The sequence below is a fragment of the Nelusetta ayraudi genome, unplaced genomic scaffold, assembly GCF_046127955.1.
Source record: "Nelusetta ayraudi isolate G7.1 ecotype Tasmania unplaced genomic scaffold, CSIRO-AGI_Nayr_v1 ptg000026l, whole genome shotgun sequence".
Taxonomy (NCBI): domain Eukaryota; kingdom Metazoa; phylum Chordata; class Actinopteri; order Tetraodontiformes; family Monacanthidae; genus Nelusetta; species Nelusetta ayraudi.
This window is the reverse complement of record NW_027466076.1, coordinates 2,994,931-3,133,507: the sequence shown is the minus strand read 5'-3', so window position 1 is coordinate 3,133,507 and position 138,577 is coordinate 2,994,931. Positions and strand designations below refer to the sequence as shown.

Below are 138,577 nucleotides of genomic sequence, written 5' to 3'. Positions count from 1 at the left end.
TAAGCATGATTTGGCTAAAAGCACATGTAGTTGTAGCATGATTTAGCTCACAGCATACATGATTTGGCTCACAGTGTACTTGGCATGATTTAGCTCGTAGCATCAGCAGAGTATCAAAGACAGGATGCATGTGGTTCATTTTCGCTCTTCTTGGCGTTCCAGACTCTACAAAGGCACGTCCGGCTACTGCAGCGCCTACCGCGGTGATGTGTGTCGCGCCGCGCTGCGCGACGACCTGCTGGTCTTCTTCAACTCGTCGCTGTCGGACCCCGAGGACGCGCAGGAGTACCTGGTCCAGAACTGGTGGGCGGAGCTGGAGGCCCTCAGCGCCCTCTGCAGCCCGGTGCTGCGCTCGCTGCTCTGCCACGCCTCCTTCCCGGACTGCAACCCGTCGGGGGCGGGGCCGGCGCCCAAGCCCGTCTGCAGGTGGCGCCCTTCGCAATGTCAATGATTTGTTTGAGTAATTAAAAAGCAGAGGCGGTGGTGGGAGGGGAGTGTAACGGGAGACGCTGTGCCCACCAGGGAGCACTGCCTGGCGGTGAAGGAGCTCTACTGTCATAAGGAGTGGCTGACACTAGAGGGCAGCGCTGCGCGGACCACAGCTGCCAGTTCACTGCTGCCCGGTTGCCAGGCCCTCCCCAGTCTGCACAGGGACCCCGACGCCTGCACCCACGTCCCGCTAGTGGGTGAGTCCTGCACTGGAAGATGCGCTGACTCGTTAATCCACCAGAGGGCGCGCATGTACGGGTTTAAAAAAAAAAAATTAAAATTAAAGGGGACTCGATGTTGCTGCTTACGTCCACCAGAGCAGGTGCACATGGAATGGAATAGAATAGAAAAGAATTGAATAGAGCGCCCTAAAATGCCAAAGTGGGGAATTTTGCATGATTACAGCAAAACATGGAAAATTAAATTAATTAAAAAAGACAGAAGGCAATACAAATAAAAATAAAATATTTGTAGGGTAGAAAAGAAAAGAAAAAAACAATCTATTTATTCATGTACGTGTTTTAAAAGAAGCAAACACAAAGGGGGACTCGGTCGCTACTGCTTACGTCCACCAGAGGGCGCACATGTTTGTGTTTTTAAAAGAAAAAAAAGGCAAAGGAGACTCGGTCCTTGCAGCACATGTGACCAGGACTGATGAAACAGGAAATGAGGCGTCGCTTCATCTTAACGATTCCTGACTGCCCGTAGTGATGAGGTCATTAGAGCTCAGAGCCAGTCTCTCTCTCTCTCACACACACACACACACACACACACACACACACACACACACACACACACACACACACACAACCTGTTCCTAATTTATTTTCACTTTATTATCTTGCTGAAAGTGAATCATTGTTCCTCTTTTCTTTCTTTTTTTAGTGAAATATTAACTATTCATCAAGTCTTTTTTTTCTTTCTCTTTCCTCCCAGAGCTAAAGACGGACCGAGTCACCAGTGAGTCACAAAGTGCAAATATATGTATAAATATATATGTATGTATGTATATATATATATGTATATATATATATATACATATATATATATGTATATATATATATGTATATATATATATGTATATATATATGTATGTATATATATACATATATATATATATATATGTATATATATATATATATATAAATATATATATATATATATATATATATATATATATATATATATATATATATATCTCAAACAAGTGTATCTCAAACAAGTAACTCGTGATTTGTTTGGAGGGTAAAAAGTGAAAAACACGTCTGATTCCAACAGCGACGTGTTACAGCGACCGTGGACGCTTCTACCAGGGCACCGCCAACGCCACGCACTCGGCCACGCCCTGCCAGCCTTGGAGCCAACAGGTAACACACAGCAGAGCTGGGGCGGCACAACAACAACATAGGGCAGTTTTGTTTTTTTTTAGTTGCGTCACAACTCGAGTGTGAGGTTTAATTTCACTCCGTCACATTGCCCATACACACCTGCAGCCAGCTGATCACAACCAGAACAACAACAACAACAACAACAACAACACAAAGTCGAGAGAAAAAAACAAACAAAACAAAACTCTATCCTGTTGCCAAAAAGTCTCTTTATGTTTTTTTTCCACGGTGCTGCTGAGTAAAGAACTCTGACTGCACATCTGTACTGTGTGTGTGTGTGTGTGTGTGTGTGTGTGTGTGTGTGTGTGTGTGTGTGTGTGTGCCGAGTGCCAGGTCAGCAAAGAGGGAGGGGCTGTCTTGTCACATCCTGCCTCTGGAAGCAATTAGTTCTCACACGCATGGCCTACACACACACACACACACACACACACACACACACACACACACACATGCACGGATAGAGGTTAAACAGAGCCTTTTTGCTTGCAGATGTGTTTCACAATATTTGCTGTTTGTGAGAAACGTTCAGCAGCTTCAGATTCTCAGGATGACGGCGACGCAGCTTCCGCTGGAGTCTGCTTGCTGCGAAGGTGGGCGTGGCTCAAAAACAAATAAAGAAACAAACAAACCAAAAAAACCAACACATCTGCGGAGGCGTCAACATCCACAAATTAGCAGGACGAGCCCGCAGACCGAACTCACATTTGACAATAATCATCGTTTAAAGACGGCCGCAGCTCAGCGGGTTTCTCCGGAACACATCTACGCAACACGTGTTCCCGTTTGTCACGATAAAGGGGAAAAAAAGTTGTTTTTTAGGAAACGGTAAAACAAAAAGTTCCTTTGGGCGCAAAAAACCCAAAACAGAACAAAAGAAAAGCAGGACAGTAAAGGCTTGTTTGTTCTGTTTTTTGCTGTTTTAAATTCCAAGTCGTTTGAACCCTTGAACACAAACTGTGACGGATCCATCAGGCTGGAAGCAGGAAGTCCATCTGCTGCCATACAGCAACATACAGTCGGGAGAAGCAGCTGGTCCCAGTCAGCCTAAACCTCCACTCAACAACTCAACAGGAAGCAGATGGGTTTTTACTTATTTATTTATTTTGTTAAGTTGTCTGCGTTCGGTCCTACAAGAGAGAGAGTGAGAGAGCAACCAGCTCAAACTCCACAATGTTCCCAAAGTTTGAAAGAACAACAGCAACACATTTTTTCTTTTTTCTTTTTTTTCTTTATCTCCGGCGCTCGCAAGGAGGCATCGGGTTAAACACACACGCCTCCCGCTGAGTCGTGGAAAAAAAGAGATAAAGTGCGATTCGGTCGCTCTCACGCGTCCAGGGCGGTTCAGTTCCTCACAGCAGCAGCAGCAACAGAAACACACACACGAGCAAGAGGTGTTCTCAGTGATTGGTACACAAGCGCAGTTCACCCATCAGCATCATCACCTTTGACCCCCAAGCCGAGAATTGAGCTGAACAACCTGAAAAGCCTCTGCGGTTCTGTTTTCTTCCAAGAAATTCCTTGAAAAAGTGAAAAAAAAAGTAATTCTTTTTTCTTTTCTTTTTTTTTCTCCAAAAACGCTCAGCTCCAGTGAGCCCGCAACAGCTCATCAACCTTCTTAACTTCTAAACCAAGCTTCTCCTCGGTCCGTCTCACCTTGCAGGTACCCCACCAGCACCGTCTCCCTGTGGAGGTCATCCCTGAGTTGAAAGACTCGCACAACTTCTGCAGGAACCCCGGAGGCCTGAACAACCGACCCTGGTGCTTCACCACCAACCCCAACATCCGCTGGGAGTACTGCGCTGTGCCCCAGTGTGGCCAGACCAGTATGGAACCAGGTAGGGAACCAGGCGCCGCCCCCCGGCACCCCACTGCCCACCAGCTTAGATCAGAACCCCCAAAAGTTCTTTTACCCACCTCTACCGACCAGCCGCCACCTTCCGTTTCTGTTTCTGTCAGCACTGAAGTCAGAGCCACCGAGTCCTCAGCAGACTCCTTATGTCCTCCCCCCGACTGTGGTCTCACCGGCCTTCTCCATGTCCGTCATCGTCATCGTCCTGGGCGTGCTGGCAGGTCTCGCCTTCATCACTGTGCTGGTCCTGGCCTGCAGCAGGAGGAGGAGGCAGTGGAGGAACCGGAAGAGGTGAGTCCGGTCCGAAGCCACCAAACCCCACCAAGATCCAATATGGCTCCCATTCATTTCAATGTAGTCTGGTATCCAATTTTTTATAGTACATCCATGGTCCGGAACTAGTAACCATCTCTGGTCTCCTGTTTCTCCTCTTCCACAACACCTCCACCTGGCAGAGCGATGGAGACGCCAACGCTTAGCGCTCTGCCCTCAGAGCTGTTGCTGGACCGACTCCACCCCAACCCCATGTACCAGCGGGTGCCGCTGCTGCTCAACTCGAAGCTGCTGGCCCTGGAGTACCCCCGCAACAACATCCAGTATGTCCGAGACATTGGAGAGGGCGCCTTTGGACGGGTGTTCCAAGCAAGGTGAGCCTGGTGGCGTAGAAGGCATGTCTTCAGGGTATGTCTGATGGTATGTCTGATGGTATGTCGGATGGTATGTCTTCAGGGTATGTCTCAGGGTATGTCTTCAGGGTATGTCTCAGGGTATGTCTCAGGGAATGTCTAGGGCCTGTGTCAGAGAACTTGCAAGTGCACACATCTGTCATTCCTGGTTTGGTGCTTCAGTATCAGCAACAGCAGCAGCCTCCAAGGCCGGTGCGCCCGTCCTCCTTGCTGCTCTGCAGAGCACCAAGGAACCCCCGGCCTCCATTGGAGGTATATTACAACCATTTTGCCAGTTTTCTTTCCTGGCAAAATCTTCTTCTTCTACTACTACGACTGGAAAAGAGGAAGACTAACTGCTGCCGCCAGAGCCATGCCAACATTTATCTGCAAGGTCGTGTCGAGGAGGTGCAGCATCAGGTCTGAGGTTCAGGCTCAGAGGTCTGGACCAGAGATCAGAGAGGTACAAGAAGGTGTCCAGCTGGTTGGGTTGGACCCAGCTGACCGCTGCAGCAAAGACCTGGAGATCAACTCCTCCTCACCTCCACACACACACACACACACACACACACACACACACACACACACACACACACACACACACACACACACACACACACACACGCACGCACACACGCGCACTCACGTTGAAGCCATAAACCGTATACAGGCCCAAAGAGTAAATATTGTCTTCCTGCAGTGTGACTTGTGACCTTCTGTGTGTGTGTGTGTGTGTGTGTGTCCCAGAGCTCCAGGCCTGCTGCCAATGGAGTCCTTCACCATGGTGGCGGTGAAGATGCTGAAGGAGGAGGCCTCGGCTGACATGCAGAACGACTTCCAGCGGGAGGCGGCGCTGATGGCCCAGTTCGACCACCCCAACATCGTGCGGCTCCGCGGTCGGTGCTCCTCCGCTCGGCAATGATTGACAGGCCTGGAAGCTCATTGCCCACTAATGTCTCTGATGTGCTTCCGTCGGTCCCCAGTTAAACAAACCCTCTAATCTCGTCCAAACAGCCCGTTGGTCTAAATTTACCTCCAGCAGGACAACGTCCGGTTGATACGGCAGATAACATCATAAACACAGCAACGGCTACATCAGGGCGTTGACCCCTGGTGACCTCCATGGCTAGTGAACATGCTAAAAAAAAAAAAGGGAGAGAGAGAAGTTCCTTCCGCAGGGAAAAAAAAAAGTGATGCAGGCTAATGACACGTATAAAATTCGCAGAACTTAAAAAAAATGATGACGCACAAAGAACAAACAAAGAACAAACTGTCAATGCCAATGCTAGCGGCTAGGCTCGCTAGTGGACCTGCACCAGTATGAGTCACGGCACAAGTTAGTAGATGTTTTTTAAAACCAGATGTTGTGTTTAGGTGGAAGACACACAATTTTGATTCGCAGACCTTCATGGTTTTTTTTTGTCCAAAAACAAATGCGCAATTTTTGCCCGTCCAGGCATCTCTGACGGGGTCTTGTTGAGAAGAAAAAAAAAAACAAAAAACAAAAAAAGCAAGACTTGCTCTGTTTTCAGGACAAATTAAAACACACCATCGCCTCCACATCATCTAACAACAACACTAAGCTAATGATATGCTGCAGACGCTAACGGAGCTGTGGAGTCTCTCTCAAAGAACTCCAAAACCACATTGTGTGGATGGAGCCTGTGTGTTTATTTGTGGGCGTGGTCTCAAAGTCTTTTTCTCTCTGCCTACTCCTCCACCCCCCCCACCCCTCATCTCTCCCACAGGTGTGTGCGCGGTGGGGAAGCCCATGTGCCTGATGTTTGAGTACATGGCCGGCGGCGACCTCAACGAGTTCCTGCGCCGCCGCTCCCCCGACCAGTCGTCGCTGCGCGCCGCCAGCTGCGGGCCGTCCCCCTCTCCCTGCCCCTCCCCCTGCCCCTCCCCCCAGCTGGGGGCGGGCGGGGCCCCCCCCCTGCTCCCGCTCTCCTGCGCCCACCGGCTGTCCGTCTCCAAGCAGATCGCCGCCGGCATGGCCTACCTGGCGCAGCGCAAGTTTGTGCACCGCGACCTGGCCACGCGCAACTGCCTGGTGGGCGGCGCCATGGTGGTGAAGATCGCCGACTTCGGCCTGTCGCGCAACATCTACTCGGCCGACTACTACAAGGCGGGCGAGAACGACGCCATCCCCGTGCGCTGGATGCCGCCCGAGTCCATCTTCTACAACCGCTACACCAGCGAGTCGGACGTGTGGGCCTACGGCGTGGCGCTGTGGGAGATCTTCTCGCACGGCATGCAGCCCTACTACGGCATGGCTCACGAGGAGGTCATCTACTACGTCCGCGACGGCCACGTGCTGCCGCGGCCGCACGACTGCTCGCCGGAGCTCTACGGCCTGATGAGGCTCTGCTGGAGCCCGCAGCCCTCGGAGCGGCCGAGCTTCGCCAGCATTCACCGCATCCTGGAGCGGATGCACCTCGGCAGCAGCAGCGGCGCTGCCGGCGAGGGGTCGGAGGTCGGCGACGTCGGTGAGGTCGGCGACGTCGGTGAGGTCAGCGGGACAGAGGTCGAGGCCGACTGCTGACCTCACCGACACTGACGTTGGAACCAGGAGGGTTTTTTTTAGGTGGTGGGGGGCGCGTTTGCATCTCCAACGCAACGTTCAATGCTCTTTGTTTTTACATTCATGTCTGCGTCTGTTTACAGGAAGGAGGTTTTTTGGGATTTTTTTTTCGCGAGCACGCGCACAGACACATGCATGGACTTACAAACTGTTGGTGAAAACAGGAAGTGGACTGCAATGTATGGAGCAATGTTTCTGTAAAGATTAGAGATTTGATATTTAATTTTCAGAAAAGGAAGTTGTAAAGTGACTTCCTCGTGAGACTGACTGATTGATCGATCGATCGATCGATCGATTGATAACTGATCAGCTGCTTCAAACTGACCCTGCAAACAAAGCAGTCGCGTTCACAATGAGAGATGAAACGTTTCTCGGTGCTACCTTTTGACAAAAAGTTTGTTTAGCTCAAAGATTTTCCGGTGAGACGATCACACGGAGTCGTCGACAAAAAGAGTGAGCTGGTGAGTCGGTGAGTTAACTCTGTTAGCCGAGCGGAGATGACAGATGTCGTCGTTGCCATGGTTTGCTTCTTCTTTTTTTTTTCTTATTGCGACTGCTGGTTGAATTGCAGAATTTCTGAGCTCTGGATTGTTGGACTGGTAAGATTGTCACCTCGAATTCCAACGTTGCACATTATCACTTTAAAGCTTCCACCTGCTGTTCAATTAATTTAGTTGCTTTGATTCCAATTCTGGGCATTTCTTTTTTTTTTTTTTTTCGTTGTTGAAAAATTTTGTTGAAATTTGTTTTGTGTGTTAACCAGCTTTAAATGTGGGTTTTTCCACTAAAGTTTTATTGATTGTATTGAGTCCAAAAAGAATATTATTGGTCATTAGTGTTATTATCATAGTTTTATTTTATTGTTTTGTTTGTAGCAACTCAGATAGTTTGTATTTTATATATTGAAGAGAAAAGAAGAAGTGACTCATTTCTTTAAAAAAAAAAAAAAGAAAAAAAAGAAAGTGCTGTGATGTGTTTTAATTTGTACTAAAACAGAGCAGGTCTTGTTTTTTTGTTTTTTTTTTTTGTTTTTTTTACTTCTAAACAAGACCCTGTGTTCAGAGCTTGTTGCCATCTAGTGGTGGTCTGAACACACTTCCTCCTCCACTGTTTGCTTGTTCTGGACTCATTGCATTCAATCTCTTTGAGAGAGACTCCACAGTTCTGTTAGCATCTGGAGCAGCATTAGCGTGTCAGCGCATTAAACTTTGTACCTTTTTTTTTAAAATGCTGCAAAACTGCATTTGTTTTTACAAAATAAAGGTCTGCCAACAGAAATACATGTTCTCCATTTAAACACTTCTTGTTTAAGGCCTTGCAGCTAGCATAGGCTAACATTGTCTTTGTTTGTTCACTCCTGTGTCACCATTTTTGTTTTGTTCTGCTAATTCCAGACAATTTGCATATTTGCAATCAACCCACAGCAGTTTCATCTTGCCCTCGTTTTACCACCAATCAAACTGACCAAACTCTGCACAAACACTCGTTAGCGTTACCAGAAGTGTGTTTGTTTGGCAGGGACAACGTCAACGTTTAGCAGCCAGAGTTTGAGGAGAACAGTGAGTGTCAGGTTCCTCACCTCTCGGCCTTCAAACCGGTCAGAACTGGTTGTCCTGTCATTGCCTGGTGGCTTCAGCTCGGTCACGTCAGGACCAGCACATGGCAGGAAGTGCAAAGTGGAACACAGGAAGAGGGAGAAGCTTCAAAACAAAACAGGAAGTCAACAAAAAAACTCAAGCAAGCTATATATATATATAAATATATATATATATATGTATATATATATATATATATATATATATATATATATATATATATATATATATATATATATATACATATATATATATATATATATATATATATATACACATATATATATATATATATATATATATATATATACATATATATATATGTACATATATGTATATGTATATATATATATATGTATATATATATATATACATATATATATATGTACATATATGTATATGTATATATATATATATATATGTGTATATATATATATGTGTATATATATATATATATATATATATACATATACATATACATATAAACCAATTTTTTGAGGCCATACTCAGATGCTAGGCGGTGCTATGCTAGGCTGTGCTAACTCCTAAAATTTGCTATGTGAGCTGCTCGTCTGTGATAACTGCTCTATGTGCACTGGTAGGCTGTGCCCTGCTAGCTGTGCTCTGCTAGTCTGTACACGCCGCTGGCTGTTAGCCCCAGGTTGCTGTCGGGCTCCCAGACCTCAGACTCGTCACGTCGCTGATGTCAATATGTTTATTTGGAGGACTTTAGCCGTCGTCCCGCAGCACGACGTCTCATCTCAGCATTTGTTTGCTCTCGTCTCTTTGTTTTGTTTAGCCCCGAGGCTGACAGTGCGGTGCAGGCGCTCTCCTCCAAAGTGGCAGCTGATTCCAATGCCACTTCCTGCCCCCACGCTGATACGACACTTGACAGCTCCACTCGGCGTTTAGCACATTTCATTCCAGCCTGAAAAGCAGCTTCCTGTTGTCCCGCGGCTAATCGCTTTACGGGTCGGATAACCAGATGAGGCAGCAGCTTCTGCTCTGTAGCGTCCGTCCATCCGTCTGATTGGCTGCTGGGCACCCTAAGGGAGCCATGTGTCCGTCGGCCGGGCGTCATTCACAGGAAGAGCAGCTTCCTGTGCTAGCCGCCGCCGCCAGCGCTACCAGCGCTGGCTCCGACCGGGCTCTCTGGCAGCGGCAACAGGAAGTTCGCTGGACGTATATCAGTCAGCTGGACGGCTAACGCTAACACTCCTCCCAGAGCTGTGGAACAATAAACGCGTGCGCACACACACACACACACACACACATACACACACACACATGAACAGACGGAGAACATTCTTTCCTGTCAAAACAGCAGCGATAGCTTGCCGTTAGCTCGCGTAGTGTCGTTTGGTAGCACTAAGTGCAAGTAAGTATTGTATACAACAGGGGTGTCAAGTGTACGGCCAGGCCCGCAAAATGGGCAAACTTTCATTTGACCCTTGACGTCCACCTGAATGGATGGTTGGAGCGCGATTAGTTTGGAGCCGTTCAATTGGATCAGATCTCATGTCTGCAATTGGACGCAGCCTCCCACTGGTCGGACACATTTTACGCTAAGCCCCTTGCTGTTCCTGTGGCACGACGGCCTTGTCGAAAGGTGAAATTCACCCGGCATCCACAAATCAAACTGAAGCGAAAACAAACAAAACAGAGCTGGAAAAAACAAACAAACAGAAAAATGTTTTCAAAACACAAACGGCTCCGAGGCCGCGGTGAGCCGAACAGCTCAAGGTCTACAGACTGATGGGGGACACGGTGTCGTCGAGCTCGTTGCTATCTGTGTGCGTGGTCTATGTACGTGCTTGGATATCTTGGAGAACACAACAGTCCAGTCTGCAAAAAAAAAAACAAAAGCACAAAACATCAAGTCTTTATGTTTTGTTTTATTTTTTTTTTTTTTATCATTTATTATTTATTATTATTTATAATTATCACCTCCGGGTGAGTCGCTGATTACGTCCCAAAGTGTTTAATACATTACACCAACGGCACAACAACATTTTCCTTTTTTTAAGTTCATGGACTGGCCCAAAAAAAAAGACAAAAAAAACAAACAAAAAAAATCAGCTTTTGAAGTCTTTTTGAAACTGCTGACCTCAGTAAAGATGGCCGCCACACTACCCCAAAGAAGAAGAAGGAGAAGAAGAAGTAGAAAAGTAGTTGAAGAAAGTAGAAGAAAAATCTCAGTGTGGTGGAAAAAAAAAAAAACTTTCCAATTTGATTTATATCCCATTCTGCAGAAACCCAACCGGAGCAGTACTACTGCCGGCCACCAGGGGTCCTTTCAGAAACACAGTCTGTTTGTGTGTAACAGGAGGGAAACATCTCTGCCCCCTCCCTCCTTCTTATTACTTGAATAATACGCAAAAACAATATTTTTTTCTCTCCCATTTTCCTTCAGCTCGCTAACAAGCTAGCGCGCCGGGGGCCGTGGCGGATTGAGGGGGGCAGCATGCAGGGGATTGGGGTGGGGGGGGCAATGGGCACGACGCTTTTGAACCAGAAGGGGGCGTTGTAACAAGAAAAAAAAGTAGAGAGTACAGTTAATAACCATGTAATAATGGAGAGTGAGCGTGACGGTACACATGATTACATCCTGCAGTACACACACACACACGCACACACACACATTTCCCTTTGGTGGTTAACTTGTAGTATGTATACACACACACACACACACACACACACACACACACACACACACACACACACACACACAGATACTGTACACTTATGCCTACAGTGGTGCACACAGTGGGCCACGTAGGTCAACAAAGACAAACAAAGTTGTGTGTTTCGTGTTTTTTTTCTTCTTCTCCTGTGTAACCTGAAGATGGGGGGGGGGGGGGTGGCCAACACAGGAGGGTTGGGGGGGGGGAGTCTTGAAGCGTTTAAAGGCACCAGACGGCTGGGCAGGCGGGTGGGGATCCTGACTCTGTAATCTGTTTTAGGATAAATGAGTGTTTATGTCGCACAAACAGCAGCTGGAAACAAAAAAAAAAGGAAAAAAAAATTTGCACACTGTCTGGCCCCCGCCCCTCTCATGTAACCGAGCGCCGAAACGAAGAACAAGGGACGGTTAGAGAGGTTCAGTTCACCCAAAATATGAAAAGAAGAAAAGAAAAAGAAATCAAAAAGTTTTGGACTGACTCGTGAGGTCGCTTCACATCACCAGAAAAAAAAAACAAAAAAACAAAAAAAAACGCTGCGGTCGCGACAAGGTCGACACGACCTTCATCCTACACCTTAGCGTTAGTGTTCGGCTCCCTTTGGGTCGCTGGCTCCCCCGAGTGGTGGCTGGCAGTGGAGCGTAAACTGGAAGTTCAAGTCGGCACAGAAACTACGGAGAAAAAACCCCAACAACATTCACAGACGCACACACACACACACACACATGCACGTCTGGAAAAAAAAACCAAAAACCAACCTACTGCTTTCCCTCTTCCCCACCACTAGATGGCAGCGCCTCCGACCGCCACTGCTGATTTCTGGGGAACAGCTGGGAATCCTGGGAGGGGCCTGGGGGAGGGGGAGGGAGGAGGGGAGAGTTGCACCCACAACCACTTGTCATCTTTTTCTGTCGTCTTAATTCAGCAGCTGAGGAGGCCCGCTTTCTCACATGCAGGATTTCGGACTTTCAGTGTTTTGAGAAAGAAGCGAACAACAACGACAACAATAACGACGATAACGACGACAACCACAGCGAGCGGGGGTTTCCGGAAATAACAAAAAGAAACAATAAAAAAGAGCGGTTCTGGATCCCGACTTTACATAAACAGGAAGTGAGCAGAACGGAGGCGGGGCAGGAGGACGGCTGAAGACCATCACTTCACTTCACAGATGATTCATCTTAAATATCAGCATCCTTCAAAACACTGGAAAAATACCCCAAAATAAAAAATAAAAAGATTTTTTTTTTTTTTTAAATGAAAAAATAAAAATAACTAGCGGGCCAATCAGAGTCCGCGCAGTGAGCCAAGTCCCGCCTTCCCACCACCTCCAGAACTCAGAAATCCCCCACCCCCATGTCCAGGGGCCGCTGCGTGCAGTACCCCTTCACACCACCGAGTGGTGCTGGTTGTTGTGCTGCTGCTGCTGCTGCTGCTGCTGCTGCAGGGCTCCGCCCCCCGTCAGCACCGAGTGGTTGACGGAGGAGGCCGAGCGGTCGGAGCACTCGGCCCCGTTGGCGCCCCCCTCCTGCCGCTGGCAGCAGAGGATCTGCTTGAAGGTGGCGCTCATCTCCTTGTCGCGGTAGGAGTAGATGATGGGGTTCATGGCTGAGTTGAACTCGGCCAGCAGCAGGAAGAACTTCTCGTAGGTGAGCACGTTGCAGCTGGCGCAGAAGACGTCCAGCAGCAGGATGACCAGGCCGGGCGTCCAGCACACGATGAAGGCGCCTGCGGGGGGGGGGGGAACAGAGACACACAGGGCTCAGGTTAGCTTAGTTTAGCTTAGCTTAGCTTGAGTGGCTAACTTAGCTTTGAGATGAGTCAATTAAGCAGGGTACACACACACACACGCAACTTCAGGATTCTATAAATCTAAAGAGATTTTTTTTTTTTTGGAAGAGATCGAACATGATCTGTGAAAAATGAGGATGACAATGACGAAGAAGAAGTGGAATAAGTGGAAGAAATCCTGTAGGAAAAAATCCTGAAGCTGGTCTCAAATTAACGTGAAAGACATCAGATAATCAATAAAACCCAGCTGATTATCTTGCTGTATGTGTGTTTCCAGCTTGAGACGACCACAAACACACACACACACACACACACACGCAGAGGAAGTGATGCGGTTAAAGTCAGTTTGAGACGAGTGCCTGAGACGGAGGTTCATCAATTAAAAACCACAGTGGGTTTTTTTTTTAATGGAACATTTTCCTCATAACGAGGTTTTATTGAACACAAACAACAAACAACAAAAAAGCCACAAAAAGCTTCTGTCTGAACCTCGCCGGTGGTTTTGGATGGTCCTTCAGCATCACCTAATCATTTATTCATCACTCCCAGCCACACAATTTCCTGTTTATCGAGAACACAAGTCTTTTTTCGAAAGTATTGAAAGTATTTTGAAAACATTTTGACTCCACTGTGGGCCTGGAGCACAGGTCGGACGAGGAAGAGAAGCCTCGAGAATCGGAGAAAAAAAACCTCCGGGACCTTCTGGACGTTAAGAAACGACTTTCTGGGCTGTTGCAATGTGAAACATCCAGCAAAACATGAACCACTGACAGCCAGGAAACCCTATCTGACCTGATCCATCATCATCATCATCATCATCATCATCATCATCACCACCACCACCACCACCACCACCACCACCACCACCATCATCACCACCACCACCACCACCACCACCACCACCACCATCATCATCATCATCATCACCACCACCATCACCACCATCACCATCACCATCATCATCATCACCACCACCATCACCACCATCACCATCATCATCATCATCACCACCACCACCACTATCATCATCATCATCATCACCACCACCATCACCACCATCACCATCATCATCATCATCATCACCACCACCACCACCACCACTATCATCATCATCATCATCATCACCACCACCACCACCATCATCATCATTATCATCATCATTATCATCACCACCACCATCACCACCATCATCATCATCATCACCACCATCACCACCATCACCATCATCATCATCACCATCGCCAATAATAACATCATCATCATCATCATCATCATCATCATCTTCATCATGATCACCATAATCACCATCAACATCCTCTTCATCAACATCACTATCATCATTACCATCATCAACACATGAGTATCAATCCGCGCAGTGAGGACGTAGGCGTGGTCTTATCAGCAGGCGACCAGTTGTTGGTGCCGGTTGGTCGGTCAAGTCGTGACCTCCAGCAGCTGATGTGGCGACTGAGCTCGTCGCCAGTCTGATAAATGTGGAGCAACTAATCTCAACTGTTTGTCTCCCGATAATTCACCAAATCACTCGACCACGACAGGAGAGGAAGGGGGGGGCAAGAAACCTCTCTAAGTTACTCACTCTAAGTTCATTTGAGTTTAAAAGCAAATAAAAAAATGCAAGAACAAAATCGCACCAAATTAAAAGTTAAAAAAAATAACACACACAAATGTCAGCACGGCAACAACTAGGACAGAAAAAGCAAACAAAACCAACACATAAAAGTCTTGGGAAATTAGTTTCTCCTGTCTCAGTTGCTGGCCACCAGCAGAGGGCGTGGGGGGGGGGAAACGGGCAGCTCCATCTGAGCCTTTTGGTGGATCCGAAGAGTGTGAAGAAACAAATATAAAACAAAATGACTTTGAGGGTTTTACTGCCCCCTACAAAAAAATCAACACCCAAACGCAAGGTCATAGTTGTGTTTGTGAGTCTGTGATGTCACACAGCTGGACTCTGTATTTTTTTTTCTGTTATCGTCGTCATTCCTGGCAGTGGTTCCTTTATTTTCCCTTCTTCTTTCCCTGCGGGGTGGGGGGGGAGGGGGGTCAAACAGGAAACATGGAGTGCCGCCGCCGCTGCCGTGGTGTTGAGAAATCCTCCCAAACTCTTAACAAACACAATCTCTCTCTCTTTCTCTCTGTGTCTCCTAATGGAACTCGTCTGCAGCCTTTGGCTCTAATGGACGTCGTGTCGAGTTTCTCCTGGCAGGAAACAAAGAAAGAAAGACGAAGAAAGAAAAGAAGAAAGATAGAGAGAGAACGGATGAAAGAAAGAAAGAAAAAAAGGAAGAAAGAAAGAAAAAGTCTGGAGGTTTCAGGCATAACGTCTCCGTCTTTTTATTCACTGAATTTTATAAACTCAACTTTCCTCGATAAAACCATGTTGTTGTTTTTTTTTTGTTTTTTTAAAGACCCGCTCCCTCATTAGCTTCTGATTGGTCAGGAATTTCAGAGGAGACCAGTTGAGAAGTTGAGCATCAGGCTAATTGGAAGCTGAGTTTCTGGGCGGCACTGTCGACCTCCTCCTCCATGTTAGCTCGCGGCGCTAACGGCGTGCTAGCCACTCAGCAGCCAATGAGATTCCAAAGCTGATTTTTTTTTCCCCTCGGTTTCTGAGCTGAAAAAGTATTTCCTAGGTCTCAGCTTTCCTCCGCTGCTAATCTTCCTCTTCTTCTTCTGCCCATTAATCCACCTCCATATGCTCATCATGACTGCTCCCACTTCATAGCAATTCAGTGATCACACACTCGCACGCACGCGCGCACGCAGCTGTTCGCGACGTCTGACCGAATCGACATTGCCATTTTAAAAATGTAAAACATTTCCGCTTCTGTTTGGCTGGAATCCACCCGTTGACGCACAGCAGAGTTTTGTGTAAATCCCGTTACACACATCGACACTGGCGTCAGACAGATGACACATTCCACATCCACGAAGAAAACAAGTTCGTGGTCAATGGCACGATGAGGTTTTTTTTGGAATTTTGCCCTGCAACCGCCAGCTCGCACGAGTTCCCCCTGCAGTACCACCCGTTGCCTCTTGGGGCCGTGAAAACGGAAAGGAAATAATCTCTTCAGTGGAGCAATTATTTCTTTGATCACTGCGAGTTGGCCATTAATCTTAATCAACGCAGCTGCTGGACGCTGCAGAGTTTTTCAGGGATTCATCGTTTGTCGCACGAAACAACGAATAAAGAGTTTCACACTTTTTTTTTTTTTTTTTTTTTGCCCACTGACCTGAAAAATTCTTCTCAAAATGAAACTGTTTTGGAACAACTGCTGTGTTTTGTCTGAGATCAAGTCGGACAAGGACATCGTGCACGTGTGCGCCGCACGTGTGTGTGTGTGTGTGTGTGTGTGTGTGCGGATGCACTTATGTGAAGTGCAAGTGAGCGAGACCTTCAACTTCTACCATCCTAGACAGAAAATCATCCGGTTTTACGGCTTCTTGAGAAAGAGAGAGAGACAGAGAGACAGAGAGGATGCGGAGGAGTGCGAGTTACTGTCATCTGGTCGCCATCTGCTGATCACATGACCAGTCAGAACAACTGGCTTGGAGGGAGAGTGGAGGGAGGGGGAAGCGCTGCACGCAGCTGAACTCCAAAAAAAAAAACACACACACACAATCTGAGACGATCGGGAGAGTAAGAGGTGGGCGTTCGAGAGCTGGGGGGAGCGGGGATACAACCACCCCCTGCAAGTCCGAATCCTCCGCGGCTCTTCAGAATAAAAAATAATGACCTCATTGAGAGAGATTCCAGACTGAAGCAAAACAGGCCCTGCCCACAGCCTGGGAGTTGGGTCGAAGAGTCGTTCCGAGGAGTCGGTTCAGGGAGTCGGTTTGAGGAGTTGGGTCAGGGAGTCAGCTCAGGCAGCCGGGTCGAACAGTCATTCTAAGGAGTTTGGTTGGGGAGTCTCCCTGAGGAGTCGGGTCAGTGAATTGGTCAGAGGAGTCAGTCTAGGGAGTCGTTCTGAGGAGTCGGTCTGAGGAGTCGGTTCGGGGAATCAGTGTCAGGACACGGGCCAGGGAGTCGGTCAGGGAGAACTGGATCTTCAAACAGTGGAACTGTGAGTGCAACTCTTAACGTTATCAGCACAGCTGATCAACACACGGATGTTGGCGGTCCGACGTGAAGCTCCAGAGTGAGAGAGAGGGCGTGTCGACGGTCAGGGTGAAGTCACCGCTCGCCTGCTGGCTCGGCGAGGTGAAGGTTGATCTGATGACTCAGACCGCCCTGACCCCACGTCCCCCCCCCCCCCCTCACCACCACCTCCTCTGCCTCTCCCTCCCTGCCTCCTCTTTGCAGTTCTTTCCATTGAATGGTGTGAAGTGCATAAGCTCGTAAAATCTCATCCGCTTTTGTTTGCTTACGTTTTGTTGCTGTCAAAAATGGTTGTTATATTTTTCTCGTTGATTACTTGTAAAAAAAAAAAAAAAAAAAAATTCAGTCTCCTCCTCCATTCAAACGTAAGGCACCATTTTCACTTGAAGTGAACTGGTCACGTGACCCCCGTGCGTAAATGCAAACAAAGTGTTTCCATCTGGAAAACCACCTCATGAAGAGGTTTTTCAAAGTTTAGGTGTTTCCATTAGCAGTTTTTTATTGTGATAGATAGATTTAGGTTTTGCTTAACATTAGGGTGCATGAATGAATGCATCTAATCGACAATGAGTCAAAACGCTCAGCGAAGGCTGGACAGCCGGGACGGCGGCGGTGGCGGCGTGGGGACTCACCCAGCACGATGACGACGGTCTTGAGCAGCGACATCATGGTGTCGCGGTTGCGCCGTTGGCCCGAGGAGTGGCGCGACATGCGCATGGTGCGCCGGCGCACGTACACAAAGATGTGGGCGTAGAGCGTGAGCATGACGCCAAAGGTGAGCAGGTTGAAGACGGCCCAGAAGACCAGGTAGGAGTTGGAGTAGAGCGGCGCCATGTTGGAGCACGAGGGCAGGCTGCAGATGCAGTTCCAGCCCAGGCTGGGGATGGCGCCGGTGGCGATGGCCATGGTCCAGATGAGGGCGATGACCACCACCACGCGGCGGTTGCTCATGCGCGTGTGCAGCTGCATGCGGAAGACGGTGATGTGGCGCTCGATGGCGATGGCCAGCAGGTTGGCCACCGACGCCGTCAGGCTGGTGTCGATCAGGCCCTGGCGCAGCAGCCACGTGGACACGGTCAGGCGCCGCGTGTTGGGCCCCGTGTTGAACATCAGGTAGAAGTAGGCCAGGCCGGCCAGGAAGTCGGCCGCCGCCAGGTTGGCCATCAGGTAGTAGATGGGGAAGTGGAAGCGGCGGTTAACGTAGATGGCCACCATCACCAGCAGGTTGGCCAGCATGATGAAGACGCACACGGTGGTGCCCAGCCCCATCACCAGGCGGCTCACCGCGTTCCACTCGCTCGCCAAGTGCTTGCCGCTGCGGTTGTAGAAGAAGGCGATGGTCTCGTTGTAGTAGCACTGATCCGCCTCCATGGCGGCGCTCTGCTCCTCCTCCTCCTCCTCCTCCTCCTCTTCCTTCTTCTCCTCCTCCTCTTCCTTCTTCTCCTCCTCCTGCAAGACACATACAGGGAGAGAGAGAGGGTTAATATCGACTGGGCGTGACGAGATCAAATCACAGCGATGTTTCTCGTTGAAGTGAAAAGCTGTCTTGCGGGCACACTTCTATTTGTGACCTTTGGGGGCAGTAATGCACCCTTGCTGCCTCTGCAGGAAGGAGAAGAAGAAAAAGAAAAAGAAAAAGAAGAAGAAGAAGAAGAAGAAGAAGAAGAAAAAGCAAGTGCCGCAGTCAAAATGTGGGAAAATGTTAGCATTGAAGATGCCCCTCCCCCCCCCTCCTGCATATTTCAAATCGTTTGTGTGGCAGCAACCTCCTCCAAGTGATGTAGCGTTAGCACCAATGAGTAGACCGGATGATTGTGAACTCTAGCAGCTAACTGAGGTGGTTGCTAGTGGACTAGCGTTAGCCGCAGGAAACAGGAAACTACTCTACTACTCTACTACTGAAAACAGAGGAACGTCACGAAGCTCGTGCACGACGCAGCCTTTCATGGAAACTATTTTCAACATTTCGACTTTAATCTTGTTGTGGCCTTAAACCTCTTTCGTACAAAAGTTAAAGGCCATGTGTATTCATTTATTCCTCTCGCAGTTGTAGTGGCAGCAGCGTTGTTTTTTTTGTGTTTTCATGGCCCCGAGTGGCAGCAGGCGGTACTGCAAGGGTGAAATAGTGTGGGGGCAAGTGAGGCTAATCATATTTACGCATTGTATCATTCACCAAAAGCTAGATTTTAAAGTATTTCATCTAAACTGCATGTGTACTCTGATTAAAGCACCCCAAGAGGCAGCAGGCGGTACTGCAGGGGTGCAGTTTCACTACCTTGTTTTTTTTGGTTTTTTGTTTAATATTTCATCCAAACTGGATGTGTAATCGGACCGACAACAATGTTGAAATGACTGCAGTTGTGTAAATAAATTTACACAAAACTGTTGTGTGTCAACCAAAGCGCCCCAAGAGGGAGCAAGCGGTACTGAAGGGGGGTGCAGATGAGTTATGGGCCGGTGGTTGCAGGCGAGCCGGCAAGCCGCTTTTCCTTGTTTTTCACTCTCTGGTCTGTCAGCTGACCGTCGCTGGAGGTGGTCAGGTGACCTCCAAGTGAAGAGGTCAGAGGTCACCTGACCACCATTTAATCCGGGGCGAGAAAAACTCAGCGACTCGTAGCGCCAGATTCCATTGCAGGACTTTGGAGCCGGTGCAGCGTAAATCCCCGCAGCGTGATTGGCAGTAGCGGTGTGTTTGTGTGTGTGTGTGTGTGTGTGTGTGTGTGTGTGTGTGTGTGTGTGTGTGTGTGTGTGTGTGTGAGAGAGAGAGAGAGCTACAGGTGTGAAAGGTCGTCTGCAGCACACCAAACTTCTAGAGAGGCAAGAGAGCAAAGGAAGTGTTGCTGATACCCCTCACACACACACACTGTGAATCTGTGTGTGTGTGTGTGTGTGTGTATGTATGTGTGTGTGTGTGTCTACACAATGTGTCGAGTGGCAGAGAGTTTCAGACGCAGATCAAAATGTTGGCTATGCTTGAGTCACTAGCGTCTGTCGACACTCACTGTGCTTGTTGTTACCCAGAGTGTGATAAAGTCTTTGGGCAGTTGTGCGTCAGTGTGTGTGTGTGTGTGGGTGTGGGTGTGGGTGTTTGCGTGTGTGATGTTTACACTGAAAAACCAGGGTATGAAAAAAAAAACAGACAACAGCTTGATGGAAGCAAAGAGCCATAAAAAACTCACTACGCTGACAAAACTTTGCTTGTCTGTAAAAAGTAATGCAACACACGGTTGTGTGTGTGTGTGTGTGTGTGTGTGTGTGTGTGTGTGTGTGTGTGTGTGTGTGTGTGTGTGGCTCTGTGTGAATGAACCCCAGTGTGACATGAAGCTGCAACATGTTTTTTCCATCCAGGCAGGGTCTTTACGAGGTTTTCAGCTCTAAGGAGACGCTGCTGGGAGCACAAACACACAAACACACACACACACACTAAATGAGACAAACAGTGTTGGTGTGTGTGTGTGTGTGTGTGTGTGTGTGTGTGTGCGTGCGTTTGTGTAATAAGCTCCAGCCCTGCACAGATGCTGCCTGGTGTCTCTGATACAGCCAACACCGGAAACAGGACCTCAGGGGCCGGAGACCGCTGGTGTGTGTGTGTGTGTGTGTGCGTGCATGCGCACATGTGTGTGTGTGTGTGTGTGTGTGTGTGTGTAGAACGAAGGGCGGCAGTAGGAGTGTGAAAGTCTCTCTCCGTGTCCACTGTTTGTTTTTCTCTTTCATTCCCAGAACCAGAAGAAAATCTCTTTCCGTTTCTCTTCCTGGTTAACAGAAGCTCCGCCCCCCTTGTTGAAAACCGCCACTGATCTTCGCCGTTTCGATTCAAAGATTGCGAGCGGCTCGCGTGGACGCGCTGTCATCATCAGCGCCATCAGCAGCAGGTCTGAGATCATCTGAGTCCGAGACCTGGTCCGTCCGGCTGATGAGTCACCGGGCGGCGCCGCCTTGCATCGCGCCGTCCCATTGGCTGAGATCAGACTCTCGCCGTCTGTATGAAGAGCCGCTGCTGCTGCAGCTGTGACCTCAGAGGGAGGAAAGGTCGTCCACTTCGTTTGTCACCAAACATCTGGAGAGCCGGGAGGGGGGAGGGGCCACCTAGGAAGTGTCGCTGGCCCCTCACACACACACGCAGATGAACGTTTGTGTGTGTGTGTGTGTGTGTGTGTGTGTGCATACAATGTTTTCAATGTGTTGAGCTGCGAGTGTTTAAGATGCAGAACAAAACACTCACTGTGCACACACACACTCTGCTTGTGAGCAAAGTGCGATAAAGTCCAGCCCTTTGGAGTGTGTGTGTGTGTGTGTGTGTGAGGGACCACCCTGGAATCCACACCAGTGAGGTCATAACTCAAGAATCAGCAGCAGGGCTGCAGCACTTCCAGGGGACACACACACACACACACACACACTGAGATGGTGATGATGACTCCTTCATCATCGCAGGAACTCTGGACGCTGTCACTCGACCTGGAGCTGCACGATTGAAACCAGCAGGTTGAAGGTCAAAGGTCGATGTTCCGGCTTCTCGATCGTCTCGCCTGTTCTGTGTGTGTGTGTGTGTGTGTGGGGGGGGGGGGGGTTCTGTCCAGCACATTGAGAATGCTGCCTCCAGAAGACGAAATGAAGAAGAAGAAAAGGATAAAGAAGATGTTCCACTCTGAATAACTGTGTCCAATGAGAGGAAAGGGGGCGGAGCCACATCACAGATGAGCTCAGACTGGAACCAGACATGAGAAGCAGGCAGCAGCCGTCATCCATCTTCTGAAGCCGAGGAGCAGGAGCACCTCCACACTACAGTCTGCCGAGACGAGACCAGAGCTTCTGAGGCTCAGGAACGTCTCAAGCATCACATGAAAAAAAGAAAAAAAGAGGATGGAGGCTTCAGTTCTTCACGGCTGTCGGAGGGGGAACGCTCCGATTCTCCTCTCTGACCCGTGAAGATCAATAGTTCGGAGGAGCGTCATAGTCTGGACCTCTTCATCCTGAATCCTCGCTGGTCCTTGAGAGTCCAAAGTCATAGCTGGTCTCCTGGTCCTGGTCTCTTGATCCCCCGTTTCGGTTTCCAGGTCCTGGTCTCCTGGTCCTGGTCTCCTGTTCCCGTCTCCTAGTCCTAATTTCCTGGTCCTGGTCTCCTGGTTCTGGTCTCATAGGTCTTCTACCAGACTTTTTATCCGTTACAGTGTAAGACTCTGGAAACTTCTCCACCTCCTCCTCCACCGCCTCTTCTACCTCTTCCACCTACTTCTCCACCTCCACCTCCACCCCTCCTCCTCTCCCACAGCTTCAGCCTCCGTCTCCTTCGCTCCTCCGCCGCTGTGTGCCAGCGCACTGTACACAATGTGCCCATTGTTTTCACACCAGTCCACCCCAGAAAACACACACACACACACACACACACACACACACACACACACACACACACACACACACACACACACACACAGGGCCGGACAGCGTGATGCTGTGACAGTGTGATTTATGATTCTGTTTCAACAGTGAGGTGAAAAATGTCAGTCTTTCATTATATGTGACGACTGGCTGGAGAAAAGAATCGCCAATCTGACGCATGAATGCAAGTGTATTTCAATGGAGGATCAACAACAGCAACATGAAAGAAGGAAGAAAATGAAAGAAAGAAAGAAAGAAAGAAAGAAAGAAAGAAAGAAAGAAAGAAGAAATGAACTGGAATGAATCGCTGCTGTGTGTTGAGGTTCATTTTTTCAAAGTCTTCACAATAAACAGCAAAAACAGTCAATGAACATCTGATCTGAGGAGCTGGTGGGACCCAAGATGTGGGAATTAAATAAATCCCCTCACACACCAGCAGGGGGAGCACAGCCCACCGCCGCTGCTACTCATTGGCCGACCAAACCAATAATCCACTTCCTGCTATGAACCGATGCACAAGTGGTGGTTTACCGCGCAAAAAAAAAATCGGAAACACGAGTTAGCGTTAGCATTGGGAAAAGCACGAACCTCTGCAGGAAAGTGTGAAATTAAACTCGGCTTTGCAGACCTGAAACCTTTTTTTTTTTTACATTTGAAATTGTTGAAGAAGAAGAAGAAGAAGAAGAAGAAGAAGAAGAAGAAGAAACAAAATAAATCCCACCGAGCTGAATTTTTAAAAGCACTTCCAAACTGGTTTCTCTTCCTCTTCCAGCTGTGAGCCGATGCTGCCTCCGACCGCACACAAACCCAAACCAGCGGCGGAACGACGAGTTCAAACAGGGAGTTCAAAACAAAAAACAGGGAAGCTGATTCGTTCTGTCACTGTTGGCTCCCCGCAGACAGTCGGAAGCTAAAAAGCTAGCTAGCTAGCGGCTAACAGGCCCGGGAACGTTGAAAAAAAAGAGGAGGAAGAAGTGTGTGTGTGTATGCGCGTGTGTATATGTGTGTGTGTCCTTGCGTGTGTGTGTGTGTGTGTGTGTCAAATGTCACCTACAATCCGTCTAAATGTTTCCTGTTGTTGAAACCACAACAGCAAGTCATGTCCCCGGAGTGTAAACTAAGGTAAAACAGAGAAGTTGCAGTCAGGAAAGAAAGAAAGAAAGAAAGAAAGAAAGAAAGAAGTGGATGATGATTCGAACTCGATCGGCCTCAGAGGGAAAACATTGATCTGGGCTCAAGGTTGGACGTCGGCGGTGAGCAGGCTACCTGCCGACTGTGGAAACAATCTAGACCCCGGGTGGGTATAAGGGGGGGTCGGAATGGAAGGAGGGATGAGGGGGGTGGAATGGGTGGAATGTTGGTGGGGGGGATGGAGGGGGAGTTTAATCACAACACAGATGGTCGAAGGAGGCGGCTCCTCTCTGACGGATGTGGAGGCCGCTGGTGGGTCGTGGAGCTGAGTGGGAGGGAGGGGTCAAAGGTCATCCACCTTGGGATTTGTTTTTCCTTTTGGGCGGACGACAACAACGACAACAACGACAACCACGACAAGTCCATCAGGCTGAAGTTTGGAGAAACAGTTGGACGCTCCTTCTTCTTCTTCTTCTTCTTCTTCTTCTTCTTCTTCTTCTTCGTCTTCTTCTTCTTGATCCTCTCCGACATCCGATCCAATCAAACTCACACAAAACAACGCACAAAGTTCAACACACAAAAACATAAACGATACCAAAGAAGCACGCACACACACACCCACACCAGATTCAGCATCAAGAAGGAGCTGCAAAGTGCGGGAGCTTCTCTCGTCACGCCGGCCAGACACTTCAAAGAGCCCCTGTTGGGGGCGAAGGTGGACAGGAGGCAAACACACACACACACACACACACATACACACACATAAACAGCTGACATCTGGATGATCTGATTGGATGCCTGGCAGGAAGAAGGAGGCTCCTGCAAAAAGCTCCTCCCCTTTAGCCGCCACCGCCGCCGCCAGCTAACCGACTCGGCGTCGCTACGACAGGCGCTAACGTCTGGGTAGCCGCAGAGGAAAACCAGTTCCCGCCGGTTGCCTGGACACGGCCACGCTCGGGGACAAAAGCGAGGCGGGAAGGTGCGACGGGCGAGCGAGTGAGCGAGAGAGCGGAGCCACAAGGACTCAGTGTGAGGCGGCGGCGCTGGAACACACAGCCTCTTTATGTCCTCGGTCCCAGGAGGTGCTGGGCTCTGAAGCACTGCTGCACCAGCAGCAGCAGACCTGAGCAGCACCCAGGCTGACTCACTGCACTGGCTGGAGTAGAGGGAGGATGGAGGGATGGATGGAAGGAGGAGTGGTTGGATGGTTGGATGGATGGATGGATGTATAAATAGATGGAAGGATGGACAGATTGATGGATTAGTAGATGGGTGGATGGATGGATTGAAGTATGGATGGAGGATGGATGAAGGGATGATGGACAGATGAAGGTGCGGATGGACAGACGGATGATGGATGGATGGATGAATGAATGAATGAAAGGATGGGTGGATAGACGAGTGAAGGAATGGATGGATGGATGGATGGTTGGATGATGATGAAAGAATGGATGGATGATGATGATGAAGGAATGGATGGATGGTTGGATGGATGGATGATGACGATGAAGGAATGGATGGATGGTTGGATGGATGGATGATGATGATGAAGGAATGGATGGATGGTTGGATGGATGGATGATGATGATGAAGGAATGGATGGATGATGATGATGAAGGAATGGATGGATGGTTGGATGGATGGATGGTGATGATGATGGAATGAATGGATGGATGATGATGATGATGAAGGAATGGATGGATGGATGGATGGATGGATGATGATGATGATGATGAAGGAATGGATGGATGGATGACGATGATGAAGGAATGGATGGATGGATGGATGGATGGTTCCCACACTAGGCTGATAAGGAGGAGAACCATCCTGGGAGAGCCAGTAGACTCCCAGACGCTCCCACCCTCCTCCACTCTTCCTCCTCCACTCTTCATCCTCCCCCTCCCCCTCCTCACACACTTGGCTCAGCTTTCGCGAGACTTGGCCATGGCGCAACAAGGAGAGGTGAATACCGCGCGGCCCGGATAACGGTGCCTGCCGGGCGTGCGCATGTGTCTGCTAATGCCATCAGGGCTCGTGCGTGCGTGCTTGCGTCCGGCGCGCGTCTACGTGGCAGGTAAAAAAAAAAAAAAAGAAAAGAAAAGAAAGAAAAGAAAAAAGTGAAAAAAGATAACGGGTGTGTGCGTGCCAGTGCGTGTGTGTGCGCGTGCGCGACAGCCGGCGGACACTTACTGGCTCTGTGACGAAGTGAAGCTGCCGTTCAAACTTCCCGATCCTCGAGAAAGAGAAAGAAAAAGGAGGGGAAAAACTTGGAAAGTTTAGAATTTAAAAAAAAAAAAAATCTTCTTTTTCTTTTTCTTTTTAAATCCTCCTCGAGACGCTCCGGGAAGCTTCAGAGTCGCGGCGATGTGGCGCAACTGTCCCCAGGTGAGCCCGTCATCGTGCGCTCCAAGTCTCCAAGCGCTTCCGGTCTGGCGACTCCTTCACGTTAAAACCCGCTGCTTTTGTTTGTTTTGCTGGTTGGTTGGTTGTCCGTGATGCGCCTCCCTCCGCCGCGCGCCGATCTCTCCCTCACTCTCACTCTCACTCTCTCTCTCTCTCCTCCGTCTGCCGCAGCTGAGTGAGTGCGAGTGAGTGGCGCGCACACTCTGCGCCAGAGGGACCTTTTGTCCGCGCGTGACGTCACGGGGGACGCGCGCCCGCACGCGCACACGCTGCAAAAAATGCAAAATGTACTCCCGTGAGAGCGGAACGGTTCACTGGACGCGTTTCTTCTTTTTCCAAGTTTTGATTCTCGTTGACATTTTTAAAACAAGAAATAATAATAAATCTTTGTTAGAATTGGTGGTGTTTTTTTATTTATTTATTATTATTTCTTAATTTCTTGCACTGTGACTAAAATTATGCGGCCCCCCCCCCCCCCTTCAGAATCGGATCGTGTTGTCGGATCGATTCCGTTCATCCAGTCCGATCGTTGCTGTTTCATCTCAGAGGTCCTCCACAGTTTCTCAGGCACCTCGACTCTTCTTCTCCTCCTCACCGGAAGTGGAACCGGAGGGAACCTGGCCGCCGTCCACCTCCACCAGTGCTCTTCGCTCCACCTCCAGGCATTTTTCCCACCACGTCGTCGCCCGTTTGAAGCTCCGGGAGACATTTCTTGCAGCGCTCGCAGTTCTGCCGCTGCTGCTGCTGCCGCTAATTGAAAGCACATTTTTTTCTTCTTTCCCTCCTCCGAGTGAACCAACTTGTCAGCAGAGCCGAGAGGGCGGAGTGAGCCGGAGACTCGCAGACATATTTGTGTTCTTTACCAATTAACCCTCCACCCACCGTCCTGCAGGGGGAATCTGTTCTCCACAACCTCCTCCCACAGAGCTACCGACTCACGACTCTCCAGCTCTCGGTTCGCGATTTATAACAGCGACTCTCGGCTGTCAGCTTAAATGGCTCACAGCTCATGGCTCACAACTCGGCTCACAGCTTACGACTCACGACTCACAGTTCTCGGCTCATGGTTCGCAACTCACAGCTCTTGAGTCAGTTCTCAACTCACAGCTCACAGCTCAGGACTCACGGTTCTCAGTTCATGACTCACGGTTCTAGGCTCTCAGCTCACAACTCATGTTCTTGGCTCATGACTCACAAGTTTTGGCTCACAACTTTTGACTCACGACCCACAGTTCTCAGCTCTCGGTTCGGGACTCGCAGCTCGCAGCTCACAACTCATGGTTCTCAGCTCACGACGCACAACTCATGGCCCTTGGCTCTCAGTTCAGGACTCACAGCTCACGACTCACGGATCTTGGTTCACAACCCAACAAACCCTCTCCCTTTCCCTCCCCCATCTAGTTGCTCTAGATCTACGACCGCCCCTCGATAAACTCCCCGCCCACCCCCTGCTGGACAGGTGGGAAACACCTGGAGGGAAACAGAGGAGGAGGGCAGACAGGAAGTGGGAGAGAGACAGAGACAGAGAGAGAGGCCAGGTTGAATAACAAGGAACACACACACACACACACACACACACACAAAGTGAAAGCAGGCGTCTTAAAAACTGAGTCTGAGTTTGAGATTCAACTCGGGCGTCGCCGGCTCCCCCTGCTGGCCTGCGGGGGGCGCTGAGCTACAGCAGGATGGAGCTGCTGGGGTGTGGGGTGGTGGTGTTGGTGTAGAGAGAGAGAGAGAGAGAGAGAGAGAGAGAGAGATGACAAGCCGACCAACGGACGCACAAAAAAAAATCATTCCGCAGCCGCCCGCCGGGACTTGACGGGGGGCAAACAGCGAAGCAAACAAACGGTCACTCAGCCGCTGGGTGCACGTGCACGTGCACGTGCGTTCGTGCGCACACATGCACACACAGACACATCACTGTGACAGCTGTTTGTTATTGAGTCATGGTGGTGGGGGGCAAGGTTAAGGAGGTGGGAGGAAGGGTGAGGGGGGGTCAGGGAGGTCTGCAGCGGATCAACCTGGCGCCCAGGTTTCACTTTGAAGGAAAAGTTTTGATGCATGAGGAGAAAAGCAGCAGCCGGGGTTAGCTTAGTTTATCTTAGCTTAGCATAGCATGTAGAGCGTGAAACGGTGAGATTATTTTCCCTAGGAGGAAATGGGTATAACCACACCCCATACTCATTTAATTGGTCGCTGAAAAGTCTCTTACTTCTCCCTGGTGGCTGAAGGATAATTATATTAATTAAACTGAACCTACTGAACGGACTGAGCCTACGTGGCCGCCGCCGACCCCCGACCTCTGCCGACAACCCCCGACCTCTGCCGACGCCCGACAACGCCCCCCGGCAATTTTAAACAAGTGGAAATATCTCAGTTCCTGTTTGTTGTATCAAAAAAATTAGAGCATACGTGACGTAGAGCTTGATGAAACAAACGTGTGGGTTTTTGTTGCACAAATCTTTGACTTTCCTAGGGCGTGCTACGGCCATTAAAGTTTTTTCTCATGTCTCGGTTTTTGAAACCTGGGAAACAAATGCTTCGAACTCGGCCATTTCTGCATCTACAGGAAATATATCATCATCATTGTTTAGCCAAAGTCTTCAGGAATTTAACTGTGCAACTTTTATCCAAGTGTGAATAACGGCGTAGCCTCGGCCAGTGAATGAACAGACAGTCTGACTTGGGGGCGTTTCAAACAAGTTGAAATATCTCACTTTCTGTATGTCGTATCAAAAAAGTTAGAGTGCACGCGACATAGAGCTTGATGAGGCGAACACGTGGGTTTTTGTTGCACGTCGATGCGACATTCCTAGGGGGCGCTGCGGCTATTTTAGTGTTTTGTCACGTCTCCGCCTGTAGGTGGTGCTCTGGACGAGCTCTTGCCCTGATCTTTTTTTTTAAGAAATCCAAATTTGGGGCAGGTCAGACCTGCATGCAAAATTTGGTGAGTTTTTGAATATGGGAAAGGGGTGAAAATGGGGTTCTTTATTGAAAAAGACCTTTACTTTGAAAGGCCGTAAAATGAAAACTAAAGCCTCTATTACAAAGTTTTTGATGATTGTACTTCATTAAGGTCTACATCATAGTCCGATTTCAAGTCTGTCGCACCTACGGTTCCTGAACCTTGTGTTCTGAGATTCTTTCAAACAAGTGAAAATATATCACTTCCGGTTTGTTTGGGGTAATAGGTTAGCATTCATGGAAATTAGGTATTTCAAGGAACACGTGGGCCTTTGTCCCATGTGTCTACGACCTTCCTAGGCCGCGCTATGGCCATTTTAGTGTTTTGGTCAATATAGGGGGCGCTATTGAGCAAGTGTGTAAAATTCTTTCAAAAAAATACATTTTTCACCGGTTCCGACCTGCATGGAAGATTGTGTGAGGATCCAGGTAAAGCAACAAAATGCTCAAGACAAATATCAAAAAAAAAAAATACCTTGCTGTAAGAGATGTTGCTGTTCAACTGAGAAGCAAATTTGAATTTAAAAAAAGGAACTGGTCATTTTTTTCTGTTTTGTTGCCATTTTTCTTTGATAAAGTCTTGGTCTGGTCTTGGTCTGGAACTCCAAATATCTTGGTCGGGTCTCGATCTCGATGCTCTCTAGTCTTGATAAGGTCTTGGTCTCAGTTGGTGCGGTCTTGACTACAACACCACCAGCGGGAGGAGGGGAAACCAAGTGCAGCCTCCAGTAGGTCGACCTGCCCACCATACCGTGTCTCTGCATACTTTGCTAACTGGAAGCAGACGCTCAGCGACGCTAGCATGCTAACGTAGCGGGAGGGAGGGGGGAGGGGAGGCTGCAGCAGCGTGGAAAAGCCATTAAGAGGAGAAGAAGAAAAAAAGGTCCTTTTCATTTCGGTGCTCAGGTTCACATCAGGAACCAATTAACTCCACCTCCATCTCCATCGCTCCATCCATCCAGCCAGCCAGTGCCCACCTTTTGCCACCCCTCCCCCCTCCCTCCCTCCTCTTCCTTCCTGTCCTTCCCTCTTCATCCCTCCAGTTTCTCTGCTGCTCGTTTCAGGTTTTTCTTCTCAGGACCCCTCGGCTCGCTCACCCACCATCTCTCTCTCTCTCTCTCTCTCTCTCTCTCTCTGTTACCGAGATCCTCATCTTTCACCTCCTCCTCCTCCTCCCCCTCCTCCTTTTCCCTCTGTTTTTTTTTCCCTTTAAAAGCCAAAGTAAAGACAAATAAAGAGTGGTTTTGGAGTCGTTCTGGGCTGGATTCTTTTCTCCTTTTTCCCTCTCGTGCAAGTAATAAAAAAAAAAAGCAGACGTCGGCAAACAGCTGATCTGTGAGCTACAGGTGGGGGGTTGGGGGGGGCAGGATTGGGAGGGGGGAGGGGAAACAGCAGAGAATCCTGGGAATAGTCTGAAAAAGAATAAAGAGACACATGGCCGGGTTTCGTTGGTTTGGTTTGGTCTTTGTTTTAAAACAGGCCACAAATAGATAGATAGATAGATAGATAGATAGATAGACAGATAGATAGATAGATAGATAGATAGATAGATAGATAGATAGATAGATAGATAGATAGATAGATAGAAAATCACTCAAATCTGACTGACAAATCTTAAATAGGCTGAGTTAGGTTTGTCACATCAGGACAGGTGAGGGAGCCGAGGTCTGCATCCCTGACTGGCTCCAGGCACCTCCACAAATCAGTCAATCAGGTCTGGTCACATGTTGGAGTCACAGGGTTTTTTTTGTTGTTGAATGTGATTACACACACACATACACTCACATACGCACGTGCGTACACACACACACACACACACACACACAGAGGCGTGACGTGGTGCCATGTCTGTGGTGTGGCACCGTGTAAACACAGGCTCCAGCGGTGCTTGTGGCGAGGCTCGCTCGCCCGCCCTCGCGCGCCCTCGCTCGCCCTCCTTCTCTCTCTCTTTTTTCACCCCCACTTCTCCGACTCTCTATCGCCACCTGCTGAAGCCTCGGCTGCCAACCTGCGTCGTCATCGACGCACAGGGACAAGGTTTCATGACATTAAATTAAGAAACTATTTACATTTCAATTTAAAACAAAAAAAAATTTGTTTTCGTTTTTTTGTTTTCGTTTTTTAGTAAAATTTGGGAGCCAAAAAAATAAAATAACAAAAATAAAATAACAGCAACCGGCTGCAAACATGGAAATAAGTTATGTCGGGGAGTGGGGGGAAAAAGGTAATGGATTGAAGTAAATATTGAAAAAAAAATTAAATAAAAAGAATTCTGGGAATTTTTCAGGAAAAAAAAAGAAAAGTTTTCATTCACCACATCACTTTTTTACGAAACACCTGAAATAAAGCCTAAAAGTAAAATGAACGTAATCGCAGAATGAATTCTAATTCTATCCTACCAATTATCAAGTCTTTTCTTTTTTTTTTTACTTTCGATCATCAGGGACTACTGCCCCCAGGGGCCACCTGCAGTTTTTACGACATTTTTTAATTATTGGAAGCTGTCAAACAAAAAAACAAAATGGCCGGAGCTTCACGAGCGACAGCTGGAGAAACGTTTAGATGTTTTGCCCTCCGATCGTTTTGATGTTGCTCTGACTGACACCACACAACACGACACGACACAGCAGATACACACACACACACACACACACACACACACACACACACACACACACACACACACACACACACACAAGGAGGGTGTCATTGAAGAAGGAAAAAGAAAAAAGAGACGGAAGGAAGAGGAGGAGCTCCTGGTGCCAGAGGTGAAAGGAGTCCTTGTCCGTTCTCCCAGGGTCCACACACACACACACACACACACACACACACACACACACACACACACACACACACACACACGTATGCACACACACACCGACATACACACAAGGCGAAAAAAGGTATTTTTCGTTTGTGAGTTCGGGAAGTGATGGCATTTTTTTTCGCTGAATGGTGTCATGTGACCATGTACGATTGGCAGCCGCCTCGTTGAAAACGGGCCAATAATATTCCCCCGCTGCCAAGCTGAGCCAGTTGGTAACAGGGCGAGGCTTCCTATTGGTGGGTAGGATCCACAGTTAGTTCCAGCAGCACTTGCTACCACAATAACCGACTGTAATATGTATTAAAGATATCGAGACATGGAGTGTGTGTGTGTGTGTGTGTGTGTGTGTGTGTGTGTGTGTTGCGGTACTGGTGGTTTTCGGGGGGGGATTGCACTGACACGAGTCATGTATGTAACTGTGTGTGACATTCTTTGTGGCATGCAGAGAATGAGCAACACACACACGCACACAAACACACACACACACACACACACACACACAAACGCTACTGCTGTTACATCAAAGTGGTGACTTTAAGCAGCTGACTTGAAGAAGAGGTCAACCGCAGGAGAACACCCACCATCAGCACTGATTGAGATGTCACTCAGTGTGTGTGTGTGTGTGTGTGTGTATGTGTGAGACAGAGAGACAGAGTGAGTTGTGTGTTTCTCCACAGCTGACTTCTTCTTCACTCTTTGACAAAGTCAACGACTTTACCTGCCAACGCTACAAGAAACACACAAACACACACACACACACACTAAAACAAACACACACACACACACACACTAAATCACGCACACACACTCCACCAGTAATCTAGCAGAACAGCTGCTGCAGGTCGCAGGTTAACAACAAGACTTGACAAATGTTTGTGGAATCCTGAGAAACTGCCCCCTGGTGGCCAGCTGCGGCGTTGTTGGAAAAGAGCCAAATGTGACTCAATTGCAATGAAAACCCGACACTTTCGACAAAGCTTCCCGAACTCGCGCTTTTAGCAGTTTAGAAGTTGAGCGGTTTTGGAATTTTCCCCCCCAAAAAAATTGTTCGCAAAGTTCCAAATTCGGAAAAATCGTGAGAAAAGTTCAGAAGTCGGAAAAATTGCGAAAAAAGCCGTAACATCATGATTGACGGCCAGTTTAAGGAGGCAAGAAAATCCAAGGGATGCAAGTGTGTGTGTGTGTGTGTGTGTGTGTGTGTGTGTGTGTGTGTGTGTGTGTGTCTGTGTGAGTTTGAGTGTGTGAGACTTCACCCCCCCCCCCCCCAAAAGCCTCTCCCACCCTGAGGGGGGCGTGTCTCTGCTCAGCGCCACAAACAAACAACACCCAGACAACAAAAACAAAAAAAACACACACACACACAGTCTCTCTTTCACTCTCCTACTTGTCCGTTGTCGCGTCGCCTCCAGGTTGTGCGACTGCACCGGTGACACTGACTCACTGCCGCCGTCTGGGACGAACGAGGCCGCCGAGCTGCCGAGTGGAAAAGCAGAGTTTTGGAAAAACTTGTTTCCTGTGGAAACAGTGATGTCACGACACATGCACACACACACACACACACACACACGCACACGCGCACACACACACGCACACAAATGCATTGTGAGAGCAAATTAAGTTCTCTGCTCAGCTCTGTTAATGTCATTAGCGTCAGCCGGGGCGTCTGCAGCCAGAAACATTTCTGTTTTATCCTTTTTTTTCTCTCTGGTGCAGGATTTTTTTTAAATCTTTTTTTTTTTTTTTAATGATGGCGCTGCTGGAAAAAGGTTCGTCAGCACGTTTTTTAATCCTGCAGCGTCTCGGCTTCGTGTTGACTCATTAAAGGCTGCAGACCCTGTTGTACCTGGGAGCTAACGGCACTGCAGATAGATACTGAAGACATCAAATATATGAGCGAGATATACTGTATGTACTGTACATATGCAGCAAATGAAGAAAAACACATTCAATTAAATAACTCTAAATAGGCTTTTTTATGAAAGGCGGCTACTTTGAAGAATTTCAATATAAAATGTTTTAGTTATTTTACACTTTTATTGATTCCTACATAATTCCATGTGTGTTCAGTTTTGATGCCTTCAGTGAGAAACTGCAGTGTCATGAGAATGAAAGAAAAGGCATTATATTCATAGGGTCTGTCCAAACTTTTGACTGGTAGTGTATATACAGTATATCCTGCTTATCACACGTTTAAAATTATGCCACAGAGTGTTTTGATTAGCAACAGGTGAGTGACTTTCTGGTTAAAAAAATAAAAAAATAAATACATAAATACATAAAAATTAAATTAAAGTGGTGTACAGCCAATTCAAACTTTCACCTGTGTTGCATAGTTTTGTACAAATGTTGATTGAATGTTATTTGTATTTGAATTGATTTGTGAGATAAACTGAAACTATGCTGAACTGCACTGAGTGACGCGCAGCCACTACTGCTGCTGCAGAATGGGGGGGGGGGGGGTTCATTCTGTTTGAGCACAATTTTTTTTTTCTGCTTCTTGCATGAATCTTTTTACGAACGTGTTCTGGCAGCTCGCACTCAGAGTCGCTACCGCTCTCGCCGCCCCGTGCACCCGCCACCAGGCCGCAGCAGCTGCAGCTTGTGGCCACAATTCATTGTTACAATGTTTCCAACGTAAAAGCTGATTGATGTGTTTGGGGAGTTTGTGTGTTTTCGCCTCCTCGGCTGCGCCGGGAGCACGACCGCAGCGTGTTTCAAACTATTCCTGGAGCGGCGAGGCGCTCGGCTCACGTCTTTAAAAGCCGAGATTAAAAAGATAAAAAATAAAAGGCTAAAAAAGGAGTCCCTGAGTTTGTGGTTTTGTTTTTTTTTTTCTTGATGGCCTTCGCTGTAGCAAATTCAGTTTTCACTTTGACCTCTTTTACCCCATCCACCCTACCCCCCACTTTCTCTCTCTACCTCTCTCTCACACACACACACACACACACACACACACACACCCGCTGCTGTGTCGTCTGTCTGTACGTTCAAACGTAAACATCAGAGTCGCTTTAGATTCTCTGCGTGCTTCGCCAGAGGCGCCGCCGGACCTTCGGAGCAGCTACAGATGTAAAAGCTTGACAACGGAGTGAGCTGGAGTGAGCGAGCTCGCCTGTGTGTGTGTGTGTGTGTGTGTGTGTGTGTGTGTGTGTGTGTGTGGCTGCACATCAGTGGGAGAAGAATGACTGTAACTAAACTCCAGGAAGACTTTGTGCAGCGTCTTTCTGTCTCTGGACCGGCTGAGGACTGGAAGTTCTTAACGACTGAAATAAAAAGAAGAAGAAGAAGAAGAAGAAGAAGAAGAAGAAGAAGAAGAAGAAGAATTCCGAGAATGGAAATATGGACACCTGGAAATAGGTCGAGCGGTGTGTCAACTCTCACTTTCATGTGCAAACAACAAACACTGACCACTTTGTGTGTGTGTGTGTGTGTGTGTGTGTGTGTGTGTGACCAGGGTACAGACTGCGATTGTTCTCTCTGGGTGTTAACTTTCTGCACAGGAAGTGCATGTTGGGGTCAGGAGGGGATCTGGGCACGCTCAGTCTGCCCACATCTGTTCAAATACCACACAGCCTCCAAGTCACACAGGAAGTGTGCGTCTGTGTGTGTGCGTGTGTGTGTGTGTGTGTGTGTGTGTGTGTGTGTGTGTGTGTGTGTGCACTCAATGTATAGGGGATGATGGGTGGTGTTGGTGGGGGGAATGACCTTTCAGCGCAGGAGTTTGTTCCCACAAAACTGAACAGAGCAAAGTTTGTGGTTCAACCTGCGGCGGCGGCACGGCGAAGGGGCGGAGCCAAACAAACACCTCCCGCCGTGTGTGACTTGCCCATCCGTCGTGAGAGAGAGAGAGAGAGAGAGAGAGAGAGAGAGAGAGAGAGAGAGAGAGAGAGTCATTTTGTCATTAGTCATTTTGCAACCAGCTTTGGCGCCCCCTCCTGGCCAAAGGTAACGTTGGCCAGGTTTTTAGGGACTTTTGCGTTCTGCCTTCTTTTTTGAAACTGGAAGCTCCACCCATCTTTTTAGACAGTGGTGACAAAACCCTGTGATTCTGCAGCAAAATCATTGAGGAAGAGAAGGTGGTGGAGGAGGAGGTGAGGGAGGTGTGAGAGGAGGAGGAGGAAGAGGAGGGTGAGGAAAAAGAGGAGAAGGAGAAGTGGGGAAAGAAGAATAAGAGATGGAGAAGGACAAGGAGGTGAAAGAGGTGAAGGAGGACGAGGAGGAGAAGAAAGGGGAAAGAGCAAGAGAAGGAGGAGGAGGAAATGTGAAGGATTAAGGAGGTGGAGGAGAAGGAGGAAGAAGGGGGAGGAGGAGGAGAAATAAAAGGAGGAGGTGGAGTAAGAAAGAGGATGAAGAGGTGAACGAGAAGCAGGAGGAGGTGGAGGAGGCTGCGTGAGGACTGAACGCTGCTCCCATATAAATTGGTCTAGATCTGACCCCTGGTGGTGGTTAGTGGCTACTGCACCCCGTGCTTCCTCCTCTCTGAACTGCTGCTCTACCACCTCCAGTTGTTTTATCGCAGCCTCTCCCTGAAAGAATAGAATATAAAAAGATTGATTATGATAAAGGGAGGGGGCAAAAAAAAAAAAAACACGCTGATGTTTTCAACATTTATCGCCTTGCTGCAGGCGAGCAGGCGTGTGGAGGTTGTACCATAGCCTTCCACTGGGTGGAGCTGTTGCTCCGAAACCTTTGAAGCTCAATCTGGACGTTGCATCGCGTTTTAACTCCAGTTTTTTCGCTGGGGGGAGCTGTTGACCTGGTGTCGCTGGTTAGACGCACAGGCACAGGCAGTTGTTATTTTATTTTATTTTATTTTATTTTGTATCGTTGTTATTCAATTTTTGTTGCAGTTTGTAATGTAGCATATGCGAGGTGTGCAATTGCCTGTATTTATATGTAGTCTGTTTTTATTGCTTCGTTTGTTCTATATTAGTATTATTTTAGCAACATTTTAATATGGTTCCGGTTGGTTGTTACAGGGGGGAAACTGTCCTGTTGATTTTTAACAGTATTTCCTGCCCTGAGAGATATACACATCTAAAGCAAGGCGCCATTTAAGACAAATATATGTAGAGATAGATTTCAAATGATGACGCATGAATAAATTAATAAATGACCTTCCTACCAGACTTTTCTCTTCTTCTTCCTTACGTCACTTGAACGGCTTCCAACAGATCAGCTTGACACTGCGGGAACAATCCGATTGGGATCCTCGTGACCCCGCCGCAGCCAATCAGCTGCTCGCACCTGCCTCCCCTCCTCAGCACCGCCGCTGCAGCACCAGCAGCACCATCAGCGGCTCACACCACCGCAGACTGACGGTGGAAGTGAAGCACGTCAGCAGCAGTAGCAGCAGCGGGGCCTCGGGAAGAGAGTGCCCGGCCTGCAGCACCTCCAGCCCGGCCTTCCTGCTCTCCTCCATGGCGCTCGAGGACACCGTGGCCGCGGGGCGACGCCTGGACCTGGGCTCGCTCTTCTGTCTGATCGGCCGCCACGGACCCGCCGTGCTGCTCGCCGCCGCCGGGATCGCGGCGCTGCTGGTCGCGCTGCTCATCTACCGGAGCCTCCGGGGGAGGCGATGGTGGCGGCGGGGGGCCGCGGTGAGCCCCGGCACGGAGCCCGGGCACCCGGAATGCGAGGCTGAAGTTCAGCCGAGCCGCCCGGAAGAGGAGCTCCAGTCCGGTGAGTCAACAGGTAGGAGAGCCGCCGGCCGGGTGGCAGGAGCGTGGTCCTACCGGGAGGTGGGGGCGGGTTCTCCTGGGAGGTGTGGGGTGTGCAGGGTTCTGCTAGGTTGGTTAAGGTGCAGGGTTCTACTCGGGGGGGGGGTTCAGTTGCAGGGTTCTCCTGGGAGATTTCAGGAGATACGGGGTTCTACTGTGGGGTTTAGGTTCGGGGTTCTGGGCCTGAAGCTGGAGCTGAACTCAGCTCGAGTCTGTGCTTATTCCCTGGAATGATCCACTAAAATAGACTTTAATTAGACATAGGAATAAACGTGAGGTTAAAGTCAGGTTAAAGTCCCACTGCAGTGCCGCACCCGGGACCTTCCTGTTGAGAAAAAACAAAACAACTGTGGAATCAACCCTTTGTGATGTCACAGATGGCCGGGGTTTTTTTGGTTATGTTTTGTTTTTTTTCTTCACATCCAGACATCTTGACGACCAGCTTTTTTTTTTTTTTTTTTTTTTTTTTGAACATGAATTATAAAATCCACAGACAAGTTGGAGACCTTTGAAACTTTCAACTTTTGTTTGATTTCACGTGACGCTCGTTGCAGATGCAAAGAGTGACGAGGTCCCACCAGAATTGACGGAGGAGATCGATGGCATTGAGAGCAACCTGAAGGTCAGGCAGCGGCGGCGGCGGCGACGGCAGGTTCCCGCTGCTCCTGAGGAGAAGAAACCACCGCCTCCTTCTTCTCCTCCTCCTCCCACACCAGCGCCAGTGCAGCAGCTTCCAGAGGAGGCCGGTGTGGAACCTGAGGAACCTGAAAATCCGCCGCAGGAGTTGGGGAAGGTGAGGCTGCGGGAGGGGTTTCTCCACCTTCACGGACCTACTCAGCTCACTGGTCCCCTCTTCAGGTCACCGGCAGTGTTGAAGGAGTGAAAAAGCTGCTTTTATTTTTAAATTATTTCAAAATTGATTTTGATCCACTTTGAGATTTTAGCAGGAAGAGGAGAAGAGAAGCTGCTGTTACACAAGCTGACGTGTTAATGATTGAGCCGTCGATGCTCAACCTCACCCTCAACCTTTGGACAATCAGATTAGGATTGTTTTTGTTTTTTTTTTACCTTCACCCACTGATCCACTAATATGAACCTAATGTTTGTGTCTAGCTGTTGGCAGCAGATCGTCAGGAGGACGTGACCGCGGACCAGGATGTGACTGAGATGAAGGTCCAGTGTCCTGCAAACAAACAGGCACCTCAGCGAGATCAGGCAGCGACTGTGGAGGAACATTCAGAGCAACCCTCTAAAGAATCGTCAGAAGAACCTTCAGACAGACCTTCAGAAGAACCTTCAGAGGAGCCCAACCACCAGCTCGGAGCTGTTCCACCTCCTGCTGTCACCTCCAACCTAGCTGAGAGGTTGGACAAAGAGGATCTCGAGAGCGTGGCGCCCCGAGGCGACGTTCACCTCTCTGCCAAAGAGGACAAGGAGGAAGACCGTCAGAGGTTGGAGGATGAGCAGGAGGAAGAGGAAAAGAAAGAGGAGAAGGAAGTCCAAGAAGATGCTCCACCAATGGAAAACCTTCCGCTAGTGATTCCAACCACCAGGGATGATGTTCAGGATGAAGACCAAGGACCAACCCTCAAAGAGCACCATGATGAAGCTCCTGCTGAAGGTTTTTGGTCCCAGACGTCCCAGTTGGACCTCCAGAACCAAGTCTGCAATCCCCCATTTGAGCCTGTGGCGGAGGAGCTGCTGACGTCGTACGTTGTGGTCGACAGCGATTCTCCAGTCCAGATCTCAGGAGCAGACAAGTGTCCTGATTGGTCCCCAGCTTCTGACCACACGGAGGCTCCCTCTCCTGCTCCTCTTGCTCCTTCTGCGCCTCCTGCTCCTCCTCTGAATGGAGACGGTCACTTCACCGCACTGGAGCCTGAAACTTTACCTTCCTGTGAATCGGAAGATCAGAGCTCCTGGACTGGAGAACCTCCTGAGACTCCAGACCGACTGGTCTTGGTTTCCGACATTCTGGACACCAAGAGTGAAGCTTCTGACCTGCGACCTGCAGTGGCAGGAAGTGGCGGCTTTGAGAAGAAGGAAGAGGAGGACCAGGAGGAGGAGAAAGAGGAGGCGAAGGTTGAAGCTGCTTCTGCCGAAGGAGAACCTCATCCCGAGATGTTTCCGTCAGTCCAGGAACCAAAAGGTCACGACCAGGAGGAGGAGCTGCTTCCTGACTCCACCCAGGAAGAGGAGCTGCTTCCTGACTCCACCCAAGAGGAGGAGCTACTTCCTGACTCTGCCCAGGAGGAGGAGCTGCTTCCTGACTCTGCCCAGGAGGAGGAGGAGCTGCTTCCTTACTCCACCCAGGAAGAGGAGCTGCTTCCTGACTCTGCCCAGGAGGAGGAGGAGCTGCTTCCTAACTCCGCCCAGAAGGAGGAGCTGCTTCATGACTTCGTCCACGAGGTGCAGCTGCTTCCTGACTCCACCCAGGAGGAGGAGCTGCTTCTTAACTCTGCCCAGGAGGAGGAGCTGCTTCCTGACTCCGTCCAGGAGGTGCAGCTGCTTCCTGACTCTGCCCAGGATGAGGAGCTACGTCCTGACTCCGCCCAGGAGGTGCAGCTACTTCCTGACTTTGCCCAGGAGGTGCAGCTACTTCCCGACTCTGGCCAGGAGGAGGAGCTGCTTCCTAACTCCACCCAGGGGGAGGAGCTGCTTAGTGACTTTGCCCAGGAGGAGGAGCTGCATCCTGACTCCGTCGAGAAGGAGGAGCTGCCTACTGACGCCACCCAGGAGGAGGGGCTGCTTCCTGACTCCGTCGAGAAGGAGGAGCTGCCTACTGACGCCACCCAGGAGGAGGGGCTGCTTCCTGACTCCAAACAAGAAGAGAAGCTACCTCCTAACTCTGCAGAGGAGGAGGAGGACCTGCTTCATGACTCCGATCAGAAGAAGGAGCTGCTTTGCGACTCCACCCAGGCGGAGGAGCTGCCTCCTGAATCCGCCCAAGAGGACTTGGAGCTGCCTCCTGACTGCGTCCAGGATGACATTACTCCTCCCGTGACCGCCGTGTCCTGGTGGTCTTCCGAAGGTCGTGACCCCGCCCCTGGTGACTGGATTATGATCCCCGAGTTCGCCGCGGCGGAAAATGAGGACATGTTTGGCCACCAGGTGGAGAGCGAGTACCACCGACTGATGGACCATTTTGTGGCGCAGGTGGAGGAGAGTCTTAAGTTCGCTGTGGAGGTCATCGAAGGAGAAGGAGGAGAAAAGGAGGAGGAGGTGGAGAAGAATGGAGGAGCAGGATTAGAAGAGGAGGAGAAGAAGAAAGGAGGAGAAGAGGAGGAGAAGAAGGTGGAGAAGAAGAAAGCAGGAGAGGAAGAGCAGGAGGAGCAGGAGAGGAGGAGGACGGAGATCAGCATAATGGAGGCCACCATGGACGCCAACGAGTGGGTCACCGACTTGGGTCAGCAGCTTCTCCCCTGGCTGAGCGTCTCCGCCCCAGAGCTGCCAGAGGAAAGCTCCGCCTCCTGTGGCGGTGGTGGACCCACCCCCCGGGTGGCGGCCGTCCCGCCCCTGCTGCCCCAGACAGTGGAGGTGACCTTCAGAGTCCACTACCTGACCTGGTCGGAGCAGCAGACGCTGGCCATCACCGGCAGCCGACCAGAGCTGGGCGGCTGGACGGCCTTCGTCCCGCTGGAGAGGGAGGGGAAGGGGGGCGAGAAGGGGGAGGAGCCTGGAGAGGGGCGGGGCCTCTGGAGCGGCCGAGTCCACCTCCCTGCCCACAGCCGGCTGGAGTGGAAGTTCGCAGTGCTGGACAAGGGCAGAGTGATTCGCTGGGAGGAGTGCAGGAACCGAGTCCTGGACACGGGTGACCAGGACCAGCTGGTGCACGGGTGGTGGGGGAGGGAGTGACGGGCGAGGTGGGGGGAGGGGTGTTGAACTTAAAATGCTGAAAAAAAAAAATAAAAGCCAAGTGAGTATTAGCGCAGCCTGTCCGTCACAAAAGATGTTAGCTGATGTCCTGCAGGATTGAACGACTGGCGACTGCTGTTAGCAAAAACCATGCGAACAATCGTGAGCGAGGAGCTGATGTCCGTGACTGGATCTTTGGATTTAACAGTCGTCGATAATTGTTAGAAATAATAATAATAATGATAATAATTCAAGAGTAAAGAAATGAAAATGAAATTTGTCTTCAAAACCAGTACTGCGTTCATCCACCAGGTGGTGGTGGTGGTTGGGGGTGTGTGCCTGTGTGTGTGGAATTTAAAAAACAGGAATTAAAAAAACAAAAAAAACAAGTGAGACCTGTCAGTCACATGACTCGGTCACAAAAGATGTCCCGCAGGCCTGATGACGTCTAATATGTAGCCGTGAGCCGTGTGTGTTAGCCAATCATATCAGCGACTCATGTTAGCGTTAGCACTAACACCATGCAGGCATCAGGGTGGGGCATATGGGGTGGGAGGGGTCTGAAACTTTTTTGTTTTTTTCTCATGTTGTGCAGTTGGGCGAGGCTCCGCCCACTTTGCAAGGACAGACACGCCTTTCTTCCTCCTCCTCTAGATGCTTCTGCAATCATGCAAACTGCACCTTTTTTGTCTTCTGGATTATTCAACTTTTTCTCGCGCGCTGTTTGTTCACTGTGACTGCATCGTAATGGAAGCAATAACTGTGTGTGCCTTTGGAATATGACCTTTTGGGATTTTGTGGGGGGTTTGGGTTTTGTTTTTTGTTTTTTTGGGGGGGGTCACTCGACTTGTCCCCCTGGAGGTTGTCATGTGGCGCTGCGGTGATGAGAACTGTCAACTGGATACAGAATCTATTGATGCCAAATAAATGTCACGTCTCTGGTGTCCTGGCTGAGAGTTGTTTGTTTGTGGGAGGTTTTTTTTTTTGCAAAAAACAAAATAAAAACAAGATATTAATAAAAAATAAATGAATGTCACGTATGACTGGAGTTATTAAGAATCTGTGACTTTTAAGCACTTAAAATCAATCTATTTTGCCACATTAAGTCAACTGTCATCTTCTACAAATCCAGACCTTTAATTTGTTCTTCACTTGCAGACGGTCACCTGCTGTCCAATCCCACAACCCTTTGAGGTGTTCGTCTGTATAAATCAGAATAAAAAAGATATAAACGGCAGTCAAAACAATTAGCACCATCTCCCATAAACCAGGAGCAGGTGTCCTCTGGGGTCTGAAACCCCCGACTAGGACCAGGAGCAGGGGTCCTCTGGGGTTTCAAACCCAGGACAAGGACCAGGAGCAGGGGTCCTCTGGGGTCTCAAACCCAGGACCTGGACATGGACCAGGACCTGAACCAGGACCATGGGAGTCCAGCCGGGTCAGAGGGGAACCTTTTGTCCCCACCAGGTCAATTAGCAGGAGTGAAAAGCCTTCAGCCAAACTGAGCTGTCAGTTTCAGCTTCCTGTCACACAGAAAGCTCCGCCCCCAGCTTCAGGCTGCGTGTTCAATTGGCCCAGTAGCACCTGAACTGACTGCAAAGCTGTGTAGCTAGTTAGCACGTTAGCAAGCAAGGCCAGCACCTCAGTAGGTTAACATGAAGCTACGATGTGTGAAACTGGGAGCCGCCGCGTCCATATTTAGTGCGGGCACAGTATCGACCACCGGGGGGTGTTCACCCGTCACCTGACACACTCACACACACACACACACACAGAGGCCCGAGGTCATCACATGACCCCGGGGTCACCAGGACTGGGCTGCGTGATTTACGGCTGACTGGGACCAGAGTCCAGGGCGAGTGTGTGTGTCCACTTGGCCCAGTTTGAGGAGCCCAAACAAGGCAGAGCCACCAACAGGTGGCACCAAATTCAGTGGGACCCTTTTTCTGTGTCACACCGCAGCAGCGAGACACAGTGATTATTATCAAGACTGGAGAAGGAGGCTTCGGGTGAAACAGGAAACTGGCACGCACGGGTTGGTTTTCTGCCGTCTAAAGTGTGTGTGTGTGTGTGTGTGTGTGTGTGTGTGCACTCTGGGGTTGAAGCTAATCCTTTATTTAGACACAGGACTTGCACCTGCCACCGCTGACGACGCTCCACTAATAGACGAGGCTCCGGCTCCGGCTGACAGGCGGCGAGTGCAACGTCTCAGCGCCACCAAGTGGCCGGATGGAGGCGACTGCCCGGCTGCAGAAAGGCCTTCCAATCAGTGGCTGTTGAGAGAGGGAAAGAAAAGAAGACAACAACAAAAACAAACAGAGGATTGAAGAGAGGAACTTCTGTTACTGCTTTGATGAAAACATATTAAATTAATCAGGATTAATCCAAATTAATTTTTAATTTACAGCAAGGTCTAGTGATATTTTGCTTCATGAGCTTAATCAAACTGATGGATAGCAAAGATGGTCACTAAATAGTGTGGAATCATTGACTAACTTAATTCAGCCAAATGTTCTTATCACATTTTTTAAACATATTTCCTCATTGGCCCCCCTGATGATTAAAACTCAGAAGGCGACAGCCTGTTTTCGCTGCCATCTAGTGGTTGGGGAGGTACTTGGTTGGGATCAGATTCTAACTATAAAAAAAAAAAGACTCAAGCGCAGAAAATTCTCCCGTAAATAAAAAAAAAATAACATATTGATATTTAGCAGCATTTTGAGCCAATTTTAATTCAGATTTTTTTTTCTGAATCTAACAGCCATCCTGTCTTTTTTCTTTTTAAATTCAAAATTCCACAGAGGTCAACGGGTTAAAAAGAAATCAGTTTGTGGCTTATTAATGAGTCAGGTGCTTTGTTTGTTTTTAAAAATGTTTCTACTCTTCGTTTTAGATATTCACCCGTAAATACTTGAGATAATTTGGCAGTGAGAAAGGGAGATGAGTGTATTTTGGAGCGTGTCACTCTGCTGGCTGGTTATTTTTATCTCCCAGCATGCAGTGGGATGACTGGCTGACCTTCACCGGAGCAGCCTGACTGACGCAGCAGAGCAGAGCAGAGCAGAGTCAGGCTTCAACCCCAGTCCAGGCTTGTACAAACCCAGATTTATCCCCCATCAGTTAGACTGTCAGAGGTGTGTCTGTGTGTGTGTGTGTGTGTGTGTGTGTGTGTGTGTGTGTGTGTGTGTGTGTCGCAAAAATAACTGCAATTATAACCGCTGAATGAAAAAAAGACAAGAGTGTGTTAGACAGGACGTGTTATTGCTGGGTCATATGTTTGACAGTCGGAAGGAACAACACTGACCCCTGGCGGCGAACAAAGGAGTGAAAATATATCAAAGAAAACACTGACAATAAAATAATAACAAAGGGGAAAAAATTCAATCTTTCCGTAAACAATCATGTAAACAACAGGGTTGTTAAAAAAAAATTTAGAATGAGACTTTTTTTTTTTGTCTGGTTCTGAGACGCCCCGAGTTAATCTGACTCTACTTTTGATTTTGCTATAAAAAAAAATATAAACATTATAAAAGCACAGTGGCAATAAAGTTGCATTGAAATCAATTGAGACACATGTAAACGGCACAGTGGAAGAAAATTAAAGCCAGAGAGGTTGAACCAAAATTAAAATAGAACAGAATAAAATTAAAATAAACACAGGTCACATTAATCAACATCCCAATTTAAAAATGAATCTCTTTTCTTTTTGTGACTTTTTAAAAAAAAAAAAAATGTCTGCAGACACACCTTGCAGTTATCAAATGTTCTAAGGTCATGAGGTCATGCAAGAGAAAAAAGGTCACTCTAGGATGGTGCTGTAGGTCTGAGGCCGGTTCTGGGCCAAAGCAGGCTCGTCCCGGGGGAACAGGGCAAGCCGCTTCTTGGGCCGGAGGAACTTCTGAGAGGTCACCAGGTCGCCGTAGCCCTGCGAGTGCGAGAAGGCGTAGCCAGAGCGCCGGGTGCTGAAGCGCTTGGGGCGCGAGCGGAGAGGGGTCGGAGCCGGCAGGGCCTCCTCATGCATCTTGTGCCTCACCTGTGGGGGAGGCGGGAAGGGTGGGGTTACAGTCGAAAAGTTTGAATCTTTTGGAGCCGAATCACGTTCGGTTGTTCCAGTATTAAGCAAGCGGTGCTTGGTGTGGTCCTTTAAGATCAGTACTTTACGATCCAACTGACCAGTCACCTCCTTTGTGTGTGCATGGGGGTGTGTGTTGTGTGTGGTGTGTGTCCGGCCCACCTTGTCGGTCACGCTGGGCCACAGCAGCAGGTAGACGAAGCGGATGGCCACCACGGGGAGGACGCAGAGGAAGATCGTCAGCAGGATGGTGAGCCAGACGTTGGGCTGGTTGAGGGAGTTCCCTGCCGTGCCTGCAGGGGGAGACACACACCGTCACCGAGGGGGACGAGGAGGGAGAGGATTGGGGGGAAAGGGGCTGAGGGTGAGGAGGGTAAGACTGGTCCAGTGTAGGTGGTTACCGACGAAGGGGAAGGCGGAGGTCAGGATGAAGTAGATGCCGTTGCTGCACATGGTGAAGGTGACGGCGAAGTAGGCGGCCAGGCTGCCCCAGATGAAGAACTGGTTGACGGCCGTCCAGTAGTTGGTGTCCAGGCACAGCTGCAGGAGACCAGGGGAGGGGCCCACAACTCATCATCTTCATTAACACCTCTGACCTCTGACCTCTGACCAGTTCGGTCCACAATATTTGGCAAAATGATCAAGCGATGTGTTGTTTCGCAACGAATGTGAATGTACAGAGTTTGACTGAGGCTGCTGTTCCCTTTTCCTCCGTGTCCGTCCTCACCTGTACGCTGACCACCACTAGGAGGCAGGTCTGCGCCAGCACGGCGAACGACTGGTAGTCGGCGATGTCCTTGCCGTCGTCGCGCACCGTGTCCTGCATGGCGGCCCAGGGGATGAAGAAGACCAGCAGCGACGTGAAGCAGCTGTGCAGCACACAGCGCAGGAAGACCTTCTTGTTGAAGAGGATGTTTTTCTGCCCGGGGCCGTAGAGCTGCGGGTACTGGAAGCTCCAGCGGTCGTTCACGTCCTCGGAAAGGGGAAGGGTCAGAGTCAGGAAGTTCGGAGGCGGAGTTTGTGAAAAACTGGGGGAGAAAAAAAATGCAAGAATGTGGCGGAATTACCTGGTCGAAGAGGCTGAGGCCGAGGACTGGCAGCGCTGTGTAGACCGTGTTGTACATGGTGATGAACCACTCGTCATACACCGTCTGAGGGAGACACACACACGTCCCAGAATATAAAAATAAAAAACAGAATTTTTATAAATGCTATAAATGTTTTTTGTTTCTTTTTTTTTTTTCGCGCTGGTCTCTCGTCATAAATATTGATCTCTTTTGTTCATTTCACTGCACATCCAGCATGAGCATTTGATAAATAAAGTTCTTGACCCTCAACCCCAACCTACCTGCGCAGAGAAGCCGCAGAAGAAGGCGTACCAGAAGTGCACCATCGTGAAGGTGAAGTTCTTGAAGAAGAAGTAGCGCAGGAAGCTGCACATGCGCGAGTAGGACCAGCGTCCGTGCACCAGCAGGAGGCGCTGCAGGTAGCGGAACTGGGCGAAGGAGAAGTCGCTGGAGAGGACGGCCTGCATGCCCTCCTGGCCGCTGATGCCCACGCCGATGTGAGCGGCTGCAGTGGAGCAGGAGGAGACCCAGACTTCTCAGCTGAACTCAGTACTTTATTCCGATAATATTGCTAACTGTGCACTTGCACTGATGTTCATTAAATGATGAACTGCTTGTCTCTTTCAAAAAATTGCTAAAAAAAAAAAGGAAGAGGAGGGGTTGCTGGACCTTTGATCATGCTGACGTCATTGGCTCCGTCGCCGATGGCCAGGGTGACGGCCTGCTTGTACTTCTTCACCAGCTGCACCACCTGAGCCTTCTGCAGAGGGGTGACCCTGCAGCAGATCACCGTCTGACACATGCAGGCCGTCCTCAGCAGCTCCAGCTGCAGATCCGGCTCCTCCAGAGCCAAGGCCTGGGCACAGGCACAGAGGAGAGGTGGTCATGGTGGGGGGTCAGAGGTCATAGGGTGTCAGGGGTCGAGGAAGCTCAGAGCGTCCAGACTGACCAGACTGTGGCCGTTGATGATGAGGCCGTACTGTCCGTCCACCTTCTCCTCCTCCACCGTCTGAATCTCCTGCAGCCACAGCAGCCCCGAGCGGCTCTTGCTGATCTTCGGCTCGTCAGAAGATCCGGGACTCATCTTCTTCCGGGCTTTCCTAAAAAGAACCATCAGAGCGTCACGCATGCTTTTGCTCCTTCTTCTTTTTCCCTTTGCCTCCCAGTGGGACCGTCAACTCCAGCTTCTCCTCCAGCTTCTCCTCCGGCTCCTCCTCCGGCTCCTCTGAGTGTGCAAGACTCACCGCAGCTCCTCTCCAACGTCTTCTGATGTGCTGGCTGCCACGATGAAGATGTCGTCCATCTCGTCTCTCAGCATGTTGCAGGAGTAGCCGATGTTCTCTGCCGTCTCTGTTTTTACGGATAAAAACACACAGACTTTGTGACAAAACACAAAACGATTTGAGTTTTGTGCACTTGTTGATGCACACATTGAGCGGAGCTACCGACCCTGCTTGTCTCCTGTCAACACCCAGATCTTGATGTCGGCTTTGGCCAGCTGCTCGATGGTCTGTGGGACTCCGTCTTGCAGTTTGTCCTCCACCGCAGTCGCTCCCAGCAGCTGAAAGTCACACGTTACAGTGATGCACCAAAAACATTTGCAAAAAAAGTCAACGATGGAAAAGCACTCAAAAGACTGAGGAAGAAGTCAGAGGTCAGTGTGCAGATCGGATCTGTGTCAGGTGGTGGTGGACCTACCAGCAGGTCACTCTCTATCTCTTCGTACAGCTTGTCCAGTTTCTCCTCCCTCTCCTCCATGGAAATGCTGGCCTCATGGTGGCGCCGTCTCCACTCCACCATGTAATCCTCATCCAGGTCCTTGTAGGCCAGAGCCAGAGTCCGGAGGCCATCGCCAGCGTACTCCTGTGGATCAGGAGAAAGAGTGTTATGATAGGACACAGGATACAATACAATACGCAATACAATACGATAAGATACACAATATGATACATGACATGATATATGATGCCATACACTGTAAGGTGCAGGACACAATACACCCTACAATACAATATACGATATGATAGACAATACGGTACGATACACGATACAATACAATATATGAAAATATTGCGATACTCGCTGTCAATTTCTTCTTATTTTCTTTCACACCAACGTCCTTTATTATTGTGTTAAGCGCCCTCATGTGGAGCCACGAAGTAGTGACACCAGAAGTGGTGGGAAATTCGCTTGACCCACCTTATTTTTATTAGTTCAAATTGGGACATTTGGCCCTGGCCCATCGATTCTCGTAACACAAGTGGAAGAACAATGTATTTTGCCCCACCTCCCCCCATCATCCAATGGCATCACTCACATTCAGGTGCCGTGTGGTCACTTTCTTCAGCTGCTGGCAGGATGGGTGGAGCCTCTCAAAGATGATGGTGTCGGCTCCTTTGCAGTAGAGCGTCAGCTGACCTTTAGGGTTGCGCACTGGAAGAACACAGGAGAGTAGGACACTGTCAGTGGGGACCAGTCCAGGCTGAGCAGCGCCACCTGTCGGGACCTCAGGCTCCCTCTCTCACCTATGACCGACATCCTCTTGCGTACATTGTTAAAGTCTAGAACGGCCAGAAGCTCGTAGACCACTTTCTGGCCTGCCTCCATCACCGTGATGCTCTCTGGCGTGCGGTAGCGGAACACGAAGCCAAAGTTCCTGGCCGCCGTCACCAGAGCGCCCTCGTCAGGAGACTGGGCCTGGTAGAAGAGCTTCCCTGAAAGGACACAGCAGCAGCAGCAGGAGCAGCAGGAGGTGAATCAGCACCAGGGCCTACGATATATGATTCAATAGGACTCAATACAATATACGATACAATACAATGTACGATGCAATACACAATACGATGCAATATATGATACGATACATGATACAATACTTGATACAATACGATATACGATACAATATCTGATTGGTTACTTGATACAATACGATATGCAATACAATACGATGTACGATGCAATAAGATATACAATATGCAATAAACCAGACGCTAGTGGGTTCCAGCAGACCCTCCCTCCCCCCTACGGATCCTCACCCTCCGTCTTCTCCTCAGGCATGACGGTGTGACACAGAGCCAGGAGGCGGAAGAATGCTTGAGCCTCCTGCTGCTCCGCCCTCACCGCCTCCACCAGGCTGTCGTCGTGGAAGACGAAGGTGGGATCAGCCAGCTTGTTCCAGGAGAAGTCCACCTTCCTGGTGTTCTGCAGGGAGCAAAAGACGCAGCAAAGAGGATCAAAAACAAACACACGCACAAAAAAAGAAGTCCGGGAGATCCTCCAGCAGCCGCTCTCACCTCGGTGATCTCCAGCCTTTGTCCGTTAAAATCCAGCAGCTCCCCTGAATCACACAGAAGGACAGATTGAAGCATCATTAGTACCGATACTGGGGTAAAGTATTCTACTTGTACTCGTAAAGTATGTTGCGATAATACGACACTGATACATACAACAGTTGCGTATGTATGTATATGTATGTGTTAAATTTGGGTTTGTGCTGCAGTAAAACATATCCTAGAGAAAAAAGGAATGTTGTTCAAGTAATTCTATAACGGCCTTTTTAAGGACTTAGTGTTGGTATCGGTAAGTACTGAAATAAAAGTACTGGTACTGTAAAATACTGGTATTGGTGCATTACCAACAAAAAACAAGAAAACACCAAAGCTGACCGTAGGCTGTGCCGCCGATGGAGCAGCGGTTGAAGGTCATGATGTTCTGCGTCAGGGTGCCGGTCTTGTCGCTGAAGATGTACTCGATCTGGCCCAGCTCCTCACTCAGGGTGGTGGTCCTGGCCTGGGCCGGTGTGTTGCTCTTGACATGGTACATCTTGCGGTCCCAGTCGATAAAGAAGCTGTTACACAGGCGGGTAAACTCCACGCTGCAGCACAGATGAAAAATATTATTATTATGAATGGATGTTAAAGAAAGAGGAATGATAGTACTTTGGTAAATGTCTGAAATTTACTGCAGTCAAAAGTAAAATTATTATTTTTTTGGCGATTAAAAATACAATATGGTAGTTGATAAGATTCAAATTCTGTCTGAATCTTTTAAACATTTTTAATCACAAAAGTATGTTTTCCTCCAATGTGAGGAGTCGACAATACAGATATTTGTGTACAAACGTAGTGAGTCAAAGTAAAAGGAAATACAAGTACAGATACCTGAAAAATCGACTCAAGCACAGTAACAATTACGCACCTGACGTAGAGGGAGATGGGCACCAGTGTGTTGAGGACGATGACATAGGACCAGAAAAGGAGGAAGACGGAGAGGGAGAGGTCGGTGTCGGGCAGGCGGGGCAGGAAAGACGTGAAGGCCTCGCCGTCGCTCTCCTCCCACAGGAAGTTCCCCACGGTGAGGATCGTGCAAAGCACCGCCAGGACGCCAAAGATCTGGGCAAGCGGGGAGACGATTGAGCACACACACACACACACACACACACAGTCTGTTTTTGAAAATAATTAAAATTCAGACTCACAGACAACACAAGGATGTTCATCAGTTGGTCCACACTCGTCCGCTTGAAGACGGTTTTCCCGCTGTTCTGCATCAGTTTGGTGTCGGGACCTTCAGACGTCAAAAGTCAAATTGTACGGAAGCCCGGAGCACTCACACATTCACAATCGATAACAAGATTGTTAACTCGATATACGATACAATACGATATACGATATGCTACACAATACAATATGATATACAATATGATATACAAGACAATATAAGATATGATTCATGATATGATACACTAAAGTGATGCAATATATCATATGAGGTGATATGCGATACGCTATGTGATACGATATGTGATACGATATGCGATACGATATGCGATACGATATACGATACGACACGATATATGATACGATACGACACGATATACGATACGATACGACACGATATATGATACGATATGCGATACAATATATGATACTATACAAGATACAACATGATATACAATATGATACGATACGATACAATGCATGATACAACATAATATACAATTCATACAGTATTATTGATGGTTTTATTGATGATAAGGGACCTCCATGATGATCCAGGTGGTTGTGCTGACAGTGAAACCGACCTCCAGGACTTCACTCCCCACCCCCAGTCGTGCAGTGTGTGTGTGTGTGTGTGTGTGTGTGTACCTGCGAACAGCACCAGGCCGAAGCACCACTCGGTGTTGCGGACGGTGCAGCCTCGCAGCAGGATCTTGTCGTTGTCCAGCGCCACCATCTGGTCGTCCAGGTTCAGCGTCCCTTGGAACTTGTCCAGCCGGTTGTTGGGAGGCTCGCAGCGCACCTCGCCTGAGGGAGACACAACACGTCACGCACACACACACAAATGGTGTTCTAATTGGGTCATGTGACAAGAAAACGAGGTGTGTGTGTGTGTGTGTGTGTGTGTGTTTCTCTGTTTTCACCGTCCGACCTTTGAAGGCAGCCAGCCGCTCAAGGTCGTGCCCCATCTCACCAGTCACAGTCAGGGCCTGTTTAACCTTCAGGTTGGTTTCACTGGGAGAGAGAGAGAGAGAGAGAGAGAGAGAGAGGATGAAGAGACCCGTCACAGGTCAATCAAGTCTCTGTAGTGTGTGTGTGCGTGCGTGCGTGAGCCACCGACCCGTCCAGCTCGGCTGTCTCCACGTACACCAGGTTGAGCGGCTCGCTGGTGGAGAGCAGCAGCAGGTCGGCCTGGAAACAGCGAAGATCAGATAAAATAATCCCCACGCGGACTTTGTTTTATGGCACTCTAGCCGGGGTCAAAGGTCGCAGCGGGAAAGAAAACTCAACACTGCCGTGGCTCTTTGGTTTTCTTTTTTTGAACGCTCACCGTCACAAAGTGGTTGCTCTCCAGCTTGATTATGTCTCCGACCTGCACGTTGCTCCATTCCACCTTCTGCAGCCTGCAGCCGGGAAGAAAAACACATCAGCACGTTGTGTCACAAAAACAACAACAACAACAACAACAACACTCCGTCAATTTGTGTTTAATGGGAACCTACAAGATCCAGAATGACTTTGAATCAGTACAATATGAGGAAGAGGCTTTGTACCAAATTTGGCACACATGTTAAGAGCAGTGAGAAATATGATAGAATAAAAAAAAATCCGCTATTTAACATCACCGAAAAGGACTAAAAAAAAACACTGAAAATGCCCCTGTGGCCACTAGGGACGTTGTGGAGTGATGGATCCAAGTGCTCAATTTGAATGTATATGTAAATATATTATGATGATGATGATGATGATGATGATGATGATGATGATGATGATTATATAGGATGGCTAGCTTGTCTAAATCTCTTTGCCCAAAATTGGTCATTGGCATTTTTACCCATCCGATCATCTTTACACTTCATTTAAAGTTAAACGCGCGACTCACTGTCCGTCTGCGAAGACGTTCACCGTCCGGCTGTTCACCAGCGTGTCGTTTTTGTGTCGGTTCTGCTCAGAGAGGAGGACGAAAAAAAGAAGAAGAAGAGAGTTTGAGCCGCGCGTCGGCAGAGCTTCGCGGTCGAAGGCGGCGGCGGTGGTGGTGACGCACTCACAATGTCATCGTTGGCGTCTTTTAATGCTGTGACGGCCAAGACGAAGATCAGCGGGACGGCCGTGGTGTACCAGGCCAGGGAGGACACTTGTGGGATCACCTGCACCAGCACATGTGTTTTTTAAATATAATACTCAACTAGTGCTCTACCTGGAAAAGTTGATAAAAGTTGATGATATGTAGAATATGGAATTCCCAACTACAGGATTTGAAAGTTTGTACAGACATTTATCAGTTCAAGAAAAATGAACAAAGAAAAAATTGTCAGTAGCTTCGTTCCCATTATCCGTTGAATCCCTTGAATGTATATATTCATATATACATCTGTATAAACATAGATAAGATAAGACTGACTATTAGTCAGGCTGAAGAAGACCAACCTGGAGGACGAGGAGGAAGAGGAAGTAGGCGTTGGCCAGCCGGAAGAACTGCTCAAAGAGGTTGAGCGGGAGGAAGCTGAAGAGGTTGTATTTGGAGGTCTTGATGGCATTGTTCTGCAGCGGGGCAGATAGAGGTCAAGGTCAAGGTCACAGGTGGAGACACAAACTTTTGGATTTTTTTTTTCTGTTTGTTTTAGTGTTTTTTTTCCACTCACAGCGTAGCGGTGAGACAGGTTGAAGGTTCGATCGTTGGCCCGCACCAGTCGCTCTGTCTCTGTGGGAGACAAGTCAGATTCTCAGGGGTGTGTGTGTGTGTGTGTGTGTGTGTTTTGACCAGCCATTGACGGCGAATGGCTGAATCTGGCTCTCAGCGCCGCTGAGGGTTTTTTTTGTTGGGTCACATGACCAGGGCGGCGAGCTCACCTTCCTGCTTCCCCCTGTTCAGGAGGCGGGCAAAGTGTGTGGATGCGCAGCCCATCTTCAGCTCAACGTCTCCATAGTTCACACCTGGAAGACCAGGAGAGGAGGGAGGAGGGCGGAGGAGAAGAAGCAGGAAACAAAGGAGGGAGCAGAGTTGATCAGCATCTTTGAGACACTGAGCTCACCGAGTGAAAGGGCTGAGCTCACCGAGTGAAATGAGTTCACAGAATTAAATACCAGAGTTCACCAAGTCCAACATATTGAGTTTGCCAAGGGTAAAATTGGTTAATCAAGGTAAAAATACTTTCTTTAGTTCTTTAGTTCTCAAGTTGAAAACAGACCAAGTTAAAATCCTGAGTTCATCAAGTCAATACTGACTCCTGCAAGTTAAAACAACTAAGTTCACTGAATTAAAACACTGAATTTGTTTTAGTGACTGTAACAAGGAACCAAAAGGCTGTGCGGGAAAAGTGAGAAACGTCCGGCAGATTTTATCTCGGAGGCTGTAAAGAGGCGTGGCCGCTCCCTGACCAAGTTCTTTGCCCCAGAGGGGGTGGGGTGGGGGAGGAGTTAGATGGTCCACTGGCTCGGGATTCAGATCATGACCCGAAACATCCCAACATCCAGAACATCTGGATATTAGTTAGCTAGGATCAGTTAGTAAAGCAAGAAAGAGACTCCGAACTGTGAGAGAGAGGAGTGGAACAATGGAAACAGCGAGCAGGAAGCATGTGACCAGGATGGCCGAGCAGACAGGAAACAGGAAGCATGATCTGAGTATCGCCTCGTTCTCAGTTTGAGGTGTGAGGATTGAGTCGTTCAGGAGCCGAGCCGTCGACCTTTGATGAGGTCTTTAGGTTACGCACAGTTCAAACAAACACTTCAAAAAATATATACATATATATATATATATATATATATATATATATATATATATATATATATATATATATGCATACACATACATCTGTACATGTACATACATATACAGATACATACATATACAGATATATATATATATATGTATATATATATATATATCTATACACATATACATACTGACAGAAAAACAGGCACCTACCTTAGACAAAAAAAAATCAGAGTTTGGTTTCCTGCAGGTCAAAACACAGCAGGAGAAAAGAGTTGGAAGCGTCTCCTGCCAACTCCTTCCGCCTCGGAGTCCACACTGCTCTCTCTCTCTCTTTCTCAGTGTGTGTGTGTGTGTTGAACACAGGTGTCTGGAGCCGCTGGAGGGAGAGGTTTGACTCCCCAACGCTGGACTTGGACTTGTTGCGCTAGCCTTCAGCAAACACTGCAGCGATCTTTGAACCCGCTGGTAAAGCAATAGAGTCCAGGTGAGAGGCAGCAGCCAATCAGGGCCTCTCTTTCTCTCTCTCTCTCTTTCTCTCTCTCTCTCTCTTTCTCTCTCTCTCTCTCTCTCTTTCTCTCTCACTGTCGCGGCCTCTCTCGCTCCACTACCTGGAAGCTGCCCAGGTGTATTCGAAGAGAAAAGCTGCCGAGCAGACATGAAATATTAAATAATACGTTTTCATAAGTCACACTGACAACATGGACTGTTGCACCTCCGCACCAGAGGGGGCACTGTGTGTGGCCCAAAAATAAAACTGCATTTATAACCACTGAATGAAAAATAATCAGAGACGAACAAGATAAGAGCTGGGTGATATTTTTTACAGGAACAATACTGACCCCTGGTGGCGAAACTACAAAGGAGTGAAAATAAATCAAAGAAAACATTGACAATAAAATAATAAAAAGGAAAAAATACAATCTTTCCGTAAACAATCATGTAAACAACAGGATTGTAAAAAAAAAATTTTTTATTTGTCTTTGGTTCTGAGACGCCCTGAGTTTAGACTTGAAATGTATAAATGTGTGACTTCAAAATGCAGCTTCATCTTCTTGAGGACTTCTCTGTTTTTATTCAACTTAATCTGACTCTACCTTTGATTTTGTGCTCTTAAAAAGAAACATTTTAAAAACACACTGACAATAAATATGCATTGAAATGAATAGAGACACATGTAAACGGCACAGTGGAAGAAAATTAAAGCCAGAGATGTTGAACCAAAATTTAAAAAATAAAATAAAATACTTAAAATACTTAAAAAAAAAAAAAAAATACTTACATTAATCAACATCCCAAATTAAAAATGAATCTCTTTTCTTTTTGTGACTTAAAAAAAAAAAAGGGTGCAGACAAAAATGTTGCCGGTATTAAATGTTCGAAACGTAAAGTTGGACTTAAAAAGTAAAAAAAACAAAAAAGGCATCCGGTGTGAACCCAACATAAGCATTTCTGTCCCTTTTACAAACCCATATTCAAGGTTCAAACTGCCTTGAAGTGCAAGATCACAGAACTTTACACATGCAATTCAAACCGCAATTAATCACAGTTGACTATGAAGATTCTGCGATTAATCCTGATTAAAAAAAGTTAATCGTTTGACCGCCTTAGTTGCTATTAAAATCAGCTTAAGTAGTGGCGGGGTGGGGTGAGGGTCACTCGATGATGGTGCTGTAGGTCTGAGGCTGGTTCTGGGCAAAAGCAGCCTGGTCCTGGGAGAACAGGGATGGCCTGCTCCTCTTGGCCCTGAAGAACTTCTGAGAGGTGACCAGGTCGCCGTACCCCTTCGAGTGCGAGAAGGCGTAGCTGGAGCGACGGGTGCTGTAGCGCTTGGGGAGCGAGCGCTGAGGGGGCGGAGTCAGCAGGGTCTTCTCACGCGTCTTGAGCCTCACCTGGAGAGGAGATTTTTTTTAGGGATGCACTGATACACTGAGTAGAGTATGAGTATTTATATTTCAGTACTCACCAATACCAATACTGAGTACTTCATAAAGCCATTATACATTATAGAATTACTCAGATTTTTTTTTTTTTAGCTTTCCACAGACGTTCTGTTATTTGAACAACATTGCTCAGCATGTTTTACTAGAATAATTTTCACGGCAGTACAAACCCAAATTTAACAAAATTGTCACATACATGCAAGTATTTTACGAGTATGAGTCGCATGAGTACTGAACCCCAGTATCGGTACCAATACCCGATACTGATAACGGTATTGCTGGATCCCTTGTTTTGGTGTGTGTGTGTGGTGGTATGTGATGTATGGTGTTTGTGTGTGCACGGTGGTGTGTGTCCGTCCCACCTTGTCGGAGACGGTGGGCCACAGCAGCAGGTAGACGGAGCGAAGGGCCACCACGGGGAGGATGCAGAGGAAGGCCGTCAGCAGGATGGTGAGCCAGGCGTTGGGCTGGTTGAGGGAGTTCCCTGCCGAGCCTGCAGGGGGAGACAAACACCGTCAGCGAGGGGGAGGAGCAGGGAGAGGGTGGGGGTAAGGAGACACTGGTAAGGCTGATCCAGCGTGGGTGCTCACCGACGAAGGGGAAGCCGGAGTTCATGACGAAGTAGATGTCTTTGCTGTCCATGGTGAAGGTGACGGCGAAGTAGGCGGTCAGGCTGCCCCAGACGAAGAACTGGCTGACGGCCGTCCAGTAGTTGGTGTCCAGGCACAGCTGCAGGAGACCGCAAAAGACATTTATATACAATACAGTACAATCCCCCCCCACAGCTATCGAATGTGAATGTCCAGAGTTTGACTGCAGCTTGACTCCCCTTTTCCTCCGTGTCCGTTCTCACCTGCAAGCTGACCACCACTAGGAGGCAGGTCTGCTCCAGCATGGCGAACGACTGGTAGTCGGCGATGTCCTTGCCGTCGCCGCGCACCGTGTCCTGCATGGCGGCCCAGGGGATGAAGAAGAGCAGCAGCGACGTGAAGCAGCTGTGCAGCACACAGCGCAGGAAGACCTTCTTGTTGAAGAGGATGTTTTTCTGCCCGGGGCCGTAGAGCTGCGGGTACAGCAAGCTCCAGCGGTCGTTCACGTCCTCAGAGACGGAGCGGCGGCCCAGACGGGAGAGTCAGTCAGAGTCAGGAAGTTCGGAGCCGGAGGTTTGGAACAAATGGTGCGAAAATTGCAAAAATGTTGCAGAATTACCTGGTTGAAGATGCTGAGGCCGATTACAGGCAGCGCCGTGTAGGCCGTGTTGTACATGGTGATGAACCAGTCGTCATACAACGACTGAGGGAGAGACACACACGTCGAGAGCATGAGGAGAAAAAGTAAAAACAGTAAAATTCCCTTCTCTCTCACCGGCTGCCGACAGAGTTTTGTTGAACTTTCTGGAAAAGGGGTGGGCAAAGTTTTGGACTGGTGGGCCACAATGGGTTCAACAATTTGACTGAGGCGGGGCAGGGGTAGGAGCAGATGGATGGAGTGTTTTGGTGACCCACCTCATAGGAGGAAAAAATATATCATTGGATGTGCAGAAACTATACGCTTCAATTTCATTTGAAAATCAACAATAATATGTCTTTAAAGCCCCAACATATTTAGCTCTTTATTGAAATGTCTCTTAAAACACCGAAAAAATATTGATGAAATGCAGCTATTTTATGACTTACTTCCTATTTTCTTCAAGTTCGGGGGGCCAGATTAAAAACCTTAAGTTTGCTGTTGCACGGCGGTCTCTCGTCATAAGCATTAATCATTCTTCATCATTTCACTGCACATCCAGTATGAGCATTTGACAAATAAAGTTCTTGTGGTTTGGATCTTGAAACCCCCCACCCCCTCCCCCAAACCTCCCACTCCAAGCCGAACCTACCTGCGCGGAGAAGCCGCAGAAGAAGGCGTACCAGAAGTGCACCATCGTGAAGGTGAAGTTTTTGTAGAAGAAGTAGCGCAGGAAGACACACATGCGCAAATACGACGAGCGGCCGTGCACCAGCAGGAGGCGCTGCAGGTAGCGGAACTGGGCGAAGGAGAAGTCGCTGGAGAGGACGGCCTGCATGCCCTCCTGGCCGCTGATGCCCACGCCGATGTGAGCGGCTGCAGTGGAGCAGGAGGAGACCCAGACTTCTCAGTACTTCATTCCAACTGCAGTAACTTTATTCCTTCATTCACTTTAAGTTGCAATATTGCTAACCGTGCACTTGCACTGATGTCCATTAGATTAAGTAATGCTTGACTCTTTCACATAAACATTTAAAAAAAGAGGAAGAGGAGGGGTTGCTGGACCTTTGATCATGCTGACGTCATTGGCTCCGTCGCCGATGGCCAGGGTGACGGCCTGCTTGTACTTCTTCACCAGCTGCACCACCTGAGCCTTCTGCAGAGGGGTGACCCTGCAGCAGATCACCGTCTGACACATGCAGGCCGTCCTCAGCAGCTCCAGCTCCAGCTCCGGCTCCGCCAGAGCCAAGGCCTGGACACAGGCACAGAGAAGAGGTGGTCATGGTGGGGGGTCAGAGGTCAGAGGTCAGAGGGTGTCAGGGGTCGAGGAAGCTCAGGGCATCCAGACTGACCAGACTGTGGCCGTTGATGATGAGGCCGTACTGTCCGTCCACCTTCTCCTCCTCCACCGTCTGAGTCGCCTTCAGCCACAGCAGCCCCGAGCGGCTCCTGCTGACCTTCGGCTCGTCAGAAGATCCGGGACTCATCTTCTTCCGGGCTTTCCTAAAATGACCCGCAGAGCGTCACGCATGCTTTTGCTCCTTCTTCTTTTTCCCTTTGCCTCCCAGTGGGACCGTCAACTCCAGCTTCTCCTCCAGCTTCTCCTCCGGCTCCTCCTCCAGCTTCTCCTCCGGCTCCTCTGAGTGTGCAAGACTCACCGCAGCTCCTCTCCAACGTCTTCTGATGTGCTGGCTGCCACGATGAAGATGTCGTCCATCTCGTCTCTCAGCATGTTGCAGGAGTAGCCGATGTTCTCTGCCGTCTCTGTTTTTACGGATAAAAACACACAGACTTTGTGACAAACTACAGACTGATGAGTTCTGTGCACTCTTTGATGCACACATTGAGCGGAGCTACCGACCCTGCTTGTCTCCCGTCAACACCCAGATCTTGATGTCGGCTTTGGCCAGCTGCTCGATGGTCTGTGGGACTCCGTCTTGCAGTTTGTCCTCCACCGCCGTTGCTCCCAGCAGCTGAAGGTCACACATTACAGTGATGCACCATAAATATAAAAAGTCAACGATGGAAAAGCACTCAAAAGACTGAGGAAGAAGTCAGAGGTCAGTGTGCAGATCGGATCTGTGTCAGGTGGTGGTGGAGCACAATACAGTACACACTAGCAGGTCTCTCTCTATCTCTTCATACAGCTTGTCCAGTTTCTCCTCCCTCTCCTCCATGGAAACGCTGGCCTCATGGTGGCGCCGTCTCCACTCCACCATGTAATCCTCATCCAGGTCCTTGTAGGCCAGAGCCAGAGTCCGGAGGCCATCGCCAGCGTACTCCTGTGGGTCAGGAGAAGGTGTGGGAGTCACATATCCTCACGATGCAATACATGGTACGATATGCAATTCAGGATGCGATACTAAATATGATACGATACATGATACAATACAATATGCAATACGATACAATAAGATACAGTGTATGATACACAATACAATATAGGATGCCATACCCAATAAGATACAGGAAAAAATACAATATAGGATACGATATATGGTATGATACACAATACGATACAATACACGATAATATTGCGATTCTGTCCCTTCATCTATTTATCTCCTTCAACTATTATCAGCTTCTTCTCCCACTTTCAAATTCTTCTTCTTCTCTTTCACACCAATGTCCTTTATTATTTCACTCCCATGTGAAGCCACGAAGTAGTGACAATTCTCGTACCAAAACAAGTGGAGGAACAATGTATTTTGCCCCACCTCTCCCCCCATCATCCAATGGCATCACTCACATTCAGGTGCCCTGTGGTCACTTTATTCAGCTGCTGACAGGATGGGTGGAGCCTCTCAAAGATGATGCTGTCAGCTCCTTTGCAGTAGAGCCTCAGCTGACCTTTAGGGTTACGCACTGTAAGAACACAGGAGAGTAGGACACCGTCATGGGCAGACCAGTCCAGGCTGAGCAACTCCACCTGTCGAGACCTCAGGCTCCCTCTCTCACCTATGACTGACATCCTCTTGCGCACATTGTTAAAGTCTAGAACGGCCAGAAGCTCGTAGACCACTTTCTGGCCTGCCTCCATCAGCGTGATGCTCTCCGGCGTGCGGTAGCGGAACACGAAGCCAAAGTTCCTGGCCGCCGTCACCAGAGCGCCCTCGTCAGGAGACTGGGCCTGGTAGGAGAGCTTCCCTGAAAGGACAGAGCAGCAGCAGCAGGAGGTGAATCAGCACCAGGGCCTACGATATACAATATGATATACGATACAATAAACGACACAATACATCTGATTGGATACATGAAACAATACGATATGCAGTACAATACGATGTGCAATGCAATAACATATACAATAAGATACATGATGCGATACGATATACAATATGCAATAAACCAGCCGCTGGTCGGTTCCAGCAGACCCTCCCTCCCCCCTACGGATCCTCACCCTCCGTCTTCTCCTCAGGCATGACGGTGTGACACAGAGCCAGCAGGCGGAAGAATGCTTGAGCCTCCTGCTGCTCCGCCCTCACCGCCTCCACCAGGCGGTCGTCGTGGAAGACGAAGGTGGGATCAGCCAGCTTGTTCCAGGAGAAGTCCACCCTCTTGGTGTTCTGCAGGGAGCAAAAGACGCAGTAAAGAGGATCAAAAACAAACACACACAAAAAAAGGAAGTCCAAGAGATCCTCCAGCAGCCGCTCTCACCTCGGTGATCTCCAGCCTGTGTCCATTAAAATCCAGCAGCTCCCCTGAATCACACAGAAGGACAGAATGAAGCATCACCTCTGCACCTCCAACCAGCTTTGGGTGCAGACACAAGGAGAAGAACAAAACAAAAACGAAAAAGTAGGTTTGCACCGACACCGATACCAGTATCGGGTATTGGTACCGATACTGGGGCTGAAATGAAAGTACTCATACTGTAAAAAAGCGGTATCGGTGCATTCCCTACAAAAAACAAGAAAACACCAAAGCTGACCGTAGGCTGTGCCGGCGATGGAGCAGCATTTGAAGGTCATGATGTTCTGCGTCAGGGTGCCGGTCTTGTCGCTGAAGATGTACTCGATCTGGCCCAGCTCCTCACTCAGGGTGGTGGTCCTGGCCTGGGCCGGTGTGTTGCTCTTGACGTGGTACATCTTGCGGTCCCAGTCGATAAAGAAGCTGTTACACAGGCGGGTGAACTCCACGCTGCAGCACAGACGGAAAAAGTATTATTATTATGTAAAGATAATTGGGGGGGGGGGGGGCTTCAATGATAATTTTGCAAGTATTGAGTTAAGTAATTAAGTAGTCAAAGGTCAAAGGTCTTGAAGAGCATCTGGATCATTGAACAGCTTTGCTATTCCCAAAACTATGTTTTTACAGTGCAACCCATCTGTAATAAGGAAGAGTTCTGACCAGTGAGACATTATTGGATGTGGACACTTTTGACAACAATAATCAACGTTAATTTTTTTTACATGTTTATTTTCCCTGTGCTAAAAAGTTTTCAACAGTGACCCCAAAGCCGAGGTCCGAGGTAAAATAGTCTCCAGTCTCTAAAATATCATCCACATTACCATTCAACTGCACAACAGCAGAGCTACGATATCTCCATTTCAAGGAACAACATCGACAAGAACCAATAAGTGAATGGCTTTGAACAGAATTTCAATCTTTTAAACACTTTTAACCACAAAAGTATGTTTCCCTGACAGATATTTGTGTACAAATGTACGGAGTCACAAGTAACAAGAAATACAAGTACAGATTCTGTACCTGAAAAATCGACTCAAGCACAGTAAGAAAGACGCACCAGATGTAGAGGGAGATGGGCACCAGCATGTTGAGGAGGATGACGTGGGACCAGAAGTTGTAGAAGACGACGAGGGAGAGGCTGGTGTCGGCCAGGCGGGGCAGGAAAACCGTGAAGGCCTCGCCGTCGCTCTCCTCCCACAGGAAGTTCCCCACGGTGAGGATCGCGCACAGCACCGCCAGGACGCCAAAGATCTGGGCAGGCGGGGAGACGATTGAGCACACACACACACACACACACAGTCTGTTTTTGAAAAGAATTAAAATTAAAATTCAGACTCACCAACAGCACGAGGATGTTCATCAGTTCGTCCACCCTCGTCCGCTTGAAGGTGGTTTTCCCGCTGTTCTGCATCAGTTTGGTGTCGGGACCTTCAGGTGTTCAAGCAGGTCGAATGACAACAAGAAACAATACACAATACAATACAATACAATACAATGCGATGTAGAATATGTTGCGCGATACAATACGATATACGATATGATATACCATACCATATACAATACAATTCATGAGTGTTGTGTGTGTGTGTACCTGCGAACAGCACCAGGCCGTAGCACCACTCGGTGTTGCGGACGGTGCAGCCTCGCAGCAGGATCTTGTCGTTGTCCAGCGCCACCATCTGGTCGTCCAGGTTCAGCGTCCCTTGGAACTTGTCCAGCCGGTTGTTGGGAGGCTCGCAGCGCACCTCGCCTGAGGGAGACACAACACGTCACGCACGCACACACACACACACACACGTTTTTGAAATATAATACCCAAAAATAATGCTATACCTGCAGAAGGTATTTGTGACTACTTCACAAGAGGAAAATCACAGAAGAAAGTAGTTGATTTGAATTTCTATTATGTTGATAATATAATTATAATTATTACATGATACATAATTACAATTGAAATATTTGATTTGATTTCTTAGTGTTCAAAGTGTTGTTTGACCTGAAATAGTATGAATCCAATATAATGAAAAATGATTTTCCACATGAAGAGAAACAGGCACAAGTAAAAAAAAAAAAAAAAAAACTCAAGGCAGGAATTTATTGTCCTGGATTAATGAACTTCAGCGTGCGGATCCCTCATGCACAACATCGTCTTTGACATGTTTGTCTGATAAACATAATAAACTTTGTAGACAACAGCAACAACAGGTTGAGTTCTGGTTTTTTTATCCCGTTGATTGATCACATGGGGCAATTTTTTGTGGTTGCTTTTTTGTTGTTATTTTGTATGTATGTGTCTGTGTTTGCCCGTTTTCACCACCCGACCTTGGAAGGCAGCCAGTCGGTCAAAGTCGTCCCCCAGCTCGCCCGTCACAGTCAGGGCCTGTTTTACCTTCAGGTTGGTTTCACTGGGAGAGAGACACCCGTCACCTGTCAATCAAGTCTATATACAGAAGTGTGTGTGTGTGTGTGTGTGTGAGCGAGACACCGACCCGTCCAGCTCGGCCGTCTCCACGTACACCAGGTTGAGCGGTTCGCTGGTGGAGAGCAGCAGCAGGTCGGCCTGGAAACAGCGAAGATCAGATAAAAGAGCCGTCGCCCTCGACACCAGGAGTCACCAACTGAGAGCTACTCATGTGGTCCTCGGGGGCCACCTGGTGCCCGCGGGTACCACGCTGGTGACCCCTGCTCTACACCAGAGGAGAGGAGTCCATTCATGACGGTTTGCAAACAGCAACACTCGCACGATAAACAAAGGCACACCTGTGCAATAATCACGCTGTCTAATCAGCATCTTGATAGGCCTCACCTGTGAGGTGGGATGGATTATCTCAAATAATCTCAGATTTAAATCTCAGATTGGTGAACAATATTGGAGAGATATGGTTGTTTTGAGTATTGGAAAACGTTTTAGACCTTTGAGTTCAGCTGAGGAAAAATGGGAGCGAAAACAAAAGTGTTGCTTTTCTATTTTTGTTCAGTCTCTCCCTCTCTCTCTCTCTCTCTCTCTACTCTCTATTGATCTCAATAATAAAATAATCCCCATGTGGACTTTGCTTTATGGCCTTCTAGCCGGGGTCAAAGGTCGCAGCAAGAGAGGAAACTCGACGAGACTCTTTTCTTTTTTTGAACGCTCACCGTCACAAAGTGGTTGCTCTCCAGCTTGATTATGTCTCCGACCTGCACGTTGCTCCATTCCACCTCCTGCAGCCTGCAGCCGGGAAGAAAAACACGTCAGCACGTCGTGCCACAAAACAACAACAACAACAACAATAACAACAACGACACTCCCCCAATTTTGTGTGATTTGTAAAATATACTCTGCAAGGGATTTGCTAGGGGGCGAAGACCGAATTGCATGTTTTAATATGTCTTTGTTATTATTGTTCTTACACGTGTTTGGCCCCCTGAATATGCTGAAAAACTCACCAAATTTGGCACACGGGTTAAGAGTGGTGAGAAACAGGATGAAATGAAAAAAGAAATGAAGAATCTGCTCTCTAACACTGCCCCTGTGTCCAGTAGGAAAGTCTTGGTTTGTTTGCCTCATCAGGGCTCACAATTCATACAGTGACATCACGCTGTCCGAAAAAATCAACAGGAAGTCCCCAGTTATTATCATTATTAAATGTGCGACTCACTGGCCGTCCACCAAGGCGTTCACCGTACGGCTGTTCACCTCATTGTCGTTTTTGTGTCGGTTCTGCCCAGAGAGGAAGAAGAAGAAGAGGAGAAGAGACAGCCGAGAGTTTGAGCTGCGTGTCAGCCGAGCGCCGCGGTCGAACTTGGCGGCGGTGATGCACTCACGATGTCATCGTTGGCGTCCTTTACTGATGTGACGGCCAACACGAAGATCAGCGGGATGGCCGTGGTGTACCAGTCCAGTGCGGACACTTCTGGGATCAACTGCACCGACACACACGCAGACGTGAGTGTTTTTGAAATAGAATCCTCAAATAGTGCCCTGCCTGCAAAGGTTATTGGTGTCTACTTCACAAGAAGAAAATTACAGAGGAAAATATTTGACTTTATGCACCAAGTTGCTCGGACTACTTGGAAACAAATGTGTATTTCGGTTGTTGGTGTAAAAATATGAGAGGAAAGCACAACAGCCGTTCTTGACAGCAAGCAAACGTAAACAAACCAAAGCAAACGTAATTCTTGCAAATCTCAAGGGACAAAATTTTACGAGAATCGCGGCTTAGGCGCTTCACACCGTTCAACGGGAACACCTCCAAATCGCAATTGCACTTTGTTGAACCTTTAGAAATATCGCTTTTATCTTGCAAAAAACTGTGATGGAAGCGCAGCTACTGACTGTTAGTCAGGCTGAAGAAGACCAACCTGGAGGATGAGGAGGAAGAGGAAGTAGGCGTTGGCCAGCCGGAAGAACTGCTCCATCAGGTTGAGCGGGAGGAAGGTGACGATGTTGTATTTGGAGGTCTTGATGCCATTGTTCTGTAGCGGGGCAGACAGAGGTCAAGGTCAAGGTCACAGGTGGAGACACAAACCTTTGGGTTTTCTTGTTTGTTTGTTTCTGTGTTGTTGTTCTTTCCACTCACAGCGTAGCGGTGAGACAGGTTGAAGGTTCGATCGTTGGCCCGCACCAGTCGCTCCGTCTCTGTGGGAGACAAAGTCAGAATCTCAGGGGTGTGTGTGTGTGTGAGTGTGTTTGACCACTGGTGGTCAGCCAGTGACGGCGAGCGGCTGAATCTGGCTCTCAGCGTCGCTGTTTATTCCTCTCTCTATTTGCAGGTTTTTTTTTTGTCGGGTCACATGACCAGGGCGGCGAGCTCACCTTCCTGCTTCCCCCTGTTCAGGAGGCGGGCAAAGTGTGTGGATGCGCAGCCCATCTTCAGCTCAACGTCTCCATAGTTCACACCTGGAAGACCAGGAGAGGAGGGAGGAGGGCGGAGGAGAAGAAGCAGGAAACAAAGGAGGGAGCAGAGTTGATCAGCATCACGCTGGACTCACGACTCCTTTGAGACACTGAGCTCGCCGAGATCAAACTCAGTTCACCAAGTTAAACATATTGAGTTTGCCAAGGGTAAAATTGGTTCACCAAGTTAAAAACACACCAAGTTAAAATACTGACTCAGTTCAAATAACTAAGTTCGCTGAATTGAAACGCTGAATTTGATTCAATTATGGTTTCAAAGAACCAAAAGGCTGTGTGGGGAATGCGAAAGTTTGGAAGGATGTAAAGAGGCGTAGCCACTCTCTGACTTAGCTCTTTACAACATACATATATATATCTGTATATATACAAATATATATATATATACATATATATATATATATACATAGTGATAAAAAGGCACCTACCTTAGAAAAAAAAAATCATCTTATTTTCCTGCAGCAGAAAAGAGTTGGCTGCCTCCGAGTCCACACTGCGCGCTCTCTCTCTCTCCGTGTGTGTGTGTGTGTGTGTGTGTGTGTGTGTGTGTGTGTGTGTGTGTGTGTGTTGAACACACACTGAAGCCGCTGGAGGTGGAGGTTTAATTTCCCGACGCTGGACTTGGCGCTCAGGCTTTCAGCAAACACTGCAGCGATCTGTCGACCCGTCAGTAAAGCAGGAGAGTCCAGGGGAGTGGCAGCAGCCAATCAGGGCCCAGCTTTCTCTCTCTCTCTTTCTCTTTCTCTCTCTCTCACTCTGTCACAGCCTCTCTCGCTCCGCTACCAGGGAGCTGCCCAGGTGTGGTGAGAGAGAAAAGCTGCCCAGCAGACATGAAAAAATAAATTTGTTTACATGAGTCAAACTGACAACGCGGACTGTTTGCACCTCCGCACCAGAGGGGGGCGCTTGTGTCGTTCAGTGTGAAGCCCGTGTCATATAGAAACAACCTCTTTGGAGAAGAAAAAAGTGGGATCAATAGTCCTTTTTATTATTTTCCTTTAGCATATATATATATATATATTTTTTTTTTTAAATGTACAAACAAAGAAATACTGTCAACGTGTTATTTAACCTAACCCTAACCCTCAAAGACTGGACGGAATGATCAATGGTTTGTGAGACTTTAAATATAATGAATCCCATATAATGAAATATGATTTTCCACACGAAGAGGAAAGTCAAGACAGGAATTTATTGTCCTGGATAAATGAACTTCAGAGTGCCGATCCCTCGCGCACATCATTTGTGCCACGTGCATCTGATAAAAGCCGTGTCACAGGTCTTCATGCTTTTGCAGTGCCACATCTGGACTCTGTGTTCTTAATGCAGGACTCTTGGGACCAGATCCACAAAGCGAATGCCCGGCTTTTGCGCCACAAAATCAGTGCTCTGCAATAGAAAAGCAATGCTTCTGCAATACTGAAATTGTGCAAACAGCACCAAAAACAGTGCATCCGGAGGTAAACATGAAGTCAGAGCGACTCTTTCTGATGATGAAGTGGCCGTATATAAAGAAAAAATATAATATACACACACAGCTTATCATATGTAAAATCAATTATTTATAAATAAATAAAATAGATCTTTATTTATTTATTTATTCATTAAGAACGTGAAACATTGATAAATTCAATTCAAATTCACTTACACTTGAAACCTGAACCTACTCCATCAGACCAGCCACTAAACAGGTGGCAGTAACTGTAAAATATATAACACAATAAAAATATTAAAAAAAAAATACTGACACGCCTTCATTGCGTTCCAATCATGAGCGCAGTGCAAAGTTTTCTATTTCTGAAATCAGACTAATTCAAATTATTATTCAAAGGTTCAAGTTCATTCTTGCCGAACAACCAACTTGGCCCGGTGTGGAGTTTTTCTTCAAAAAAAATAAAAATGCTCCGACTGATTCAGCAGAACAAGATTTATATAAGCGCTTCAAACTGCTTCAAATGAATTTCAATATTCTGTATATATAGTTTAAAAATATATATTTCAAAAAGAGGGAGCTTGCAGCTCAGTTTTTCTTTTTTTTTTTTCTTTTTCTTTTTTGCTAAGAGGGTAGAAGAAGAAAAACGAAAAAGTACAAAAAAGGAGCTCATTTCTGATGCGGAGCTGCCGGAGCTCCAGCAGCGAGACTCCCGTCGCTGCTGTCCCAGTTGTGGGTGAGGAGACCCGGCCGAGCTCTCAGCGCTCGCAGTCCCACGCCCCTCCGTGATGTCAGCAAGTCCCCGAATCCCTGCGAGTGGGAGAAGGCGTAGCTAGAGCGCCGCCTGCTGGCCTGTTTTCTTCTAGCGGCCGGAGCGGCCTGAGGAGCCGGCGCCACTTCCTGTCGCACCTGGTGTCTCGCCTGGAGGAGGTGGGAGGGGAGTAGGTGGGGGGAGGTGCAGGAGGAGGAGGGAAGGAGGAAAGTTGAGGTCACATGACGCAACATCTGTGATCTGATTTTCCAGACGGGAAGTCCGTCCGTCGGTCTGCAGGACTCTTCCTACCCTGTCGCTGACGCTCGGCCACAGAAGCACCTGGAGGAACCTGAGGGCCAGGGAGGGCAGCAGGCAGAGGGCAAAGGTCAGCAGCAAGGTCAGCCAGACGGCCGGCTCCCTCAGGCAGCTGCTGGCGGCGCCTGGGCGGGAAAAAAAGAGGGGGAAAAAAATTCAGAGTTTGACTCCTGTCATCTCAGGTTGTAGATGTGCGGTGGTGGCGCCCCCTGCTGCTGCTGCGGCTGCTGCTGCTGCTGCTGCTGCACGTTCTCACCGACAAAAGAGAAGGAGGAGGTGAAGAGAAAGAACATGTCGGCGCTGGAGAGGGTGAAGACCACAGCGAAGTAGGCCAGCACGCTGGCCACCACGAAGAGCTGGTTGACCGCCGTCCAGTAGAGCGTCTCCAGACACACCTGCATCAGCATCACACACACACACACACACACACACACACACACACACACACACAAGTTGTCATGATGAAACAAAAAAAAGCGTACTGAGGACTGGCATCGTACCATCAGCAGAAACCTAATGCTTAAAAAACAAACAAACAAACAAACAAACAAATAAACAAATCCTATAGTAAAGTGCAGTGAATTATGGAGGTGGGTGGTCCGGCTCACCTCGGCGGTCACCACCAGCAGCACGCCGGTCTGGACCAGCAGGGCGAAGGTCTGGTGGTCGGCACCGTCCTTGCCGTCGCTGCGCACGGCGCCCCGTGTGGCGGCCCAGGGGACGAAGAAGAGCAGCAGCGAGCTGCAGCAGCCGTGCAGCATGACGCGCAGGAAGAGGCGCTTGTTGAGGTGCAGGTGGCGCTGTCCCGCCCAGTAGAGCGCCGGGCGCCGCAGACTCCTGGTGGCGCTCACGTCCTGTCGGGTAGAGAGGAGGTTGGAGGTGAGGGAGGGGGGTGAGGCTGTCTGTATGTTCTAGGCCGTGTGGGCGGGGCCTGACCTGGTCGCAAAGGCTGAGGCCGAGGATGGGCAGGGACGTGTAGACCCAGTTGTACAGGGTGATGAACCAGTTGTCGTACACGATCTGCCGGGGGGGAGAAGAATCCAAGCGGCATTTAGCCTTTGGCTTTTCAAACTAAAATAATAATATTAATAATAATAATAATAATAATAGTAATAATACATTTGATTTATAGAGCACTTTTCAAAGACCTCAAAGACACTTTATGGAATAGGGTTAAAACGTGAATAAAATCCACATTAAATTCTACTTTTAAAAAAATACATACAAAAAAAATCAAATGCAGTTTTGAGTAAAATACAACAATTTGTTCTCCTTTTTTTTCCGATTTCGATGTTGACACAGATATTGAAAATACCTACCTGCGCGGAGAAGCCGCAGAAGAAGGCGTACCAGACGTGCAGGAAGGTGAATGTGACGTTCTTGAAGAAGAAGTAGCGCAGGAACTTGCACATGCGAATGTAGGACCAGCGGCCGTGCACCAGCAGGAGGCGCTGCAGGTAGCGGAACTGGGCGAAGGAGAAGTCGCTGGAGAGGACGGCCTGCATGCCCTCCTGGCCGCTGATGCCCACGCCGATGTGAGCGGCTGCAGTGGAGGAGGAGGAGACCCAGACTGCCCAGCTAATGCAACTCAAGTAATTCATTCTGTCAAAGCACTGTTGCAAACCTTGCACTTTACTAACCGCGTATAAAAGTGTGTATTAATTAATCCCTTTCTTGTAATTTGTTTGTTTTTAATTAGTGTTAATCGACAGGAATCTGTAATATTTGTCGATTTTTAACAAGAAATAACAATTAAGATTGCAGCACTCTTTCTCTTAAGTCCCCTGAGGAGATCCCTACTCTCCCTCTCCTGAGCTTGCCAGTGAACTACGGTGCTGGATACCTCGTCCACCTTCTTCAAATTACTATTACTGTACTGTGGTAATACACTTTAATATATGTATTTATGGGCAGCATGTTAAGCTTTTACCAATAATGATAAATAAAGCCACATTTTACACACTACACCCTTAACATGTATCTTTTAAACAAACGTTTAAAAAAAAAGAGGAAGAGGAGGAGGAAGAGGAGGGTTTGCTGGACCTTTGATCATGCTGACGTCGTTGGCACCGTCGCCGATGGCCAGGGTGACGGCCTGCTTGTACTTCTTCACCAGCCGCACCACCTGAGCCTTCTGCAGAGGGGTGACCCTGCAGCAGATCACCGTCTGACACATGCAGGCCGTCCTCAGCAGCTCCAGCTCCAGCTCCGGCCCCTCCAGAGCCAAGGCCTGGGCACAGGCACAGAGGAGAGGTGGTCATGGTGGGGGGTCAGAGGTCAGAGGTCAGAGGGTGTCAGGGCGTCCAGACTGACCAGACTGTGGCCGTTGATGATGAGGCCGTACTGTCCGTCCACCTGCTCCTCTTCCACCGTCTGAGTCGCCTTCAGCCAAAGCAGCCCAGAGCAGCTCCTGCTGACCTTCCGGTCATCAGAAGATCCGGGACTCATCTTCTTCCAGGCGGCTCTGTAAGATGAAAAAAAAAAAAAAACAACTGAAAAACGAGAGCTGGTTTGTAGATACGACTGAGGCTCCAGGTTGAATCATTGACAAGTTTTATTGCTTTGTATTGGCTTTATTGCTGTTTACGTTCGCAGTTAACAACGTTGTGATTCCTTAACATGATAAGTTTATCTATTCCATGAAATACACCTTACTTGAACCTGACTTGGATACCCCCCCCTCCCCCACAGCAAATATCTCGTCAGAGCTTTGCCACACCTGGACTTTATTATTTATCACGATGAGAAAGCTTGTTTCTACATCATGGAATAGAATAGAATCAAATACAATAGAGCAGCATTCTGTTTCCTCACCGCAGCTCCTCTCGGACACCCTCTGCTGTTGTGGCTGCCACAATGAAAATGCCCCTCATCTCGTCTCTCAGCATGTTGCAGGAGTAGCCGATGTTCTCTGCCGTCTCTGTTTAGAAATAGAAATAATTGTCTCTCTCGGACCAGCAGAACAGGTTTGTGCTGCTGGTTTGTGGTGTTCAAGGGGAGTAGGACGGAGCTCCACCCACCCTGCTTGTCTCCCGTCAACATCCAGATCTTGATGTCGGCTTTGGCCAGCTGCTCGATGGTGTGCGGGACTCCGTCCTGCAGTTTGTCCTCCACCGCCGTTGCTCCCAGCAGCTGAAGGTCAAAGGTCAGCAAAAAAAAGAAGAACGTTTCTAATGCACCATATACAGAAAAAAAGAAGATCATCAGCAAATCCTGCTCCAGGTGGTGGTGGACCTACAAGCAGGTCTCTCTCTATCTCCTCGTACAGCTCGTCCAGTTGCTCCTCCCTCCCCTCCATGGAAATGCTGGCCTCATGGTGGCGCCGTCTCCACTCCACCATGTACTCCTCATCCAGGTCCTTGTAGGCCAGAGCCAGAGTGCGGAGGCCGTCGCTGGCATACTCCTGTGGGTCAGGAGAAAGTGTTTGTGAGAGGTCAGGGGTTGGAGTCGCAAAGCTCCTGACAATATAAAATACAATAAACAAAACGATATGATACACAATGCAATGCGATATGATATACGGCACGATACGATATGTGATACATGACACGATACACAATACCATACATGACACAATATGATATATGATGCAATATACAATACAATATGCTATTTAATATGATAAATGATACGATATACAATATTATACACGGTACCATATAGGATAACATCGCGATACAGTAGTTGTCATCATAAATATTGATTGCCGCAAGATTCCAACAACACTACATCGCGAAGTCATTTTATGAAGGCAAAATGCAAATGAAAAAAGTGCAAGACTTTGTATACTTCATGAATCACATGTTCTCATATCGTGATACATTGTTTTTCTACTTGACTGATGTATTTTTCCCCACTCCTCCCCCATCAACCGCATCACTCACATTCAGGTGCCCTGTGGTCACTTCCTTCAGCTGCTGGCAGGATGGGTGGAGCCTCTCGAAAACGGTCGTGTCGGCTCCTTTGCAGTAGAGCCTCAGCTGACCTTTAGGGTCGCGCACTGGAAGAACACAGGAGATAAGCACGCCGTCACGGGCAGACCAATCCAGGCTCAGCAGCGCCACCTGTCACACCTCCGGCTCCCTCTCTCACCTATGACTGACATCCTCTTGCGCACGTTGTTAAAGTCCAAAATGGCCAGGAGCTCGTAGACCACCTCCTGGCCCGCCTCCATCAGCGTGATGCTCTCCGGCGTGCGGTAGCGAAACACAAAGCCAAAGTTCCTTGCCGCCGTCACCAGAGCGCCCTCGTCAGGAGACTGGGCCTGGTAGAAGAGCTTCCCTGAAAGGACACAGCAGCAGCAGCAGCTGAAGGATCAGCCCCATGGACTGCGATATATGATACAATATACGATACAATACGATATACAATACGAGATACGATATACTAGGCGTTGGTTGGTCCCCGGAGACTCCCCTCAACCCAGATCCTTACCCTCCTCCTTCTCCTCAGGCATGACGGTGTGACACAGAGCCAGCAGGCGGAAGAAGGCTTGAGCCTCCCGCTGCTCCGCCCTCACCGCCTTCACCAGGCTGTCGTCATGGAAGACGAAGGTGGGATCAGCCAGCTGGTTCCAGGAGAAGTCCACCTTCCTGGTCCTCTGCAGAGGGGTTTGGAGGAACTGATTATCTGGGCGGAAACGCACAGAACCAAAACGTGAGGCTGGTCGGCAGCCGCTCTCACCTCTGTTTCCTCCACACGGCAGCCTGATATAGAATAGAATAGGGTTAGAGTGAGAGTAGAATAGAAAAGAAACGAAAATAATAGAGTGACTTTATTCATCTCACATTTAGGAAATGTGCATAATTACAGCAGCATATAAAGATAAAGAAATAAAATACAATAAAATATTTATTCAACAAGAAAGGAAAACAAATATTTACATCTATAAGGAAAGTTGGGTTATTTACAAATTATTTCCATAAAAGTTGATATAAATAAGTGTTTAATTGCACCTTAATGAAATTTAGTGGTTGGGAGATGTGACAGTGGGACAGAAAGACGTTTCACATGAGGGCTGAGATCTGGTGTCTGCTGACCGTAAACTGTGCCACCGATGGAGCAGCGGTTGAAGGTCATGATGTTCTGCGTCAGGGTGCCGGTCTTGTCGCTGAAGATGTACTTGATCTGGCCCAGCTCCTCATTCAGGGTGGTGGTCCTGGCCTGGGCCGGCGTGCCGCTCTCAGCGTGGTACATCTTGCGGTCCCAGTCGATGAAGAAGCTGCTCCACAGGCGGATTGCCTCCATGCTTCAATTCAAGTACGAGCATTAGGTCAGAATATAGAAGAGGGAACTTCAGAGGGAACTTCCTTAATCTCCCTGACGCCCACCTGACGTAGAGGGACAGCGGCACAAAGGTGTTAAGGACGATGAGGTGGGAAATGAAGTTGAGGAAGGTGGACAGATGGAAGCCGGTGCCTGCAGCTCTGGGGAGGAAGGCGGTGAAGGAGGAGCCTTGGGTCTCCTCCCACCAGGCACTGCACAGGGCCAGGATGGTGCAAAGGAAGATCAGGAAGATAAAGACCTGACGGGGGGAAACAAGGGTCAAAGGTCCAGGACCAGATTCCGTTTTTCACGGGCCCAAAAATCCATAAGGGAATAGGTCACAGGTCATTCAAGTAAATGATTGGATTAGAACAATCTCCCATCCATTTTTAAGGTCCATCAACTCTTTTTTTAACCTTTAGAACAAATGTATTTTCCCACTTTAGAACAAGCTGTACATTCATTAATTTCATTTATTATATTGTTCTTGTGTTATTTTTGTATGTGGGACCTCCTTGAAAACGAGCTGCTGCTTTGATCTGAGGGGGCCATCCTAAATAAATTGAATAGAACCAGGGACGGGTGGTGAATCTAAGTGTTCCTGGCCAGGCTTTCTCCAGGCTGGACCCTGCATCCAGGTTGCCCTCTGGTGGTCTTCAGGTGAATAAAACTTACACACAGTACCAGGATGTTCATCAGTCGGTCGACACTCGTCCGCTTGAAAGTCGTTGTTCCGCTGTTCTGCATCAGTTTGGTGTCAGCGCCTTCAAAAAACCAGGCAGACAATTCAGCAAAAAGAAATTAATAATCTCTATATCAAATATTGCAATATCAATCAATGATGAATATCTCAATATGCAATATTTCTATATCGAATATCTCAGTATTGAATATCGTAAATTGAATTTTGCGATACCAAATATTATGCTTTATAATAAACATTATTTATTTTTCTTGCGTCGTGGTTGTGCACCTGCGTAGAGGACCAGGCCGAAGCACCACTGGGTGTTCCTGATGGTGCAGCCCCTCAGCAGGACCTGCTCGTTGTCCACCGCAAATGTCTGTCCGTCCACACTTAGCGTCCCTTGGAACCTGTCCAGCCGGTTGTTGGGGGGCTCGCAGTGAACTTCGCCTGCCGCAAACCATACAGAAGAAGAAGAAGGAGAATATATATGTATGTTTATATATATATATATATATATGTATATATATATATATATATATAAAGAATATTTAAAGAAAAAATGTCAGTGAAATGGCAAAGTGCAAGAATTCATAGACTTCAAGAATTGCATATTCTCGTATCGCGATATGAGAGTACGTATCGCAATACGAGAAAATGCAATTTTTGAATACATATTTAATTCTTGAATACATATTTTGATACATATTCTTGTATTGCCAGACATGTTCTCGTATTCCGATACATTGTTCTTCCAAGGCGCCAGGACGGCTAGAAAAATCGCAATATCTCCTTCAGTCAGCCAACGAGGAGACAGATGCTGGCAATGTCTCACCGCTGAAGGCAGCAAGGGCGTCGACGTCTCCTCCCAGCTGTCCGGTCACACTCAGCGCCTGCTTGGCCTTGAGGTTTGTCTCACTGTCCAGGAAACCAATGCGGGACATGACATGGTGAGAAAGGGCAGACGGGCGGTGGGCGGTGCCACTCACTCGCTTACTCACCCATCCAGCTCGGCCGTATCGAGGTAGACCAGGCTGAGGGCCTCGCTGGTGGAGAGCAGCAGCAAGTCGGCCTTGCGAGATACAGAGAGAGAGACAGAAATTACCATCAATGAGTCTCTACCTGTCGCCCTCTCTCTACCGCAGCCAATCAGGACGCACCGTCACAGAGTCATTGTTCTCCAGGTGGACGATGTCTCCGACCCGAACGTCCCTCCACTTCTCACTCTGGAGCCTGGTAGATAACAAAAATATCTCAATATCTCTTTTCATCTCTATCGCTAACGTTGCAATATCAAACATTTTCAATTTTGTATATCACAATATCAAATATCTATAAAAAACAAATGGTAAATATGTATTTTTAACATCCAATGTTCTCTAATGACCTAATGTTGATACAATAGGTAAACTTACATGTTATGTAACCAGCATGTGCCCAGATGCTGATGTCCAGAAAGCACCGAGCGGCAAGCAGCTTTACAACAACAACAAACGCGAAGAAATTAGCGAGTTTTAGTACTATAGTGGGACTATAGTTATTATCATCTACTTGGTTTGCCCAAAGAGAGACGCTCGGTTTAATGTGGTAGAAGTGTTACATTATGGTATTCTGTTCATTGTGGTTTCACGCACTTTGCACTTGGAAGTGACTTCAGTCTATTAAGACTGTTTACGAACATGTTTTTGACGCAATAAAAAGACGTATTCAAAGACATATTGGTGGAATTCATAACCGTGTTGTGGGTTGAGGTGGGTTGTGATAACTGACGCGGTTGTGCGGGGCGGGCTGGGACAATTAAAAATATTGTTAACTGCAATACTGGCGGGTTGTCAAAAAGCTGCGCACCACTAGTCTCCGCTGTTGATATCCAGTATTTCTATATAAAATATCTCTTTATGAAATATCGCAATATTGAATATCCCAATATTCAATATTTCAAGATTGAATATCTCAATATCTTATATCGCGATATCTCCTAGAAGCTCCAGAGCTGTGGGCCTCCCTGGGCGACTCACCGGCCTCGGTCCAGGACCTTCACCCTGCGGTTGTTCACCTGCTCATCACTTTTGTGTCTCTTCTACAAGACAGGGATGGAAAAAAATATTTATATAGAGAGACAACAAGTAAGGTATGTTGTCGTATTTTTCTTCTTCTTAATTTAAATTTTTGACTTTACGATGTCATCGCTGGCGTCCTTGACACCCGTGATGGACAGCATGAAGAGCAGCGGGACAGCGGTGGTGAACCAGGGCAGAGAGGACACTGCCGGGATGGTCTGTCAGCAGAAATGGCAGCAGGGTTTAAAGATCGAGGAGGAGGGGGAAGCAGGGGAGTAGGGGTGGAGGCTCTACCTGGAGGACCAGCAGCAGCAGGAAGTAGACGTTTGCCAGCCGCCTGAACTGCTCCAGCAGGTTGAGCGGCAGGAAGGTGAGCAGATTGTACCTGGAGGTCTTGATGGCATTGTTCTGGACCAGAGGTCAGGTAGGGTTAAGTGAGGTAAGGTGAGTTCAGGTGAGGTCAGGTGAGGTTATGTAAGGTCAGGTGAAGTGAGGTGAGATGAAGTAAAGCTCAGGTCAATGAGCTTTAGAGAGGTCAATTCATTTCAAGCATCGTGCATCATCTCCACACTTACTGCGTGTCGCCCCAACAGGTTAAAAGCTCCGTCGTTGGCTCGCAGGTGTCGTTCCTCTGGAAACACAGAGGAACCTTCACTTTGAGCAGCTGAAAACGTTTTTCTTTTCTTTTCTTTTTCTTTCACAACCAGGCCGAGAGCTTCGGCTTCCTACCTGCCCGGCCCCGCGTTCCGCACATGCATGGTGACAGCGAACCCATTTCGTCTCAGGGGCACAACAACACTTCCCCCATTGCCGACCACCAGACACCGCAGACTCACAACACAGAGCCAACACAGGGGGTGGAGACTGAGGGGTAAAAAAAAAAAAACCAAGCAAACAAAACACAGGAGTGTGTTTCAATCAATCAACTAGATAAGAGGCGTGTTGAAGCGCTTTACACAATCGAGAAAACTGAGCGATCAGCACCCAGCATCAGGGCTGAAGATCACTCGTACACACACTCTTATCACCGGCACTGAATCAGCAGGAAATCAGTGTGCGGATTTTCTCGCTGCAGATTGATTAAAATTGAAAAAAACAAACAAACACAGACCAGCCGGAGGAAGTGATTCCTCTCGACTGCTTGACATTCAAATGCTCCACCAAGCAGCCGTGTCTCCTCCCACTCCAGCTGCTGATTTTGAGCGCTGACTTTGATTCATCAGAAAGTGGAAGAGAATTGAACTACAAACCCCGCCAGAATTACATTTAAAACATATATATACACATATCATTATCATTATTATTCCTTTTGCAAAGTGCCACATACCTGAGATGACAAAAAAGAAAATGTTGATTGTGTGAGTCCCCCAAATCAATGCACACAAACACACACACACAGAGAAGTGGAGAGCTGGAGTGCATCCAGGTTGAGATCCGCCCCAACCAGCCGACCTTTGGACCCGCAGGAGGGGACCAGGAGCCAATGAGGAGGCAGTAGCAGCAGCAGCAGCAGCAGAGTCAGCCAATCAGAACCATGCTAAACACACCCACACAGTCTTGCAGCTCGTTTTGCAGGAATTGTACCAGAACCCTGAAGGTCCTGGAGCTGCACCAGTTGGTTGCCGCTGCTGCTGCTGCTGCTGCTACTGCCGCAACACTTGGTGTCCTCCAATCAGCATTCAGCATCACAAGGACGGCCAAAAACAAGCAACAAACAATATCAAGAACGCACAACAACTGAAACATGTCAACGTACTTGGTGCCCCCAGGAGGCAGTGAAGGTCTGCTCAGGATTCCCTGGTTTCATGCGCGCGGATGAAGGAGCGCGATCACATGACCTTCACATGATCACGTGACCTCCATGAAACTTCCCCGGAGCCTTTTTAATCATCCAATAACTGCTCGTCAATCCATGCCACAGGTTGTCCCAGTGGTCTCGTGACTCACAGTGCACTTTTGGTGCCACACCTCTCCCGGCCAGCAGGGGGAAACAGAAGCAACGCAATGTAGGTTGAAAAAAATATATAAATATAAATAAATAATCAAAAAGATGTTATGTTTTTGAAAGAAATGACGAGACAAGTTTTGCATCTTTTGTTTTTTTTCACATTGTTAAACTTTATGCAAAATTGGTGAGTGAGCCATTTTACATGGTGAACAGTAAAAACAAAACACTGGCAGGACTTTATAACGCAGTGATTGGGTGATAGTGCAGGAACCACGTCTAGAAAAGAGATAAAAAAAAAAAAAAACACTTGGCACAGGGAACGAATATATACAGAATAATGATTAACATTAATCACTGTGAAGTCTGCTGTGGGTTTAAAACCACGTCCTCCTCTGGCGCGACGGTTGGAAAACACACACACACACACACACACACACACACACACACACACACACACACACGGTGATCGACTGAAGAGGATCAGAGAGAAAATACACAACCTCAGTGACAGGAGCAGTAAAAAAACACACAAATACAATGATAATAATAATAATAATAATAATAATAATAATAATAATAATAATAATAACAACAACAACATTAAAGGTCACAGAATACAAAAGTTAAGGCCTCCGAAGACGACAGAGCAGGACGGAGTGATGTAAACACAAAGGTTGGGTGGTTAGAAAGTCTCCAAATAACTCGGCTGTGTATGTGTGTGTGTGTGTGTGTGTGTGTGTGTGTGTGTGGTGTGTGTGTGTTGAGGTGACATCAGCGGGAGCAACAAGTACAGAAGAGGAAAAATAAATAAACAGTTGCAGCTTGGAGACGACGACACATGACAAGGCACGGTGAACCCATACACGCATGCACGCATACACACACACACACACACACACACACACACACACACACACACACACACACACACACACACACACACACACACACACACACACACATAGTCACAGACAGACTTTAAAATGGTAGCTGCCACCATCAGCTTCACTGGTCCCAGTTCACTAAGACACATCATCACCAGTTCACAGTGTAAGGCATCAGACACAGTCGGAGGGGCTTATTGCACGACAACACAGGGTGTGTGTGTGTGTGTGTGTGTGTGTGTGTGTGTGTGTGTGTGTGTGTGTGTGTGGGTCGGGGTGTGGGGGGCGTCACAGCGCCATCTTCTGGTCCGTGCACGTGAGACAGGCTGTGTGCTGCTGAACATCTTGCTCGGCAAAATAAACGGCCCAATATAATTTTTTCAGCAGGAGGAGACGAGGAGCAGCTGCAGCTCCTCCGTCTCCTCCTCCTCCTCCTGCTCCTCCTCCTCCTCCTCCTCCTCATCTGCCCTCCTCGGCCGAGCGCGTCTCCGACTTGAGGCGCACGAACTCCTTGGCCACCTCGTCACCGGAGCGCTGCGACAGGATGCGCACGGCGGTGAGGCCCGTGTCGTCCATGTGCACGCGCTCGCCCAGCGGGCACCAGCAGGTGCAGCTGCCGCGCGCCGCCACCTCGCGCAGCTGCAGCACGGCCACGCCCACCAGCCGGTCGGCGCGGCCGAAGCAGTAGTCCTTGACGCTCAGCTGCAGCTCGTAGCTCTCGAAGGCCTCCTGCTTGCCGAGAGCGCTGGAGGGGGGAGGGGAAACACACGAGAAACACGCATGACAGCCATAAATACAATTTAAAAAGACAAAACCAAAAGAACAGTCAACCCCTGTGTACTGTGTTGTGTTAGGGCAGGCATGGGCAAACTATGGCCCGTGGGCCACATGCAGCCAGCTAAGCCTTTTAATCCGGCCCGCCGAACTTAAAGAAATGATATTAAGTCATAAAATAACTGCATTTCATACATTTTTCAGTGTTTCAATAAAGAGATAAATACCGTGGGGCTTCAAAGACACTGATTTTGTTCTAACACTTTTGGTAATTTTCAATTAACATGAAAGCAACACGTTTTCTAAACATCCCATGATATATTTTTTCCTCCTATGAGGTGGGTCACCAAAACACTCCATCCATCTGCTGCTGCTCCGGCCCCCTCGGTCACATTTTACAACCCGTTGTGGCCCCACCAGTCAAAAAGTTTGCCCACCTCTGTGTTTGGGATTTGGTTTTTGTGGCATTGATTTTGTGGTGACTGCAGGTGGCTGGAAATTGTTTTTTAAACCGGGCGTTCAGATCTCGCGTCCTCAGCACTTACAATTGGAAGCTCTCGCCGAACTTGGGCGACCAGCTGTTGTTCTTGGACTTGGTCTGGAACTTGCGCTTCTTGTCGGCCAGGTGAGGCCCGATCATCGCCACCTCCACGAAGGGCCGGAACATTCCGGACGTTTGCCACTTGAGGTCGCTGGCGCCGATCACTGAGGGGGGGGCGGGCGGCAGGCAGGTGCAGGTCAGGTGGCGATCATCCCGGCGACCATTGTGTGTGTGTGTGTGTGTGTGTGTGTGACCGACTGACCTTTGACGGACACTTTGCGCTCGCCGCTGCCGGGCTGAGTGTGCAGCTGCATGTGGACGGTGACCTCGCCGATGGGGTGCTCCACACCAGAACCTGGAGCAGGAACCAGAGAACGCAGAGTCAGGTGGTTCTGGTATCGATCGGACCGATACCTGTTTTTATTACAAATATCTGTACACTGTCACATTGTTGTTAGCTTTATATTTTTGGGCTCCTACCTCTGCAGGGCTGACTCTTCTCATTGGGGGTCAACCTGATTCCCTTCCCATGATGCACTGGGACAGGAGGAGAGAGACAAGGGCGTGAGCGAAAGAAGCGACAGAGGGGTCGACGTGAAGGGCCAGCAGGTCTGCCCCCTGCTGGTGGCGGCCGGGCCTCACCCTGAGCGTGCTGCGAGGCCACGAAGGTCTTGATGAGCGTGTCGGTGGACTGCGTGTAGAGCGAGAGGGCGTGGCGCAGCGACGACAGCTCGGCGCTGCGCTCCAGGAACGCCTTCTTCAGCCCGTTGCCGCCGGCGTGGAAGTATTGCTGGACGGGAAACACAATCCGAGACGCAACGTTACAGGACCCGCCCCCTTGGTGGCGGCCGGGAAGGCATTCCCCCCCCCGGGGTCACAGCATGCGACTCTGCTGCCGCGGTGGCGGCTGAAAGCCCCGAAGGAGCAGCAGGTGGAACCGACCTTGATGGTGTCCAGCGCCACGTCCATGACGGCGCACTGCCGCGGCGACAGGCTGCGGGCGTCGCCGGCCATGTGGTCCTGCAAACACAGCAGGTTCCAAGTTGGAGAGCGGAGCGGCAAAAACCACGAGGGTTCAAAGTTCACGGTGTAAAAAATAAATAAATAAATAATAACAATGAAAAAAAAGTGTGATACCTTCAGCTTGGAGAGCTGGCCGAGCTCCTTGGCAGCCGACAGAATTTGGGCTCCCTGAGGAAAACACAGGGAGTAATTAAAGATTTGAAAAAATATTTTTAAAAATATGACGTATTAATAAAATGTTAAAGAAAATTTAAAATTAAATATATATATGTATGTATACGTGTATACATACATATATATAAATATAAAATATATACATATATGCACACACACACACACATACATACATACATACATACATACATACATACATACATACATACATACATACATACATACATACATACATACATACATATATATATATATATATATATATATATATATATATATATATATATATATATATATGTATATATACATACACATATATACATACATATATACACATATATACAGAAACACACACATCTATATATATATCACAACACAGCTGATCTGAGGCCTACAAAGGTGTCGTGTCCCTGCGGCAGGACGATGGTCTTCTCCAGGCTGCTCATCACCATCCTCCACAGCTCCTTCAGCACGCGCTTCAGCACCGTCTTCTCACACACGGCGGCAAACAGCGTCAGTCTGCCGTGACAAACAGGAAAAAAAAAGAAACAGAAAGACGAGCGATTGATTTTTGGAGGCGCTGTTGGATCGGAACCTGCAGCCTCTGGGTGTAAAACTGGCTGGAGAGGAAGTCAAGGTGCGAGGGTGGGGTCGAGGGTCGGGCGGGGTTCTCCCCTACTCACTTTCCATCCAGGAAGTCCATGAGCGGCCGCAGCATGTTGTCCGAGTCGGCCTCCACCTGGTTCTTGGTGTTGGCGTTGAGCGGCCCCTTGATCTGGGACAGCAGCGCCCCCATCTGACGCATGCACTCGCTGAGACGAGTCTGGAAGCTGCGGAGAAGGAAAAAAACACCACCCACGGCGGCAATGTGTTGGCATGCCGCACACTAATGTGTGTGTGTGTGTGTGTGTGTGTGTGTGTGTGTGCGAGTGTGTGTGTCTGAGTGTCGCAGCCAAACCTGCTGCCAAACGTGCTGCTGAGTTCGTCCAGGACGTTGTTGAGCTTCACCTGCAGGTTGTTCAGCAGGTCGCTGGCCTCCGAGTCCATCTGAGCGCACCACACACACACACACACACACACACACACACACACACACACACACACACAAAAGATTCAACAGGTTTGCTTGGTAAAACTCCAGAGTGGAAGGAGATCTTTAGAGGGGGTCTCGCCCACCCCACCCCACCCCCCTACTCCTACCCCCCATCCCCGCAATCTCCCCCATCCCCGCACAACCACTGCAGGAAGGAACACACAGGCAGGTGGCGCTGCTCCGCTCAGCTGCACCAGCTGCCAAAACACGACAGCTGACGGCACGACTTCCGCACCTCGCCAGCGGAAGGCGCTAACACCAGGGCAAGAGGGGGGAGGGGTGGGGGGGGGCAGAAGACGCCCGGACCACCTACCGTCTCTCCAGGTGCCTCCACCTGCACATGGTGGGTTTGTTTTTGTGTTTTTGTTTTGGTTTTTTTTAGAAGAAAGGAAAGAGAGATTGAAAAGAAAAAGTTACGACAATTTGGAAGAAAATGTTCCAGCTCTGCTGCTGCTGCTGCGGTGGCACCCACCTTCTCTTCCATGGCCTTTTTTTTTGGCAATAAAGAAAAGAAGAGCAGAAACAAGTCAAAAGAGAGGGAACAAAAAAAGGGAGCGTGGCTTGAGGTGAGGAGCGAGGCAGGGAGGAGGGGCAACGACAGACACCAGGTCTGAGGGTCACAGCTGGAGGCACGACAAGGTCAAAACCCACAAACCTCCTCCTTCTCCTCCTGCTGCTCCTCCTTCTCCTCCTCCTCCTCCTGCTGCTGCTCCTCCTCTTCGCTCTCCTCAAACTGGGAGGCGGCGCGGAAGAAGAAACGACACAAAGGTCAAGCAGGGCACCCAAAAAACAAACATCGACTCCCTCCGAGTCCCGACTGAACTACTTCCTCGGTGGTATATGCATGCAGCACCGTGTGTGTATGCATATACCGCAAAAAAAAACTTGCCTGCCAGGCTAGCTTTCTACCGAGGCGCTAAAGAAACAAGAAAGGGAGGGGGGGAAGGAGGGAGGGAGGGAGGGGAGAAAAAGATCAATAAAATGACAAGTCATGTTTTTAACTTGAAGACTGTGTAGTGTTGCCAACTTTCATTCAGAAACACCTTCCGCAGTGCCCGGGGCCATGACCATCACCGGCCAGTGGCACGCTAGGTAGTTCATAACTGAAAATATTGTTTCAAAAAAAGTATATGGTTCACACAGTTTGAACTGCTTTGTTCCCAATAGACATTAGAAATAATAAATTGTATTCAATTGTTTCAATTGAAGCACGCAGCGCACTCTATGCAAGACACGCAGCGAGTACGCAGCTGTTGTGAATGGGTTGCGCAGTGGTCTTGCCTGCAGCTACGTAGATTACGATTTTTTAACGTAATAGAAAACGAACGTGAGTTTGCTGGTGGATTTTTTTCCCAAAATTATACAGTAGAAATGGACATGTGAGGTATCATTGTAAAGCCTAGGAGCTCTACTATCACAATCAGTTGACATATTTCACGGGAAATGGCAAAGTTGTTAAAAAAAAAAAAAAACTTTAAGATGGAATCGAAACCTAAAAAGCACCGCGGCAAATGTAGTGCCAAATTCAGCGTCGTCCCTAATGCCATGCAAGTCTATGAGGGTCAAAAGTCAATTTTGTCCTAGAGACATGGGGCCACTTGGGGGGGGGGGGTCTAAAAACAAAATACCACTTACAGCTTCTACCGCTGCTAATCGGAGCCAATCGGTACGCAGTTTGGCTAGGCTAACCGCTAAACACGCGACAGGCTATTCATCGATTAGCACTCCCCCTCCCCAGGATTGGTGGCAGCCTGCCGTCCAATCAGAGGAGCAACAGCAGAGGGAATTCATGACTCATGATGATGACATTGGCACTGACCACACCCACTTCCTCCTCCACCACTTCTTCATCTCGCTTGAGTGAAGAGCTAAAACTCCCCTGCAGCTACGCTAACACAGAGTCGGTCTGCACGACAACACAGGACCTAACTGATCTACGGATCAACGCGGGGGGGAAAAAAAATCAGAATGTGATCCCACAAAAACTAGACAAACTTTTTAAAGGTCCGGTGTGTTAGGCTTGATTCATGATTCTGCCCATAAATACGTTCAAACACCTTCTCATGCAATTTTTTTTTTTTTTTTTATCTTTACAACTTTCTACACTGCAGATAGATAATGCAAGATATATGTAAATATGCAGCAAAGAAAAACAATGTCAAACTGCAATGTCAATAGTCATGAGAATGAAAGAAAAGGCATTAAATTGATAGGGTGTCCAAACTTTTGACTGGTAGTGTATGTATGAGAATATCTTGCTGCCATCTTGCGCCACCATTTTTTGTGGAAGCCCGCTTGACAGAGAGCGAAACATGAAACACGCCATCAGTTGGGCTACCTTTAAATTCTGGGTTTCCTTAAAAATTTTACACACTGGACCTTTAAAACTGGAGGCATTAAAGCAACCACAAGACGTTCTAACAACGTTGCCCCTCGTCCTCCCGGCTGAAACATCAAACTGGGCAACTTCCTTCAGGTGGACCTGAAACCTGTCAGCGGGTGACTGATCTAAACGCCGTGCTGCCCCTACAGCAGCAGCCACACCTACCCGCGCCTCCTCCGTGGCCACCTGCGCAGCAACGGACACACAAGCACAAGTCAACAGCCAGGAAGGAAGTGGTGGTGGGAAAGAGGCTTTTTTTTATTATCATTTATTTATTAAAAAAAATCAAACACAAAAACAACAACAACAACAACAAAACCCACACAGGTTACTCTTCATGGCGCTCACGCTCACCTGTTTGGCTCCCATGGACTCAAACATCTTCTCCAGCTGGATCCGCAACTGCTGCACGTTGTTCATCAGGACGCACGGCTGACACACACACACACACACACACACACACACACACACACACACACACACACACACACACACACAGGAATCATCAGAGTTATTTTACTATGAATCATGATTTTTAATTATACTTTTCTTACGATAATTTTTTTCAATTATTTATAAGGTTTTTTATAATTTTACTTTATAATAATAATAACAATAATAATAATTATATTTTATATATTAATATAATATAATTGATCAATATAATATAATATTATATTATTTGAAAAAGAGGGTTTGCCACCTTGACCTGTAGATTACAGGAAAATCTAAATCTCAGACCATGCTCACAACTCTGCTCTTCTGCTTCAGGTTTCAAACTCACAATCTTCTCTTTGTCCACGTACGAAGGGAAGCTCTTGGTCAGGATGGCGCTGTACTGCAGCAGGACCTTGGCGATGGTCTGGCAGGGAGATAGAGGGGGGACAAAGGTCATAGGCCTGTGGGATTAAGTGGGGGTGGGGGTGTGGGGGGGGGGGGGGTTGCTCGGCAGCGGCGCTCACCCTGGAGAAGCGGCGGCTGTACTGGGCTGTGACCTTGGGGTCGGGGCACTCCAGCTTCCTGATGATCTCGAAGCTCTGGTTGAGCTGCGTGAAGATGTCGACCACGGAGCAGGAGAAGAGGGCGTGCTCGGACGTCTGCTGGAACTGAGGCGGGGAGGAGGGCAAGGAGGAGCGGGGGGGAGGAAAGGGAAGAGGAGTAGGAGGAGGAAGAAAAGAAGGAAGGGAAGGTGGTAGAAGAGGAGGAGGCGGCGGTGGGGGAAGAGAGAGAAAAAAAAGGGAGTGAGGCAACTGTCGACAGTCCATAACAACTAATGTAAGTCAGAAGGTCGTTGGTCTCCTCACTCCGTCCTTCTTGTCCCTCTCCAGCGCTCCGTGCATGAACTCCATGGAAACGTCCTCGTTCTCGTCCAGCCACTGCAGCACGAACTGGAGGAACCAGCTGCGGGGAAACCAGCCCAGAACGTCACATTCACTTTGCATCTGTCAGCCTCCAACCAAGCAATTCTTGCAAACATCGCTCAAACACCATGCGATTTGCACGTATAGATGTCATTTCCCTGACTGCCAGCAGAGGGAGAATCTGCTTTCAATTTAATATCCCACTGAGCAAAAACGGAAGAAACCAAGAGACTTGACAGTGTTTTTTGGTGAATCAGATGCAGCTCCGGCTTCACATTGTTGTTGTTTTTTTTCCATCAAAGTCCATCTCAGGCAGGTGGTGAGCCTGCTGCTGATCTAACAGGGTTTTTGTTTGTTTGATTTGTCTTCAGAAACAAAGATAAAAAGATGCTTTGTTTTGGTTTAGTTTGCTCTCGGGCGCCCCCGACTGGACGTCCCAGTCCGAGACCGGAGTCGCTGGAGCCACTTACGAGGGGTAGTCCGGGACGGCGGCCCTGAAGGCGGGCAAGTCCTTGACGTACTCGTTGTAGAGCCACTTGACCTTGAAGTGCAAGTTCATGTACTCGGTGCTCTTGCACAGCCGGTGCTTCTCGTGCTCTGCAAGCACAACAAGACAGAGTAACGGGTTAGAGGGTTTGTTTTTAGGACGAGGAGGGGGGGTTCGGAAGGGTTTGAAGGGGGAGACTCACCCTCCATGCCGTACTTCATGTCCTGAGCAAACAGAGTCCACATGACCTCTGCCGACACCTTACCCACGTTCAGCTCCTGGGGGAACCTGAGGAGGAGGGTGGGAGGAGGAGATTAGAGGAGAAAGGGGGAGGAGCCAGCGGGGTGAGAGTGGGAGGGGCCGGCTGCTCACTGGTTGAGGACGGGTGTGTAGGAGTTGCGGTCCTCCTCGATGATGGACACGATCAGCATGATGAGTTTAGGCCAGAAGTCCAGGTTCTTGACGCTGGGGCCCTGCTCCTCCAGGGGAACCTCCTCCTTGTTCTGGTGGGTGTAGAGGGGAAGAGGTCAGAGGTCAAGTTAAGCTCCGCCCCTCTCCCTCAACCCACCCAGAGGGCGCCGGACTCACCGTGTCGGCCGGCTGGTACTGCCGGCTGTAGAGCTCGTGGTTGTTGTTGAAGACGTAGTGGTAGGTGGAGTTGAGGCAGGCCTTGACGCAGTCCCGCACCACCTGGCTGGCCCTGGGCGGAGACTGCAGCTCCTGGACCTGCAGCGCCACACAAAGGCAGGCGCTCACACGCAAGCACAGGGGGAGGGGGCGATGGTGGTGGCGGTCAAACTCTCACCTTCATCCTGAAGAAGGTGATGCTGGTCAGAAGGTCCACAGTGGACTTGAGGTCCTGCAGCCGGTCTTTGTTGCTGGCAGGGAAGTGGTTCTGCAGGGGGGACAGAGTGGTGGCGGTCAGACAACCCACTGACTTCAAGTATTAGATGAATGCAGTGAGTATCCAAATGGATACAATGATTTCTTTTTTTTATTTTTTTTTTTTTAAGTGAAAACAGGTGAAAACTGAGATGTTGATTTATTTTATTATCAGGGGTCAAAAAAGAAAGACGGAGGAGGAAATTTCACCCGGTAGGTCGACAGGTCGATGCGCAGAGAGTTGTGCAGCTGGTCCAGAAGCTTGACGAAGCGTTCTTTCTGCAGGGTGGACAGACAGACAGTAAATCACACAGTCAGTCAGTCAGACAGACAGACAGACAGACAGTCGGTCAGTCCTCTGAGTTGTGCCTCTACAAACCCCAAAGTTGGAGGCGGCGAAGCGGTCGGAGGCAGAGACGTTGGTGGAGGCGGTGGTGTGGGCGTAGAAGGCGTTGATGTTGGCCAGCAGGGTGCTCATCACGGCCGGGACGCCGGGACACATGTACTTGGAAGACAGACAGGCAAAGTGCCTGACGGACAGATAGACAGACAGACAGGAGGCTTCAGAAGACCGGCTTCAGACTCAGAGGCCGTCGGCTGAAACTCGTTTGGTTCCGCCCCCTAAAAATCAAAAAGACCTCTGGCGGTGTGAGATCCGGCCCGCGGGACTCACGTCATGGCCTGGTAGATGGACTCGATGCCGTAGCGCATGGCGAACTCGTCGGCGATCTCCTGCGCCACGTCGTCAAAGTAGACCTTCCAGCCGTCGTCTCCGCGGGCCTCGGGGATCCGGACGGCGCCCTGACCCAGCAGGTCGGTGGAGTGGTGGAACAGGTTCTGCAGCGGGACGGAGCAGGTGCATTACGGTTTCCCCACCCGGGTTCTCCACCACAATGGCAACGACAACGGCAACAATAACGACAACGAGAAAAATAACGACAACGACGGAAAAGACAACAACAACAACAACAACAATAACAACAACACAAATAACAACAACGACAACAATAACAACAAAAACGGCAGCTCTGATCTGGGCACCTCGTGCAGGCAGGTGTACTGCACGTGATAGGCCGCCACTTTCTCCTCTCCCTTGATCTCCACGTTGATCTGCAGGCGAATGGCACCCGACACGGCCGACTTGTCCGTCCTTTTCTCTGCACACACACACACACACACACACACACACACACACACACACACACACACACACACACACACACACACACACACACACACACACAAAAACACAGCCATGATTACATGCTGGAGGAGGACCAGCATCATTAACAGGCTGGAAAGGTCGGTGTGTCTGGGAATCCATGGGTGTCATGTGACAGGAAAAGGAAAAAAACAACAACAAAAAAACTGACCCAGGTTGTACCAGACGTCCATCTCGCCGCTCAGCGTCCGCACCTCGATGATGCTCTGGCCCAGGAAGTCGTCCGACTCCCTCTTCAGACGCTGCTTCACTCGAGACTTGATGTCATCATCCTCGTCCCACACACGGACTTTGATCCGGTCGGAGGAGTTGTGGCACTCACTGTGCTCGCCAGGAGAAAGGATGGAAGAGGGAAAGAAAAAGAAGAAGAAGAACAAGGTGAAGATCAAAGAGAAGAGACGGTGGAAAAGATATTTGGTGGAGGAAGAGGAAGGTGGAGGTCTCAAGGTCTCACTCACAAGTGAAACTTCTCCTCCCAGACTGGATTAAGATTCCCGTAAATGGTCTTGGTCCTCTTCCTGGTCTTGCCCACCTGGACGGTGACGTAGGGGTCGCTGGACCCAGTCTTGTCCTTCGCCTGAAGCCCTTGAGCACAAACCACTGGGGGGGAGAGGGGGGGTGGGGACAGCGAGAACAGCGGGTTAGCGCCTCTGATCTGGAAGCTCCTCTTCGACCCGCCGTGGAGGAGCACCAGTCGTCAACGATCACTACCTGTGATGGTGATCTTGGCCGACCACTTGGAGGTGCCATCCAGGACGCTCTGCTTGATGGTCTTCATGTGCTGGCTGTGGATGGCCTTGCTAATGACAAAGACCTCGCGGATGAGCTCAAAGATCTCCGGCTTGTTCCTCTCCCGGATCTTCATCCTGTCCTTCATGGCCATGATGATGTTCTGCGTGCGGTCCTCGGCGCCGTGCTTGGAGCTCTTCTCCGCGGCACCTGGAAGCAAAAGCAAACAAGGAAACACTGAGAAATGTGAAGCGGCGGCGATGGTGGCAGCAGTGGGTGGAAAGGTGCTCACGCTGTAGACAGTCGGCGTTGAGCAGCTCCTGGCACTTTTCGTGGCACTTAACGCCGCACTCGGAGCAGCGCATGCCCTGGCGAGCGATGCCCCACAGGAGCCCCTCGCACTCGTAGCAGTAGGTGGGCGTGGAGGCCGTCCACACTTCAAAGTTGTGCGGCGTGGTGCAGGATATAGGGTAGATGAGGGCCTGGAGGGTCTTCTTGTAGACATGGTTCTTCTGCAGAAGGAGGAGGAGGGAAAACACGGCTGAGTGATCCGGTGTCCACCCTGTACCACATGATCAGTCCGGCATCCCCACGCCCACACCATGCTTATAAATGATTGGCCATCTACCAACTGACGTGACTAATAATAAGGTTCCGCGTTCAACTCAAACACTGGGACATTGCAAACAGCGAGTGCAAATGTCGACAGCAACGGGTCCGTACCAGTTCCTCGTCTTTGATGGAGGACCGGGCAGCCATGGCGGAGGCAATCCCCGCCTTCCTGGCTTGGACGAGCGACTGGACACACAACACAGATGGGAGAGAGAGAGAAAAAGAGTTGCAGGGTCAGTGCCTGCTGGCCAGAGAGACAACCCACAACCACGCACCAGGCACCAGGCACTAGGTACCAGGCAACAGGAACCAGGCAGCAGGCAACAGGCACCAGGTACCGGGTACCAGGTACAAGGCAGCAGGTACCAGGAACTTTGTACCAGTTACCAGGCACTAGCCACCAGTTAACAGGCACCAGGTACCAGGCACACTGCCAGCCACAAGGAACGGGTGCGGTTAGGAAGCTAGAGGAGGAGGTGGGTGGGTGCTCAGGTGGGCAGGGCTTTGGGAGGTGAGTAGGGTTACAATCTCAGTCAATCAGGGAAGAAGGTGTTAGTTTGTTGCCCCGAAAGGATGAAGCCACACCCACATTAATACACTCGAGATGCTGCCGAGACCTTTAGGCAGGTTTGTGTGGGAGAGTTAGTCGTCCATCTGTTCATGACTCAGGAGCTCCAGGGATTTCTTTTTTTTAATGCATATGCACGTTACGGTTTGATCCAAGTATAAGAAGCCGTGACCCAGAGGACGCATGCATAAGCTTTGAGCCGCTGATAGTTGCCTGCTACTGCCGTTTTCATTTCTATCCCCACTTGTTTTTCAACTAGAGGAGGAATAAAATGGGGGTTGCGGGTAGGAAGGTGGAGGATGGGGAGAGGGGAGGGGCAGCTGGGTTCCGCTGACTTACCATCGCCTGATCAGGGAGGAGAGTGAGTGCGTTCAAGAGAGTTGTCGGAAATGTTTTTTTGGGGGGTTTTGAGAGAGGAGGGAGAGAGAGGTTAGCAGTCTGACTGGAGGTCGTCTTGACCCACATCCCACAGCGTAAAAAAAGACAGCTGGTATCTCTCCAACTGAGAGCATAGACACACACACACATATATATAATATACATAAATACATACATATATATATATATATATATATATATATATATATACATACATATATATATATATATATATATATATATATATATATATACATATATATATATATATATATATATATATATATTTATATACATATATGTATATATATATATATATATATATATATATACATACACATATATATACATATATATATACATACACACATATAAATATGTATATATGTATATATATATATATATACATACACATATATATATGTATATATATATATATATATATATATGTATACATATATATGTGTATATATTTATATATATATATATATGTGTGTTTGTGTATGTATAAATATATATATATATATACATACATATATACATCCATATATATACATATATACATCCATATATATATACATATATGCATACATATTGATAGAGAGACAGATATATATACACACACATGAATCCATCACTGTGAACTACGGCTTGTAGAAGAACAAGACTACCACTGACCACGTCGCTGACCAGAGCCAGCGGCTTCTTCTTGCGCAGGTCCGGCATGCTGTCGATTCCATACAGACCGGATCCACCGCTGGGGGAACAGAAAAAAAGAAAAACCTCAAAAACAATCAATCAATCAAACAATCCATCAAAAATAATAAAACAAAGATATGCAGGGTTGATGACTCACCCTGGTTTGAGCCAGGCCTGTCTGGCGTTTGGTTCCTCATCTCGGACCTGCAAGAGTGGTGCAGCTTAAAGACTCAGACGGAGGACAGGTTTGGTTTGGTTGAGTTCAACCCCTCCTAGGTCTCTTAGCATTAAGAGTGGAATAATCCTAAAGTGCTAAACTACACACCGGTTTCACGTTTCCCAGATAGTGGTTGAGGATTAAAGACGACAAGATCTAATGAAATGTATATATATAGCAAACAATGACAAAATATGACACAGAGCACACACGCACGAAAGAAAATTGCATTATTCAAATTCAGCACATTCAAAACACGGAGAAGTGATGAAGAAAACAAAACAATAAAACACTGGCAACAATCACAAGCACCAGAAACGTTTTCTCATCAAGTGACCTGAATCTCTTCTCTCCAACACTCTGCAAAGAAAAACAAAACAAAAAACAAATTTGGTAACAATATTTGGTTTAAAGAGACAAATATTTTTAAATGCTACCCAGGCAAACGAAACTAATCTATGAGTCCTGCGAGTTTGGCTCACACATTAGCTGCACAAATAAGCGTGTCTCATAAAACATTCTGTTCAATACCTGCAATGAATTCATCTCGACACCAGGAGCTCTGGGAGCTTTGGGAGCACTGGGAGCACTGGGAGCTCTGGGAGCCCTGAGAATCCTGTGCAGACCTGGACAGTCTCTGACGTATTTGCCTTTTTTCCCTGAGAATTCGCTGGAAGTTGGCGATCCGCTCACGGTGCCCAGCATCACTGGGCCGCATGGGACTCGACTGGTCCAGGGCCTGGTTCTCACTGATGGGACTCAGTCGCACGTCGTCTGCGCTGGGCTCTGCTGACCAGGGAGGGTCTCCAGATGGAGACTCTCCTTTCTGCTCTGGAGTCCCGATAGGAGAGCAGGAGGCAGTGGGAAGGTCCAGAGGTTCTAGTGGAGACCCTTGAGCGATGGAGGACGGCACGCGATCAGCTGTTGACGAGCAGACTGAATCCTGGGTGTCTTTCAGATCCGCTTCTTCTTCATTCGGATCCTTCACACTCTCCTGCATCGAGGCCATGGCGGTTGATCTAAAATCTTGGACGGCATCATCGAGAGGCTCAGTTGCCTCCAGTTTCTTTAGAGCTCCTTTCAACGCTGAGCGGAACGTGAGCATGGCCTTGCTGAAGGTTGTCGTGTCAAAACCAGCGTCAGGCAGCAGATCAGCACCAGTGGGATCTGTTTTTTTAGTCAACAGGGGGTCCTGAGCATCATCCCTGGAGGACGAGCTGGGCTCCATCCAGTTCCTGTCCAAGCTGTGAGCAGAGCCCAGCAAATTAGCGTCCCTCCAAGAAGAAAAGCGGTTGCCTTCTGGCTCCACGCAGTCCGACACCAGCATCTCAGAACCACTCAGACCTCCGCAGCATTGATCCAGACCGGCATGTATGGTGTGGTAGCCAGAACTGCCTGAGCGCGGGAAGTTTGGAGAATGGCGGGACCTAAAATCTGCCTCTTCTGGTGGGACTCTGGGGAGACCACAGTCCACTGGACCAGAGAAACCAAAAGGTGTGGTGCCGTAGGGCACAAACAGAGACCAATCCAGACGCTCTGAATTTTTCTCTAATCCTGGCGTGCAGCCTTCAGCTTCTCCAGTGGCCCACCTGTTCCACAAATCTGGACGGATCTGAAGCTCCTCTGAGCCAACGTCCTCCTCGCTCCAACCTCCATCAAACAAAGGCCATGCATCGGCCTCGGACAGACAACTTGCCACTGGGCTGAGACACGACGAAAAGGAACTGGTGCTCTGGCCAAAGCCCGGTTGGTTTTTAAGCACCGTGCAGCATGAGTGCCGTTCCTCTGTCCAAAGGTTCGTCTCCGGGTCGTGTTGGTTGGCTCGCTCGCTCAACGGCAGAGGTACCTGGTAGACGTACTGGTGTTTGGGGGACATACAAGACGGCAGAAATCCTGCACAAGGCGAGGTGACGGCATTCTGCCGACCTAGACTTCCTCTTCTGGTGTGGCCTGCTTGAGGGGCAGGACCAGGGAGAGGTGCAGCCGAAGCTCCACAGTAAAGTTCTTCTATCTCGCTGAGAACAGTGTCCACGCAATAAGACGCCTCGTCCACTGAGCCGCGCACCGATGTCAGGTACTGCCTCAGGTCAGAGATCTCTTCCTGGATCTTGTTGATGCCTTTCAGCTCTTTCAAGAGGTGTTCCACAAGGTAACCAGAGCCCCCTCTGGTAGTCCCCTCTTCTTCTTCTTCTTCTTCATTATCATCATCATCATCCAAAATCTGCTCATTATGTTTGGGTAAAGAATTTTCTACAACCTCATCAACGCTTTCCGGGTTGCAAGTAGCTGTGCTGCTACTCTGGGACCAGGACCCAAGACTGTCAGTGCTGTCCACCTGTGAGAGTCTGTGAGGATGGTAATCTTCTGGCAGGCACGCCGGCGGTTCTCTGTGGTGGAGGCTTTGCTCTGCGGCAACTGATGTCTTCTGTGGATCTCCATTTGTAGGCGACGTCGGTTCACAACTGTAATGCTCCCGTTGACCGACGCGTCCTGAGGGGAACATCCCTGAGACTGTGCAACGCTGAGCAGCCGTGCCTGACACCAAAATCCAACTCTCAGAGACTCGTCCTCAAAGGAAAAGGAGCCAACAGAAAATCCTCAAAAGACCAAACCTTCTGTATCCATTCTAAAATGCTGGGCTCAAAAAACAGCGTCAAATCTGTACTCTGACTTCAATGTGAGAGGCTCGCCTGTGCACTGAACACAGTGCAGCTGCACGTCTCAGCAATTAGGAGGCTTTGACGAGGCAGCACAGCAATTAGGTGACGGGTCAATTCTGTTGTTTTTTTTGTTCGCTTTTTTTGAAACTCCCACACCAGCTGCACACAGTTAGCTTTGAGCTGCTGCTTCTCTGCCCGCTGAAATACAATATAAACTGATCTAATGTTTCAAAGTGACGCGATTGGTTTATTAATTAACGTATTGTTGCCAGCAACAACGAAAGACAGATTATATTTTCCAATTTCTACTGGTACGTCACTTTTTTTTTTTTTTACCAACATCCAGTAGGCAGGTTTATATACATAAGTGTGTGTGTATTCATGTATATATATAATATGATACGATATAATATAAAATAATATAATATAATATAATATAATATAATATAAGATAAGATATTTGTACATTTTTGCCACTGCTAGCAGATGAAAAAATATTTATAAACATGATCCAGCAGAATGGTGGACGACTGCATTCTCATTAAAAACACAATCACTCACACCAGAACCAGCTATTAAGTGTAATTACGGGTCACTGAGGCAATGACTCGTGTGAGAGGCAAAGTGACGTGTGAAGAGGAAACAGCCTGTGAAAAGAGTCGCAGTCAGACTCCGTGAGTCGCGCAATTTGTCATTAGTAACTCGGTATAACTATGGTACAGTATATTTTGCCGCCGCACACTTGATATCTGATGAATGGCAGGTGGTGATATCCTGAGTGAAAGATGTGCTCACTGTCGCCACCAGGAGAGAACAACGCAGGTTTCTCCCTAAAGCACATTCCTGGTATGAAGTATTATGGTACAACGTGCTCCTACTATTTGTCTTGCACATCTCGTGGCTTAATCGGAGACCACCAGGGAGGAGAACTCAACCAACGTTGCAGGTGTTGTTGTTGTTGCATTGCTGTTGTTTTTTTTATTGCTCACCTCCCGCAGCTGAACCTGCACTTTGTTGATGGCCTTCAACCAGCGAACTCTGGAGGGGTTAAAAGGTAATGGCTGTCCGTCATCGTAGAACCTTGAGACACATGGAACACAGAGGAGGAAATCTCTGTCTTTACACACCAGAGCACGCCTTCCTTATTTTTCAATTTCAAGGAAACACGTTTTCTTACCTTTGGCGTTTTAGTGAGCTTTTCTCTGGCGGAGCGCCGTTTTTCAGGCCCCTCAAGGTGTCTGGGGACAGTTCGCAGACCTCCCTCTCGCCATCGGTGAACTGGCCGTTGGCAGCCAGGTGGCCGTAGGTGCGCAGCGGCTGCCCAGTGGAAGACGGATGAAGACCCGTGCTGTGGTAGGAGTGGTAGGACTCCTCCAGCTCGGAGCCTCCGGCGCTCTCCTGGCCAGTTTCGCTCAGCTGTGAGCTGCTTTGGCTGAGGTTCCCCGAGGAGCCAAAGCGACTACTGTCTGCAGGGCTATAACGTTGACAGAGTGGGAAGAAGAGAATCAAGAATCAATTTTAGAAAACATCTTTTAATATAGTCAGTAACTTTGCAGATACAACTAGCCCATTAAAGCCATTTAACCTCAATAAACCTCGTCTAGGCATTATTTAGAATCGTAGGACGAACTAAACCACTAGCAAGTAAACTTCGGGGTTGCCATCTATACAACAAAATTACCCTCCCCCCAAAAGGCCCAACCTTTCAAGGATGCTGTTGCATGTTGAAAATAATGGAAAGGTGAAGATGTATGTTAATGCAATAGCATGTACGTTTCACAATCAAAAGGTATTTTTCCCCGTCCAATGCATTTAGATCTGAAAACCCTGGCCAATGCGTTTAGCTGTTATTAAGAAGGCTAAAGTGAGAGATTATTTTTCTACCATGACTGTAAACACAAAAAGCAGACCACGGTTAGTCTGATCAAATTCAAAAATTTGCAAAATGCACACTCAACAGGAATTGTTTGATTGCGTTTAATTTAGCATTTCTTCCAAATTTGAATTCAGTAGTAAACTGCAGAGAATCTTTTGTTTAAAGAGAATTTGCTTGTTTCCATTTAAAACAAGACTGGTCATCATGTCACCTCACAACTGATACTATGACAGAATTCCATATTTAAACAAAATGCACAATATTTCTAATGTTGGCTTGAGGCGTGCTTGTATCTGAATCAATTAATCAAAACTGTATTTCATCAGCTACAGCTATTATATCTAAAGAGTTATGAAGGGGAAAAAATGTCCATTTTGTTTTGGAATTCTGTTTTAACTGAAAAAGGAGGGGTTACGGATGATGCTATGACAAATAGAACCTACATCAGAGAGCACAGAAAGTGACAAACACAAGCTTAGACACTAAATTATGACAACAAGGACGGGTGGACTGCAGAGCTGGACAGGGAATACACTTTTGGTCAAAGTCAATGCATCATAAATGGAGGGAAATGCCATTTATTATGCTTTTACTAGCCTTTTTTCATTCAAAAGCTCCTTCTTGGACTGGTTGTCCAGCTGCACTCCAGAGGCAGAACCTGCAACTGGGGGTGTTTCTACAACCTTCTCCTCCTCCTCTGAGGTCTGGGATGCTGAAGGATCTACTTCAGGAGTGGAGATGTAAATCTGGGGGTTTGTGATACCTTCTGTGGAACCTACCGCTTCAGTTTTTTGCTCATCAGATGCTGAAGCTTTTTGTACAGTGTGTGTTTGGCCACTTGGTGGCTTGCTAGTTTTGGGCTGTGACGTTACGACTGGGGCAGCTTGTGGCTTGGGTGCCTGCCAAGGAAAACTTATTTTTGTGCCGAATAATGAAGGGACAGATGGCTCTTGGTTTCCAGTAACAGGTTTTTCCTCTTGAAAAAGGCCACCTGAGAGAGTTTTTAGGCCCGATAACAGACCACTGCCCACTTCGGTCTGCGGTGTAGATGAAGCAGCTGATGGCATTGCGGATGACAGTAGAGATCCAAGAGATTTTCCTGCGTCGCTTTGTGTCGGTATGAAACCAAACAGAGACTTTGGTTGTGTTGGCTCTGCATTGTTGGAAGGAAGATTAACTGAGGGAGAAACATTAGTACCAGGACCTTGGCCTGCCGGTGGAACGGACTGGTCAACCTCTTTGCACTCAGGGTCGTTTTTAATAACCAGGGGCTTCTCTTGTACTGTCTCCTCTTCCACTTTCTTCGTCTCATCTATCCTATGATCGAGACTGGATGCAGAGCCGGCCGAGAGAGAAGGGGTTTCCAGAGAAACTGCCTCAGATGCCATCGTACTACAAGCTGCAGGACTGCCTGAAAGGTTTTGATTTTTAAACGGGGGAACTGGATCGACGTTTGTGTTTGTGCTCGTCTCAGTGGCAGTCACAGATGTTTTGGGTGACTGTGCTTCAGTTTTGCTCTCTGGTTGTGAGGTCGTGCTAGGAGCTGGCTTGGGCTCAGATGGGGTAGGTTCAGGTGGCTTGAACTGTTTTCCTAAACCTCCAAATAATGATCCACCTAAGCCACCAAGTACTGATGCTCCGGTCTGTGTTCCTTCAGCCTGAGCAGTACCACCTCCAAACATTCCTCCAAGTAAAGAACCACCAGGCTGTGTTGGAGTTGCTACAGACCCTCCAAACATACCACCTAGTAATGACCCACCAGCTTGGGGACCTGACGTTTTTGCTGTGGGTCCTCCTCCAAACATCCCACCTAGTATTGAGCCTCCAGTGGCAGGCGCAGTGGGTGAAGGACCAGACTGCGGAGCCGACCCCTTAAACAATCCTCCCAGTAATGACTGCCCTGTCTGTGGAGCTGCTGTCTCTGTGTTAGCCCCTCCAAAAATACCCCCAAACAGTGATGTGCCAGCTTGGTTAGAAGTAGCTTGAGATGTTGTTCCACCCAATCCAAAGAGTGTGGTCTTCGGTTGTTGCTGCTGACCATCATTTGACGCAGTGGGTGGTTTGAAAAGTGATGAAACAAAGCCTGTAACTGCGTCTGCTGCCGAGTCAATGACAGGTTTCTCTGGTTCTGGAGACTTTTGTTGTTCCGGGACTACAGCACTTTCTGTCTCTTGAGGACCAAGAGATTCCTGTTCTTCTTTAGGCGCCAGCTCAGCACTCAAAAGCTCTGGTTTTGCAAGTCGTTCTGTTTCAGAACAAATGTCAGATTGTGTGGACGGGACGTCATTAGCTAAAGCTATTGTTTTATCAACTTTTTGTGACACAACATCAAAATCAGTTTTGGGCACATTTTCCTCAAGCAACTGAGCTTCACCATCTGTCTTATCACATCCTTCTCCTTGTGTTTTTCCTTGGTCAGTGATAGCCCCGGTAGCTGTTTGAGAAGCAGGTAAAACTTGAGTAGTTTTACAGTCATCGTCAGGTTTTGGTAATTGTTGAACACACAAGTTAGAGTCTGCAAGAGCTGTAGTTGTTGTTTTGTTGTCATCATTGGATTTTTGTGCAGCTGTTGAAGCTGGTATGACAGACGCACCATGCACTGGTGCTACATTTTTATCAGATGTCTTATCAGGAGACACTGCTGTTAAAATACCACCCAAGAGAGATGTACCAGTCTGCTCAGTTTTTGTCTGAGGGGCTGATCCGCCCAAAATACCCCCTAATATTGAGCTGCTGTTTGAGGACTTTGAATTTTGATTTGAAGCAAAGATTCCACCAAAGGACCCACTAGCTTGTGGGCCTGTATTGGACCCTCCAAAAAGGCCACCCAAAATGGATCCTCCAGACTGAGCTGAAGCCACCTGTGGAGCAGATCCACCAAATAAGCCTCCAAGTAAAGAAGTCCCAGTCTGGGGAACTGAACCTTCAGGTTTAGTGGGACCAACTTGAGGAGCAGGTTGAGGAGTAGACCCACCAAAGAGGCCACCTAGCAATGATCCTCCTGTCTGAGAAGCAGACTGTGGTGAAGAGCCACCAAACACAGCACCTAATAAAGAATTTCCAGACTGCTGAGAAGACTGAGATGTTGAACCACTAAGAGCAGAGAACAAGCCTTTGGCTGGCGTGTCCTGTGGTCCTGATGATCCAGGAGCAGATGCTGATGGTGAAGGCTCAACAGTACTGGGCCCAGAAAATAAAGAAAGCAAACCTTTTGCTGGACTGTCTAATAAGGATTCCGTTTTTGAGCCTGGGGTCTGCGGGCTTGATCCGGTAAACATTGAAAAAATTCCAGAAGATGGTGTTTCTTTAGAGGCAGCAGCACTGTTAGATTGACTTTGGGTGCTCAGCTCATTTGGTTCAGTAATAACTTCTGTACTTGCTGTTGGTGCACTTGCTACTGGAATATCACTACTGGAAACTGATAAAACTTGGTTGGAAATTTCAAGCGAAGATGAGGACTGTGCGTCTTTAGTTGTAACAATAGAAGATGATGCACTAGAAGCTTGTGTGGACGGCATCATATTCCCAGGAAGGACAAAGGGAGTGGTCTTTGCAGGTTCTTTTGATGTGACAGTCCCAGAGGAGGAAGACATGTTAGCATTCCCACTGGTTTCTACTGTTTCAGTGTTTGCCGGACCACTAAACATGGAAAACAAAGACTTTCTTGGTGTATCATTAGAGGTAGACAAGCCACCCAATAACCCCCCGAGAACAGAGGTGGTTTGCTGCTCTTGTGCTTGATGCGGTACATTTGGTTTAGATGGTGTCTGAACGCCGTCTTGCTGTTTAATATGAGCCTCACGTGCTCTGAGATGGGAAGGCTGAGATTGTGGAGGACTGGGATCACTAAACATTGAAAACAATCCCTTCACTGGATTTTCTGCAGAACTTGATGAACCTGGCAGGATTCCACCAAGCAAAGATCCCGATTGGCCTTGAGACTGTTGGGTGGTAGAACCACCAAACATTGAAAGAAACCCTGTATTTGGTGGGTCTTTCGGAGGAACAGTCCCCTGCTTACTTGCCTCAGCAGCAGGTTTGGTTTGAGGAGGTGGCTGAGGACTTGATCCTCCAAACATTGACAATAAACTTTTACCAAGGGATTCTTGTTGGGGAGGCTGTGGGGCTTTCTGTGATGAAGAATCCTGAGGCACAGGGCCCGTTTTAGGTGAAGGTTGTGAAGGACCTGTCCCACTGAATATTGATAATATACTTTTTCCAAGTGACTCTTCTTGGGGGGGAGCAGCAGCAGATGGCGTTTGAGACATGTCTCCAGAAAATTGGGTGGCTGTTGCTGGGCCTGACAGAATTTCTCCAATTGAAAATCCAAACAGCCCACCAGTTGGTTTACTTCCTGTGTCATGTTTTATCTGCTCTGCAGAAGGCACAGTTTCGACTCTGGTCACAGTGGGCCCTGTTGCAGGACTGGACGAAGACACCTGGGATAAACTCTTGTTTGGGAGATGGCTTTGCGTAGGCCTAGACACACCACTTTGATGCATTGTTTGCTGTCTTTGTAAACCCTTGGGTCTGGATGCCGATGTCAGTGAACCATCAGTTGCACTGGGTTTCATTTGCTGTTTCGGTGAAGGGGCAGGCTCAGCACTAAACAGGTTACTTATTGATCCAAAGAGACTTGGAACTCCCGTGGTTTCTTTATTTGACTGAGCTGTATCTGGTAAAGAGCCAGTGGATCCAGCGTTGCTCTGCACTGAGGGACATGACTGGAGACCTTTCTGAAGATCTGGCTTTTGTTCTTCTATTCTCACGGCTGATTTTAAAAAGCTCATGAAGCCTGTCTGTGGTTGTTCAGAGGCTGTGTCCACTGCCTTGTCAGGTGTGTGTTGTTGAGATGGTGCGGTTTTGGTAAGAGATTCGGTTGACCTTGAAGCCACTGTGACAATGGGCTGTGGTGGAGTTGCCTGTTGTGCCATAGTACTTTGACGTGAAAGCCTTGGTTTCTGTGAAGATGTATGTGATTGTACTATGGGGTGACTAACTGCCGCAGCCGTTGGTATTGTGGGTAAAATTCTTGTCTGTGGTTTCTGTACCTGTTTAGCACTTTGAGAATGAGGAAGAACAGCACTAGGTTCATCTTTTATAATTTTTGACTTTAGACTTTGGAAACCAGTTGAAAGGATATTCTTTGAATTTTTGTCAGGCACTTGATCACCAGGGGAGGTGTGAGTTTTATTTAATTCTGACAGAGTTGATTTGCCCACAACAGATGATATAAGATCAGAAATCTTTTTAACTTGACGATTAGGTTGTTCTTCTCCTGGAGCAACTCTTTGCCTCCATTCTTCCTCTAGAACATCATCGACATGCTTCACTGTAACCCCAGTTGATGAGCGCCGCCTTTGGCTTGGCTGGTAACAGCCGTGAAGTAGCTGGTGATTTTGGTGTGCTGTGGGAGTAGAATTCAGAGAAACTGCAACCTTTTGAGCAAGAAATGTCTTAATTTCATGGTTGTTCCAATTGGGGCCAATTCGGTCTCTATTGTGACAAGAGAGGTCAATCACGCCTTTGCACTGGTCTTCAAACACATAACTTGGCTGTCTTGGATCCATCCTGACTTTGTTCAGTGTGTAAGAGGCAAAATCTAAACCCTGCTGCCCTTGGGAAAGAAATGAATTTTCAAACATTTGAGAGAACTGCTCGAGATTTAAATTCATGATCTGATTTCCCTTTTTATACGCAGCTGATAAATCTAAAGGTGCATTAAGAAGTTGGGAGTCACAGCTCTCCTGGCCAGGCAACCACAGAAGCTCATCCTCATTATAAAGTGGAATTTTAAAGCCACAGACACAAACCATTTCATTGTGCAACCACGCACTGGGCAAACCATCTATCTGTGCGTCTCCAAAAGATTCACCTTCTGGCGCACATGCATACACATATTCCCCCGCAGCATCTGTTAACAAGGTATAAATGTACTCATGGTCTGTATAAACAAAGTACCCACAATCGCCATCGTCTGCAGGCCACCACATCCCTTGCTCGAGAAGGGCGAGCCACTGCTGATACCATTCAGTGTCTTCGAGGTAAAGGGAGTCTTCCATCTCATTTGGGGGATAAGTTAAGTCTACTTGTCCGTTTAAATTGAACTGGGGTCGACGTATCATACGGTCATGCTGTGGATTCGGCTGGATTGAGTCGTTCATTTCATGTTGCCAATTAGCGGAATAAGATAAGCTCTGGGGTGTTTCCTCATAATAGCCTTCATGATAGGAAACGCCATTCAAACTGTATGTGCTCCCATGGTTGAAAGTATGCCATTTGCTAGCATTCCCATTACTTCTGTTGGTAGTGAGATTCAGGGCACCATCCTCATTGGAAGAATACTGTGCATTTCTCAAGTCTTCGTAACTGTTCCATAGTTTTCTCTTGGGACATACATCATAAGTCCTCTGCACACCTGTGTGATATGGTCCAAACTGCTCGGGCTGACATACACTTGGTAACTGGTTGGAAGCATTAGGCGACTGGTAAACATTTGAGACACTGTGGTGTAGAGGAGACGCACGCAGCGAGGCACCGTCATCTCCCTGGCCCCCAGTCTGCAACGGAAAATTCTGTGACTCATTCTGAAATTGCTGCCAGAAAATACTTTGACTAATCCACTGGCTTTCATCATAAGAAGGACTTGTTCCGTATGGAGATATATAGCACTGGCTTTGCAATGAGGAACCGCTCCCACTAAATGGAGACTGCAAGGTCATGAGCGAGGATGTCGCTTGACTTTGAAGAAGTGACTGGATGTTTCCTGTGCTGAAAGCCATTGGGCAGACTGACTGAGGTGAGCCAGAATAATACAACTGGGATAAATTTCCTAGGCTCACAGAGGAATAGGTGGCTTGATTCTGGAGAGATCTTGCAAAGGTAGCTGATGTTCTTAAATCTAAACCTCTGCAGTCAATTGAGGCAGGCGTATTGACCATAGCATGTGGACTTGTCCCCGGATTGAAAGGATCCGGAACAATTGTTTGACAGCTGTCCTTTCTCCAGTCCAAGGAAGAACCCTTTACAGTAGCCGAAGGTAGGTCTGTGGACTTGGCTAATTGTGGCTGGTGCTCTGCATTCTGACTTTGGGCTTGGACTTGAACTTGTTTGGCATTAGATATATGGTCATTGCTGATATTTCTGCTGAACAGTCCAGTCAAAAATCCTCCCTGGGCACTTTGTGGCATCTTCTCTTGAGTTACAGATTCTCGTGAGGTCTGCTGTGTCAATGGACCATGTTTCTGCATTTGACTTGTGACTGCAAAATCACGAGATTTCTGGTGCAGATGTTCTCTTGTCGGTGTCTGGGATGTTGTGGTTGTATTTTCTGGGGATTTGGTCAACTTGTTAAACAAGCCCGAGAGCATCCCAGGACCTGTGGTTTCAGTTTGAATCTCGGGAGTGCTTGCCACTTTGTTGGGTGGTTGATGTGTCTCCTCTGTGACTTTCGGCTGCTGTTGAGCCAAATTGTCTGAGTCAGATTTAAACAGTCCAGAAAGCAATCCGGTTGTTTTTTGTGCAGATCTACCTTGCGATTGGTTTCCTGTGGAATCAGTGTTTTTCGTTGCTCTTGGTTGCTCGATGGTGGATTTGCTTAGACTAATTTGATGGTGTTGTGGGGGTTGACTTGCATTTACGTTGTCTGCTGAAGAAAATTTAAAAAGACCAGATAGAAGGCCACCATGCTGGGTTGGCGTCCGCTGCAACGGGACAGTCTGCTGCCGTGTGAAGCTTGGTTTACTTGTCTCCTGGTGGCTAACTTGCTGACTTGACGGCCGGCTCCCAAGAGAAGGCCCGCTGCTTGCGCCTCGATTCTCTAGTTGGCTTAACTTCTGCGGCTGTTGTTGAGAAGTGTTTTGCTGGCGCTGGACACTTTGGCTGCTCTCGGGCGAGGTAAACTTCAACAAGCCAGACAAAAGTCCCTTTGGTTGAGGTTGAGGTTGAGATTGAGGTTGCTCTTGCATCTGATCCAGCGGCTGCTGTTGCTGAGACAGCTTATTTACAGAGTAGTTTCTGTGCTTTTCCGCCTCAGAATGCTGTTGTGGGGGAGGAATGTTTTGTGGAGGCTGCGGTGAAGAAGTGCCAGATACGTCACTTGCAGAGCCAAATTTAAGAAGCCCAGAGAGCAGTCCTCCTTGACCTGGCTGGGCTATGTTATCGCTGGAGCTTGCTTTAAAAAGACCTGTTAAAAAATTCTGAGATTCCGGCTGACTAGGCGTCTGACGGGCTGCTGCTGATGCTGCCGGTCTTTGATTTGGTGCATCTTGTGCATGTGAGCCGCCCGGTGCACTTTGTGGATTACTGCAAACGTTGTGCCTGGGATTGGTGGGAGCAACGGTAGGGTTAAACATGCTGGAGAACCATCCTTTCTCTGTGCTTTCCTGAGGAACGGCAGGATTCTGGGGTGGGGCGGCGGAGCTAACTGAAGCCGATGTGGGATGTGGCTGCACCGGGTCCCGTGTTTTCACCACAGAGGAGCCAACGTCCTCGCTGGACGCAAACTTTAAGAAACCAGACAGCACGCCTCCCTCCGCTTTGGGCCGCTGCTGAGCTGAGACGTTTTCAGAGGACAAGAAAGGCAGTTTAAGTTTGCTGCCTAGCGATGGATCATCTGGCGGCTTCTTTATTTGGGGACCCTCTGTTGACCGAAACACTGGGTAAACTACTAAAGGTGGAGCAGCCTGAGGCTGAACTGGGCCAGCTGGTGTCATCAGCGAGCTCAGCGACTTTTTGAAAGGGCTGAAGAAGCCAGCGTTCACTGGCGGGGTCGGTTCACCCGGCCTTGCTGGCCCGGGAACTGGCACATTTTCATTTTTGATCAGGAGATTCTGCTGGCAGTGATTGTTTTTTTCATCCTGTTTTTGTCTGAATTGTTTCTCCTGTGATAATGTTTTCATCTTTCCATATTCCGTGGCCCTCTCCTCTGTCACCTGACTGCCTAAACATGCATGTTTCCCCTCCAACGCAGAAAATCCATCTGATGTGTTGTTCATGTTGTCTCCCGATGAAAACAGCTTTAAAGGATTCAGTTTCCCTAAAACTGCGTTTTGTGGAGTGCTGTGACTTTTAGGCACAAACTCAGCAACATGTTCATTTGTGCCACTTTGACTTCGACCCCACTGGGGAGATCTAATGTCCTGACCTTGACCTTGAGTCATGGCATTGACCGGCGGCTGAAGATGCAAAGAATTGAAGGATCTTTCATGAGAATTTTCCACAGGAGACACCACAGCGACAGGAGCTGAGGTGTTTGTTTTTGGAATAAATGAGAACAACTTTGTGAGTCCAGATTGTGAGGGCGGTGGCGCTGGTGCCTGTGGAGCTTGGCCACCTTTTTTGGGCCCACCAACTCGTTCGGTGATGGAACTAAATAACGAGCTCACTGCAGTTTTCACACTGGAGGTGCTCTGATCGGGCAGAGTTTGGGATCTAGGCTCTCTCTCCCGGGGGTCCTTTGGCTCGTCACCGAAGGAATCGGTCCTGTTGCTTCCCAGAGATGACAGCCGGGATTTGCTAGATTTAGGAAGGGAGCCGTACTTGCTTATTTCCTCCTCTTTTTCCGCAAGGTATTCGGAAACTGTTTCCACCAGACACTGGAGCTCATCCATGGGGTCAACGTATTCGTCACTTGGCTCCTCCACGGGCGACAGCATTGCCTCAGCAGCCCAGGCGCCCATCTTTGGTTTCCCACATTTCTTCTCGCGGAGACCCTGGCTGTTCCCCACGTGGCCCTCGTATGGGTAGGAATATCTGTCGCAGTAGCGCCTCGATCTGTCCGAGTGAAGGTCCTCTGCTGTAAAGGCAACGTCATCCATGTCCTCATCCAACCCTGGCGAGTGCGGCAGGTCATCGGGTCCCTCCAGGTCAAAGTCAAACCTCGCCTGCATCCGAGCGTGCTGCTCCTTCTTGAACGCAACGTAGTTCTCCAACGTGTTGTCCAGCTCATTTTTGGCCCACATTCGCGTCTTGTAGAGTAGCCCATTCTTGTACGGCCGGAGGCACGACGTCATACGCTCCTCCTCTTCCTGCATCTCCTCCACTTGACGCAGGAAAAGCTCACCTCTCTTCTCCCGTAGCAGAGCCAGGTCAGCGTGGGAGGCCTTCTTACCGCTGGTCTGGTCTCTCTCAGGGGCAAGCAGACCTCCAGGGTCTCTGATCACCCTTTTCCGCCGCCGATCAATAGTCTCATAGCCCTCGGGGTAGGCAGGTGGCGGGAAGCCACCTCGATGAGCGTTCTGATGGGCGGCGGCACTGGGCGGGTCGGGGTAGGACCTTCCCATTCGCAGGATCACATTCTCGTCCTCGTCGTCGAGGAAGCTACTCAGCTGGGGCTTGATCTGCCCTCTGTACTTATGTTCCCAATCGTCAACGCCCATCCCTGAGTCTACTGGGATAATTCTGACCCTCCCTCTCTGGTTCAACGATCTAAGAATGGTTGTTAGAAGATGCGTTCAAAGAAAACACACGAACGGGAGACGGGGACAGGGATGGGAAAAAAGAGGCAGAACAAACCAGAAGAGAGAGAGAGAAGGGGAAAAAAAAAAGTTAAGCGGCAACTTAAAGTGAGAAATTCAAAAAATGAGAACAGTGAGAACACAGATAAAGAAAGATTCCAGTTGTGTTTGGGCAACACTTGAGGCCAAGGACGGCTTTTGTCTTACTGTCAGCGCAGATCATATTTACAGCAAAGCCATCAGTAAGCGCATTTGGTTATTTTAGATAGATAGACAGATAGACAGATAGATAGATAGATAGATAGATAGATAGATAGATAGATACATACTTTGGCCCTTCTGCTGTGGATTTTATTTACAAGAAAGGACAAAAATATATATATATCTGCTTCAATGAACCAACGCGTTCTTTTGAACCCATTGGTGACCGAGCTGAGCGTCACATCAAACTACATCAAGCTTCAGTTAGCGGCAACTCGGATCGAAAGGCAGCACCCAGTCAAGCTTACGGTCCCCGCCTCAGAGTGAGTGTTTGTTTTGTGACTTCAACCACTAGCGCAGCCTCTACCTGGTCCCCCTCTGGTCCCTGTAGTCCAGGTCCAAGCTGTGGACCGAGTCTGTGCACGAGTCTGGGTGCTGCTGCTGCTGCCTAGGCCCCATTGGATACTGATGCGCCGAGGAGTTGGGCTGAGCCGTGGTGTGGTAGCGCGGGGGGAGACTGTTGCTGGTCTCGCTGCGGTAGTCACTGTCCCGGTCATCCACTGCACTGTCGTGGTCGTCGAGTGCTGCAGAAAGAAAAAAAAGGCTTCTGTGAACCTTTTTTTAGGGTTTTTTTGTTTGTTTGTTTTTTCCTTTGGCAATTTAAAGGTTAAGTGTGCAATAGTTTGGAGATTTTGAGAAGAAAAAGCGACATCTAGTGGTAATATTTTACATTGTAGTGCTCTGTTGCCCAAGCTTCCTCTCCTGCCTGCCCATATAAACCTGGATGCCTCGTCCACCTTCTTCTTCGTTGGTTTACTTGTTTATTGTACTGTGAGTATACACAGTGCAATGTATTTATGGGCCGTATATTAAACCTTTACCAATACAACAATCATAAATCGGACCAAATTCTACACACTGAACCTTTCAAGAAAAGTTTGTTCTGCCAGAAAACTCGACAACTTATATTTTCATACAGTATAACTGACAATGTTTGGTTTCATTGGACCGATAATGTCTCTCTCTCTCACACACACACACACAAACACACTTCTGACGGCTTTCTCTGCAGAGTAATAGGGAAAAATCAGTTGTATTTGTCGGGTGGGGGGGGGGGGAGAGACGGAAAGTCAAATTCAATTATGAAAATTGAATTTGGGTAAAGGTCAAAGGTGATGCGGGGCAGTGGTACACAGGCGGAGTGAGAGAGACGACAAGAAGCGCCATTTTTACATACTTAACGGGTCGGCCCATCCAAAATAGCTGCCTGGTGAGAGTGCACACATTGAAATAAGAGGTTAAAATAAAGAAAAAATGTGAAAAAAAAAGAAAGAAAGAAAGAAAAGGAGAATATTGTTGCCATGGAAGCCCCAACAGTGGACAAACTCATGTCCAACAGTCGGAGCATCAAACAGCCGAAGACGGCCGACTGAGGTCAGTTGGGTGGGGAGGGGCACATTATTGCGGCTCCCCCCAGAGGCCGAGAAGGGAAACAATGCAGGCACAACTCACAGCACTGGGAGGCGGCGAAGGGCAGTGGGTGGCTGTCATCCTGGAGCTGGAACTGAGCAGGACAGGACACACAGAGAGGGAACAAGAATATATAAAAATCAACCGCACTGGCGACGAGCGTGTTTAGCCACGACAAACGCTGTCTTTGTGTATTTTCAGTCACCTCGTCGTCGATGCTCATGGTGTTGATGCGCTCCAACTTGCCCGTCCAGTACTGAGCCTCGTCATCTGGGATGTCTGCGAGCATGCAAGAATAGGATTGAGAGAATTTAAAAAGAAAGAAAGAAAGAAAGAAAGAAAGAAAGAAAGAAATGAGAACTCTGCAGGTGGCCTGCAAGTCTGTTGTCTCTCTTGAAATTCTTATGAGTCTGCTGGCCGCCACGCTGTCACGGGCTCAACAACACAGACTTGACATCGCACAAGATGCCATGAGGGGAAAAAAAATATACTTATATAAAATATATATATTGTAAACAGAATAAATTATGTAAAATATAAAAAATATGGACTAACCAGCATCAAGTGCCATGCACATGCACGCACACATACACACACACGCACACACACACACACACAATAATACACAAAGGCCAGGGCTTCAAAGACCCTCTGAGAGATTCATTCTGAATGGGCGGCGGCCCGCAGGGGTCCGGCGCCATCCTGTGGCCTCAAAAGGTCTTTGAAACGGAGAGAAGAGGCTCAGCGGACAAACAGCTGATTGATCCTTGATGCCTGTTGATCAAAGAGCACTCGCGCGTGCACACACACACACACACTCTCTAACGCAGCTCAACTGGTGGGTGCATTTTGGGCATTTTCCCTTTTTTTAAAAAAAAAAAAAAAGCGGGGGGGATTTTAAATATGTACATATTTATAGAGAAAATGTTGCGTTTATTTTGCAGGACATACAATTTAAATTGATCATTTCAGTCATTTATTTCCTAAACATGAGAACACAGTCTTATAGAACTGCACGAGTGACAGAGTGCCAGCAGATGAATATCAGAAAGACAAGACAAGACAAGACAAGACAGACAGACAGACAGGCAGACAGACAGACAGACAGACAGGCAGGCAGACAGACAGACACTAGAATCAGGGGGCCTCTCACCAAACGGCAGCTCAAAGCGAGTGTCCAGCAGGAGGCGGTGAGGAGTCGGGTTCTTGGTGCCGTAGATCTCGTCCGCCTTCATCAGAACCTCGCCGTCCAGGAAGATCCAGTCACCCGAGCCCTCCTGGGACAAGACCAGCGAGACAAGTCAGCATCGGCGTCGGCGCCCCCTGCAGAGCGCCGCCGTCCCGCCCACACACCTTCTCAGACTGCTGGACGCTCCTCAGGGGGATCCAGGCCATCCCCACCATGGTGTCCCAGATCAGACCCTTGTTCCACACCTCCACGATGAGGCCCAGGTCCAGCCGGTTGATCTCGCTGGTGGGGGGGAAGAGGAGGAGGAAGAGGGGGAGGAAGAGGGGGAGGAAGAGGAGGAGAAGAAAGAAAGAGGAAGAGAGGAAGAGGAGGAGAGGAGAATGAGGAAGAGGAGAGGGAAGGGGACAGAATCTGGTCTCAGGCCCTTCTGATCAAAGTACAGCAAATGGAGGAATTTCTGTGATTTACCTGGATTAAACCAGAAAAATGTCCTAAAGTAACAAAGGTCACTCAATCCCCCCACCCCCACCACCGGCCCTGCCCCCTTTAAAATTGTCTCTTCAGGCTCTTCTTGCTCTCATTTATTCAACGCGTTCAAAGCGTTTTCCAGTGTGAAAGGAGTCGTGTGATGAGGGCATTTGCATGTTGCTCCGCTGAGCCGGGGGGGAAATTACAATGAAAAAAAAGGTTGAAGATGAGAGGGAGGATCATCATCATCAGAGGAGGTACGAGCACGAGAAGCCAGGTGCAACCAGCACCCCGTCAAAATAAAAGCACATATATGTATATATATTGATATATATACATATATGTGTGTGTGTGTGTGTATATATGTGTAGATATATGTACATATGTACATATGTGTGTGTATATATGTATATATATAATATAGACACAAGCATACAAGCATAGATGGTGCATGCAGGTCAACACGCTGCAAAAAAGCAAAACAAAAAAAAACAAAAAAACAAAATCAAAGCGCTGCAGGTGTGTCCAGTCACGCAGCAGCAGCAGCAGCAGCAGCAGGATGTGACGGTTTCGGAAAAACAAACACACAGCGTCACACAGGCCGCAACGTGCCGCCCCTCCTGGTCGCCATGGACACCCGGGACGACGCCACCAGGAAGTATGAGGCTGTCAAATCAAGAGCAGCAGCAGCGGCAGCGGCAGCGGCAGCGGCAGCAGCAGCAGCAGCTGAGTTCCTTTTGAAAAACAGGCAGCTGGATGTCCGAAATTTCCTGCTTTAGCCGCTTTTTTTGTATGTGTGTGTGTGTGTGTGTGTGTGTGTGTGTGTGTGTGTGTGTGTGTCCCACTCACAACATGAAGTCCTGCTCCCAGCAGGGCTGGTCGCCGCGCACTGTGATGGTCGTGCTCTTCACATTCTGCACCTTCAGCGTCACGTAGGTGTTGAACTTGTCTGAAACAACGGACACACGAAAAACAAACAAACACACAAACTGTGGTCAACAGCCAGAACAGCACCTACACAATGGGCTGTTGTTGTTGTTGGTTGGTGGTGGTGGTGTAATCGTGGACCTTCCTTCCAGGAGAGTGGAAGCAGATGGGCCTTGACTTGTGGAGACGTTCAACAACAACAACAACAACAACAACGACAACGACAACGACAACAACCATAAATCCAAAAATTTTCCATAAATCACAAAAAAACTCATTTATTATTTCCTGTTTGTGTCCCAGTCGTCAATGAAGGTAAAGTGTATGGTAGGAATGTTAATAATGAGAAAAAAGGTCCAGTGTAAATGAGTTATTGCACTCTCAATAATAATAATAATAATAATAATAATAATAATAATAATAATAATAATAATCTTTTAAATAAAATCTGCTGCTGTGTGCTTCCTTCAGTTTTTGTGACTTCTGATATTTTTTTTTCCTCACTCGAGGCCCACAGATGAAATTCCAGCAGCTTCCACTGGGTGGGGATAAAGCAGGGAACTGTCCCTTTAAGATCAACAGGCTGCAGATTAGAAAAGTGAGAGTGGGCAGGACGCTGCTACCCTGGCTCAGTGTAGATAAGTCCCTCCCCCGTCCATCCATCCATCCATCCATCCGTCCGTCCATCCTTCTATCCGTTCATCTGTCCGTCCATCCATCCATCCATCCCTCCATTCAGCCGGCAGAGCAGGCGACCCTTTTAATCTGCAGGGAGCCGCACGACCCCCCCCCCATCAGCGGCCGCAATAGTCACGTGTGTGGGGTCGCACAACCTCGCGCCGAGGCGTAAATCTGGCGCCGGCCGTTCATGCTGCTGCACCACCGCAAAACCAGAAGCCTCCTGGTGCTAATAGTGCTAATAATGCTAAAAACGCTGGTAGTGCTAATATACCAATAGTGCTAATATACTAATAGTGCTCATAGTGGAAAAATGTACTAATAGTGCTAGTAGCGTTCAGGAAAATGAAATCTCTCTCACTGAAAGACGCAGCAATGACTGGTTTCTATTTATCTATGAAGCACTTAACTGAAAACTACCATCATGCATCACATCCCTGTTCCACTTAAACTCTGGTCCTACTTCTACACTTCCACTGGTTGTCCAGGTTCCACCTGCCAGGACTAACTTAGGGAAAACTGCTTTTAGTGTCGGTGCCGAAAACTCTTGGGACGTCTTGCAACATGACCTGAATTTAGGGAATTTTATCCCTGATAGACATCTTAGAAATATTATTTTAAATTGCCCATTTTATTTTGATTTAAATTTTTGGCCATTTATCGGGTTTTTTTATCGTAAGTTCTTTTGGCCTTTTAATTGTTTTAAGTTTTATGTATTTCATGTATTTTTTATTTGTTTTTAATTTTTCAATTCTTGTAGCACTATTTTATTTTTCTATTTTTCAACTCGGACTGTGCGTTCATTTTATATGTACTCTCGCCTTCAACGTTCCTTCCGAGGACTTTAAATAAAGGTTGATGAGGACGAAACGCTAAAAGCTAAAAACACTGCAGACTCTTCCCACTCCTTTTTGAGCGGTTATAATCGCATCTTACTCTGTTGCTTTAATATCATTTCTGTTCACATGTTCAATACAAAATATCAATCAATCAATCAAATACTTAAAGGGACAGCAGCAAAGCTGCAGCACCATTTAACAACAGTCAGGGATTCAGGTTTGTGTGTGTGTGTGTGTGTGGGCGTGAACTAAAGACAATAGATCAGCTGCTCCTCCAGTCACATGACCCCACCCCACCACAACCCCCATGACCGCTGAACAAAGATTTGGCAGGTTACCGCGGCAACGTCCAACAAACATTGACTGGGCGCAAGGCGCCTGTGATAAGGAGGCAGCTGCACACAAAAAAAACACACACACACACACACTGGAGTTTATACAGGAGGATTCCACTGACACACACACACACACACACACACAACAATACACACACACACACACACACACACACACACACAACGACACACACACATACAGAGAGACCTGCAGCAGTGTGGCTGAGAGCAGGCCGACACGAGCAGGCGTCACATTAGTGGCGCCGCGCTCGCTAATTAGATCGTTGGCGCCGCGCTCGCTAATTAGATCGTCGGCGCCCTTGTGAGACGTTTGGGTCGTCCGTGAATAGAAGGCGGAGCTAAAGAGGCGGAGCTTAAGGAGGCAGAGCTTGAGGAGGTGGATGTATGGATTAGATCAGAGCCACTTAGTCGCTACCGGGACCTTTTTAGGCGCTGTGATACAATCGGGGGGTGGGGGTGCGAGGGGGGACGTCAGCGCCGCCTGAGGGCCAACCAGCAGCGGCGGGGGCAGCTCGACCTCTGCCCTGGTTGTGTGGATGCAGTTTGCACGGATGCTGCAGAAAGAGTGAGACACTGGACGTCGATCACACAGCTGTAACTCCGCCTCTTCCTCCTCAAAGGACTCTGATTGGCCCAGAACAATTCTTCTAAATCTTAATACCGATCCATCTGCCTAGCAGGACCAAAATCAGCCCCACCAGCTGCACACAGCAACATCAGAGCAACAATCCAGCACGTTTTTTCACTTTGATGTTGCTCTTCGTGCTTCTGCGAGGCGCATTCATCCATCATTGATTGACGATGAGTCATTTGTTTTGCCGTCGTCGTCGGCGGCTTATATTTTCCGGTGAAATAGTTGGGGGTCGGGGGTTTTGACGGTGTGGGGGGGGGGGAGTCACGCAGCGGGAAGGCTGACATTTTACATTCCGAGTGCTCGTCAATATTGCATCACGCAGCAGCGGACCGAGCTGAGGCCACAGCGTGAGGACGGCTCCCCTTGTGTGTGTGTGTGTGTGTGTTTGTATGTGTGTGTGTTTGTGTGCGTGAGACCACACCCACCACAAAGCCAGTGAAATGGATGGAAGTCCGGTCACATCCTGCTAAAGGACAGACACAAACACACGCGCACACACACACACACACACACGCACACACACACACACGCACGCACGCACGCACGCACGCACACACACACACACACACACACACACACACACACACACACACACACACACACACACACACACACACACACACACACACACACAGCCAAGTGACCTGGAAACTCTCCTGGAACCTGAATAAACTTTCTCTTCCTTCCCAGAATCCCTTGGAAAAAAAAATAGTAGCTTTGATGACATCATAGTATAAAACAATGCGATTGAGTTTCTAATACATGAAACAGGTGGTTGTGCAGGAGACACTTTTTTCACGTCTCTCTAAGACGCTGGTTATCGTATCCTAACATTTTTTTTTGCAAAATGAAAACGATGTTTCTAAAAATTTTAACAAAGTGCAATTGCGATTCCCAGGTGTTTTCAGTGAATGGTGTGAAGCGCGTTAGCTGTAATTCCCGTAAAATTTCATCCCCGCGAGATTTATGAGAATTACGTATGCTTTCGTTTGTTGGCTGTCAAGAATGGTTGTTATGTTTTTCTCTTTGATTACTTGTAAAAAAAAATATTCTGTCTCCTCCTCCGTCCAAACATAACGGGCCATTTTCACTTGAAGTGAACTGGTCACGTGACCCCGTAACGTCACGTCTGGTGACGCGTAAATGCCAAAAGTGTTTCCATGAAACTTTTGCGATGTACCTCAACAATGATACGCCAAAACCTTTTAGCCATATTTGAGAGGCTTTTTGAAGTTGATTAGGTTTTTTTTGCGATATTTTCAGTCTTGCACAGTTCTAGCGGTGATGGATCAGTGATGTGACAAACCAGAGCAAATTGTGCAACGTTTCAACCGGGGCACCAATTTTGGCGCAACTTCGCGGTGAAGGTTGACACGCTGGCACGTAGGGCGTTCCGTTTTTGTTAATGAGGCTCAGACGGATGTCAAACACAGACACACAGACACACACACACACGGAGAGGGAGCTCCTCGGGAACAAACAACCGATAACCTATAGGGTCGTTTAAAACCCTGCATCGTTTGCACTGGGCCTGCGAGACCAGGTCACCTGACCCGCCCCGCTGTTTGCTGTGGGACGGGCGGCAAACACCATCACGAGGACGTGACCAAGAAAAAAAAAGATAAGAAAAAGACAACCGTGGGGGGGAGGGGCCAAGTCCTCCGGCTGCTGAGTAATTCAGTTAAGTTTAGCCGCTACTGAGCGCAAGGAGGAGGAGGAGGAGGAGGAAGCGGAGGGGCTGGGGGGGGTGCGGGGGGAGAGGGGGAGGTGGTGGGCACCTGAGGTGACTCGGCTCCACCCACACAGCTTACAGAAAGGTGTGAGACCACAGGGATTTGTGGATTTAGCAGCCACAGGTCTAAGCTCACCTGGCCGCTGGAGGAGGGACGGCAGGTTACATAAGAGCAGAATGCAGCCCTGCACATCCAGTGTGCCTGTGTGTGTGTGTGTGTGTGTGTGTGAGAGAGAGAGAGCGAAAGAGAGCAAGAAGCTGTGTTTCCATGACAGTTTTTCACTAAAAGAAGCAATATTTCAAAAATTGCGATTTGCAGCTGTTTCCATTGAATGGTGTGAAGCTCATAAACCGTGTGATTTTATGAGAATTACGTTTGCTTTAGTTTGTTTTTGTTTGCTTGCTGCAAGAAAAAGTGTTTCCGTGTCACTTTTGCGATATACCTCTGTATCCATATGTCTGAAAAACCACCTCATGACAGCAATAAAGAGCATAAAGCATCAAAAGCATAAAGAGAGAGAGAGAGAGAGAGAGAGAGAGAGAGACGGGCGTCTCGCACTCACCTGCCGGTCCTTGAAGTTTGGCCTTTTTCACTGCAACACAAGAGAAAGACAACAAGATGGCGGATGAGTGGCAGTGATTTTTTTTGGGGGGGGGGATTCGTTCAGACATGATTGACAGACGGAACGCCATAAACACAGGGCTAAATATGCTGCTCTCATTTTCATTTATTCCTTTATAGCCCCCCGACCCCCATTAGGTGTATTTTTAGTTCCTACGACGCAACCATACAATAACATTTATGGGATTGCTGCAGCTGCAGCTGCTGCTGCTGCTGCTGCTGCTCTGGGGAGGATTAGCGCTGATTGCTGTGTTGAGGCATGAAGCCTAAAGACTAAAACCTCTGGAGCCTCGCACAGCTGCGCAGATGGGCAGCCCGGGATGACGGCAAGGTTTTCATATTTTCATCCCTGCAGCAGCAGCAGCAGCAGCTGCAGCAGCAGCATCGGGCCGTCTTTCTCAGAAAAAAAAAACCCTCTGCGCTTTAAATGATCACACACACACAAGCACACACACAAACAAACACACACAAATCCTCCTCAGTGTCGGCTTTCAGGAGAAGAGCGCTGGCTGTCGTACTTCCTGTTTTCAATGTACCTCACTGGGAAGTGGAAATCAGTGTGGGTGTGTGTGTGTGCGTGTGTATGTGTGTGTGTGTGGCCTTTCCCCCTCACTGACTGGCCGTCGTCACTGGGAACAGTGAGTCAGCACTCAGCCAATGCTCGTTTGCATGCAGTAAAGCCTGGTGGTGGAAACTGATGCTTATCACTTCCAAACATGTAGCATGTTGCGCTCCGTGTGGGAGGAGCAACTTCTGCGGCGGCGGTGGCGGCGGCGGCAGCGACCTTCTACACTTTTTTTTTGTTCAATTTGTTTTTATTGCTTGTATTTTATGGGGCAAGAACAGGGGGCAAGGCACTTCATGCCCAAATTTCTTTGCTATCTAAAAAAAAGAATGAAAAAAAATAAAGATAAAATAATTGAAATAATTAATTCCATTGTCTTATGTAGTTTTAGCAAAAAATTCAAATTGACAATGGAATTTTCACAGATTTTATTTTTGTCCAAAATCGCCCCGCCCTAATATATATATACACATATATATATATATACACATATACAGTATATATATTAATATACATACATATGTACATATATATACACATATGCAAATAAATGTATTATTATTATTATTGTTATTATTATTATTATTATTATTATTATTATTATTATTATTATTATTATAATAAAGCAACAATTTTTGGATTTTCAGTTCTTGGGAGGATTAAAAAGAACAATCTACACACGCCCTGTGTTTGCCACAGAGCAAAAGTCAGATCAGAGAGACAGTCAGTCAGTCAGTCAGTCAGTCAGTCACAGTGACAAAATCAAGTGGAAGCAACACAGCGCAGGCCAGAAGAAACAGGAAGTGACATCAGCGATTGGGGCCAGTGGCTCTGATCAGGTGGAGAGAGGGAGAGAGAGGGAGAGAGAGAGAGAGAGAACCAGATGGCGAGGGGAAGTTAATCCCTCAATCTCTCTCCCATAATTCCACGGGCTGCACTCGGCTGAGCCGCCTGCAGCTCCACGGCCGACTCTCATCTCAGGTACAGGGAGCAGCAGCAACCGCGCTTCTCATTCAGACAGCGGCCAAAGTGGCAGCGCGCCACATAAAAAAAACACACCACGCAGCTCATATTAAAAATCAATCAATCAATCAATCAGTCAATCAACCGAAAAGTCAAACTTCACACCTGTCAACAGGAAGTCCGTCCATTATACAAACAGAATCTCATTTGCTATTTTACTATTACTACATCGGATGATTTTTTTTCAGAGCCTGCTCATTGGTGAGGGGTGACATTCAGCGGAGCAGCTGATGAAGTGAACCTGGAGAGCATCTGAGAACCAAAGTCTTCCAAAAGTCGATTCTTCACCCATAAATCAGATGGACAACTTTTATTTCTTTATCTTTTAGGTTTATTCCAGCTTCACTTCCTGTTTAAATCTGCACCAGAACATAGGGGGAAACAATCTCTCTATCTCACTCACACACACACACTCACACACCACACACACACACACACACACACCATATCTGACCATCAACTGTTGCTCCTGCTGTGACTTTGATCACCGGTCAGATCAAGCAAAACCCAAAACGCGTCTCTTTGACCTCTTCCGCCTCCGCCGGGGAAGAAATAATCCTTCTCCAGCTCATCAACAACACCAACGCCATGAATATCCATGATGTGACGGCGGACATGATCCCCAGCGACACACAAACACAGCCGGTGCTTGCAGCCACAGGTGCTGCAGCTGCTGGGCCTCGGCAACGATGCTCCACCTGCTCCAGACCTGCAGGTTCCCAGCGGAGCCTGCTGGTCTGGAGATCGCTCCGATTCTCCTTCCTTCACCCCCTGGATGTCGCGTAGCAGCGTGTTGTTCCCAGGATTCCAGGGACGAGACAGCGGGGAAACAAAAACAACCTTTTTCAAATTCAACCACTGGCGCAAATCTCGAATTGCTGGTAACCCACACAAAGTCCCGAGTCACTGCTCAAACACTGACCATTTATCAGCATTACTTATTGACATGTGGAGCTGATATCTTATATATTCATGGATATAGTTTATTTTGAATTTGCAAATTTGACAAGGCCTCCAAACTATGATTAAAACAATTCCTTAATATAATGTAGTAAAAAAAAAATCTCAGGAAGCAAAATTAAAAAAAAAACAAAAAAATAAGTGACCTATTTGGCAAGGAGTGGGAAGGAGCACAGCATCTTCTAGCAGGTTTCCTCTGGGCTAGTAGCTCACAAATCAACCAACCAACAAAAGATTGATTATCAGTGCCATTTCAGTCGGAAGGAGGCCGGGCTCGATCAAAATGCTGTTTTACAATTTTTCACCAGAGGAAACTCGACCTGTGACAAAAGCTGCTGGTTGCTGTGTGCTCAGTCCAGCCAGGCTGCACCCCACCCTGGGCAGGTGTCCGTGTTGGAACAGCTGGAACCTCAACACAGGCCCCTGATAACCCAGCAGGTTTTGGCCAGATAACACAATAACAGGGAAAAAAAAAAAAAAAAAAAAAACTTACAGAGCTACCTTAGTCTGAGGTTTGTTTGTTTTTATTTTCAATTTAAGAAAAAAACAACTCCTGATTGTAGTTTTACAAGCAGGAGAAAGTGATTCCTTCCGGCGGTTCAGCAAAACCCAGTTCAGTCAGATTTCATTGACTTTATCAGTGTGTGTGTGCGTGTGTTGGGGGGGGGGGGGGGGGGGGTGAATCAGTGAAAGTTACTTTCGAATTAATCGAAAAAGAAGGAAACTTTACCTCTGACACACAGCAGCGACATGGCAGCAGTTTGGCTCAACGCTCGCTCGTCAAAGTGATTCGGCTCTCAGCAGGAGGTTGACCGTGTCGGTGCTCCTCTGTCCGGTCACTACTCGGCTCCACGTCGGTGTCCTCTGGCGGGTGTGTGAGGCCGGACGCGGACCCCCGCCCCGGCCATTCCTGGAACCGTGGCCACCACTCGATGCGCCGGACACTGCCGCCTCGACCTGCTGGCCACCGAGCGAGCCCCGGGACGGCGGCGGTGGCAGCGGGCGGGAGGGGCCGCGGCGGGGCACCTGTGACTGGCGTCCGGCCTGACCAATGACAGAGGCTCCTGAGGGGAGGGGCGTAGACGGGCGGGGCCCAAGCGCCAAGCCAGGGGTCGCAATGAAAAGGGATGTACCACCTGTAACCTGTTGTGAGAGTAGAATAGAATATACCAGACAAGAATAGAATTGAATAGAATAGAATAGAAGGCTGTGTTTTAAATGATATTTATTCACTCACAGTTTGTTTGGATTTACGTTTCATATTTAGCTTTAACAGGACCGTTTTGCTCCTATATACACACAATGCACTTTATGCACTTTTTATGTTGTATATTTGTTTTTTGTTTTTTTATATAAATATATATATATATTTATTTATTTATTTATTTAAAATGTTTGTGGAGTTGCTTGTTGTCTGGTGTTGTTTTTCTTGAGAGGAAAGTTCTAAATACAATTGAATACAATGGCGAAGATCATTTATTTAATAAATCAATGGATTCCATATAAGAGCCCTTAAGATTTAACGCGTACTTATTGAGGGCAACTAAATACGCGATTGGATTTACCATTTACTGAAGCTGAGCGCCACCCTGTGTCTAAAAGGCTTCAATACACCAATTGCGAAGGTATTTGTTAAATGTTTGAAATACGGACGTCAAAAAGAACAGAAGCAACGTGTGTTTGTATCTCGCGAAATGTATCTGCAAGGTATTCCGAGAGAATACACTGATGTTTGTTGTTGTTTTTTCTTTTAAAATTTCGTTTTGAAAAAATATGAAGTGTGAGAATTGAAAGCCCACTAATATTCGACTTCACAATGTGTTTGGTTTTTTTTGTTTTTTGTTTTTTTTTTCTTGTGTATATATGTTTAAAAGGTAGAATTCAGTTTAGTCAGTTTTGTTTGTTTTTAAACATATTGTGCTTTCGGGGGCCAGCCGTCTCTCGTATATTTCCTGCTGGGCGCCGGACGTTTATCACCGTTGCACCACTGATGTAACTCCCACTTCCTGTCTGATCGGCAAAGGGTCACACATGAGTTTAGGCGCCGCTTCTCTGAGACGAATCCCCTGGAACAAGCGCCAAACTTTTCCTGAAGGATGCTCCGAAGCCTGTGTCGGGCGGGCGGGATCCTCCTGCAGGTAAATCGCCGTTCGGGTCACTCCGGCCCGCCGGCCACCTCGAACCGAGACCGTCCGCTTCTTCCGGGGGTGTCGCTGATTGACTGAATGGCAGGACCACACTGTCCTTCTTGTGACGTTTGAATTAGAATTAATATCTGTATCAGCAACAAGTGTTTGTTTGTTTGTTTGTTTGTTTTGGGGGGGTTGAACGAGGGTGTGATTGATCTTCAACATCCTCATGCGTCAATATTTATTAACCGAAAGTTATACCCCTCTGCGTGAAACGGTTTTCGACAACTTGAAGCCTGACACCTCACCTAAAACCCAACTCATAAACTAATTAACCGGCAGCAAACACGGGGTTGCGCTCCAAAGTCTGCCTGAAAATTTTAACACATTATTTAAACTTACTACTACCTACTGTAGTTGTGCCTTAGTGAACTATCCATACTTAAAATGACAAATAAGTAAATAAAATATTAATTATGTTTGACTAAAGCATGTTTTTCCAGTTCCTACAGCATTATTTAAGCTTTAAAAAAAAAAGTTAAAAAAAACTAGCTTCACTTCCACGTTTTCTCGCCAAGAAATACTGAGGCTTTGGCGAAAAAGAAATTAAATCAATTGATTTACTTACATTAGTTGCACATTTGCAGTCGTACTGATGGACGTTTGTGTGCAGCAGAGCCAGCGGAGCACGCCAAGGTTGTGGGTCACGCCGGCTCAGCAGCGCTGGGCCTCCAGCCTTCCCATGAACACCGTGGTGCTGTTCGTCCCCCAGCAGGAGGCCTGGGTGGTGGAGAGGATGGGCCGCTTCCACCGCATCCTGGAGCCGGTAGGTGTCACCTCTCACCTCTCAGTCTTGGACCCTGCTGCCAAGACCCAGTAAACGAGGCTTTTGCTTGTGTTTGTGCGACAGGGCTTGAACTTCCTCATTCCCGTCCTGGACCGGATCCGCTACGTGCAAAGTCTGAAGGAGATTGTGATCGACGTGCCGGAGCAGTCCGCCGTCTCTCTGGGTGCGTTTGAGCGAGAGTCTAGTGCCACTGGCAACTGGGACGGCCGCCGTGGTTGACTCTGCTTTGTTCCCCTACAGATAATGTGACGCTGCAGATCGACGGCGTGCTCTACCTGAGGATCCTGGACCCTTTCAAGGTATGTGGGCAGAGATTCGCCCCACCGTGTGCTCTGCTTTGCTCTGATTAAATTTAATGTCACTCCCCCGTCCTCTTGGCAGGCCAGCTACGGCGTGGAGGACCCAGAGTACGCAGTCACGCAGCTGGCACAGACCACCATGCGCTCTGAGCTGGGGAAACTCACGCTGGACAAAGTGTTCAGGGTAAGAGCGACAACGATAGCGGCACGATCGCATTTCTGTCGGCACGTAGAGTAGAATAGAATAGAACAGTAGGTGCACTTTATTGATCCCAAATTGGAAAACGACATTGTTGCAGCACTAAAAACAATACAAAAAGAAACCACGCAGTAATTAAAAGAAATATTCAACTCGAGAACAAGAAACATTCAAGTCACGTGAGGACAAAATCACAGTTGAATGTCCTGTCTGGCCTCTTGCAGGAGCGTGAGTCCCTGAACTCCAACATTGTCCACTCCATCAACCAGGCGTCGGACGAGTGGGGGATACGCTGCCTGCGATACGAAATCAAAGATATCCACGTGCCGCCGCGCGTCAAAGAGTCCATGCAGATGCAGGTGGGCCGTTATTCTTATGTGTTTTATTCCGTTTTGTTTCAGTTTATCTAGCCGTTTGTTGCCGGACTCACATCTTCGACTCGGCGCCCGTGCAGGTGGAAGCCGAGCGCAAGAAGAGAGCCACGGTGCTGGAGTCGGAGGGCACCCGGGAGGCGGCCATCAATGTGGCTGAGGGCTGCAAGCAGGCGCAGATTCTGGCGTCGGAGGGTGAAAAGGCGGAGCAGATCAACAGAGCTACTGGTGGGTGTTTGGAGCAGCCTCCTGGTTACTGTATATCCCCCCCGTTTCTCCTCACTGCTGGCAGGTGAAGGAGATGAAGAAGGTGCCTGAAATGTTGCCTGTTGTGGAAAATGTCACTTTATGCCCCTTACGTCCACACTAGTATTCATTGCTTATTAGAAGAAGAACAAGAAGAAGATCCTATATTAAGATTAAGATTTGCATAATTACAGCAACAATATAGTGCAAAAGAAGGAAAATCATATTAATTCAAATTAAATAAATTTACTGTATGCACCAAAGAAAGGCACAAAAAAATGTTGTACTTGTATCATGACAATAAAGGAATTCAATTCAATTCCAGGCGAAGCTCAGGCCATCTTGGCAAAGGCCGAGGCCAAATCCCAGGCTATCCACGTCCTGTCAAAAGCGCTGTCCCAGCAGGTGAGTGGCGGTTGCAGTTTGCCGACGTGGCCACCGGGGACTGTGGGGGCTTTCCATTTGTGCTGACTGGGTTGTGCTCGTGCAGAACGGCGATGCAGCAGCCTCGCTTAGCGTGGCCGAGCAGTACGTGTCGGCGTTCTCCAAGCTGGCCAAAGAGTCCAACACCGTCCTGCTGCCCACGAGCACTGGCGACGTCAGCGGGATGGTCACACAGGTAAGAGGCAGGCGCTGCTGCCGCTTCCTCCTTGCCCGCCACAACTTTACTTCGCCTTAGAACAGTGGTTCTCAACTGGTGGAGTCTCAGGACCCACATTTTTTTTCCTTATCATGAGGTTGCGGTCAAAAGTTTGGACACATACCTCTGATTTAATAGTTTTTCTTTCATTTTCATGACCATTTACTGTTACCATTTTTCTTTTGCCACATTAATCCACATATCTTGGTCATATATGTGATGTCTTCTTTCTGTATCTACAGTGTAGAAAGTAGTAAATCTAAAGAAGAAACAGGTGTGTCCAAACTGTTTTAAAATCCCTTTTTTTATATATGTATAAAAAAGAGGGAACCCGCCCTCGCTGCCACGACCCAATCAAATCAGCTCCGCGACCCACCAGTTGAGAAACGCTAGCTGCTTTAGAATGGACAAGACTTGAAACGTTCCATTTGTCGCTCCTGTGCTCAGGCCATGACCATCTACAGCACACTGGCAAAGCCCAGGCCGGGAGCGGCGGTGGAGCTGGAGGAGGAGAGGAAGAGCGAGGAGCTGGAGAAGCAGCAGCAGCAGCAGCAGCAGCAGTAGTGAAGCACTCTGCGTCTTGGACTCAGAACAAAGCAGTTTTGTGTTTCATCATCGCTCTGAAGCGGCGGCGGCGGCCACGGTCATCTTCTGCAGCAGGGACAGCCGGAGAAGGACTTTTCCCATCCAACTCTCTCAAGAATCTCTTTGCAAGCATTTTCACTCTTCACCGATGATGGTTTGTGTTTGTTTAACGTTCAAGAGAAAAAAATAAATAAAAGTGGGGACACGTAAAGGCAGGGTTTAGGAGCCGGGAACATCAAAGCTTTCGGGTGATTGGGACAATTCAGCTTCAGTGTTTCAGCTGTTTGTCAGGTTTCCATGTTGCTTTGTTTATTTTCCTTTAACAGTCGCACACTGGTTCCTCAGAGTTGGTGACCAGTGAACTTTCAAGAGGTTCAGTTCAGAATTTCAGTTCCCACAACCCTGGTAGTCTGCAGAAGTTGTGCCCTGTTAAAAAAAATAAATCCCATTGTATCTTGCCAGTAACTCTTGTGGCCCCTTGGAACTGCAGGTTATCACTTGTGTCCAGTTAGATTTATTTATTGCTTTTCCTTGTTTTCTGCCCAAAAAAATGAATCTCAAAAGATGAATCACAAAGATCTTAACAGTGCTGAGATGTCAGTAGGTGAATGACGTGGTAGACAAAATGTTGTTAAGCACTTGTCCATAAAATAAACGATAATTTTAAAGTGGAGTAAAAATGACTTTTTTATGAATAAAGAAAACACAGTTTATGTTGTTTTATATTATTATTAGTACTAGTAGTAGTATACACAGAAATACGTCTCGTTTTAGTCCTTAAACCATTGCCTAGAAGTCCGTGTTGAGGGCTTCAACTTCCCCGTGTGTTACATTGAAATTGTCCCGTCGTGCGCTTCCGCCGCGGTGCCCATGTGCACTACAGTTCCTTCCTGCCGGCGTATTCTTAGTGCTAGCCGCTGCACCGACCGGTGTCCCCCGGATGAAGGTGAGCGGTTCAGGTGGGTGGGGGGTGTCACCAGTCACCTCCATGTTCACCTGAGACACCTGCACCCACAGCACGGCATCAGCGGGCGGGGTCTGGGGGCGGTCTCTGCTGCCACAAGGTCAGCGAGGAAGGGAAGAACTAGCCGCGGCTAACTAAGCTAACAGAAGCTCCGGAGGGTCAGCGGGCTCGCGTCAACGCACCTGCCGCTTCCGGTTGAACTTTTTTGACATATATTTATAGAAATACCGGCTCCCCCGGCCGCCCCCATGCAGGACCCCCGAGTCTGACAGACCGGAGCCAAGAGTCGGGTCAGCCAGGAGCCATGCAGGGGCTCCGGGTGCTCTGCCTCCTGGCGTGGCTGTGCGCCCTCTTCACCGCGGGCATCTACCTGTTTGCGGGCGGCTTCCTGCTGGTGAGGCTGGAGGTGAACCGCACCAGTACGTGCGGCGACGTTCTACGGCCCGAGGGTGCGGCGCAGCACGACTTCTGCCGCGGGCGGCCGCGCTTCCGCCGCGCAGTGCTGCTCGTCGTGGACGCACTCAGGATTGACTTTGCCCGCTTCGAGCCCGGCAACGAGTCTCCGCGGCCCTACCAGAACAAACTGCCCGTGCTGCATGAGATGGTGCGCGCGCGGCCCCAGCACGGGCGCCTGTACGCGTTCCGCGCCGACCCGCCCACCACCACCATGCAGAGGATCAAGGGCTTCACCACCGGCTCCCTGCCCACCTTCGTGGACGTGGGCAACAACTTTGCGTCCAGCGCCATCCTGGAGGACAACCTCATACATCAGCTGGGCGATGCGGGTGAGTCACAGCCGACCCATAGCCTTCCTCAGCAGGGTCATCAAGACCTGAAACACTTTCGGATATCGGTACCGATAACGGGGTTGAGTCCTCCACTTGTACTTTTATAATATGGGCCGATACCAGTATCGGGTATTGATACCAATACCAGGGTTGAGTACTCTATTCATACTTTTAAAATATGTGCCAATACCAGCACCGGGTATCGGTACCGATACCGGGGTTGATGACCCTACTCATACTTTTAAAATATGTGCCGATACCAGCACCAGGTATCGGTACCAATACCAGGGTTGAGTTCTCTACTCATATTTTTAAAATATGTGCCAATACCTGCACCGGGTATCGGTACGGATACCGGGGTTGAGTAACATGACACTGATAATCAGTTGTATAGGTACGTATATGACGATTTTGCTCAATCTTGAATTTGTACTGCAGTGAAACTGGTTATTGTAAAACATGTTGAATTTAAGAATGAATTACTCGGTAACTGTAAGTACTGAAATGCAAGTCCCCGTACTCTACTCGCCGTCTAAAAAAGTGGTATCGGTGCATTGCTAATCTTCAGCTCACCTTCTTCTCCTCCTGCTCCATCTGTGCAGGTAAACGGGTGGTGTTCATGGGCGACGACACCTGGGAGAGTCTCTTCCCCAGGAGGTTCCACCGCTCACTGCCCTTCCCGTCCTTCAACGTCAAGGACCTGCACACGGTGGACAACGGCATCCTGCAGCACCTGTACACCACCTGTACGTCTCCACCCGTCTCCACCAATAATTTAAAATATAGAAATCTTACATTTCTGGTGGTAGAATATGCACTGTATATGCTACTTTAACTATGCAAATTCCCTAGTGTGATATAAAGAAAGGCATTCTTACCGGTATCGTTGCATCCCTTGTGATGATGGTTCGATTGATTCGTGGTCTTCTCGCTGCTGCTGCTGCTACCTGGGCCACAGTGGTGGGCGACGACTGGGACGTGCTGGTGGCTCACTTCCTGGGGGTGGACCACTGCGGCCACCGCTTCGGGCCCGACCACCCGGCCATGGCAGCCAAGCTCACCCAGATGGACGGCGTCATCAGGTGGGTTTCACCCCAACAACCTCTGACGACTAAGGCTGTAACTCCTGGCGACCTCCTTGGTTGACCTAGTGCCGCCGCCACGGTCTCCACAGGTCGGTGATGGAGCGCCTGCAGAACGACACGCTGCTGGTGGTGCTGGGCGACCACGGCATGACGGATAGCGGCGACCACGGCGGCGAGAGCCAGAAGGAGACCGACGCCGCCATCTTCCTCTACAGCCCCTCGCTGCTGTTTCACTCGCCGCCGCCATCGCAGGTGAGGCGTTGAGAGCTTCTCCTCTGGTCTCGCTCCTCTATTTCAGGAAGCAGGCCAAAAAATTAAATTTAAAATAAAAGAAAAGGCCCTTTGTGATGTCACAGAGCGATCCAGACCTAGTGCCCCAGACGGACCTGGTGCCCACGCTAGCGCTGCTGCTGGGCGTCCCCATCCCCTACAGCAGCGTGGGCCAGGTGCTGCTGCCGCTCTTCCCCTCCTCCCACGGCCAATCGCAGGGCGGCGGCGCCGCCGCAGACGCAGGCCTCAGCCAGCTGGAGGCGCTGTGGATCAACGCCAAGCAGGTAGCCACTCGCCACTCCACTCCACTCTTCCCACCACCACCACCTCTCCAACCCCCCCAGTGCCTCCTCTGCCTGTCTGTGTGTCTAAATTGGTAGTTTGAAACACGTGTGTGTGTGTGCGTGTGCGTGTGCGTGTGTGCGTGTGTGCGTGCGTGTGCGTGTGCGTGTGCGTGTGCGTGTGCGTGTGTGTGTGTGTGTGTTCACACAGGTGAACCGCTTCCTGGAGACCTACTCCGCTCTGGCCCAGGACATCCCGGCCCAGACTCTGAGCGTCCTGCAGGATCAGTTCTCCCGCCTCTCCACAGACTACCTGGTGTCCACCTCGGCTGGCCCTGCCCACCCCCAGCTGGCCGCCGCCCTCCAGGCCTACCTGACGGCGGTGCGGGACGCCTGCCGGGCCACCTGGGCCCGCTTCAACCCGGCCAAGATGGCAGCGGGCGTGGCGGTGCTGGCACTGGCCGTGCTGCTGTGCCTGGTGGTTTCCCAGCGGGACGACGGCGGCGCCGGGCTGGCGCTGGCGCCTGCCGCTGCCAGCGGCGCCGGTGCGGCGGCGGCTGCGGCGGCGGCGACTCAGCTGCCATCTGGAGGCTCCATGGACACCTCGTGGTGCCTGGCGGCCGCCGCCCTATCCTCCGGGCTGACCCTCCTCTGGGGCGCCCGTGGTGGTCGCCGCACCTGGCGCCCCCTGCTGGCGGGGGCGGAGGTGGTGCCGCTGCTGGTGCTGCTGCTGCGCTGCGCCTCGCTGATGTCCGACAGCTACGTGGTGTTCGAGGGCCGTGCCGTCACCTTCCTGCTGCTCTCGCTGGCGCTCTATGTCCCCGTCAGCCTCCACTGGGAGGGGCTGCTGCTGCCCGCCGCCACCGGCGGCGCCGACTCTCTAAAGGGGGCGGGACTCCTGCCGCCGCCGCCGCCCACCGCCCCGTCGTCAGTGGTGCGGAGGGAGAGCGGCACGCTGCTGGCCGCCACGGCGCTCCTGCTGACGGCACTTTACGCCTCGCTGGCCTTCCACGGCTGCCGTGAGGAACAGGGCGCCGCCTGTAGCCCCTCCCACTTCCTGTCACCGCTGGCCCGCCTGCAGGACGGCCGGCTGCGGAACCTGCACTACCTGCTGTCGGTGGCCTCGCTGGGCCTGTGGATGCACCTGCTGCGCCACTGCCTGCGCCACTACGGCAACATGAACGCGGCGGGCGGCGCCGCCCTGGTGGCCCGTTGGCTGCTCCCCCTGCTGGCCGTCGCCCTGGCGCTGCACTGGGCCGTGGGCGCCACGCCCGAAGGCAGCTTCCGGGGCCTGGCAGAGTTGATGGGTGTGGCCCGGCGGGCGCTGCCCCGCACCGCCTACTTCCTGCTGGGGGCGGGGCTGCTGCTCATCTGGCTCCGCCCGCTGACGGTTTACGTGAAGAGCAGGGCTGGGACGGGGCCAGGGGTGGCGGCTCCGCCCCCGACCCCGCCCCGCTACCGAGCCAGCACCGGCATCAGCCCGCAGGCGGAGCTGCACCACCTCATCCCTCAGATCTACCAGCGCATGCGGCGCTCGCTGGACGACGGCGAGCTGAGCGGCAGCCTGGCGGGCGGTGGCGGCGGCCCAGCCGTGGAGGCCTACGGACTGGGGACAGTGTACTCGGCGCCGCTGCTGCTGCTCTGCGGACTGCTAGCCGCCGGCCTGCTGCTGCTGCACGCCGACGCCATGGCGCCGGCATTCCTGCTGCTGCTGCTGGAGGGCGGAGCCTTGCTGCACATCCACGCCTCCTGCACCGCCCTCAGGGGCCTGCAGGGAGCGCCAGCAGGTCAGACCCTCCCCACCACCACCACCACCTACACCCTTCGTCTAAACTCCCTCTTGTCGTCCCCCCCCCGCCCCTCCAAGATCTACCTCTCTTGTCTCCCCCAGGTCCTAAACTCCCACAATGCCCCCCCCCCCCCCAGGTCTCTAAACTATCTCTCCCCCTCCCCACCAGGTTTCTCTGTGCCCTGGACGCCGGTGGTGTTGTGGTCTCTGGCCGCCTCCCAGTTCTTCCATGCCACAGGTCACATGACCACTTTCAGCTCCATCCAGTGGGCTGCTGCCTTCGTGGGCTTCCCTGAGGGACACGGCGCCGGCACGGCACTGCCCGCCACGCTGGTCACCCTCAACACCTTTGCCTCGCACATCCTGTTTGCAGGTACCTTTGTTTGTTTGTTTGTTTGTTTGTTTGTTTGTTTGTTTGTTTGGTGGCGGCAGGAAGAAGCTAATGCTAATGCTAAGTGTCACTTGTGGTTGCAGCCGGATGTCCGCTGCTGCTCTTCTGGCCGCTGGTGCGAGAGGTCAGAGAGGTCAAGGAGGGAGAGGACGCCGTGATGGAGATGAGGCTGAGGGAACGCCCCCAGCAGTTTGGCTCCGCCCTCCTGCAGCTGGCGGCGCGCTACCTGTTCGTCCAGGGAGCTCAGGTAGGACGACTGCTGCTGCTGCTGCAACAACAATACAGAGAGGCAACACACACACCTGCAGTGGCTCTGTGTTTGTGTGTGTGTCCATGCTGACGTACACACACACTCCTTGCCCTATCTTGGTAATTTGAAACACATGCCGCTCTGTGTGTGTGTGTGTGTTCACTCACAGGTCTTGGCCTCTGTGTGTGCGGCGGCGATCCTGAGGAGGCACCTCATGGTGTGGAAAGTTTTTGCACCCAAGTGAGTCTCTGACTGGTCCGTTGATTTGTCCACGCTCGTGTTGAAGAAGGGTACACACATTTGCACAGTAAAAGGACAACCACTCTCTCTAAGGGCCTTGAATAAATACAGATTTATCCAGAACGAAGCAAATAAGAAATAGATAAATACATAACATACATGTAATAACATAGTAATAAATACATAAATAAATAGATAATAGGCAGGCTAGTAACAAAAGAAGAAGACTTCTCACTGTGGTCTTCCTCTTCTCTCCTCTCTCTCAGGTTGATGTTCGAGGCGTCGGGTTTCCTGGTGAGCAGCGCCGCCCTGCTGGTGGGCGTGGCCCTGGTGCTCAGAGTGGACGCTGCAGTGAGCCGCTGGTTCAAGACGCTCGTCCCTGACGCGTCCAGGTAGCAGCCGCCACTGCTGCTGCTGCTGCTGCTGCGCTGCACCTCCACAGGCTGCCAGCAGAGGTCAGTGTGCCACAAAGACACACGGGCCGGCCGTGCTCACTGTGACGTCCCGCTGCTGACCACAACAACAATGGCAAAAAAACAACGACAATAATGACAAACAACCACAGGGCTTCCATCGGTGTCGTGCCGATCAGCCTGAGGACTTCGGATCCCGACCCGACTGAATGTGAACAGTTCACAACTCATCCGAATGTCTCAGTTATACCTCACCGTGTTGACAAGGGTCTACACACACACACACAGACACCAATGCACTGTGCATCATACCAGTGCTGTTCCCCTTTACTCTTTTTTTCATTTTTTTCTATTTTTCTAATCTGTTACAGTTCTGATTGATCTTTAATTTAATTTAAGATTCTGATTTCTTATGATTTTTTGTGTGTTTTTTGAAATAACATTTTCAATCACTAATAAATTGTCAATTTTTTTCTTTTCTTGCTAATTCTGTGCCTAAAGTTGTTACGGGGGCCATATTTGTCGCTTCTCTTTGAAATGTGTTCTTTTTTGCAAGGACTTGCAAAAATGCACTGTCAAATGAGTGAGTTGGTGAGTCTCGAACACTGTCAGTTGATTCATCCCCTCAGCAGCAGCACACGGAGACATCCTGCAGAGGGACGTCATTTTTTTTGATATATGAAACTGATCGACTGTAGGGGATTTTTATTGTTTTTGAGGAAAAAAAAAAACAAAAAAACAAAGCAGAAAAAGATACATAAAATAAAACTTTTTTTTTACCTGACCTCCAGAGTGTCTTCCCTGCGTTTGGAGCAAAGCGGTTTTCAGTGTTTGGTTTTTACCGATGAGGGACTTGATGGAGGAGAAGCTGCCGTTTCATTCATTATTCACTGAGAGTTGCTGCAGCCACACCCTGGTTTGACTCGGGGCTCCGCCCACTTCCTGCCTGCCTGTCAGGAGAGCGACGTCGCAGTCGCGGGGGGGGGGAGGAACGACGACACTGTTCTAATGGGCCAACTGGGCTGCAAAGAGGCCGCGACCTGCAAAATAAAACATCAGAGAACCTTCACCTACTATCACAGTGAGAGGAACCGCGCACAGCGGTTACAGGGAAAAACAGTTTTTTTTTTTACTTTCTTTGCAAAGGTCAAACGATCTCCAAGAGTTTAAAAAAAAAAAAAAAAAAAAAAAGCCCACCATAGCAGACATTGTGCGGTCAGTCTCGACCGGTCATGATCAAAAAAAAAAACCCAGTCCGAGACTGAGACAAGACCGAGTAAGAATGCCTCTGAGTCCGAGACGGGACCAAGACGGATCTTGAGTACTACAACACCAGCGGTCAGTGCGGGACGAGAGGCTTTGCACCGCCGAGCCCCAACTATTGACGGAGCAATAAGTGGTCACAGCCGCAAAGACTGCAAGGAGGAAAAGAAGCACCGTGTCTGCTGCTGCTGCTGATGATGATGCAGGGGTTGGGTTTTGTGGTTAGTGGGGCCACCTGGAGGACTACCCCGGTCCAATTTTGAAACCGGAAGATTCCATATTTGGACGTGTGGTGAGCGTCGCCAGAGGAGGTAAGCAGTAATGTGGGAGCACGAAAAGACCCGCCCATCCCTGTCGGTTGAAAAAAAGCCCTTTAGAACGCCCCCTGGTGGCCGGCTGCAAGACGAGAAGTGGACACTGTGTGTCGTCGAAACACATTCCTGTCGTCTTTTTCTTGGAAAGACTCCCTCCTCCTCCTCCTCCTCCTCGTCTCTCCGGGTTTATTCTGGTATCACACCTTCACGACTGTGTTCACACAGCGAGTGACGACCGAGCAAGCGGGCGGCTAAAAATGGAATTTTTCCTTCCCGAGAGGATTCAGCGAAAGGGAAGATGAGTCAAAAACAGACAAAGAAGTGTGGGTGAGGGAAGGGTTGAGGTGGGAGGGGACACAGCCCATTGATCAGCTGGCGGAATTGCCGGGGGCCGCACCAGGGTGTATCGATCCCAGAAAGGTCAAAGGTCAGCCTGCTGCGTAACCTGGAAATCCAGCGAGAAGATCACAGACGACTCTAAACCGGAAACAGAAGTCGTTTTGTCAGCCGCCAACGAAACGCAGCAGCTAAGTTTACACCCCGTGGACGTAGCTGTTGCTCATCCAGCTGCCGGCTGCAGTCCTTGATGTTGACGAAAACAGGCCCCCCGGAGGCGACGCGGGGAAGTGCAGCCACACGCAAGCGCCAACGTCGCAAAACCGGAGCTTTCAGACAGCGTGTTTAAACACTGCACTCTCTCTCTCTCTATCACACACACACACACACACACAAACAATTCAGTGTTCACAAACAAATGGAATTTCTCTGTTATGCACAAATGGAGTCATGTGGCAGCCGTAGAGGGCGCTCACAGTCACATTTCCCACCCAAAGCTGCTTTAGTGCTGTCACATTAAAGGGACAAGAGCTGTGGTGTGTGTGTGTGTGTGTGTAAATAACAAATCACTTACTGTGCCAGTAGGGGGCAGTAGTAAAGTTTAATGTGCACCAGCAGCACCTGTGAATTGTGTTCACAGGTGCTGCTAGGCACTGCACTGCACGGCCACACACACACACACACACACACACACACACACACACACACACACACACACACACACACACACACACACACACAGCAGTGGGGATGTGGGTCATGTTTACCCTCCCCAGCTGGCAGGTAATCTGACAAATTAGTCTCAGCTGTCCCCTCTCCGTCTTCTCTGCAGCAATATTTATTTTCTGCAGGCACACACACACACACACACGCACACACACACACACACACAAACAAGTTCCAGAGGAGACCCAGTTCAGATGCTCCGCTCGCCTCGGGTGCATAAATCCCATCTGAAGTCAACTCGGCAATATGCAGCAACGTAAGTCGACATCAGCCGAGACATGAGCGACAACGTGAGCGACAACGTGACACAGCGGCGCTAAAGCTGAAGACTGAAGCGCAACACCTGTGACAGGGCCCAAATAAAACCGTGTGTGTGTTTGTGTGTGATTGCCACACAATGTCTGTACAAAAGAAGGAGGAGCAGGAGGAGATGAAGGAAGAGGAGGAGGTGAAGGAGGAGAAAAGGGAAGAGGAGGAAGTTAAGAAGGAGGTGAAGGAGGTGGATGGGTGAAAGAAGAGGAGGAGGATTCGAGGAAGAGGAGGTGATGTGGGAGGTGGTGGTGGAAGTGAAGAAGGAGGATGAAAGTAAGAGGAGGAGAGGAATAGGAGATGAAGGAGGAGGAGGAGGAGGAGATGAAGGAGGAGGAGGGGGAGGAGATGAAGGAGGAGGAGGAGGAGGAGAAGGCTCCTCCAGAGCGCTGCAGAGAGGTGAGGCCGAGAAGTGCTTGACAAAGTGGTCATCAGGGCTTCGGAGGGATGATGTTCCGTGGAAGAGGAAGGCATTAGGCTAATGGACGTTTAGCCCCGGCGGCGCTAATGCATCATCCAGCCGCGGCCCATTCACTGCCCTGACAAACATCCGTAAATCCTGGCGTCGGAGAGCTGCATGATGAAACGCTGGGGATGAATTATGCAGCTCTCCCACTCGCTGCTCACTGCTTTTTAAAGAACACGCAAGCAGGAAATCATCCATCCGCCCGTCCATCGATCGCGCCGAATGGCAACTTTATTTATACGTGGAAAAGGAACATCGCACGTAAACACAGTGAGCTTTTCCACTCGGAGATGAGCGGGGAAGAAAACATTCAAACTGGAGGTGAGCGACACACAGCAACAACTTCTAGCCGCAGTGGCGACGCTGGGGAGCCGGGAATACAACATGGCCGCCCATTCACTTCGATGGAGTTGCTCGACGAGCTAACTGTCAAGTTAGCTAGCTAGCTAGCTGCAATGACTGCTAGTAGCTGCGTTTCCATTACAGTTTTTTTGCAAAATAAAAGCGATATTTCTAAAATTTTGAGAAAGTACAATTGCGATTTGTAGTTGTTTCCATTCAATGGTGTGAAGCGCACAAGCCGTAATTCTTGTCACTTTGCGATATTTATTATTATTATTATTATTATTATTATTATTAATAATAATAATAATAATAATAATAATAATAATAATAATAATAATAATAATAATTAGAATAATAATAATAATAATAATATTAAAAATAATAATTTCAGCAAACTTCCAGATCAGCGACTGATTTCTCCATCAACCCAAAATATCTTAAAAGCTTCTGGTTATTCTGTTTCATCTCATCGCTGACTGCACCGTGTTTTGTCATTATCGGTATTTTTAGCGATGATTTTTTTATTTATTTTTTTCCTCAGTCAGTAAATCTAAGAACAGTGTCACCCCGTTTGTTTTTTTTGTTCCGGAGACTTGATGGCACTTTAATGTGTTTTACTGTTGGGACAAAAATAAAAATGAATGCTGAGCTGGATATGTCACTGCAGCAGAGGCACACATACTGACACACACTGACACACTCACTTACACACACACACACACACACACACACACTTGCACTCCCACTGAAACACACACTCACTGATGATCAAAGGAGAGATTCCTTACGCCTTAAGAACAACCAACAACAATTTGCAAAGCATTAAAACAGTCTCTAAACGTTTTCGCTACTGGTAATGCCTACTAGTGGTACACAATGGTATTACAAGACAGGGGGAGCAGCCAAGCTTGTAATTTCTGGGACTCCTGAGTTTGTCCTGACAGTTTGTCGTCCTGAAAAATAGAACAACAGAAGCGGCCAAGACAAAGAAACCAACAAAGTTCATTGTTGGAATTGTTACCATATTTCTCCATGTGTCCAAAACAAAGCAACACAAACTTTTTTGCTGTGCGACCTCCGTGGGTGACCTCTGAAGGTCAGCCAGGTGCAGCAGCTTCCCGCAGCCTCGCCGAGCAGCGAGTCTCCTGCCACAAGGGGCTCATTTTCTCTCACATTAGCGACCAGGCTGAAGGAAGGCAGGAAGGAAAGAAGGAGGGAAGATAAGAGGGAGGGAAGGAAGGAAGGAAGGAAGGAAGGAAAATAAGAGGGACAGAGGGAAGGAAGGTAGGAAGGAAGGACAGGAGAGAGCAAAAAAAGGAAGGAAGGAAGGAAGGAAGGAAGGAAGGAAGGAGGGAAGATAAGAGGGAGGTAAGGAAGGAAAGAGAGAGAAGGAAGGAGGGAAGGAGGGAAGGAGGGAAAGAAAGAAGGAAGGAAATAAAAGCTTCTTGCCATTTGTTTTTTTCCCCCTTTCATTCTTCTCCTTCCGCCTCTCAACTGAGCACAACAACAGCACGGCAGCGCGGCGTCCCGTCTTTCATCCAAAGCGACGACTCCATCAATTATGCATCAGGGCTGCAAAGTTTTCCCCTCTCGCCTTCAACTTACCCACGTTTTCATTATTTTATTTTCCACCTTTCTTCCACGGCAACAAGTGACAGCCCCAGCGAGCAGGGCGCAGTCACCAGGCTCTACGTTGTTGAGTTTTGTTTTTTTGTTTTTTTACATACTATCTTTTTTGTTTTGGGTTTTTTTCAGAAACTTTAATCACACACACGCACGCACACACGCACACACCCAGCGGGAACTGACCAGGATGCTGACCAGGTCGCTGATGTGCAGCTGCTGCGCCGTAATTGCGGCGGATGTGCGGAAGAAGGTAATTGGATCAAGGAGACGCCGCGGTTCGCCGGCGGTCGTCTGGTTTTTATCACAGTGTCGGAGCTCCCCCCCCCCATCACCACCACCTCCAACAGTTAATTAGGGTTTTGTTTTTTGGGGGAGGAGTCCAGTCAGAGCACTATGCCCCTCCCCTCCTCATCCAAACAAAAACAACAACAGTCTGCTTTTGCTGTTGTGTTTTTGTTGTTTTTGCAAACGATATCAGCAAAAGGCCCGCACATGCTTGCTTCTGACTGGATAAAAGGGGGGAGGGCACGGGGGAGGAGTCATAGGGTGGAGTCTTCAACAACGGAGACGACGCAGCTGACCAACCAATCAGGTGGAGGGTTTTTGTCCAGATCTGCTGCGTTCGTGGTCCTCTGGGACGAGTCGGAGAAGGTGGGCGGAGCCTCAGTCGAGTCGTGTCGGGATCAGAATTGACTGACTTGTCTCCACTTCCTGTCTGCGCTCATCTCTACTTCCTGTCTGTACTCGTCTCCACTTCCTGTGTGCGGTCTGCGTCGTCTCCACTTCCTGTCTGTGGTCGTTTCCACGGTGTCGCAGGAAGACACTTCAGATGGATCCTTTCAAGGCGGATGTGTGAGATTCACCTGTCTGCAGCCTGCGTCGTCTCCACTTCCTGTCTGTGATCTGCATCACCTCTACTTCCAGTCTGCGGTCTGAGTCGTCTCCACTTGCTGGCCGCTGTCATCCCTGCGGTGTCGCAGGGAGACACTTCAGATGGGTCCTTTCAAGGCGGATGTGTGATATTTACTTGCCGCCGGCCGGGAGTCTCGGCAGGAAGAGCGAGCCGTGATTGGCTGTCAGATCGGCCAATGGAATTATTTTTTTCATCGTCCTCACGTTTCCATTTTACGGAAATGAGACCTTGGCAGATTCAAGGAGATGAAATAAACCTGTGTGAGATGTTCACAGGGGCCGCTCGCCGATGTCACTTCCTGTCTGAGCAATTAACCCTGGCCGCCTGCCGCTCTGTTTGAGCCGAGGTAGAGAACATCAGTCAGTTTAAAAAGAAAAATTGGTGTGTATTTGGAAAATTGCACCAAAACAAGACAAAACAAATCTAAATCAGTCATCATTACACGCGCTCATCAACACAACAGTGCAGAGGAAGAAAATATACAATTCTGCCACAAAAATCTCATTTAAAAAAAGCATTTAAAAAAAAAAAAACTTACTTTACGCTAGGAATGTCGCCCTAGAGGTACTAAGTGGTATTACATTGTACATGACATGACATTCTGGTATTAGAGAGCTGGTAAGGCCTGGGGAAACCTTACAAGCTCATATCATTTAATTTCTACACCATTATTACTATTTTTATTATTATTATTATGATCATTATTATCATTATTATTATTATTAGAGTTATAAGGTGTTGAAAAAACCTGTTATTGTATTTGAATGTGTTTGAGAAATGTGGTACTGGATACAGGAGAAATAAATG

The 138,577-nt window shown here is 48.6% G+C and overlaps 10 protein-coding genes across 17 annotated transcripts in view; 4 read left to right on the top strand and 6 right to left on the bottom strand.

Moving 5' to 3' along the window:
• Positions 1-7,317, top strand: part of musk (muscle, skeletal, receptor tyrosine kinase) — a 13,144-nt gene extending 5,827 nt beyond the window's left edge. The window contains exons 10-18 of the mRNA XM_076029064.1: positions 163-426; positions 523-686; positions 1,426-1,449; positions 1,768-1,856; positions 3,538-3,712; positions 3,834-4,017; positions 4,182-4,373; positions 5,139-5,287; positions 6,140-7,317. Coding sequence (XP_075885179.1) covers positions 163-426; positions 523-686; positions 1,426-1,449; positions 1,768-1,856; positions 3,538-3,712; positions 3,834-4,017; positions 4,182-4,373; positions 5,139-5,287; positions 6,140-6,936 — 2,038 coding nt within the window. The 3' untranslated portion in view covers positions 6,937-7,317. The remainder of the gene's footprint in view (positions 1-162; positions 427-522; positions 687-1,425; positions 1,450-1,767; positions 1,857-3,537; positions 3,713-3,833; positions 4,018-4,181; positions 4,374-5,138; positions 5,288-6,139) is intronic.
• Positions 7,318-10,448: 3,131 nt separating this feature from the next.
• lpar1 (lysophosphatidic acid receptor 1) lies at positions 10,449-26,398 on the bottom strand. 2 transcript variants are annotated; one of them, XM_076029067.1, is made up of 3 exons: positions 25,860-26,398; positions 17,792-18,587; positions 10,449-12,979 (listed from the first exon to the last, which is right to left on the bottom strand). In XM_076029067.1, the coding sequence occupies exons 2-3, from the start codon at positions 18,528-18,530 to the stop codon at positions 12,639-12,641; spliced, it is 1,080 nt and encodes a 359-aa protein (XP_075885182.1). In that variant the 5' UTR covers positions 18,531-18,587; positions 25,860-26,398; the 3' UTR covers positions 10,449-12,638. The 2 variants fall into 2 exon arrangements, with proteins under 2 accessions (XP_075885182.1, XP_075885183.1); XM_076029068.1 differs by lacking the exon at positions 25,860-26,398 and adding an exon at positions 18,926-19,048.
• A 10,546-nt stretch (positions 26,399-36,944) lies between these two features.
• LOC142890189 (uncharacterized) lies at positions 36,945-41,453 on the top strand. 5 transcript variants are annotated; one of them, XM_076029051.1, is made up of 4 exons: positions 36,945-37,557; positions 38,138-38,376; positions 38,697-39,992; positions 40,260-41,453. In XM_076029051.1, exons 1-4 carry the CDS (start codon positions 36,960-36,962, stop codon positions 41,436-41,438), a joined length of 3,312 nt encoding a protein of 1,103 aa, XP_075885166.1. In that variant the 5' UTR covers positions 36,945-36,959; the 3' UTR covers positions 41,439-41,453. The 5 variants fall into 5 exon arrangements, with proteins under 5 accessions (XP_075885166.1, XP_075885165.1, XP_075885164.1 ...); XM_076029050.1 differs by having other exon boundaries at positions 38,697-40,082; XM_076029049.1 differs by having other exon boundaries at positions 38,697-40,082; positions 40,200-41,453.
• Positions 41,454-45,159: 3,706 nt separating this feature from the next.
• Positions 45,160-55,142, bottom strand: LOC142890192 (phospholipid-transporting ATPase ID-like). The gene is made up of 28 exons (XM_076029053.1): positions 55,005-55,142; positions 53,927-54,010; positions 53,719-53,777; positions 53,504-53,617; positions 53,125-53,223; positions 52,959-53,020; positions 52,407-52,479; positions 52,197-52,267; positions 52,008-52,090; positions 51,725-51,883; positions 51,055-51,143; positions 50,775-50,968; positions 50,243-50,451; positions 49,871-49,914; positions 49,613-49,778; positions 49,103-49,291; positions 48,895-49,010; positions 48,276-48,440; positions 48,027-48,138; positions 47,822-47,927; positions 47,527-47,677; positions 47,247-47,433; positions 46,859-47,082; positions 46,578-46,661; positions 46,238-46,483; positions 45,912-46,050; positions 45,673-45,803; positions 45,160-45,471 (listed from the first exon to the last, which is right to left on the bottom strand). Exons 2-28 carry the CDS (start codon positions 53,979-53,981, stop codon positions 45,238-45,240), a joined length of 3,561 nt encoding a protein of 1,186 aa, XP_075885168.1. The 5' UTR covers positions 53,982-54,010; positions 55,005-55,142; the 3' UTR covers positions 45,160-45,237.
• Positions 55,143-56,276: 1,134 nt separating this feature from the next.
• Positions 56,277-66,569, bottom strand: LOC142890190 (phospholipid-transporting ATPase ID-like). Its single transcript, XM_076029052.1, has 27 exons — positions 66,447-66,569; positions 66,211-66,269; positions 65,993-66,106; positions 65,456-65,554; positions 65,290-65,351; positions 64,787-64,859; positions 64,141-64,211; positions 63,974-64,056; positions 63,243-63,401; positions 62,991-63,079; positions 62,709-62,902; positions 61,893-62,101; positions 61,619-61,662; positions 61,362-61,527; positions 60,920-61,108; positions 60,711-60,826; positions 60,079-60,243; positions 59,823-59,934; positions 59,620-59,725; positions 59,314-59,464; positions 59,027-59,213; positions 58,614-58,837; positions 57,944-58,027; positions 57,588-57,833; positions 57,325-57,463; positions 57,097-57,227; positions 56,277-56,683 (listed from the first exon to the last, which is right to left on the bottom strand). The coding sequence occupies exons 1-27, from the start codon at positions 66,499-66,501 to the stop codon at positions 56,447-56,449; spliced, it is 3,564 nt and encodes a 1,187-aa protein (XP_075885167.1). The 5' UTR covers positions 66,502-66,569; the 3' UTR covers positions 56,277-56,446.
• Positions 66,570-68,424: 1,855 nt separating this feature from the next.
• LOC142890193 (phospholipid-transporting ATPase ID-like) lies at positions 68,425-77,933 on the bottom strand. The gene is made up of 27 exons (XM_076029054.1): positions 77,783-77,933; positions 77,629-77,684; positions 77,348-77,461; positions 77,173-77,271; positions 77,012-77,073; positions 76,154-76,226; positions 75,995-76,065; positions 75,829-75,911; positions 75,285-75,443; positions 74,987-75,075; positions 74,377-74,570; positions 74,086-74,294; positions 73,730-73,752; positions 73,481-73,646; positions 73,139-73,327; positions 72,931-73,046; positions 72,285-72,449; positions 72,067-72,178; positions 71,861-71,966; positions 71,360-71,510; positions 71,090-71,276; positions 70,366-70,589; positions 69,983-70,066; positions 69,655-69,900; positions 69,303-69,441; positions 69,041-69,171; positions 68,425-68,898 (listed from the first exon to the last, which is right to left on the bottom strand). The coding sequence occupies exons 1-27, from the start codon at positions 77,826-77,828 to the stop codon at positions 68,647-68,649; spliced, it is 3,546 nt and encodes a 1,181-aa protein (XP_075885169.1). The 5' UTR covers positions 77,829-77,933; the 3' UTR covers positions 68,425-68,646.
• A 1,943-nt stretch (positions 77,934-79,876) lies between these two features.
• Positions 79,877-120,710, bottom strand: unc13bb (unc-13 homolog Bb (C. elegans)). 2 transcript variants are annotated; one of them, XM_076029038.1, is made up of 41 exons: positions 120,416-120,710; positions 117,079-117,108; positions 112,199-112,298; positions 111,046-111,163; positions 110,846-110,969; positions 109,898-109,971; positions 109,735-109,786; positions 109,460-109,489; positions 108,590-108,806; positions 96,866-97,162; positions 96,678-96,768; positions 92,969-93,015; positions 92,791-92,869; positions 91,278-91,352; positions 90,847-91,066; positions 90,537-90,764; positions 90,284-90,425; positions 89,977-90,146; positions 89,645-89,760; positions 89,277-89,440; positions 88,983-89,133; positions 88,814-88,882; positions 88,527-88,616; positions 88,310-88,447; positions 88,094-88,224; positions 87,924-88,009; positions 87,705-87,831; positions 87,178-87,274; positions 86,836-86,979; positions 86,658-86,735; positions 86,228-86,305; positions 83,356-83,444; positions 83,081-83,227; positions 82,793-82,916; positions 82,338-82,391; positions 82,143-82,220; positions 81,843-81,990; positions 81,681-81,737; positions 81,463-81,555; positions 81,205-81,364; positions 79,877-80,630 (listed from the first exon to the last, which is right to left on the bottom strand). In XM_076029038.1, the coding sequence occupies exons 1-41, from the start codon at positions 120,435-120,437 to the stop codon at positions 80,345-80,347; spliced, it is 4,821 nt and encodes a 1,606-aa protein (XP_075885153.1). In that variant the 5' UTR covers positions 120,438-120,710; the 3' UTR covers positions 79,877-80,344. The 2 variants fall into 2 exon arrangements, with proteins under 2 accessions (XP_075885153.1, XP_075885154.1); XM_076029039.1 differs by lacking the exon at positions 109,460-109,489 and having other exon boundaries at positions 120,416-120,709.
• On the bottom strand, positions 93,372-95,627 carry LOC142890185 (uncharacterized). Its single transcript, XM_076029040.1, has one exon. The coding sequence runs from the start codon at positions 95,529-95,531 to the stop codon at positions 93,537-93,539; it is 1,995 nt and encodes a 664-aa protein (XP_075885155.1). The 5' UTR covers positions 95,532-95,627; the 3' UTR covers positions 93,372-93,536.
• Positions 120,711-121,663: 953 nt separating the features above from the next.
• On the top strand, positions 121,664-125,669 carry stoml2 (stomatin (EPB72)-like 2). Of its 2 annotated transcripts, none has more exons than XM_076029036.1 (10): positions 121,664-121,823; positions 122,488-122,640; positions 122,725-122,824; positions 122,902-122,960; positions 123,043-123,144; positions 123,384-123,518; positions 123,614-123,758; positions 124,102-124,181; positions 124,267-124,395; positions 124,864-125,669. In XM_076029036.1, exons 1-10 carry the CDS (start codon positions 121,782-121,784, stop codon positions 124,978-124,980), a joined length of 1,062 nt encoding a protein of 353 aa, XP_075885151.1. In that variant the 5' UTR covers positions 121,664-121,781; the 3' UTR covers positions 124,981-125,669. The 2 variants fall into 2 exon arrangements, with proteins under 2 accessions (XP_075885151.1, XP_075885152.1); XM_076029037.1 differs by having other exon boundaries at positions 121,666-121,823; positions 122,491-122,640.
• A 217-nt stretch (positions 125,670-125,886) lies between these two features.
• pigo (phosphatidylinositol glycan anchor biosynthesis, class O) lies at positions 125,887-132,256 on the top strand. The gene is made up of 10 exons (XM_076029035.1): positions 125,887-126,750; positions 127,356-127,499; positions 127,712-127,835; positions 127,928-128,090; positions 128,195-128,392; positions 128,601-130,176; positions 130,348-130,551; positions 130,653-130,816; positions 130,989-131,059; positions 131,326-132,256. Exons 1-10 carry the CDS (start codon positions 126,270-126,272, stop codon positions 131,453-131,455), a joined length of 3,255 nt encoding a protein of 1,084 aa, XP_075885150.1. The 5' UTR covers positions 125,887-126,269; the 3' UTR covers positions 131,456-132,256.
• The last annotated feature ends 6,321 nt before the right edge of the window (positions 132,257-138,577 follow it).

Bases quoted from the DNA above. Each gene is read 5' to 3' on its own strand.
- lpar1 (XM_076029067.1), bottom strand. From the start codon at position 18,530: ATGGAGGCGGATCAGTGCTACTACAACGAGACCATCGCCTTCTTCTAC. The intron at 12,980-17,791 runs GTGAGTCCCCAC...CCCCCCCCGCAG, and splicing joins GACCGTCGTCATCGTGCTGG to GCGCCTTCATCGTGTGCTGG.
- LOC142890189 (XM_076029047.1), top strand. From the start codon at position 36,960: ATGAATAAATTAATAAATGACCTTCCTACCAGACTTTTCTCTTCTTCT. The intron at 37,558-38,137 runs GTAGGAGAGCCG...CGCTCGTTGCAG, and splicing joins CCAGTCCGGTGAGTCAACAG to ATGCAAAGAGTGACGAGGTC. The intron at 38,377-38,696 runs GTGAGGCTGCGG...GTTTGTGTCTAG, and splicing joins CGCCGCAGGAGTTGGGGAAG to CTGTTGGCAGCAGATCGTCA.
- LOC142890192 (XM_076029053.1), bottom strand. From the start codon at position 53,981: ATGGGCTGCGCATCCACACACTTTGCCCGCCTCCTGAACAGGGGGAAG. The intron at 47,083-47,246 runs GTCCAGCAACCC...GCTCCACTGCAG, and splicing joins TGACGTCAGCATGATCAAAG to CCGCTCACATCGGCGTGGGC. The intron at 45,472-45,672 runs GTGGGCCGGACA...CCTCCCCCACAG, and splicing joins GGCCCAGCGTGACCGACAAG to GTGAGGCACAAGATGCATGA.
- LOC142890190 (XM_076029052.1), bottom strand. From the start codon at position 66,501: ATGGGCTGCGCATCCACACACTTTGCCCGCCTCCTGAACAGGGGGAAG. The intron at 60,244-60,710 runs GTGAGTGATGCC...CCTGACCCACAG, and splicing joins TGACCACAGGGCACCTGAAT to GAGTACGCTGGCGATGGCCT. The intron at 58,838-59,026 runs GTCCAGCAACCC...GCTCCACTGCAG, and splicing joins TGACGTCAGCATGATCAAAG to CCGCTCACATCGGCGTGGGC.
- LOC142890193 (XM_076029054.1), bottom strand. From the start codon at position 77,828: ATGGGTTCGCTGTCACCATGCATGTGCGGAACGCGGGGCCGGGCAG. The intron at 75,076-75,284 runs GTGCACAACCAC...GGTTTTTTGAAG, and splicing joins CGGCCTGGTCCTCTACGCAG to GCGCTGACACCAAACTGATG. The intron at 71,511-71,860 runs GTGAGGAAACAG...TTCATCTTACAG, and splicing joins GGTGTCCGAGAGGAGCTGCG to AGCCGCCTGGAAGAAGATGA.
- LOC142890185 (XM_076029040.1), bottom strand. From the start codon at position 95,531: ATGTTCCCCTCAGGACGCGTCGGTCAACGGGAGCATTACAGTTGTGAA.
- unc13bb (XM_076029038.1), bottom strand. From the start codon at position 120,437: ATGTCGCTGCTGTGTGTCAGAG. The intron at 90,765-90,846 runs GTGAGCACCTTT...TTTTGCTTCCAG, and splicing joins CAACGCCGACTGTCTACAGC to GTGCCGCGGAGAAGAGCTCC. The intron at 88,448-88,526 runs GTGAGAGTTTGA...GTGGCGCTGCAG, and splicing joins TCACCTTCTTCAGGATGAAG to GTCCAGGAGCTGCAGTCTCC.
- stoml2 (XM_076029036.1), top strand. From the start codon at position 121,782: ATGCTCCGAAGCCTGTGTCGGGCGGGCGGGATCCTCCTGCAG. The intron at 123,145-123,383 runs GTAAGAGCGACA...GGCCTCTTGCAG, and splicing joins CGCTGGACAAAGTGTTCAGG to GAGCGTGAGTCCCTGAACTC. The intron at 123,759-124,101 runs GTGGGTGTTTGG...ATTCAATTCCAG, and splicing joins GCAGATCAACAGAGCTACTG to GCGAAGCTCAGGCCATCTTG.
- pigo (XM_076029035.1), top strand. From the start codon at position 126,270: ATGCAGGGGCTCCGGGTGCTCTGCCTCCTGGCGTGGCTGTGCGCCCTC. The intron at 127,836-127,927 runs GTGGGTTTCACC...CGGTCTCCACAG, and splicing joins CAGATGGACGGCGTCATCAG to GTCGGTGATGGAGCGCCTGC. The intron at 130,552-130,652 runs GTACCTTTGTTT...TTGTGGTTGCAG, and splicing joins CTCGCACATCCTGTTTGCAG to CCGGATGTCCGCTGCTGCTC.